Raw genomic sequence first — 144,179 nt, 5'->3', positions numbered from 1 at the left:
TCCCCACCTTTTCTCCATAATGGAAGGAAGTGTGCTCCTGGCTTACTCTGTGGCCACTCTGAAGTCATGGCAACACTGAACTGAGAAGTAGGCCAAGCCTCAGGCAAGGCCAAGTGATAATATAAATGGACACAGCAGATTAGAAATATGGACAGCACATAATAAAATGAGATTTATCTTGGGAGAAAAATGCAAACCAGTTTATCTAAGTAGAACTGGTTCAATACATATTCAACCTGGAAGGGAAGAAGTATTTATCTGAGGGAGACAGAGATAAAGAATGGGAAGAGGAAAGGAAACTGGCAGAAACACGGCCAGAGTGTTCCTGTTCTACACAGCATGGCCCCAGAAAAAGGAGACAACTCCTCATGAGATGCCCACTGATAAATATCTCCTCATCCTATGGACTGCTGATTTTTGCTTCATTTAGAGTTTGCAGCTCTGATAGAGGCCAGTGGTCAATTGGTTGATGTAACAGTGCACCAAAAATATTTTTGTCAGTTGCATTAGTCATTATTTTGGCAGTTTTAATAACCAAATTAGAACAATCACAGACAGTCTGAACCACGGGGCATTGCACCCTCATGACAGGCACGAACACCACATCCACTACCAAGGGAGGTCTCAGTCACACTGCGGAGACACAGCCTTGGGCTCCAAAGCTATTGCCAAAAAACATAGGCCAGCCCAGAGCTGGTGCTGGGTGCTGGGTGCTGAGGGATCAGTGCTGGGGCTGCATCTCTAAACTAAATGCCGCCGGAGCCTGCCTTTCCTCTCCTGTGGGTCAGGTCACCTCAGAAGGCTTGGTGTCTGTAGATAAGAGCAATGGACTCCTCTTAATTAAGAACTAAGGCTTTAGTGTGAAGCTGATCAATAAAGACACAATCCTACTTGAAATCCCTCCCCATCTTAATTGGCTTAAAACTAACATCAATGGAGAAAATAAAGAGAGTCACAGTATAATCAGCCCAGGGGATGAGGCCGTGAGGACCAGGAAAGCAGTGGATCCAACAGAGGCTGTGATTCCTTTACCACCTTCCTCCCAGGATGTGGAGCCCCAGGTCAGGAAGATCATCAAGCCAGGAGGGACCCACGTAAGCAGAAGGGAGACTTCCTGCTTCTGGACAGTGACAGAAAAAGTCCTCAAGAACTGGATTTACCCCGAAAGCAGATCATTGTTTTCTCAGTTCTCCTTTCAAGCCATCTCATGGAGCTGTCCCCAGTTCTTCAGCACCACTGATTGTCCCTTAGTTCAAATCCCCTCTATACAGGCCTCCAAACTAATCTCCCTGCCTCTCCTCCTTGAAGTCGTCCACCCTTCAACACCTCCCCCAACTTTGCTTGTCCTTTGAAGAATGAAATGTGTGTAGCCCAAGTGATCTACCTAAAGCATAAATTTGGTTATGTAAGCCCCTCTGCCCCCAATTTAAAAACACCCAGCTCATTTATTCAGCAAAACTTTAGTGTGCACAGATGGGTCCCAGACAACATGCTAGGCACTGAGAATATGATGACGGAAAAAATGAAACCAAAGAAATCCCATCCTCATGAAGCTTAGAATCTAGTGGGGAAAAAAAGACACCCAAACAATTACACAAGAAGTTGTGATTAAGAAGAGGGGGCTGTGAGACTCTCTATCAGGGGCTCAAGGTAGCCTGGGAGGCCAGGAGAAGAACTTCCTGAAGCAGCAACATGTGAGCAGAGATCTGACAGATGAGTAGGAATTATCTAGGCCAGTGCTTTTGGTAACCTATGAGTGGGCTAAGGAAATTAATAAGTGTGTCACCACCACCGTGTTTTGAAATGAAATAACAGACTGAACTACAGGATAGTAGAAGAGAAAAGAACAGGAAAAAATAGAATGGAAAACAAACAGATCAGAATGTATTGCAGGTAACAAAGGTTATTATTATTTCATGAAATATTTGCAGTGGGTTGAATATAAAATGTATTTCTCACTGTGGGCTGTGAACTAGACAGTGGGGGATGTAAGGGGGGTGGAAGCACAGCCCAAAAAGGGAACAGCCTCTGCAAAGGCTCAGTGGTGAGAGAAAATATGGGGTGTTTAGCCTCATTTTCAAGCTGGGAAAGAACCCACTCATCATTCAGCTAAGGTTTTTTAGTTCTCTTCCAAAGCAGCACACAAGATGGGAGTCACAAGGAAGAGCCAGGTGAGGTTCCTTGTCTTAGGAGTTTGCATGCCACCAGGAAAAACAGACTGGTATGTAAATAAATATCAGACTAAATTTGAAAAAAAAAAAAACCTGCATGAATAAATGAAACATAACAATAAGAGTGACTTCTATCTAGGAGAGCTCTGAGAGCTCTGTGGATGAGGGGACTTTTTCTCCAGGCCTGGAAGGACAGGTAGGAATTCAATAAGTGAAAACGTTCAGGGAGTTGGGGACACAGAGGTGCAAACATTCCAGGATGAGGAATAGTAGTAATAAAGGTATGAACAAGTAGAGGGCATGTCTGGGGAATGGTGCATTGGGCCAGAGCAATGGGTCTGGGAATGGAGCGAGAGAGTCATGGAAAGAAAGACATGAGATGGAGGCTAGATTGTGCAGGGCTTTGCTAACCTGGTTAAAGAATGTGTACTTTGCTTTGCAGGCAAAAAAGAACCAATGATAGTTTCTGGTCAGGGGAGTAACCTACTCGTTGCTGTGTATTAGCAAGATTCCTCTGGCAGCATTGTGCAATAGAACACGTTAGTGGAAGCGGCAGTGGGAAGGACAATCAGGAGGAAGTTGCACATCCCTGAGTTACATTGACTAGAACCTCAACCAGGGCTGGGGCAGTAGGGATGCAAGGGGACGAGTGAATGGGTAGGCACATTAGCCCAGTGTGGGCTGGGAAGGACCAGAGTGGATCAGTATCTCTCTCAGCCTCCAACTGTGACAACCCAGACAAGTCCGCCTGCCTTCTCTCCGTTTGTTATTCCCTCTGTGAGTTGGGGAATATAACTTTGGCCTCTGATACAATCTGATACAAGCAGAGCTGGGGAAAACAAAATGCATTCAACCACATAAACAGGAGTAAAGGTGCCCTGAATCTACAACAATCTTAGCCCCAAAGAAACCCAATTGCTTTAGAGTAATAGGATTAATGGGTGGTATTTTTGGTTCCTTACAACCTTCTAATTGTTGAGCTACCTCAATTTCCTTTTTAAGAAAACTTTTTCTTTTTGAGAGTGAAAACTAAAAGACCTGAGGGTCGTCATAGAATAAAATGAACATCAAAGCAGAAATATTTAATTAAGCATCTCATCAACACACCTTCAAAATCATAGGCTCTGTCCCCAGGTGGGACCACACATCAATAATGAGAATTGTCATAATCTTCTGATTTCCTTTATTTCCATGCACCCTAAATTCTTGATCCACTAAAATCAATGAGATCGCAATCTCTGTCAGGTAAACAGAGATCTTGTTCACCGGATGCATTCTTATCACCTGGCAGAAGCAGACACTCATCACTGGATGAACAAATGAATGACAGGGTGTCCCCCACTGAGTGAGTGCATTCTCCTACCAGGGAGATATCACAGAACTACTGCTGTCTAACAGCATCAAAGGAAATGTCCAATGGACCCAAGCATACTTCTTCTAGGAGGAAAAATGTATTTTTTAAAATGTGTGTGTATATATATATTTTTAAGTATATATTTTTTAAAATTCTGAATTTTATTCCTTGCAGACTGACTTCTTTCTGCCTCATTCTAATTTTTCTTAAGGATCTGTAGAAAAATGACATGCTGAGGCAGAAAGATGTTCAGCATCCGCATCATCATTTGGGTCAGGACTCTGGGTTATAAGTTGTACAAATCTATGCAAACTGGGTCACATAATGGAAAAGCACAGGTCCAGGCTTGTCCTCAGGCAAGACTGAATCCACATATTCAAACAATGCCAGCAGGAGTTCTCTCTCCATCTCTGGGCTCTCCTTTCCTCTGTGTTGGCTCCATTCTTGACTGAAATCTTTTTTTGTAGGTGGCAAAGAGACCGGAAACTCTAGGCCTGAAAAGTCTTACCAATCTGAAAATTCAAGAGTGGGGGTTGGGTATAGCTCAGTGGTAGAGCACATGCTTGGCATGCATGAAGTCCTGGGTTCAATCCCCAGTACCTTCACTTAAAATAATAAATAAATAAAAATTCAAGAGGGAAAAGAGAGCTGTCCTTTCCCAATAGTTCCTGCTAAAGAAAGTCCCAGGGTTGCCTCTCATTGGCCCAGCTTGGGTCACATGCCCATCCCTGAACCCATCACTGGGATTCTAATTGTCTAAGGTCAGCCTCGGAGCAAGGGAAATGAGATCAGCTCTACTTGTACCACAGAGAATATAAGCAGAGAAGGAGTGGGAGGCCAGGCCAGGTTCCCAAAAGAAAATCAGGTGCTATTAAAAAGGGTAAACGGATGCTGGGAAGATTAGACTGGCAGATGTCATCATCGCCATCTGTCTAGAAGAAGGTTGAGTAGGGACATTGGATGAGCTGTCAGAAAGAAAGTGATTGAGCCTTTCGCCACTACTGATGCTACGCATGGGCTTAATGGTAACAGATGAGATCCAGCGCCAGTGAGCAGCTGCAGAAAAGGAGCCAGCAGCGTTGAGAGTGGAAGCCAAGCAGCAATCCATCTTACAGCCTAAGAGCTCCCCCAAGTCTGTTTTACTACATGAAATGCCCAGACTGACTCAGGCACTTCTCAAGTTGCAAAACTTGCTCTCCGTGCTCAGCAGATATATTTGAAACTATTTTATGACCAACAGTTAAACAGGAGGAAATTAAGGGAGAAAAATCAAGGATACAGCTTCCTGTATAAAACTCAGCCATACAATTAACAGAGTCCACTTTAATCACACGTCAGTTAGGCCTCGGTGGTTTGATAGTTACTCATTGGCAGAAATCAACCAATCCTGATAGGCAAAGAGAGTTGATGCCAATTCAACTGAAAGGCCCTAAACATAGGGCCCCTATCATTAATTAATCAAGTAATCACTCTATTTGTGGTACCTAGTAATTAGATTTTTTAGTGTTTCTCCCTCTTTAGCTCCAGCTCTTTATCGCACCAACATTCCTTTATCCAGACGTTCCAGTGGAAGATGAGCTGTGTCTTTAATAACAATAAAAATGCTTATATTTGTAGATCACTCTGTACTTAATAAAACGGCTCACTAGAGTCTTCCAGCAGCCTTTGCAGATAAGCAGGACAAATATTATTATTCTCCCAAGTAACTGCCGGAGTGTCTGGCTAGGGCGCAGACTTGAAAAATACCAACAGAACCCGATTCTCTTGCAGGCGGAGTAAAGCATCTCCTTGTTCTCTCGGTGGGGCTTTAGGAGGCTTAGTTCTAGGGTAAAGCACAGAACAGAATCACCCTTAGTACCCAGGCTACAAATTAGCCCTACAAACTGCACGGGCATTAAATTTACCTCGGCTTAAATGGTACAATAATTCTATAGAGAGAGAAGAGAAGCAATCAGGTAGAAAACATGAATAGAGACATTTCACAAGATAATAAAAAAAAAAGTACCTTAATGATCCTCCCACCTGTGGTTAAGAATTCTTCATATCCTCCTTGAAGTGCATTATCCCATTAGTCCTCAGTTTCTGTTGACCAAAAGGACTAGTATCCATGTGACTTTGAGAAATCTTACAAGAAAGAAGAGTAAGGTCCTACATTGCTGAGGCCTCTCACATCTTTCAAGTGAATCTCAGGGCTGATAATACAGTAAATGTATTCAGGAAGTGGTTCTTTGTTTTAATTTAAAAAAAAATTAGCTCCCCAAATCAATGTTGGTTAGCTTCTTGCGTGACTCTGAGACCCATTCTTGGAACTACTATCCCTAAAAATGATAACGATAAAAAGGCAGCTGAATTCACTCTGTAAATCATTCATGTGTCCATTCATTCAGTCTACAGGCTTTCAAGGACACGAGGACAAGTTCTACAGTGGTACAGAAGATGTAAAGATGAAAAGTTACAGTCCCTGAACTCAGTGGCTAGACATCAAGCCAACCATTACAGCAGCAACAGTAGCAACAAATAATACCAAATGTTTCTGAGCATTTACCATAGTCAGGCACTGTGCCAAGTGCCTTCCTTGTATTATTTCTTTTAATCTTTCTCACAGTCACTGAGGGGGATATAATTATTAATGCCATTTTACAGATGAGTAACTGAGGCTCCAAGTGGTTAAGTGGCTTATCCAAGCTCCCATGGCCAGTCAGAGGTGGAGCTGAGGACTGAGCTCTGGCAGTCTGACCCCACAACACTTACTCTTAGCTCTGTAACTAGTCACAGCATGGATAAAGTTTATTCGTAGCACAAGGAAATAAGCAGTAATATATCCATGAAGAAGTTAGGATGGTGTCACAGGAAAGAGAGAATATGAGCTGAGACTTAATGGATTTGTAGCATTTTTCCAGGCTGAATAGCTTGCAAAGAGTATTTCAAGCAGAAGGAACAGCACGGCCCAAGCACAAAGGCAGAAAAAGAAACCTGGTACATTTTGTGATGTACAACTGGATTTGAGTGGCTTGGGCATTGAGCGAAGGTTGTGGAGGGCTGGGAGGCAAGGCCAGTGAGGAAGGCAGGATCTGAATACCATGTCTTAATTACATAAGGTATCTATGTAATTGCCTTCATTTATTAGACAAATCTGTCTTGCAATTTTGTCTGGCAATTCATAGCTCTCACTCCCTGATTAACATCAGAGTGAACTTGATCTTAGTTTGCCGAGGTCTAGTCTGCTTGGTGAACAGACTAATTTTACTGCTACTGTTTAATGTCAAAGGTCTCTTCACATAAAGACTTTAATATCATATTTGTTTTGGTCTTGCTTTCAATCCTAAGGGAGATTTTTAATTACAAATTATCTATGGAATCTACCCTAATCAGTTCAGAGTCACAAAGTTGAATTCATCAAGTTGTATCCTTACTCCACACAATCACAAATGTATATACATATAATTGATTTTAAAAGAGTAGAAGAAAATAAGCCAATATTTTGAGTTGCCTCTAAATACTGGAAATTTTTCTCTTGTTTCTAAATTTCCCATAATGAGTATGTATCACTTTTAGGAGTACAGAAAGAAATTTTTCTAAAGTGAAGACTGGATATTTTAAACATCACTGTTCAAAAGTCAAATTTTCCCAAAGGACTAATAATGAAAACAATACTCTTCTTCACTCTCACCCTCACGCTTATACTCAACTAAAGTCAACCCACTAAGTTTAACTTGTTTATTCTGTAGTTACATAGAAATACCATAGTTCATCTCTGGTTCTACAGTATACAGGAGTTTATGAACTATGTCTGAATTTGTCCATTTTAGACATTCAACTTGCTGCTACAAGATTTAGCTCACTTATATCACGTCCCACCTGTCTTGCCCAACTTCCCAATATAATTATAACACATACTTAATTTCTCTATTTGGTTACCTTTAAAATTTTAGGTAATAAACATACACCATTATTTCTTATTCCACCAAATATAGTTTGTCTCTTAGCAGCCCCGTGGGCACAATGAGAACGTGGGTGCTCCTAGCCTTGTCTTTAGCTCTGTTATCTCCTTCTTTGGCATTCCAGCCTTAGAGCATTCCAGGTGATAACATTTTCATTTGGTTCTGTAATTATAATTAAATCTTCCATGCTTTCTCTATCAGTTCATTTTAAAATCTGAAAACTAATAACAGCATTTACTTTATTGTAACTGTGAGAGCATACGCTTGGAGGAGTCAAGTGGTATTCTATAAGTATAATTTCTTTCTTACACATGTTTTTGTTTCTTTTGATTCTAACACTACTTTTAAACTTTCCATTACATCAGGTATTCTACAAAGTCTCCTTTTTTTCCCCAGGAGACCTCCCTCTGTCCTCCTGCTTCAACCTGGGTTGTGTGTTCTGCAGGTGCAATGGACGGTGTGGGTGATTCCCCAGATCCATTCCATCCCAGACCTAAATACTGAGAAGCGACTCACATTCTCTGTGAGGATGTTCCCAGACACCTCCTCTAAAATTCCATCACCCTACAGCACTTCCTACCCCCTCCTCTGCTTTATTTATCACACTAGCACACATCATCTTACAGCATAGCTGCTCAGCATCTCTTTACCTGGAGGTAAGCTCCAAGAGGTCTGGCAGTTTTATCTGTTATTTTCTGCTTTATCCCCAGTGCTGAAAACAGTGTCTGGCACACAGTAGGCACTGAATGAAAGAGTCAAAACAACTCCACTTCCTTTGCTAGAGACTATGCCAGAGGTGGGCATCCCCAATAGACCAGTTTGAGCCAAGGAGATGTGAGGAGATACTTAATGGGAAAGAAAAGCCAGTCTTTCTCCTGCTGGATATGAACACTGACGCAATTGCTCAGTTTGCTTTCTGGCAGCCAGGGGTGACCAGGAGGAAAAGCAGCTTTAGGAAGAAGCTAATACCAGGAATGACAAGGTAAAAAGATGGTAAAAGCCTGGATCTTTGTTGATCTTTGAACAACTAAATCAATCTGGGAGACCTCCCTGTCGTGTTTTTGTTAAAGCTAATTTGAGCTGGATTTTCTATTATTTGCAGTCAAAGAATCTCACCAGTTACCCTAGTTCTGCTGAATACCTGCCAACTTAGGAACTCTCTTCACTGCCTTTCTGAACCTGAGTCACACTTTCATGTACTCCATGTCTTCCTCTTCGGTTTACTTACTGGTTTTATTGGGACACATACTCAATAACTTTCTGAGAAGTCACTTTTCTTCCAAGCCCTTGAATGTCTTAAAATATTTTTCTTTCTCTTTTATGCTTCATTGATGAGTTGGGTAAGCATGGGATTTGAGGTTGAAAATCTTAATATCTCTGAATTTTGGAAATATTGCTCAAGTTGCCTTTTACCATCCACTGCTGTTGATGGGACATTTGGGTGATCTGGCTTTATTTTGGGAAATGAAATTGCCACACATAGCAAGTAAAAATATAGTATCTCTGACTTAAATTTGCATTTCAGATAAACAAGGAAGTTTTGGGAACATACTTATTCTAAAAATTATTTATTGTTTAGTTGAACTTCAAATTTAATTAAATATCCTGTATTTTATATGTTAACCCTATTGGAACACTTTGAGGATATTCTTTTTATCCTTATTGTTCTGAAATTTCACAGTATTTCTAGTTGTGAATCTTTTTAAGAAATTTATTGTATGAGCCTTAATTGAGCCCCAAGAAAGAAGGCTACGGTTTTTATTGACATGTTTAAATGATGAGTCACCATTGCTTCCCACGCCCTGGCCCTCTGTCAGCTTGGGTTTGAGGAACTAGAGCAAGGGGGAAAAAATGTAAAAAGTTTCATCAATCTTAGAGTTTGAAAACCTTTAGAGAGAGTAATTATCAGAGCAAAGGCACAGGATGGCTATATTCTACTTCCCATAGGGCCTGATTGTCTAGTCGAATTATCTGGTTTCAAATCTTGCCACCCAGCTGGCATTTCGTACAAAGTTATCAGTGAACAGTCTTAGAAAAGGACCAAGAGTTCAAGCTGAAGAGCCTTCCTTTATAAGACTGAATATTCTGGACACATCCCAAATTTACCATGTAACTGCTCCTCTGTGAGCATAGCGTAGAGATACACTGTCTTCAGAGGAGATGATTTGCTTATGAGATACATGCTTCCTGTGGCTGTATCTGAGTGAACTAGTCAGAAAGTAAGTGAAGAGGCAGAGAGATAAGAAGTAATCACTTCGGAAAGTAGCGGTAAAATCAGGTAAGTTAAAAACAGGTCAAAGAAATTAGGAGAACTGAAGGGTTGAGAGAAGAGATTTTTTTAAAATGAGTCAGTGAACTGGACACAACCTTAGAAATTATCTAGGCCAGCCCCTCCTTTTACTAGTGACAATATCCAGGCTCAGAGGGTGGAAGAGACTTGCCCAAAGTCACGGAACCAGACTACACCAGTTCCCCTGATTCCCAGCCCAGTGTTTACTCCACTCCATTGCTGCTATGGTTTGGGACCTATTGCACAACAGCCCTATTTAATCATCTTGACAGCCTCTGAGAACGATAGTTTCTCTGCAATGTTCTGACTCAGCTCAAGGTAGCAGCTTCACCAAATGCCCCATTAAAATGCAGCCAACTCCAGGATGAGGTTGCAAGGGGGCTTGGAAAAGGTTCCTCTGATCAAAAATATTGCTGCACCCACTTTCCAATGTGCCTGAAATTAAACCTTGAAAATGTGTGTTGTAATTTAAAGGACTACCTTTATTTAACATTTTGCCTGGGTCTTTGTAGATGCTCCTTAACAAAGAAGGTCTTAATGGTATGGGATACAGGACAAATAGGTTGTGATTGGACCGAAGCAGGATGACTAGACAATGGTCTGAAATGTATGAGGACCCATCAGGTACAAATAGCAGCAGGTGCCTGCTTTGCCATCATCACTTCACATCAGAACAAAGCAACAGATTGCTCTGTGCTCTGATCATTTTCCTGTCATCAGATAACGCTTTTCGGTGTCTGGTGTCACAGTAAGATATTTGAGTAGAACTTGTTTCCTTGATTACTTGAATAATTCACATTTTGTATCTGAATATGGGATGTTTCCAGCAGAACAAACTTCCTTTAAATGGCAAGTTTGATTTCAGCATCGAGACTTGGTACGCCTGGACTCAAACTTTAAAATATATTTCCCACACATGAAGGTCATTTGCCTTCTTTTCACGGCCAAAAGTTAAGGAAGGTGAAGATTGAAAGATAGCCATTGGTTTTTGTTAATAAAAAGGTCTTTTAACCAGAGCAGGTGTAATAGAGTGCAAGAGGCCAAGGATAGATTGCCATGCTTTGTTAAGAAGCGAATGCAGGTGAAAAGGTGAGGAAAATTAATGTAGACAACATTTTAAGAAGCTTGACTATGACCAAAAAGAAAAAATCTTTTATTGCAATGTTTGGTTGAGTATTGATTGGTTGGTTGGTTTTAAAGGTGGGGGACACGAGGATTTCCATTACCTTGGGGGGATGAGTCATGTCCCCAGCTTCTCCATCTGCACATTGCAAAAATGCTAATACCACTGTAAACAAAGAGTCTGTCCAAGGTCGTCCAGCTAGTTAACCAAAGCATTAGAATTAAAATCCGGGTCCTCCAGCAGCTTGTTGTCTTGGGCACATGAGGTCTCTCCATTTTACAATTATCTCTGGTTTTCTGTAGATCCCAGGAAGATCCAGGTAGTCATTTGAAAAGAGCTGCACGGTTCTCTTAGACACAACAGGGATATAGACAAAGAAATTGAGGCTCAAAGAGATTAAGTAACTTGCCAAGATCACACCAGCAAAAACCAAATCAAAGGACTGGTGTCCTTAACAACGAGATTATTCTTTCTTTCACAGGAATGCAGAGTAACACTGATTTAACACCACAAATTAGTAATATTCTTAAATGTCACAACTCATTTTCTCTAGGCACAGTCATATTTTTGTCCTATTTTATCTCATTTTACCTTCAGGTCAATACTGTGAGATAACTAAGGCAGAGAACACCACCTCTATTTGAGAATGAGGACATTGAAGCACGTTCTCTCTCCCTCTCTCTGTCTCTCTCTCTCTCTCTCTCTCACACACACACACACATACGCACACACACAAATCCCATTAGGAAGGAAAACAACAAAGCCTGGGTAGCTCAGTGGCCAAATTTGCTGCAGAGCTTCCAGAACCCTTAAGGGAGGAGATTCAGCCCTCTGCTGCTTTTAGCCAGCAGCACCTGGTGTTCAGGGTAAAGAAAATAACCCTATTCCATCAAAATGCCAGGACATAGGCCCTGAAGCTGCTTTATCAGAGGGCCAGGTGAGAGGATGCATAAGGAATAATCAAGGAAACTATTTTCCAAGTGGAACAAACTCTTAAAATAATAACTGTAGCAGGTCTTGACCCCTACTAGACTTCCTTCCTCTTCCAAGTGACCTACAATGAGTCTTCTGGCAGCACAGGGCTCTGTGGTGAGATGGTAGTTTGCACTCTAAGAGTAAAAGAGTAAACACAAGTTGGTCCCCCATGCTCTTGATACACAAACCATCTTAAAAGACAGTATCCATCCGTTATAAAAAGGAATCACTAATTTGAAGAAGAATGGTCAGCCCAGGTATGATTTGTTGATAATTTAGGGGCAGGGGCTATGTCTCATTCATCTTTGCATTCCCAGCACCCAGCATAATGTCTGGCACAGAGTCGGTGCCAATAAATCTTGTGTAATGATTAGTGAACCTTAGCCAGGATATACCGTTGGCCATGTCTGTCACTATGTTCCAATTCTTGAAAGCCAATGATCATGTTTATGATTGTGTTTATAAAATCTCCTTAGTTGAACAGAGGGAACATTGAAATGACATCAAACAGCTCTAGCCTGAATTTTCCAGGGAATTGGCTCAACTTTTAACTTACACGACTTGTAGCATTCTGATTTAATAGAAGGAATTTCATTATTAGGGGTAAGTGTCTAGATCAACTTGTAAAATTATTTTATCTGAATTTAGAGGAATAATGGCATTCAATAGTATTATAGAACTATATTCCCATTGTAACTGTATTTACTTGGCAACGTTTAATTTGAAGTTCCAATCTAAGATGACAGAAAGAGACCTTCTCTGGCTGGAGTCCCACCTTCAGGTTTGGGGATTTCTTCTTAACTCCATTTCTACTCTGCCTTACCTTCCATTACCTGTATCCACCTACCCACCCAAACAAAACCTGCTTCTCCTCTTGTTTTCTGAATCTCAGTGAATGGCATTACCCTCTACCCATTGATTCAAGTCTGACACTTTGGGATCATCCTCCCTCACTCTCATAACACACATGCACATCCACACACCTATGTCTAATAGGCTATCAGGTACCAATGATTCTACTTCAGCCATTGCTTTAGTTCAGGACATATCTTTCCAGACTATGCAAATTTTTCTGGTTTCTAGAGTGGCAAGTCTTCTTGCCATTTCCATGCATATAAAAGTTACCTGAATTCAGAAGTTAGCAAGTGTGGGACAAAGTTGAGGTCACAGGTGAAACTCTAGAAGTGGATAAGCTCTCCAAAAAAGGGCACAATCATTCTTCAGGACCTTGGAGAGAACCAGCAAAGGACGCCAATATGTAGAACTAGGTAAGTTCTTTCAACATTAGGATGGTAAACAATGCAAATGCTGGAAAGAAGTCAGGCTAAACATTGCAGCCACAGGCTGTCTTTCTGATCCTTGGACACTTCAAGTCCGTTCCTGTGACTGGAATTTGCACCAGATGTTTCCCTTGACTGCAACCCTCTGCCTCCGTATCTTTGCATTGCTTTCAGATTTTCACCATTCAGGTCTCAACACAAGTGACTCTGCAGTAAAAGCTGTCCTCAGTCACTCTTATCCCATTTTACTTTCTTCATAACAATCATAACTATTTGAAACTATGTTATTTATTCATACATTTACATGACTGTTGTCTCCCTGGCCTTCATAGAGGTAAGCTGCATGGGAGAATAGACAGACCATGTCTATGTGATTAACTGCCATATCTTTAGTGTTTAAAGCATATCTGACACCTAGAAGGCACTCTATAAATATTTGACAAGTGAGCAAATGAAATAAGACAAGCAATGAGAGCAGGCAATTAGATTTGAAGTTTGGGAGACTAGTGAGGACCTTAAACTGAACAGTTGGTGCTAATACCAGGTACTTATTATTGGCTTTGGAGAAATAGGATTCAAGATGTTGTATAGATTTGTGTTAGTGTGGCCCATGTAGGATAAGGTGTCTAACACGCTCATTGGGTGGCATGCCAAAAGTACAATTTAATTAATAGAATAATTAATATATTTTGAACTAATAAAGGCAAGATAGTCCCTTACTTGGGTCTCTGTAAAAGTGATGACTATTTCCCCATTCATTTCTTCTAGAAAGGGATTCTGATTTTTTCAATGACATTAAATGGAAACTGACCAGGAAAATCATTGGGTGGGTTGTTTGACCACTCCAGGAGTCAGTGAATAAGAACTACTGCCCCTGAGCCCTCACTTCCAGAATTCTTAGGAAATGAGAGAGTCCTGTGGCTGGGAGGCTTGGATCTTGCTATTTGTCTCTGCCAATGGAGAAGGCACACACCTGGGTGCTGAAGCAAACTATATGCCCAAGATTTGAACATGGTAAACATATTTCATTTGGCCAACACAGAGGTTTAAATGTTTTTAATTAATCAGCAACATTTTAAAAATCAGGAGATTTCATATACAATAAAGATTTCCAACCTCTCTTTAAAATACAGACATTCTAGAAATATTGGCCCTTGAATTCCCACATGACAAAAATCACCTGACATGGAGTCAGCAGCTGCTCCCTTTAAATGGGAATTTTTGTCTCAGTGCTGCCACTGCCCCCAGCACTCTGCTGGTGTCACACCAAACCTGCTTCACGTATTTACCTTAACTGCACGACCCTGGAAGGCATTTGAGTTTGAGGTCCCCCACTATGATATTTAAGGATCAGATGGTTCTAAGAACTGGGGACATGGCAATAATTAAGAAGATAAACTATCTATAATAAGGAATCACAGTGTCCATTTTCCAAAAAAAAAAAAAAAGCAATAAACCTGAGACACATTGCTGTGGGTGTGAAATTTGTACGTATCATAAAGACATTTATGAGGACATTGACACTATTTCACACAGTGTCCCCTTAAAGGAGGATCGAAGGAACTTGTGTGTATGTGTGTGTGCATACACATGCATACAGACACGGGCATAGTAGATACTCAATAAATGTTTATTAAATAAATTAGTGAGAGGCTCAAGAGCATTCATCAAAATCTTAAACAATAAAAAATAATACGAATTTCTTCTGTACCCCTTACAGCTTCTGAAGTCACTGAACTCACGTCTCTTCTTTTCTCTTATTTTCCCCCAGTTTTAGCCCAAGACTGAAAATCAAGATATAATTAAAACCCATTAATTAACTGTACGTAAAACTGATTAATCAAGCATCAGTTAGTCTGTCTGCGTTAGTTTGATGTGGTCTGATAGTGCGTTCGTTACTTTAGTGAAGCCAGGACTTCTTGGTTTAGGTTTTGGCCCCGGCTCTGCCACTCACTGGCTATGGTTCTTTGAACAAGTCACTGGCCCTGGCCAAAGTTCGATCATCCATAAAATTATATGAGCTCCAGGCTTCTCTCTGCTTTATGGTCTCTATTTCTGTGAAAAATAAACACACGAGAAGTAAGAGCTGGAAACTCGGAGCCAGCAGAGTCTAGCAAGGAAAGACCAACAAGAGATATTGTTCCCCAATAATTAAGGTAAGGAAGTCTCCAGATGCCTGGGAAGCAATCCATGGAGGGGCAAGTGTGGGACATGAACTTGTTAGCAGAATGTTGAGTAAAACTCTGGAAGGAAAAGAAAGTAATGGAGAGGGAGTCCAATTGGAGACAGAGAATTCTAAAGAAGAAATGGAAAAAGTGCTGCTAATTAGGTCATTTAGAAACTGAATGTAATTCTTGCTGAAGCAATAAGAAAACAGCCAGGCGAGACATGATCGTAACAAGAATATATGCTAATAGACAAAAACAGGATCCCCTGAGTGACCTGGGACAATAAGCCCCATGCAAGCTAACAGACGTCAGGTGGAAAACAGCATCTGAATTTCAACGTAGATTTTTTAAACATACAGAGGAAGTATGTAGTAAGTGCTCAGAAAATATCTGTTGAATTAAATTCTATTATTAAAAGCTCTGGAGTGGTTCACTATTTAAAAACGTTAACACGAAAAAAATTTAAAATGTGAAAAATCTCAGAGTGATTATTCCTTTTTACAAAAGGATTCCCTGTAGGTATATGCTAAACAGGAATCTTTCACTTTTAAAACAAAAATTAAAATAATTCCATTTACAAAAATTTTTCATTAACAAACATATAAATGAGGTCGAGTTCAGAATCAATGCTTTATTTAGTTTTGCACCCACTTCACCTAACACACTATCAGCCACAGATGGATAGTTAAATAACTTTCAGTGAAGGCATACTGTGCTTTGGTTATCTGCTGTCCTATAACAAATCATCCCAATTAAATGACTTAAAGTGACAATGACTTTATTTTTCACAGTTCCAAACGTTGACTAGGCTCAGTGGGAAGTTCTTCTGGTGGTTTCACTTGGGTCCCCTGGTGCACTTGCAATCAGATGGCAGCTTGGCATGGGTTTATCTAGAGGCTCAACTGGGATGCTGGGATGACGTGAGCTCTCTCCCTCTCTGTACGGTCTCAAAAGTCTCTCCCTCTCTATGTAGACTCTATGTGTGGTCTTTGCAGCAGGGCAGCCAGACTTCTTACACATTAGTGGCTCAGAGGCCCCCAAATTACAAAATCAGAAACTGCTAGGGCTTCTTATGACTTTGGCTCAGAGCTGGCACAGTTTCCCTTCTGCCATTGCCCATTGGTTAAAGCAGGTCACGGCCAGCCCAGATTCAATGAATGAGAGAACTACAGAAGGACATGAACAGGAGGTATGGTTCACTGTGCATTTTTTGTAGACTAGCCACCACAGTTTGCCCTCACTTTGGGCCCCTGCCTTCCAAAGAGGTAGGAAACAGGCTTAGAGTTATGCAGCTACAAACATGGGCCGTTCTTGTGACAAAAGAAGAAAGCATGACTCAGAGCCAGAGCCCAGAGGATGAAACCAAGAGCCGAGGAGAACCATTCCTAAAAAGCTAAACTGTGCCTTAATCAAGGAATATCCTTTGCTTCGAGTCAGAGAAATTGGGCTGTGTGCCACACTGGATTTCAGAATTGCTATAAATCAGCTTCTGCTCATGTCTCCCTATTTCACTTTTTTGAACAGGGGAGTCCATTGATGTTTTTTGTTTCTTTCACTATCATATGTTTGAGGGGTGGGGTGGAGAAGATAGATAACTTGTTCTTCTTCACTAGTTCCTGCACCCAAGAAGGTGCATATAAGTGGCTTCCCTCAAAGAGTCCCATACACACCAGTACCTGACTTAGTGGACAATATCCTGGACATTAAACTGATGCCATATTGAGATGATATTTGCAGGAGTGAGTGTATTTTTCTTTTTTTTTAATTGAACTATAGTTGATTTATGACATTGTGTTAGTTTCAGGTGTACAGCACAGTGACTCAGTTACACACATATATATACTATTTTTTAGATTCTTTTCCATTATAGGTCATTATAATATATTGAATATAGTTCTCGGTGCTATATAGTAAATCCTTGTTGTATACCTATTTTATATATTGTGGTATATATCTGTTAATCCCACACTCCTAATTTATTACTTTCCCCCACCTTTTCCACTTTGGTAACCATAAGTTTGTTTTCTACATCTGTGAGTCTTTTGCTATTTTGTAAATAAGTTCATTTGTATCATTTTTCTTAGATTCCACATATAAGTGATACCATATAATATCTGTCTTTCTCTGTCTGACTTACTTCACCTAGTATGATAATCTCTAGGCCCATCCATGTTGCTGCAAATGGAAATATTTCATTCTTTTTTATGGCTGAGTAGTATTCCATTATACCACATCTTCTTTATTCATTCATCTGTTTATGGACATTTAGGTTACTTTCATGTCTTGGCTATTGTAAACAGTGTTGCTATGAACATTGAGGTGCAAGTATCTTTTCAAATTAAAGCTTTTGTCTTTTCCAGATATATGCCCAGGAGTAGGATTGCTGGATCATATGGTAAGTCTATTTTTAGTTTTTTAAGGAACTTCCATACTGTTTTCCATAGTGGCTGCACCAAATTACATTCCTACCAACAGTGTAGGAGAGTTCCCTTTTCTCCACACCACCTCCACCATTTATTATTTATAGACTTTTTGATGATGTCCATTCTGAGCGTTGTGAGGTGATACCTCACTATAGTTTTGATTTGTATTTCTCTAATAATTAGAGATGTTGAGCATCTTTTCCTGTGCCTACTGACCATCTGTATGTCTTCTTTGGAGATAGGCTTTCTGCCCATTTTACAGCTGGGTTGTTTGTTTTCTTGTTATTGAGTTGTATGCGCTGTTTGTATATTTTGGAAATTAAGCCCTTGTCAGTTGCATCATTTGCAAATATTTTCTCCCGGTCCATAGATTGTATTATGACCACATTTGAGTGGTGTTTGAATGGCTGGATATGAAAATCTAGAGCCAAAGTTCAGTCTGTAGTATTTTTCTATAGCAGCCCAAGCTGACTAAGACATTTATCCTTTAAGTAGATGCTATATTCTACATGGAAGTGAACTTGGTGAATGCCCAATGAGCTCATAATGGTTTTGAACAGTTCAAGCTCCCTTTGGGAGCAGCTTGTGTCTCCAGCACCTGTGGTACTAGATATTCTTGCAGTTAAGCTGTAAAGTAGAAATAAACGACACTTGTGAAGATGGTGAGGCAGAACTTGGGTTACTTCAGCTCTGTCATCTTATGTGACCACTTGTAGTTTTTGTGTTTAAATGTTTAAAACAGTGAAACAGAGTGACTAGAATGAACATTTGAAATATGCTCAAGTGAGTCTGAAATCCGAATGCGTCTCTAATGTACTCTTAAAACCAAAGTGTGCCATGGGGCCCTTGTGTGTTAGTGGCCAATTCTAGCTACATAATATCATTAATGCTCAACAGTAATGCAGTAATTGTTTAGCTCTTAGATAACAATTTTTCTTTTAGGAAGGAGTATTTTGTTTATTATTTGCTCACATAAGGCAATAAATAGAAACAAACCAACTTTCAGTTAGTTTTATAATTTAAAGGAATTTCTCTGCAGAAAATGCGCCTATTCATTACCTACACCCAGGGGTAGACCATTCCCACTGCACCGCTCTTGGTGTGCCAGAGGGGGCCTGATTCTGAAAAACAACAGCATAGTGATGTGGCACTAAACAACCTTAGTTCCCAGTGTGAATGGCCACAGACTAGAATGAAAAGACACAGACTGGAGTGAGGCTACTTCTGCATAGATTGCACAACCCACACGGGACTATTTGGCTAACAGAGAAGTCAAAGAACTTCCCCAGTTACCTAGTTAATGAATTGCTGCATGGGAGAGACTTCCACATCTCACCAATATCTGTCTTCTCTATTTCCTAGACACACTGCTGGATCATGTTCCCAGTCCCCCAGCATCTAGGTAGGATCATGTGACTAGTTCTAGCCAATAGAATGAGGAGGCAAGTGATTTATGGCATTTCCAGCCCTGGCCCTTAAAACAGGTCTCACCAGATTCTCCATGTTCTTTCTCTTTCCTTGTCTCTTGCTGGATGCAGAGGATCCAGTAGAGGACTCAGAAGACACACTAGATGGAAGGATCCTGGGTCCCCGTTTCTCTACATAGATACATGAATGTGATCAAGCACAAACTAGCCAGCTGGAGGACCAGATACCATGTAGAGCAGACACAAGCCAGTCCCCAGCCAGCTATGCAGATTATCCCAGATGTATGGGACACTAAGTATATAAATATATAGATGGGTTGTGACATGGGAGAGAAATACACCTTTATGTTGTGAAGCCACTGAGATTTTGATGTTATTACAGCTGTTACTACACAGTGACACAGTGCCATGATTTGAATCAAGGTCAGTTTGACTCCAAACTCTGTGTTCTCAAAGTGCACAAAGCACGACTGGTAATAGATCCCACCTCCTAGCCCAGATCACCCAAATTACACCTGGCTAGGTGAAAAACTGTCCCTAAAATCCCAACATATGTGATCTCATCAGTAGTACTGACTCTAGAAGAACCCTTAGGAAAATATCTGTGTCAGTTAACTTTTGCTATATAACAAAACACTTTAAAACCAACTGGCTTACAACAACAACAAAACATAAGAGAAAAACATTGTTTTAGCTCAGTTTTGAGAGTCTGAAGTTTGGGCCTCCTGCAGCTAAGTAGTTCTTCCAGCCTGGAGCCAGACTCCGCTCATATCAGCTAGGCACTCATACATCTGTGATCAGCTGTGGAGTTGGCTGGCAGCTGGCTGGTCTATGATGGCTCAGCTGGGATAGCTCATCTCTGCTCCATGTGGTATCTCTTCCTTCAGGAGGCTACCTTGAACTTCATCATTTGGTGGCAGCAGCAGATGTTGCAAGAGCAGCAAGAGGACCAGCCCCAATGTATAAGCTCCCTTTGGTTAAATCAAGACACACAACTATGCCAGAAGTCAGTGTCAGAGGGCATTATCAAATGCCTGGATACCAGAGGTGGGAACAAATTCGGTCATTACTACAATCAATTTACCCCAATACCCAAGGATCACTATGGGGAGACCAGATCACAAAACAGGTGTGTACCAGACTTTAAAGTTCCCCAAATTATTTTGTCCAGCCTCTGACCTCCAAACTTCCAGCAATCCAATGATAAGACAACCCATGGGACAATAGCATCGGTCAGCTTTTTTTGAAGTTTATTGGAAACCACGCTTGGGAGGAAATGACCGATTTCATCGTTCCTGTGGCTGGTTTGGCAGAACCCTCGAGGCAGAAAGCCTTCTCCATCTGACAGAAGGATGGCTCCGCTGGGTGTGAGAAATTTTCTTCCTGCAAGAAGTGAGTCATGATAAGAATAGAGTGCCAGACCTCCTTCGTACTCCTCAGTGTGGCAAGGAGAAGGTGACCAAATCCCTGGAGAGTACAATCCTATTCCTAGGAGGGAAGGCATAAAAGGCTGTCCGGAAGAAGGAAACTGCTGTTGGAGCTGCCGCCCAGTCTCCTCTCTCCTAAACTTCCCCTTCTGCCTTGATTTCTACGTTCGTGATCTCTTGGTGTTCCCAGTCCCCCAGCATCTAGGTAGGATCATGTGACTAGTTCTAGCCAATAGAATGAGGAGGCAAGTGGATTGGTGTTGTTTCTATAAAAATGCCTTTCACTTGGCAACATCTTAGCCAAAAAAAAAGCGAAATATCTACCAAGAAAAAATACAACGTGTCTGTCATTTCAGTAACTTAAGGCCAGGGCAATAAGAGTTGTTATGGATTGAACTGTGTTCCCTCAAAATTCATATGTTCCAAGTTCTAACCCCTAGTATCTCAGAATGTGACCTCATTTGGAAATAGGGTCATGGCAGATGTAATTAGTTAAGACGTGGTCATATGGACATGTATACAGAGAAAACACAGTATGATGATAAGGACAGAGATGGAGGTGATGCAGCAGAAGCCAAGGAACACCAAAGATGCCAGCAAACTACCAGAAGCTGGGAGAGAGGCATGGAACAGCCTTCGGAAGGAAAGAACCCCACCAACACCTTGATCGTGGACTTCTAACCTCCATAACTATGAGACAATAAGTTTCTGTTGTTTAAGCCACTCAGTGTGTGGTGCTTAGTTATGGTAGCCTTACCAAAGTAATACATGAGTGAACAACCACTCAGGTCATGGGCTATTTCAAACTCATTTTCTTTTTTAATCCTTTTCCCAAGACTGCTGGCCCCAGTTCTAGGTGAGAACACTGAGGCTGAACCAGCATAGCCAAAAGTCAGACTCAAACCCAGGTATCCTGACCCTGTCTATGTGTTTTCCTTCATACACTGTTGCTGTGTAAGGGTTGCTGACAAAGGCTGAAGGCAAGGCAAAGGTTGGAGGAGCAGTTCTGAAGGTAGCTGCCCTCCTGTTGTGCAATAGATTGGTTACTGAAAGAATTAATTCTTAATTGATTCCTCATAAACTCAATGATATTTTAAGTGCCCCCTAGCAGTTTCCTAATTTAAAGGAACCCTGTGGGAGACCCTCATGTATAGCACAGAATCTCTTTGGATTCTGAATGATCACCCACTTCCCTCTAAATTCATTTGCTTTGCAACTGTGATTTGCTTTCGTATGAGAGATTTTCGTGGAAGCAGGCCTGCCTTCAATTCTGTCCCTCTGCCTTGGCTGGCAGGGGCTCAGTAAACGCTAGCTGCTCCCATTGTGGTTAATGATGGCAATGAAGGACGCCCACCAGCAGCACTGCCTTTTAAATACACGTGGTGTCTGAAATGATTTCCTCCCATTTCAAGCCACTTTGAGCATTCTCAACTTAAAATCATTGGTTGGGTAGAAAAAGGGCAAAACATCATTTTGTCAAATGCCAACAGTTAGCTATTAATTACTCCCTAACTATTAGTGAGCTTTGAGTTAATTACTATTCCAACTACCTAGGTGTTTGTAAATTAGCAGGTGCTTCATTTTCTTTTCTGGGTCTGCCTTTAGCTGCCTGTGCAGGAAGATTCCCCTTGGGGGATGCATATGGTTCATTGGAGAGGGGACAGCTGTAGCCAGAGTGCCTAGAATGTTACTACTTTAATAACAGCCTCTATTTAGCAATGCAGGTTGCCAATGTTTTAGACTAGTTTCAAGATTCGTTCCTGCAATTGCTTTTATTATTAATTAATTGGCTAATTTCATAAGCACCATCTGAGTATCTACTAAGTACCAGGCCCTGTCCATGACCCTGAAGATGCAGAGATGAAGAGGACTCTGCCCCTACTCTTCGCCTCCTCACCGTCTAGTCGGAAGATGCACGTAGGAGTCAATAAACACAATAATGTGATAAGTGCTATATTAGAAGGATGGAAAAAGCCTGGGAGCACAGGAAAAATAAGTGCTACACTTTGATGGAAATGGCAGAAACCATTTCTCAGAGTTGGTGGCATTCTCACTAAATCCTGAAGAATGCGTAGGAGTATGCCAAATGCATAATGTGACAAAGGACATTTCAAGAAAAGAGATCAGTGCACATTGAGATGCAGCTAGGAGAACCTGGTGCTTGGAGACTGGTGGGTGGCTAGACACGGGAGGTGATGAGGGCACGGCAGGAAGTGAATTTAACATGGTTTTCTTGAGGAAGATCACAAGGGAGCTTGGACATTAGTCCACAAGAAGGGAGCCTCTGAAGGGTTTTATCTCGGAAGAATTAAATTTGGTGGCTTGGAAGATGGCCTGAAATGTGAAGAAGCTGGAGATGGGGAGCTGAACTGGGAGACAAATAAAATAGTTGAAGGTCTAAGCTAATAAAGGAGCAGTGGAGATGGAGAGATGGGTGATAATTTAAGCAATAATAACAGGGTCAAATTCCGAAAGTTTGTCACTTGGAGGTGAGAGAGAGGAAGAGTATGGGATGACTGCCCATCTTAGGCTTGTGCATCCGGTGTGCTAACCAAAAATGGGGGGTGCAAGCAGAAGAGTATTTAGAGTGCAAAAATTGCAAGGATGTTTTCAGAAATGAGAAGTGTGCTCACTCCTTCAAGGGTAGTTTGGGACCCACTCGCTCATTCTGATCCAGCAGCTCTTGGGAAGCTGTACCTTGAGTCACAAAACAGACAAACGAGTTCTCTTCGAGTTTACATAAACAGGAAGCGCTGGCCTTTACCAAATAGCAATGGAGAGTTTTTTTCAGTCAGGTTCTCAGATACACATAACAGTGAGGTGGGAAGCCCCATAAAAAGAACGGCAGGACCCCTAAGCAGGGCCACTGCTCTCTTGCCAGCACCATCCGGTTCCCTGGCCCAGAGGCTCTATCTCACTTTTTGCCTCTGAAACAGCTTACTTACACCTAAAATTCTATTGGTTCCCTGAGCTCACTTCTGATTGGTTATTTCCCTCACTCCTGATTGGTCCATTTCTACAAAGCTTGTTCCTAATTGGTAAACTTTTATTATACCTCATTTGCATATGATGTTGCAAAGTGTAAACTGGCAGCCCAAAAGCCCGTGTAAACCTACAGACAGGTCCAAAACTTGGAGTGTTAACTCTTCTTGGCCAGCTGGTGTAACAAACCTGAGTTCTCCAACTGTCTGAGTGCTGCTTGGTCTCTTACCCGGGTCAAGGTTGCTGTCACAACTGAGCTGTAACACTGAGCTGTAACACATTTTTCCACAATAACAGAACCCCCTCCAACCACTTTAAGTAGAAAGTTAATGTATTAAATGATACTGGGTAGCTCAGAAAATCTCCAGGAGGGCGAGAAAGCCAACCTTGGAGGTAATGTGACCAGAGACAATATTTGGACCACACTGTGGATGGCTCCTGAGCAGACCCCACTGAGGGGTGGGACACTACACACAGTTCACACCCCTGACCTTGGGCCCTGGAAGCCTAAAACTCAGCCTCTGCTGGTCCCAATAGCCAAGTCCCCATAGTCTTCCTCATCAGAAAATGAGTTACAGCCCCTGCCTCCTCTAATCTTTTTTAATCAGAAGTTCCCAACAGCATATCTGATTGCTAAAACTTGGATCTGTGAATATACATACCCCAGCTGCAGGAAAGGCTGGGAAAGTTAGTTCCCGGCTTTCCCTCAGGGGAGGGGAGACTTGTAATGTGGAAAATTCCCCAAACATAAGAAGGCTTTCAGAATATGTGATTAGAAAACAGACCAACATTATCTTCAGATGGCTACTATTTAAGGAAGAAGCTAAAATTAAGGGTTCTCTTCCTCCTGGCTTTTGTGAATCACTGCTTTTGTAGCTATTACAACTTTTTGCTTTGTACTATAGTTCTGTGCCCCAGACTGGAAAACTCCCTATGTCATTTTCAGTTTCGTGTGCCACACACTCAGGAAGAGCTCAATAAATGCATCCATCTCCAAGCCCATGACGACTATAAAACTCTCTCTGCTGCTTCATTCAGTGAGCATTTCCTGTGTGACTACTGTGTATCCTGACCTATATTAGGCATTACAGCTGATTCAGCAGACATATGCATACAGCCTACAGTCACAGGGTCTTCTAAGCAAAGTGTACTGAGATGGTGCCTGGCATTTATCATCCCTACGATAATCTATCATCATTATAGGAGCCATCACAATTTTCCTTGAGGAAGAGGCTTTCATGATCATTCAAGGAGGCGAGAGCTTCCCTTGACAGGACCACCAGGCTGCACCTCCTCAGTATTGGCTTCCAAAGACTCTGCCTCAATTAAAAGAAACCAGAAGGGAAGTGATACTGAGTCCCAAGAAGATATAAGGAAAAGATCGTCTAGGCCATTTAGCCAGACTCTTTAAAAGAGCCAGACTCATTGGCCTGCGAGAATGGCTTCACCTACAGATAACTCTATTCCCATCTGTCTGCTTCCAGAGGGCAGTCATCAGGGATGCCCAACCATCCAGGCCACCAGTTTCCCCTGCAGCACAGGGAGCTGCCCAACTCTTATTCCTTATCCCCAGGAGACCTGTTCCACCCAAGAGACCCGAGTTACTCTAAGAAATGAAGGTCATTCATTATAACTCTGCTGCTACAGAGTTAATCTTGATCCCAGTGAGTGGAAGTGAGACACTGGGAAGATGGCTTCACTTCTCAGTCCTGAGTTTCAGGGTTGAGTTGTTAGGAGGCCCTGTGAGGCTCAGGCCTGTTTCTTTGGAAACACAGGCAGAAATAGTCTTCAAGGAAGCCAGGAAAATCCACTGTGACCAGGGACCCAGGTCCAACCCTGCCTGATGACTTCATCAACTTCCAGCAGGTTGTGGCAAGTGGGTTTCCTAGAACCAAGGGTAAAACCAATGCCCAGCACCCAGTGATGATGAGGGCTTCTGTGTCCTGCTCTAGTAGAGCTTTCGGGAGGGTCTAGTGTGAATTTCTGACCTGAGGCAGGGTGGAACTGATTATACAGATTTTAGTTTTGCTCCCTACCATACTCTTGGTTTCCATGCTCTAGATTTTCATGATGATGGCATTATTCTTTTGGATCTAAATCTTCTTAAAAAGTCAAATCTTTAAGCAATCTCATCTTAAGCTATTTTATGTCTATTTCTACTTCCAACCAACATGGAGTAAAAATGACTAAAGTTACCCTCCCTCCTTAAACAACTAAAAAAACAAAGTACATGGAGTAACAGGCTTTAGACGCTGGAAAACAGGCAATAAAAGACAGTCCCCTGAGAGAGAAGAAACGAAGAAGGGGAGCCTTATGGTTGTCCCAGGTGGATACCTGGAAAGAGTTTCCTGGACAAAGAACAGAGAGAGGAGTCTTAGGCAAATGGGTCTCCCTGAGTTGAGGAGATAGAGTTGGGAGTTTGGGAAGCCCAAGGCAGCTAGAGTTCACAGAGCAAAGCATCAGGAAAGACAAACGCACACAGAGAGCACTCTAGATCTCTGCAGAGGGTTTCCCTTGATTCTTTGGCTCCATACCGATTAGTATTTATGCACGAGGAAACTTGCAGAAGTAGGAGAAAGACACATTAGAAAAGAGCAGAAGAAACGACTTCCAAAGCTCATGCAGGGCTGGGAATACTTTGTGTTCCCCCAAATTACAGTAGCGAAACCTATAACATATCGGGGTATCAGGGAGAAGTATGCAAAAGAATATTGTCAAATTATCTCAACCTAAAAGATTGCTTTATTCCACTTAACAAAATTTAAAAGCAAGCCTCAAAAGGATCAAACTGCTTGATCCTTGACTACATCCTGAACAAAGCACAGAAGCATTTAAAGAAGTACAAAAAAGTTCAGCACCCAAAAGCATAAAATGTAAAATGCTTAGCATCCAGAGGTAAATTATCAGCCATACAAACAAACACGAAAATATTATCCATGTGGATAAAAATCAGTAGAACCAATCAATAGAAACAGACCCAGAAATTATCCAGATGAAAGAATTATTAAAGAAAGACATTAAAACAACTATTACATTCCACAGAAAGATAGTGGAAATCATGATCATGATAAGGAGAGACAAGAAAGGTATTTTTTAAAGATCCAAAGTTAATTTTTATAAATGAAAAAAAATCTAAGATGAAAAAATACAATCATAATAAGTGTAGGTTAGATGCTGTAGAAGAAGAGTTTAATCAATAGAAATAGGAGTAACCATAGAAACATTCAAAATGAAATACAGGGAGAGAATGTTTTTAAAAATAAACAACATATAAATGAGCTGTAGAAGAACTTCAAGTAGTCCCACGTATGTGTAATTGGTGGCCATAAATGAGGGAAAAAGGAATATGCAGGAAAAATTATTTGAAGAAATAATGAAGATTTTTTTCCCCCAAATTTGTTGAAAACTATAGATACAGACCCAAGAATTTCAAAAGAAATATTACAAAACGCCTACCAACACATCATAATCAGATTGCTTAAAACCCATGATAAAGCAAAAATCTTAAAAACAGTGAGATTAAAAAAAAAAAAAGATACATCACATGTAGAGGAACAAAGGTAAGAATGACAGGAGATCTCACTTGGGGAATAATGTAAGTCAGAAGAAAATGGAGCAACATCTTTAAAATGCTGAAAGAAAAAGCCATCAATCTAGAACTCCCTAAGTATTTATACATTAAATGACACACATATAAATAAACCATGGGTCAAAGAAGAAATCACAAGGGACAATATAAATTATTTTGAACTGAAATAAGATGAAAACCCAACGTGTCAAGTTTATAAAATGCAATGAACACAATGCTCGAGAGAAATTTATAGCATTAAACACCCACTGGAAAATAAGAAAGGTCTCAAATCAGTAACCTAAGATGCAACCTTAAGAAACTAGAAAAAAAGTAAATTAAATCTAGTGTGAAAAGAAGAAAGCTAATAATGATAGTCTATATCAGTAAAATAAAAAAGAGAGTAGCAATAGAGAAAATCAGTGAAAACAAAGCTTGTTCTTTGAGAAAGAATATCAGTAAAATTTATAAACTTCTACACAGATTGATCATGAACAAAAGAGGAAAGAAGACACAAATAGCAAATATCAGAATGAGAGAGTGTGTATCACAACAGATCCTACAGAGTTAAAAGGATAACAAAGGAATATTATGAGCAACTTTATGCCAACAAATTTAGCAACTGATATGAAATTATACAAATTTCCTTTAAAAGCCATAATCTACCAAAGCCCTCTCAAAAAAGAAATAGATAGCTTGAATAGTCTTAAATCTGTTAAAGAAGTTGCTTTTGTAACTAAAAATCTCCCTATGAGGAAAACTCCAGGCCCAGATGACTTCATTGGCAAATTCTACCAAACATTTAAGGGAGAACAAATACCAATTCTACACAAACTCTTCTTTAAAAATTGAAGAAAAGTAGGAAAAATATGAATGTGTTTGTTACCTCCCATGGCAAAGGGAACGTTGTAGTTGTGATTAAGGATCTTAAGATGGAGAGGTGACCCTTCATTATACTGGTGGGCCCAATGTAGTCACCAGAGTCCCTGTAAGTGAAATCAGAGGCAGGAGAGTTAGAATGAGAGAGAGATTAGAAGATACGACACTTCTGGCTTTGAAGATGGAAGAAGGGGCTGTGAGCCAAGGAATGCAGGCAGCATCCAGGAGCCAGAAAAGGCAAGAAAATGGATTCTCCCCTAGAGCCTCCAGAAGGAACTCAGTCCTGCCAACACCTTGATTTTTAGTCCAGTAAGATTCACTTTGAATTTTCACCTCCAGAACTGTATGATAATAAATTTGTATTGTCTTAAGCCACTAAATCTGTTTTAATTTGTTCAGCAGCAATAGAAAATGAACACTACAAAGAGGGAACACATCCAACTTATTCTATGAAGCCTGCATTATCTGGATACCAAAACCAGACAATGACATTACAACTAAGAAAACCACAAAATATAAACACTAAATAATACCCAATTTTAGCAAACCCAAGCTAACAACATATAAAGAAGATAATTCATCATGATCAAATGGGGTTTAACCCAAGAAAGCTATTATGATTTAACACTCTATTGCTTTTCCAACCTGTTCCAAATTCCTTTAATAGACCTGGCCCCCAGCAGCCCATCCTATTTTGTTTTCCATCTTTCCCTATTCCACCCCTAACTCAGGATTTATCTGAGCATCAGACTTCTTTCTGTTTCCTAAATATATAAAGTAACTCCATATGGTCATGCCTTTGCTCAAGCTATCCCCCTGCAAACACTGCCCTCACTTGTCCTCTCAATGGGGAACCCTTATTCCTCCTTCACATGCTAGAACAGATACCTTCTTGTGTTCTAAGAAAGCTTCCCCTTCTGCCTCAGGCTCCTCCTCCTCATCTCTCCTCTCTCTCCCACAGAATGCTATTAAGACTTCTATCATAGGACTTCTTCTATTATAATTACTATGTTCTTCCTAGACTGTGGGTTCCATCTGGACAAGAATGGTGTCCAATTCATCTTTGGATGGATCCTCAGTGGCTAGCTAGTACAGTGCCTGGCATGTGGGAGACCCTTCATACAGCATTGATCCTTAAACACCTTAGTAGAGAATAGTTGACAATTGAGATACAGTCTAGTGTTCTAGGGGACAGAGAGAACTAATCCAAAAGGAAGAAAGGATCCTTAGAGGGGTTTGGAAGTGTTCCAAAACACGTCATCTTCTCCACTCGAAATTACATCATCTGACTTACATGTGTTCAGAGCCCCACCATGTCAAAGTATTTACATGTATAATATTCTATTTGAGGGCAATGAGGAAGATTTGATTAATCCTATTTTTCCAGTGAAAAAGCTGAAGCTCAGGAAGGATAAATTATTCACCTAAGATTATGGTATGAGCTACTGGAAAAACATAAGATGTACTCCCGTTCTGGCTGACAGTTCCCTACTCTGCTCCTTTGAGCATATGCCACCATTGTCCACCCCTGCCTGAAGGAAGTAAAATTATCAGAGTCTTTGAGCTATTCCGAGATGCCTGCCCTCTGGATGACTTCTACCACAGGTAAAGAAATGCTGAAAGTCTCCCAGCCCTGTAGCATGCCCCTCTGCTCTCTAGACATTTTAGGCATTGATTTCACCTCCAACAAAACACTCAGTTTCCTTTGCTTCTGTTCCCGAAACACTATTAAAAACGGAAAGAGAATGTTTGAGTTGAAATTTAATAGGTACATCTAGACAAGCCAAATAGCCCAGTGAGCCTTCCCCGTTTTACATCTTAGAAGTCATCTGTTCTCCCAGACACAGCCTGCCAGCTCCATGATGATGGTGTCCTCCACCTTGGGAGCACTGGGGGTCACTGCCCCAGTCTGACATGTCTGGAGTGACCCCTTTATTTTTGTCTGACATAGATCGTATCACACTAATGTTCCCAGTCTGTATTTTTGAGTTTTGTCATTTCTGTTTATATATCTTCTGCTTTACACATTCTGCTCGATTGTCTCCACATCCCCCTGAAACGGGTATAGAAGGTGAAATCTCTTTGGCTTTTGCCTCTGTTCCTTACCTTGAGAGTTTCCTTTAGATTGCCTCTTTTTAGGCCCCATTACTCTCTGTCATCTGGAAAAGGAGCTGAATTCCCGCCCACTGATCATTCATTTTTTTCCCCATTTGTTTAATGTCATATTTTAATTTCTTCCTCTTTTAGGAAGAAATTGCTCTTCATACCTTTGCCACATTTCTCAGCTTTGCATTTGCTCTAGTTATTACCACAGACAGCAGGCTTAGAAAGACACCATCCCTGCGGAGTGGCCTCTGGTCTCTGACAATCAAGAAGAACAAACAATAACCTTTGTGTAACGCCTTCCAGCATGAAAATTAAGTCATAAAGTCTAAGCACACAAGCAGAGAGGGCGTTAAGCCCCCCTACAACAGTAATAGTGAGAATAGTACCTCACAAAGTGATCAACATTCACATACCTGCACTAGCCAACTGATGGCCCTCCTCAGCCCTTAACAACCACGTAAGGTAAACAGGGCAGGGCCGTTTCCAGCAGTAATAAAAAGGATTACTTATTCCAATGGTATGTGCTCGCAAAGATTTCTGCCCCTGTGTTTTGTTTGCTTTTGCCATTTTGCACGTGACCTGGTACACTCAGGTCTTCCTTCTCCTTGAGAAAGCAGCATTGGATTGGCTCAAATGCTTGCCTATGCCCTCAGAAAAGTCATTCACTTTTCCAAGGTTTCTGTCAATTCCAGGAGGTGTACATCTTCATAGCCTCCTCTGACTCTGACTTCATGTCACTTTCCAGCTCTGGTCTCATTCTAACTTACATGGTTATTTGCCTTTTAACACCCAGACATAGAACTCAGTCCTATTCTTTATTTTATACACAAACACAATGTCTTTGTAAATAAGGAAAACTATATTAAAGGTTTGGGGACAAAGAGGAATGGGTTTTTTACATGCAAAAATAGCACAAATCTTCTAAAACTGGACATTAGATCTCCTTCCACTAATGTGTAGGTCTCCCTACCTATTTGGGTGGGCCACCCGCTCTCTCCTCCTTCCATCTTCCCTTTGCACCACTCTCTTCCCATCAGCCAAATTTGTATTTATTTCTATGGGAGAACCAACTAACATTTTTTTACTAGGTCTCAAGTTCCTGTTGTCAAAGTCTCATCTTTTGCCCCAAGCAGTATAATAACGTGTTTCCCAAAACAAAACCAGGAGGAAATCTGGAGATAGCCATGAAGATCATCTTTTTGAATTACAGGTACAAACAAGGAAACTGAGGCTCAAAGGTTTTATGTGACTGCCTGAGACTAGCAAGATGATACCACTTTCAATCCTCTGTCAACAAAGAGACACAAAGCCTGAGACATTCCAGTAAATCTCCCAGTGCCAGGCTGTGGGCGTATTTTAAGATACAATCAATTGTGCTTCAAACATTTTGGGGAAAGGCATGGCCTTCTCCACCCAGCTCTGTGGGGTGTTTGTGAAATGGAATTGTGATGTGTGACCTGCTTGATACTTGCCTCATGTTGGTATAGGATTGTGGGTGTTGTCTCCGATTGCCTCAGGAAGTGTAAACACTAATGCTATTTTGTTTCCACTGTGTGCCATACTTACTGAGCAATACAGATAAAATTAGTTTCTGTTCCAGTAAACACAGTACCCAATTTAGAGAGGCTCTCTGTTTTTCTTTCTCCCTTTTGCATTGTTTTCTTCCTTCATTGCTCTTTCCCTTTATTATAATGTGATTTGGTCTTGCTTTCCATTCATCAATCAATAGTTTCCAGCGGTAATAAAAAATACTTACTCCAAATGGTAAATGCTCACCAAGAGTTTTACCCTCGTGTTGTATTTATTTAGCCTGGACTGAGGCCCAGGTTGAATTTTCTGAGTAAACACAGCATGCATTAGAGCTCCCTTATGCAATCAGTCCCTGGGGATACACATACCAGCTTCTCACCATCTCCTGTTGTATTTCAGACACGTGTCCTCAACGTAGTCTGGATGGTGGGGCAGTCCAGGAGGGTTGCGACCTGACACTAAGGTGGAGATCCCAAAGCAGGTGCTGAGAGAAATGTGTCTAGTCCCACAGGGACAGCACAGTGTCAGGAAGGCCTGGCCTCAACACCAGAGTCCCTAATGGATCGAGAGATGTGTCCAGCAGAGGGGCAAAGTGGGGCAGATCCAGGAGCAGCGAGAAGGCAGGCAGCAGGAGGGAAGTCTGTGAGCAAGGATCAGGGTTCGACCACCAGGGTGGAGTTCAGGGACATCCTTCCCACCCAGGGGGCAAGGGAGTGTCCAGGGTGAAATAGGACAACACCTCCAGGAGGACAGGGATACTGGGCAAGTTACCAAGATGAAGCCCCCACTTCATTCAACAAATATTTCGTAAACAACCACTTTCAAGGCTGGGGAAACAGCAATGACAAAATTAAACCATAGTTCCTACCCTCATGGCGCTTATACTCTAACGAGGAGAGCAGATCATGATTAAATAATCACAGGCATGATGAATTCCTTGTATGATAAGTGCTGTGAGGATAGGGTACAGGCGGCTTTATGGGTGCACAACGGTGAGCCCTCACTGGGTCTAGAAGTTCAAAAGCACTGCTGAGGAACTGGCATTTAGGTTGAGCCCTGAAAGGAGTTGGCTTCGAGAAAGACATCTGTCAGAGTAAAAAGACCTCAAAGAAGAGGGACATTGCAGGTGCTGAGCAGTCTTGCATTCAGTAAATATTTATTAAGACCCACAGTATTCTGGGTACTGTGCTGAGCATCTGAGATACAACAGTGAACAAAAAGGCAAAGACTTCTACCCTCATGGAGCTTACATGTTGGCGGGATGTGAAAGTGAAAAACGCAAGGGGTGAAAACTGGGCAACGTGAGTCCCCTCCAAGTGGCTAAATGTGAGTGCGAGAGCTAGGAGAGGAGGCTGCAGGGCAGGAGGGGCCAGGTTGTCATGTCTTTTTCCTTACCTGGGGGAGCATGAGCTCACAGGGAGCCCAGTCTCCTGGATTCTGTAAAGGCAAAGGCAGCATCTTACTCATCTTTATAAGTCCAGCACCTAATACAATGCCTGACAGACAGCAGCTGCTCAGCACATGAACGAATGAATGAATGAATGAATGGTTTTAGACCGGCCACTGAACAGTGAGAAGTGTGTTTGAGAAAGAATCCTCAGAGTAACGCAGAAGACAGGATTGAGACGAGACCAGTGAGAAGCAAGTGCAATTGTCTAGATCCGTCGTTATACAGGTTTGCCTGTTAGTTTAGGGATTATGTAGATCAGCACCACAGCACTGATAGGGGAATTAATAAAACACACATAAAAGTTGGAATTTTATTATTTTCTTCCTCTGCTCCGGTGGAGATTGCTCTGGAGGCCAGCGCTCCGGATCATGAGCCCTGAATGGCAGTAGAGGCAAAGGAGATGGAGAGGGGTGTGCTGGAGGATAGTGGGGGCTCTGACTCCCCCACAGCACAAGAGCTGGACAGTAGCCAGCCCTGATGAGAAGGAGTGCACGTGGATAGACCACGGCACTGAACTGCTGCTCCAGCATCGAGCGGCACAGACCTAATCTAAACTCTGCTATCTGACCCACGTGGAGGAACCACAGTCGAACACACCTCATCCAAGATTAGTTGGGGTTTGGCAGGACAACCCAACAAGGGTGAGGTGAGAAGGGAGAAGAAGGAAAGGTGTCTAGAAGAAATGCAGTTTTGAGGCCAAAGCAAATCCAGAGAAGGCAATTGCCCTCTGCTGAGAGTGTTTACCAACCTGGGTCTACCTGTGAGTGGAAATCCCACCTGGGGCCTCAAGCCGTGCCACCGTTTACAGTTTATCCCCTCCCGTCATGAAATCAAAACAGAAAACAGAGGCACAGTAGCCAGAATGCCCATCCACCCTGAGATTCATCCACTCTGGAAAGTCCTAAAGGCAGAAATGGTGTTTCCTCCATCTGCCCGAGACTCACACTGCCCATCACCCACCCTGGTGATGGTGCTCAGTATCATTTATTGAGCACCCACCATATGCCAGGCATTGACCCAGAGAATTTACATTTAGTTAACACTCACAGCAGCGCTGTGAAGGAGACATGGTTCTCATGCTGCAGACAAGGAAAATGAGGGTTAGGGACATTGGCATTGTACTGATGAGACTTGTCAAAACTGAGATTAGAACCCACATATGTCTGATTTCCAACTCTGTACTCGCCTCTGTCTCATGTAGACACAGGGAGCCATGGGCTCTGATCCCAGCCTCCCTTTTTGACCTCACCAGTCCCCATGCCTACCCTCCCTGGTGCTGTGCTCAGCCACACTAAATTTCCTGCTGCTCGCTCTCCATCATGCTTCTCAACTTGAATGCCAATGCTGCCAGTCCACAGGCCGCATTTTGAATAACAAGGACCTGGAAGCCACTCCTGATGCAGAATCTCATTTCTGCCCCCTCTCAGACCTACTGAATCAGAATCTTTAACAAGATTCCCAGGGGATTAATATGCGCATTATAATCTGAAAAGCACTGGTCTCAACCTGAAATACTTTCACCTTTATCCACACCAGACCACACTTTACTCAACATTATTTGAGCATTTACTACATGCCAGGACACTGAGGACACAAAGGCAAATTAAATATAAGGCACAAACTCAAGATGAGGATGATAATATGTTCATCAGAAAGACATGTAAGTAAACAATATTTTTAAAAGTGTGAGTGCTACGAACAAAGCAAGAACAGGATGCAGTATCTTACATGCTTCACTGTCTCTAAGCACCATCATGATACCAGATACCAAGAAAAGGCTCCGTGATGTTTCTGGAAGACAGGAAAAGAGGGATGGTAAGAGATAGAAAGGGGAGGAAGGAGAAATGAAAGAAAGAAGGAGTTGCACTAAAGTGTAATTTCTAAAATGATAACTCAAACAAGATACACCCACCAGCGACTTCCCTACAGTGTATCTTCACTTGGATGCTCAGATTTCCTGGAACCAAGATCACTGTAGCCCCCAACCCATCAAACTCTTCTTTTCCCATGTGACTCTTCACTTGGACAATAATGTTATCATTTGTTAAGCAATTAGCCTAGGAATCTGGATTTATCCTTGACTCTTCCTTCTCCTTTGATCTTTCTATAAAGCTGTTAAAAAGTTCTGCTACTCTATTCATTCATGTACTAATAACTCAGTGACCACTGTATATTCTGAGCAGGAGTTCAGGGGTTGAAAAGATCATTTCTAGCTGAAGTGCTCGCAGAAGTTCTTGTGAGTGTCAAGGGGTCGTGATGTGTGGTCAGACAGAGATCTGAATCTTGGCCCAACCACTTGCTAGTTGTGACTTTGGGGCAGTCCCCTAGTCTCTTTGCACCGCCATCGGTAAAAGAGGATAACGATGTTACCTCACAGATTTAGGCAGGAGTCAATGCGACAAATATCACTGCTATTATTAATCACTGTCATGGAGCAGGATAGGATATGAACATGCAAGTCTAAACAAAGACAGAGAAGAAGAAAGGAGGGCTGCTGAGGCAATGGTGAGTCACCTGCTTGGTACGTTGGAAGTAGAAGGAAAAGAAGGCTTGAAAAGCCACTAGGTGTTCCATCCCGGAGCACTTTAACACCAAGTCAAGAGACATGCAGTAAATTTGATAGTAACGAAAAACACTAAAAGTTTCTACAATAGGGGGAATCATGATTAAAATCTGCTCTGCCTTAAGAGGGAGGAGAGCGGCAAAAGTGGAGAGAGAAGGACCTTCAGCTGGAAATGGGGTGGTCAGGAGGAGACACTGGCTTGCAGGAAGAGAGGTGTCAACTCACTGAGATGGAGAAGCTGGCGGTATGTCCACATGGAAGCATCTAGTAGACAGATGGAGGCGCTGGCCTTGAGTTCAGGAAATGTTTACGCTGGAGGGACAAACTTGGAAGTCATCGTGGAAAATAACAGTGAAAACCAACAGCATGGGTAAATACTCCGAGGGAGTTCAGGCAGGGGAAGAAGGACCCTTAGGAAATACTACCCAGGGGGGAGGGGAAGAGCAAAAAGGAGTCAGAAGCCAAGAGGAGAACTGGGATTTGCAGAATCATGGAATTAAAAGAAGAGCATCAAGCCCTGCAGAGAAGGATCGAGAGAAGGACTCTGTGGCAGAGACAGGCATGAGTCACCTTCAACAGGATAGCTCACAAACTAGGGTAGCCTCTGCAGTCTGATGTAACAGGAGGCCGGTCAGAAAAGCTTGATAAATATTGGCGACTTGAAGCAGCTGCCACGTCTTGGGCTGAGCGCATTCAGCCAAGCAGCCTGAGTCCATTGCCAGGGTCCTCTTCATGTAAAGCTTCTCAGCCTAGCTTGGAAGTGAAATTGGTCACCCTGACTTGAAGAGGTGATAGGAGGAGTTCACCCCCCTCCAAAAAAAATAGCTTTTTTCTTTTTTAAAATTTTATTTATTTATTATTGTATTATTTAATTATTTGGGGGAGGAAGGTAATTAAGTTTATTTATTTTTAAAGGAGGTACTGGGGGTTGAACCTAGGACCTCATGCATGCTAAGGATGCACTCCACCACCTGAGCTCCCCCCTGTTCTCTTGGACCTTGAGGATTCATTTAACTTCTCGCCTGTCTTCAGACCATCTAAGTGAGAAAGAAATTCTCTCCATTTTAAGCAGCTCCAGAGGTAATTCCTCCACAACTTTTGGTAGCCTGTTCTACAGTTTCTGAAAATCTTTGCCAAGGTCAACTAGAAAATAGGCCTTTGTGACCCAGAGTTTCCAACAAGCTCACTTGACAAATTGAGTAATGAGTCAACTGATAGGAAAAAATAAAGTCAGAGCTCGCCCTGCTTCTGGAAAGACGGAGTGGAGCGTGGGGTCATCGGAGGCTGAGGGAGTGGATTGTAAAGTGGGTTCAGAGGCCAGCGTCCTGGAGAGTGCGGTCCTGGGCTCTAACTCGGGGAACTGAGGGGCTCTGTCATGCACAAGAACATCAGAAGCTTGAAGAACAAAGGAGTAGTTGTGCTGTGCCGAGAATAAACTTGAATGAAGTTATTCACAAGGAATGATTGTCACCGAGGGCTTGTCACTGAAGTTTTTCCATTTCTTGGTGCCTAGGACTGATAACCCTTGAGATGGTGTATAGTTCTCAAAGATAAAGGGCATTGCTTTTACATCAAGGACGGACACTGAGGGGAAAGACAGTGGAAGGACGAAGAGGTACGATGCAGAAAGAAGTAGGATAAAATTATATGTTGGTCATAGGTAAGGAGACAGTGCTCACAGTTAAGCTATGGAGTTGAGTTATAGGAAACAAAAAATAAATTTAGTCCTTTAAACATTTATGGAGCAGGTGCCAGGCACTAGGCTGGGCAACAGGGCATGATGACACATCTCCTTGAGGGGTGTACGGTATTGAGGGAGACAAGTGTGAGCCAACAACTGTGAAACAGCCAGAAAGGTGCTAACAGAGGCAGGTACGTGATGCTAAGAGAGGCAGGGGAGACTTCCTATGCCAAGAGAGAAAGAGACACTTAGAGCTGCACAGATACATTATTGTACTCTGAGAACTTTCCATTTGAGCTACTTGCAGTGGCCCACTGGCATTTGCAGGTAGAATACTCATGGATGAAAACTGTCTCCATTGAGTGATCTGAAACCTCCCTGTCGTGAGGTAATTTGCTGAGACGCAAGTGTGAATGGTCAGCTAGGAGGCCAGAGTGTACCTGTCAGCCACTTACTAGTGAGTGGACCACACCTAACACCTGGCATTTGTGTCCCAGCACAGCTTAGCCTTTCTCTTCTCATTGACATCTATATAGTGATTCTCACACTGTGATTAACTCTTTTTCTTTGCAGAGTCAGAGAAATATGGAGTTTATAAGGTACAGATGTAATGAAGTAAAGAGTTTATTTTAATGGCAAAATTTATTTAAGTAGCTTTAGAAATTACCTTGGTCCCATGTTTATAGAACCATTAAGAGTTGGGGAAAAAATCCCTTACATTTTTCAGTTACACTTTACTGCTCTTTATAGTGGAAATTATATGTCATGGTGACATTCATGATTCTGGAGACTCATGAAGGTCAGAGATGAACCCTTTGAGAATGTCAAGGGTCCAAGTCTGTGAATAATGAGTTATATTTTATTGGCACTCCACTGGATATAACGTGGTCTCACTTTAAGTTTGAAAAATAAGATATATTCTCTTTTGTATGATTTTCCCCATAATTTAGCCTACTATTTGCCCTTCCTTGTTTATGAAGGCTTAGCATGTATTACCAGGAAATAAAGGATGAAATTTATCCACAAAATTGCAGCCCAGCAAGGAACTCAAATCAACAAAGATTACTAAATTCCTCCAATTGAATGCTTTTTTCTTGGTCTATTTCCTGGAACCTAAAATCTGCTGAAACTCAAATTCTGGCCCCTTCCCCAAAATATACTCCAAGTACCTCAAACTTAACATGACAACACACATCCTCAATCTGCTTCTGCTTCTGTCTCCTTGTTTTGGCTAGTAGGATCACATGTATTTAACTGCTGAAGCTGGAAAACTCAGAGTTGGCTAGACTCTTCCCCAACATCTAATCAGTTACCAAGTAAATCAATTTACATCCTGAATGACTCTCAAATGCAGTCAGGCCTCTCCAGTCCCATGGCACTGCCCTAGCTCAGGGCCAAATCATCTGTCATCACAATGTCCTGACACAGTGCCTCTAACCTATCCTTCCTCCATCCTCCAAATTGATAGAGAGTAATTTTTCTCAAAATTCAAATCTTGCATTCATTAGTTTCCACTGAAGATCAAAACATGGTCCCATCAATAACTGGTTCCTGGCCAGTGATACTGATGTTCATGGTCTACACAGAACATTTTGAGAGTTGCACTGACTGTGAGCTTTTTATCTCCCTAAACATGCTGTGTTCTTTCATACCTCTATGCATTTTGCATTTGCCCAGCTCTCATCCTACACCACCCTTTCACTCTTCTCTATCAGATCTTCCGGATCCAACTCAAATGCCACTACTTCAAGAGAGCCTCGTGTAAATCTCTCATGGTCCTGAATATACACTATGACAGTTTACAGCAACAACCTGTTAACAAGATTATCTTCTCCAGTGATCCAGGAGCTCTTGTCTTTGAATCCCAGTACTTAGCACAATGCTTGGCTTCTGCCAGGCAGTCAGTGTTTGCTGAGTGAAACGACCAGTGATTGAGATTTGGGGCTATGTGGTAAAGTGAGAGAAGCATGTTAGCAAAGGGCAAAAACTGCTTTTTTGTTGTTGTTCTTAACTCTAAAGTGAATTGAGGTGCCAGGAAAGTTAAAATAACTTTATGAAGAGTGCTTTTAGATCTCAACTGACTTTTAAATTACTCATCACATCTGTCCTAGCTAAAGACTAACTCTAGCCAGCCTCCTGGGCAGCCTGTTAGTCAGAATGTTTCACACTTAAACACCTGATCCAGCAAATGCTCGACGATCATGGAAGAAATACTTAAAGAGAAAATATTGGCTTTGGAAATATACATGTAAAAAAAAATGTCCAGTAAGCGCATTTGCTATTTTTTTTTCTGCTTGGCATATGAGACCACAATATCAGACACAGGGCATTATAATGTACACAGCGTCCAGGATCTGCGGTGGCAGTTTCCACAGGACAGTAACATTCACTCATTCATTCATTCACAGACGACTGTTGTGCAGCTACTACGTGCCAGTCCTCAGGCAGTGCTCTGGAGAAGCAAAGAAACGAATAGGTCCCTGAGATTCCGGGCTTTCTGTAGGATAGATGGATTACTACAAATGGGTATCCTGGACTTGTATCATTAAGCAGTTACGATTTAAATCCAGCCTGGTTCCCAAAATGTTGTCAAGTTCCCCCCCCCCCCCCCACTTAGCAGGTTACAGGTTACCTTGGGTAACCTCAAGAAGGCTGCTAAGTATTCTAAACCAGCTAGACAGTCGTGCAAGGCACAACCTGTCTCGGGATGTAGCTACGCTAAAAATGCGGTGTTTAGGGTAAATCCACTACTGCTCTAATTCCCCAGTGTGTAGGGGTTTGTTGAAAGAGTGTTTTTTAAGAAGGAAAAGATTTGGATGAAGGCAGGAGATGAGTAAAAGCTGAGCTCGTGCTTCAATCGAAACTCTCGGCGTTTTGGTAATGGTGTTAGGGCACGGAAGGATCCTCGGGTACCCTCCCAACCAACAGCGGTTGAAGAAAAGCTTCCAGACCAAACCCAGCCAAGGAAAGACGTAAATCCACTGCGTTTAGCACCGAACTGGAGCCCAGACTTCAGCCTTCTTCAAGGTAAAATACTGGGGGAGCTCAAGCCGAACTCTAACGTAACAAAACTACATTATAAATAACGGGCTGCTCCCCTAACCCTTAGGCTGCCCCGAACATTCACTCGCAGGTTCCCACCCAGCCTCTGGACAGCGCCACGCCCTTCCCCGCCCCACCACGCAACCCAGGCCGGGTCCCCACAGCCCCCACGCCCACCGCCGGGGCGCCACCCACCGCACCCCGCCCCGCCCCGGGCCCCACGTGTCGGGCCCCACCCCGGCGCTGGCGGCCCTTTAAACACCCCCCCTTACACAGTGCCCCCCCCACCCGGACGGCAGCCGAAGAGGGACAAAACTCATGGCGTACAGCCAGTTTCCTCCGCGGATCTCGTCCCCGGCGGCCCAGCCCATGGGACCGTCCACCCTGGGCCACAGTCCCCTGGCGCCCCCCAGCCCCTCGCGGCCGGACAGAGGATTGTCGGCGCTGCCCAGCTGCTGGGCGGGGCCGGCGGGAGTGCGAGTCTCCGCTGCTGCTGCCGCCGCCGCCACCGCCGCCGCCGCTGCCTCCGCCTGCCGTTCGGGCCGCCCGCTCGCCCGCCGCTGGGTGCGCTGCACGCGGGGGGCAGCCGCGGTGCAGAGGTTCATGCAGCGGCGGCGGCGACGGCGGCGGCGGCGGCGGCTGCTGCTGCTGCTGCAGCCGCGGAGGCAGACAGACCGGGCGCTGCCGCCGCCGCCGCCCTCCCCCGGCTCCATGCCGCCGCCGCTACCGCCTCCTCCTCTCCGGCGAGGGGCGGGGGGCTCCGGCCCGGGGTGGGCACCACTCCTCGCAGCACAGCTCCCCTCCCTGCCCTCCGCGCGGGCCCTGGAGCCGGCGGGGGCGCCCGCCGCCTCTTAGGAGCGCACGCTCCGCGCGCCCTGCCGGAGAGAGGGGGCGGGCGTGGGCGGGGGCAGGCGGGCGTCGGGGCAGCCGGGACCCCGCACGGCTGCGAGAGGTGGGGGCTGCCTCGGAGGATGCCCGGCGGCGGCTCCCCGCTCCTAGGCGCGGGCTGAGCTGGACCCGGAGCGGGCGGCGCGTCGCCATGCCGGTGTGACGGGCGCCCCCGGCTGCCCCACGCCGCGCCGCGCCGGCGCCGGGCGGCAGGATGGGCTGTATCCAAAGCATTACCTGCAAGGCGCGGATCCGGCGCGAGAACATCGTGGTGTACGATGTGTGCGCCACCATCGACCAGTGCCCCACGCGCATCGAGGAGACCTCACCCATCGTCCTGCGCTACAAGACCCCCTACTTCAAAGCTTCGGCCCGTGTGGTCATGCCCCCCATCCCCCGCCACGAGACCTGGGTGGTGGGCTGGATCCAGGCGTGCAACCAGATGGAGTTCTTCAACACCTACAGCGACCTGGGCATGTAAGCGACCGACCGCGCGGAGCCGGAACGGGGTCCCTGGCCCTCGTCTCTTCTCACCCCGACCCTCCTCTCCAGCTCCTTCTTAATGCCCCATCCTCTTTCGAAACCTTCCTCCCGCCTCCTCTCCCACCTCCCTCCTCCCTACGCTTTTGTTTCAGTGACAGGGCGGGTGTGTGTAGGGAGGCTCCTCGCGAAGGCATTTTCTCGTGGTTTGCCTCTGACTTCCCGTGAACGCGAGAACGGTACCGGGCGGGAAGAACCCGATAAGGAGAGTCCGAGAGACGGAGGTGAGGGTGGCTGGCGAGTGCCCTGGGAGTTTCGGGGACGCCGCCTGTGCTTTGTGGGGCTTCCCAGGAAGAGTTTGGGGAGACCTGTAGAAAGGAGTGGAGTGGAGTGGAGTGCCGGGGGCGCATGGGCTGTGCCGCGCGTCCTTTGGAGAAACCCGAGCGGGCTTGGAGGAGAAGGTCCCGGGCGTCCGAGCTGGACTTGGTGGTTCTGCTCTTTTCCCCTCGACTGTTGAGTTCCAGCCCTTGACCCCCGGGCCGGGAAGCCTGGAGGCGTTTGTATCCGGAACCGCAAATCCGGCAGAGCCGCCTCTCTGGCTCGGCGCCCTCTGGATGAGTTCTGGGGTGGAGGGAGCGGGAAGGCACCGGTCGCGTCCCGGCTAAGCAGGGCTGATGGCCTTGTGCGAGCAGCCTCTGGCTGGCGCGCTGCGATGTGTTTCTTTTGCTCAAGGAAAAGTGTGGGTCTCTTGTCGGTCCAGGGTCTTTACTTATTCCAAAACTTCACTAATTGCGGCGCTGGAAGGGATTCCCCAGCGCCCACCGCCGAATCCTGCCGGCGAGCTGGGAGCTCTCCAACTTCTTTCAGCAGCGCCGCTCCGTGCGCGCCGGGCTCGGCGGCTGCGCTGGAGACATGGGATCGCAGCGACTCCTCGCCGCCAGGGGCCGACAGCCTGCCCAGCAACCGCAGGCTGCTGACAGTCGCATCCAAGACTTTTTATTTACTAAATTTTCATAACTTCCTGCCAGCCTCCTTTCCGAAGTGGACTCTGAGCAGTTAACAACAATGGCTAAAAAGGTTTGGGGCATGTATTGCTACCTGCTGTTACAATGTAGGTCTAGAGCACCCTAATTAGCTCACAGCCTATAGGGAAACCCTTTTCTGGAAAGTCGGCCTCATTGCATTAATTAATGTACAACTCTAGAGTTCCCAAGGTTCATCCATTGAATACGGGTATAGGGTGGGGGAGTTTCCATTTTAAAAGGTCAAACTATCTTTTTAACAGCAGTCTGCAGGCTTTTCACTGCACTCTGAGAGCATCTAAGTTAACACTAGTCAGAGGTGCTAAAAGGAATTTTGACAGGTCGCTTTTTTCCCCCCACTCCCACCCCCACCCCCACCCCCACCCCGCAGAGTTGGAACTTTTCTTTTTAAGCATAAAAGATCAATGCTGGAGAAAGCGCCTCCCTGGAGAAGATGTGTGACAGACCAGTTTCCTCTGTGCTTCTGCACAGAGAGTGCACTTGTCTTTCTGGAAGGCAGCTGGATGTGAGAAATGGGGGACATATTATTTGGGGGTGAATCATGCCATTTAAACACAGACACACCCTCAAAAGAATGATTATATATCTGAATACGTGTCTCTTAAAGATTTTTTTTTAAAGAAACCTATTTTCAGTCAAGTCAGAGAAAGCCCTAGACAGAGCAAGGGTGCCCTCCCCTTTGTCCTCCTGGCCTGGCCCTAATGGCAGTGTGCAACTTTGCTGGGGGGCAGTAATTGCAGCCTGGAGCTCCTCTGGAGGAGGCTGGGAGGGACTGAGCTGAAAACAGCCTCGCTTTGCCCAAGACTGCCCAGCCAGGACTCTCTGTTGCCTCACATCTCCTGTAAACTAGTAATTCAAAAGCAAATAAATCTTCCATTCCATAAAAGAAAATATATCCTACCTCAGGAGACGCTGAGGAGAGGTATACACAGACATGGTAGTTGAACTTCCTGGACTCTGTGAGAGGATGTGTCAGCATGGGAACCAGCTTTCGTGGGCATGGGTCAGTGCCCACCCTGAGGGATGCGTGCTCCCTGGCCCTTCCTTGCTGAATTCTTGCCTTTGAGATTTGGAAACAAAGGTTTGCCTTTAAACTGCCACTTGCAGTATTTTGAGATTCTTGGTTTTCGTGTTGATACTGGGGAGCAAAAATAGTCCCCAAGAATCCATAAAGCATATTGTTATAGATCTATGTCCAGAGTCTACCTGTCTCTTCATGGCTGCAATGATTGCTATGTGTTTAAGGCCACTTTGGCGCCCAGAGTTGATTGAACCAAGTTCCACAAAACGTTTCTGCCCTGAAAACTTTGCCAATGTAAACTTTTTAATGGAAACTCATATTGCATGAAAGTCACAGCAGTCTATTAGTTATTATGTCCACTTTAGCCAGTACCTTGAGTGGAAAAAACACTGCAGGCTGAATTTTCACCCCGGTGCAGTGCTCTTGTTACATGAAGCATGATATAATGAGAGGGTGGAGGTTAGAAAGCTGCCTTTTCAACATTTAAGAGAGACTGTGCCAGAGGAAATACGCGACGTAAAATAGCAAGGAATCTCTATCTATAGGTTTAAAAGAAAACATGAGCTTTTGTGGTTTCAGTTCTCAACATTTCTGAGAAAGAGTAGGCTTCTAAAGGAGCGTATGAAATAGTTGATGATCAGGACAGCCAGAGCTTAATTTGAACTTGAACTCACATGACTTGGAACTTGCTCCAGTGATTCTATAGGAAGCAGGCTCTGATTGCTTGTGGTAACATTTCTTTCTCATTTGGCCCTGGTGAACCCTGCTCATGCAGTCCCTCTCAGACTGCTGCAAGGCTTCATCCTTCAGGGAGGATGGAGTATTTTCTCAATCAACCCATCAATAAACAAATATTTATCAAGTGCCTCCAATATAACCAGCAGCAGCAAAGAAAACAGGAATAAGCATGCAACTTCACTTCTTTTCAATATAAGAGGTAGGGGCACGTGCAGAAAAAGCCAGTGCTCCCAAGCAATGCAGCAGTGCCAGAGAGAGAGGGGCAGGGGCCCAAGTAAGGTTTTCTAGATGTGTAAGGACTCAAGCTGGATGCGAGGGACGGATGAGATTCAGCCAGGCAAGGAAGTGGGGCTAGCGCTAGAGGGGAAAAGCAGCAAATGTATGGAAGTGGGAAAATATAAGATGTTTTAAGGGGGCATCTGTAGGTGGTAGAACGTTTAAGGAGAACAGTGGGAGATGAGGTCTGAAAGGGTCTGTTGGGGAAAGCCTAGGACAATATGATCTGGAAAAGAGAAGGCTAAGGTGGGGTTTTTGTAACCAGACATTTTAAGGAGGCTCTGCATACCTTCTCCATACCTCTTGGGCATACAGGAACTTTGCAGTAGAGGCATAAGACCCTTATGATGGAACAGTCTTGAATGCTAGAGTCCAGTACCCAAGATTTCCTGAGTGAGGTTGGAACAAAGAACGGGGTTCATGTGCCAAGGTCAAAGGTGAAACTGAGGTCAAGGGGGAGATCCAGCAATGGCTAAAGGCCCTTCCCACTCCCTTTGAACCTAGTGTGTTGTCTCCCAGAGCTGTCAGGGGACTCTCTGATCAGCTCAGGGTTGATGGTCTAGAATTTGGAAATCCTAGGCTTGGATGAAATCTGAGGAGATCAGAGCTCACACCTCTCCTTCAGGAGACAGCTCCTGACTGTCTCTACTCCTCCTTCAGAGCCAATGTTGTTCAGGATTGGACTATACCCTCCCACCTCTGTTGTCTGTTCGGTTCAATCCAAGCTGGTTTCTGTCCATTCCATACTTCTTCTTGCTCCATTCATCTGTGGTTTCCATGTTGCCAGATCCAACAGCTACTTTTGAGACACACTCACCTTTTCAGCAGTATGCCACATAGTTGACAAGCTTCCTGGGTTTTGAATCACTTCCATCCTTTAGCCTTCATGCTATTTTCCTGGCTGTTTCTATATCTGATTTCAAAATACGGTTCATCGAGACATTTCTCATTCTATACTGGCTGGATGGTAGTTTCCTCCATCCCAATGGCAGCAGCTGGTCTCTGTGATATGGAGTCACCTGCAGTATCGGTGTGTGTGTTTTCGCATGGTTTCCACTTGCTGTCTTGAAAGATATCTTGAGCTTGATGTATCCAAACCTGAACTCTTGATCTCTGCTATTGCTCCCACCCAAAAGCTGCCCCTCCGCCATCTTCCCCATCTCAGTAAATAAAATACCTCCACTTCCTGGGTTGCGTCAGCTGAAAATCTTCATGTCACTCTAGATACTTCCCCACACATCCAGTTCACCATCAAACCCTCCTGATCCCGTGTCCCAGATAGCCCTAATCCAGCCACTGCTTTCTGCGTCCACCCCTTCCATCTTAGCACATGCCACTATCAACTGTCACTTGCTCCAGAAGAGGATTTCTCCCCAAACTTGCCGCCTCCATTCTTCACCTCCCTCCAGTCTGTCCCCCATACGACAGCCAGAGTGACATGTTAACAGCATAAACGCTGCTGTTTTCCTGTTTAATTAAACCCTTTAATGACTTTCCATTGCATTGAGGTAAAATTTGAAAAATCTCTTCCCAATCTTTGAATTTGTGTTCTTCAGCCTGGTCAGCCTTTTTCCATTTCTTCAAAGGAACCAGCTTCACCACAATTCAGAACTTCTCCACAGGCTGCTCTCTGTCTGAAACGCTCTTCTTGCCCATGCTTTTCTAGCAAATTCTTACTCCTCATTCATGTCTCAACTGTTACCTCCTCAGAGAGGCAGCTCTGAGTTCACAGTTTAAATTAGGGCTCTCCTGTTCCCTTGAATAACACACTATTCTTGTACTTGTTACTATTAGTAAGCATATAATTGTATGTTTATTTAACATCCCCTCATCTACTAGCCTATAAGCTCCATGAAAGCAGATAATGTATCCATTTTACTCTCTGTGAACAGTGCTTGGCCCATAGCAGATGTTCAATAAACATTGTATAAAAATAAAGGAGCCATTTTTCTGTTCTCATAATCTGTGGCCTTTTCAACAAATTACGTTTCCCTTCAAAATAAGCTTTTCAGATTAAACCTAGGGCTGACCCCACAAAGGTCTAGAACTCTATAGGCATGCCAGCGGTCACTCAGCACATAAGCAGTTAAACTCCGCTGTGCTTTGCTGTCATTTTGTTCTGCATTGTCCCACCAAGTCCGCTGCTCCTCAGTCCAGGACTCATGTCCATCACTTCTGTCTCCCTGCAGTGTTCTGTGCACTGGGAGTGGGGTTCAGCAAACAGTGAAGCCTCGCTCTCAGGCCACCTGCTACAAAGTGGCATTCAGTGTCTGCCCAAAGAGACAGGACATAGAAACCTTGTCATAGCACATTTCCACCTGCATCCTTAACCCGTGGCCTGAACCCCAGGACTTCTGGAGGTGGAGGCCCGAGCCACTGCTTAAATACTTTGCCCAACAGGTCATTGCCCCCAGAACAAACATGACTTGTTCACGGCTGTGTATGCAGCATGGCTTTGAGCATGGCCCTCACTGGTCATTGAGATGCCTCCTTCTGGCATCTTGCTCTTGAGGGCCAGCTTGGCTCATCTGTCCAGGGAGCCTGATGAATCTCTAGGTTCACTGTGCCACCAGGTCCAATGCCTCTTAACACAGGGCTCACGCCTGTCACTTCCTCTGCCTCCCAGTGGAGACTTGCGTCAACACCCATCCCCCATTCCCATTATACCCCCAGTAAGGGGCCTCACGATCTGGAAGTAGCAAGAGCTGGCCCTCACCAGAAACGATGGGGAGCACCCCCCGCTCCAGTCTCCAGAGCGTCAGATGGGAAAGCGGGATCCACTTCCCTTATTAAAGTCCTGAGTGCCCTTGAAGGGGAGGCAGCCTAACCCTTTGCCTCTAATCTTCTCCATCTCGGCAAAAGAGGAGCAGCAGAGGATTAGCTGGTCTTAATCAGGAAGCATTAAGCTCACTGGAGATAAAGCACAACTCTGGAGTTGGAGAGGGTAGGAGGAAACAAATGATTCAGAAAAGAGAAGGGGAGAAGTACATGGGAGGGAAAAACAAGATGCGGCTCGTAGAGCCTGGGATGCTAAAATACGGCTTCACAGTATGGAGAAAGCAGGGACACATGAGCTGGGAGGTGTTGCACTACAGGATGTCGGCGACCTTCCACAGGGCAGCGGAGGCACATGTTTGGGAGGCCAGGTTAAAGAAGGCTGGCAGTTGAGTAAGGAAATGCAGAATCTGGTGTGGGATGCAAGATCCCAAACGCCCCCTTTCCCCCTTTCCCTGTTATGCCTGATAACCTATGGCTGAGTGGATGTCAGGGGGAGGTGGGGACAGCGACTTGCCTGAGACCGTGCATCTAGTAAGTGGCTGAGCTGAATCTTTGTGAGACGGTGGGGCCAAGAGGGCAAGGGACTGGGTCCATCCATCGCTTAGAAGCTCATTCCCTGGGAGCAGGGGGGTGCCTCCTCAGTTCTTAGGGACCTCCCTGCCCCAAGCTGGCCAGTCTGCACTGTGGGTTTTAGCCCCGTGCCACCCCCTCCAGGATCTTCCCTACGGGCCATATGTCAGCCCAGAAGGGCAGCCCCAGGCCCCAGCAGACCATCACCTAGACCACTCAGTTCTGGACTTGTGAGTCTGTTCATCCCTCAAACTCTCCAGACAACTGCTGTTTGGACAGATGATTAGGAGAAAGATGACCCCCTTCCGGTGGTGGGCTGGACTCCTGGCTCTACCATCAGACATATTGCTGGCTCCCAGGAATTCTTGTACTATTGGTCCTTTTTCCAAGGCCCCCCCAGGCCACTGTGTTAGCTGTGTGGACCCTGCTCCCTCGGTGGCCCTGATACAAGCCAGTTGGAACTGTTCACTGTACAAGTTGAAGAAATGGCTGCTGGCTCCCCAGCACAGGGAATCGAGTCAGAAGACCTGGGTTCCATTCCCAGCTTTGTGACCTTTGGCAGACTCCTTAATAATCCAGTGTCTAATTTGCATGCATGTAAATAGACAACAGAAAGATCTGTCTTGTCTCCTTGACTGGGGGTCAGAAGTCAAGTGAGATGGAAGCTGTGAAAGGGCTCTCCAAATGGTAGCACACTGTGCACGTGTTTTTTTTATTATTTTAGAGTGTGGCTGTTGTTATTACTAGAGAGTGACTCTGGATCAACCTCAAGGGACAGGGAGCGGTGGCCCCGCGGCTTCCCCAGGCAGAGAGAAGCATTCACATTCCGGAGAGGGGTCCCTTACTCATCAGTCGCCGCTCCCACACAGGCCCACTCAGGGCCAGGGGAGAGGAGAGTCTCGCTTTGTACACCCGGAACCACGGCTGTTTTCCATTCATGCTCAGAGGAAGGTGGTAGCTTCTACCCCTTGTCCTACCCAGAAGTCGCCCTCCAAGCTGTAACTCTGGGCAGCATCCAAGACCTGGGCCACTCCCAGTCCTTGGGCGCAGTGCCTGCAACTCAGCCCTGTCCTGGTGAGGACTGCTCGCCCCGCCCCCTGGCCCTCCTGTCAGTATCAGGCCCAGATGAAGAGCCAAGGACTCGGGGCTGGGGCGACACTGGAGCACGTAAGCCACGCTGTCCATGCTCAGGAAGGTCTGACTTTCCAGCCTGGGTGGATGATGAGACCCACACCTGAAATAGTCTGTGCGTGAAATTATTTTTAATATAGTCTTTCCGATGTGTTTTTGATACGTTTTAGCATATATATTTCACAATTTTGGCTCTTCATAAGAGAACCTCATATAGTTCACCCCCAAATAATTATGAAACCTATTTAAGGCAACCATTTTTCCCACTTTAGATAAGCAAGTTGATTAGGTAAATAATGTGCTTGGGGTCACCCTGGCAGGCACTGGTGGAATCAGGGCTCCCTACTCCTGCCCTGGTGCCTTCCTGTGCCAAGTGCATGGTCAGCCAACCCAGGACAGGAGGTGGGGGTGAGAGAGGCCATCCTCAGAGCCGTGTACACTGAGCACCTCGGGGTCTCTCGGCACATGGGCATCACTTACAGCCTCTGAAGATGAGCGGGTAGATAGGGACATCTAAGTGTGTTCAACACAAGCAAAGAGAAGTGTGCAGGCTGTCAGATTAAGACAAAATAAGCAGGGCCGCGTGCCACCTGCTGGCACCTCTCTGGGTTACCGTGACAGGCCTGTCTCGGAAAGCCTCTGGCTGGCCCCCTCTTGGGACCTGACCTTTTCAGGCTGGCATGTGGTCTGCGTCAGGCTGGGGTGCTCAGAGGCTGTCAAAGTTCTGGCTAATGGGAAGCAATAAATCAGCATCCTCAGTCAGCAAGCTCTGCAGCATCCTGAGGGGGCAGGCAGGCCAAGGAGGTCAGGGCTGGTGGGCATGAGTGGTGACAGGGACAGCCTTTGGCAAGACTAGGAACCTCCAGAAACAGACAAATGAGATGTTGCTTTGCCCTCAACTTGGGGAGGGAACAGATCAGGAGCCATATATGTTGGGATAGGGGTGCAGAGAGTATTGAGGATTCCGACAAGCCCAGTCTTTTTTTTTTTTTTTTTAAATAGAGGTACTAGGGATTGAACCCAGGACCTTGTGCACACTAAGCATGTGCTCTACCACTGAGCTATACCCTACCCCCCAAGACAAGCCTGCTATGAGAGAACAGGATGTAGCCAGCTCATTCTTCCTCCTCCCAGGCACCACCAGCAGAGCTCACTTCAAGAACAGATTTTAAGTGACTGAAATATTTGAGACTCTGTTTCAAACTTCCATAAACAACCTTCACCTTGTTTTTTAGGAAGGATAAAAGATTTGTGCCCCCAAAAACTAAACTCAAACTCCTGCATTTGGAGCCAGGGAGCTTGTGTTTTGCTGGGGTCCGTGTGCACTTTAAGGAGTGGGCAGTTTTGCTCATTGCCTGTCTCCCCATGAACCCATAAGCAACTTGCTCAACTTAACCACGACCACCATTTGTTGAAATGCTTTGTTATGCACTGTCTGTGAGACAGGTGCCATGCTTTCCTCATATTAAAGATGATGAAATCAAGGCCCAGAGAGGTTAGGTAACTTGCCCAGCATTACGCAGCTCATAAGTGACAGAGCCAGGATCAGAAACCAGAGTTCCGGTGACTCCTTGCAATGTTACACTGCTGCATTAAGGCCAAATGATTGCATGACAGAGTCAGTGAATGAATAAATGGGCCAGTAGGGAGCACTCCGGATTTTGCCTGAGTGCTTGATTTTGTCCTTGCTGAGGAGACCTTGGAAACAAAGGGTTTAAATCACATTGGAAATAGCCAGCCTCCTTGCCTCCCAGGTGGTCTGCTCAGCTGGTCAGCACATGATGTTAATGAGATCGGGGTCTTGGGGTCAGACCCAGGGGACCATCCCAGCACCCAGGTCAGGGCTCTTTACCCTCCCAGCTACCAGTATAGCAGAGTCCAGATGACAGAGCAGAGAAACAGCCAGAAAAAAGCAAGTAGTGGGTCCACAGAGTCATCCTTGACTTGGGCATGTTAGGGCCACGTGGGAAGTCATCTAGCCTAGCCGCTCACTTTACAGATGGGGACACTGAAGCCCAGAGAGGCAGTGACACTAATGAGTGCTGGAACCAGGACTCAGATCCAGATTACATGGCCTGTGTTCTTCATCACCAGGCCACGCCAGAGCCTGAGGGGGACCAGGAGGCTCACTCCATGGGTCAAGGCTGGGGACACCCCTAGTCTGTAAAGCAGTAATCAAGGGTCACCACCTCCTATCTTCCCACCACACCCCCACCCTCCACCCTGCTTACTGAGGAGCCAAGTCTGTGGGCAGAGATAGCTACCTGCTTAAGAGAGGAAGCAGCACAGGGTACAGGAAGAAGCAGGCTGTCCACAGCACAGAGAGGAACTCAAATGGGCCCTGGGGATATCTACATGGTTGCCAGGAGCAGAGAGACCGGCCTATTCCCAGAGTCCATAGACAGTGATTAGCAAGCCAGAAAGGAAAGGGGCTCCCCAGAGACGCCCATCACAGATGGCAGGAAATGGGAGGGCTTGACGGCCCCAGGAGGGGGGATGTATGGAGAAATTGGAAATTGAGACTCAGCCTGGGTGCCCACAACCCAGAAACCCCTTCCTCCACCCCTTAACATCCTCCCAACCCCCAGCCCAGGTGCTGAGACCATCCCCGGGCCCCGGGCCCCTGGCCCCCTGCCCACAAACAGGCAGGGTAGCTCCATGGCCCCTGGCAGCTCCAGAAGAAATGAGATCCAAGTGGTGTCAGAGATGACAGATTGTGAGGGGGCCAGGGCCCTCCCCTGACAGCAGGGCTCAGCTGGGCGGCCCCTGTGGAGCAGAGCAGATGGGAGAGTCTGAGAGGGAGATCCTAGCAGCCTGGAGACTCTGTTTCTGTTGTGGCTTTTAGTTGGGTTTTCTCCATTTGTTTTCCTTTTATTTTCCGGAAACTCGATACATTTTAGCATAGGGGTGGGAGCCGGTGCTGTGCCTGTTTACTCTGAAGGCGGTGGGGGTGGGGAGGAGCAGGTCAGGGCTACCACACAATTTGCTTTGCCCTCATTGGGGTCTGAGGTGTGGGTTAGAGGAAGGACTGAAGAGGGGGCTGAGCTTGTGCCTCTCAGCAGACTGTCACCTCTCCCTGGCTGGCTGAATCCATAGTCTTTGCACCACTCCAGACTGCCTCTCATAAGGAAGACTCTGGAACTCTAGGGCAATGCCAGGGGATCTCCTTTCCCCATACGCAGTCCTGATCCAACCTTGGCCATCCCTCTCAAAACTTGCACCAAGGACCTACCTGCGGCCCTCCCTGGAGGAGGAGGCACCTTAAGGTTTCCTGGTCTCATTGGGCCTCTCCCCATTCTCCCACTGACCTGGCGTCGCCTCTTGCAAGTCCTGTACCTCTCAGGGCTCCCTGTACCTGTCTGATCAGCCTGGCTGCCTGATTCTTTAGTATTTGGGAAGACTCTGCCCACTGCTTGTGCCATCTCTGTGTGCATCTCGGGGTCTCCCTGCTTGCCCTCTGACCTTCTGCTTTCCTCAGTCAGGCCAGGTACTCTTTCAAGCTGCTGGGCCTCAGCCGGATACCTGCTCCCAGGCCCCCTGTCCCCCTGGGTCCTCCATATCAGGCTCACCCTCTCCTTTTGAGGTGGGAGACACAGATGCCAAGGGAGCTGCAGCGGGCGGGGGGGGGGGGGGAGGGGGCGGCCACGAGCCACTCTGTCCTCCTCAAACCCTCTGAGCCCACCCTGGGCTTCCACTTTCATCTCATGATTGTGCTTTCAAAAGCCAGGGATCATCTATAAAGAAAACTACTTGTAATTTAAAGGGACAACTCAACTAGAGTTCTGGTGAGGAAGCTGAACCACAGCTAGGACTGGAGCATCGGGGACGTCCCCAGAGTGGGTGGGGGCAGAGAGGAGGGGATCAACTGGACAAGTATTCAGGGCTGGTCAGCGCACAGTCTGGAGCAGAAAAAGGGGCCTTGAAAGAAGGTTAAAAGCGTGCTTTACTGCCCTGTCTTCTTAGCAGCCCTGGATGTCAGAGCAGACCTAAGATACAGGAAAGAGGATGACTGATGGGGAATGGACAGGACCCAGGGCTGCCACCGTAGCCTAATTCCTGTCTGACAAGCCAGGGCAAACTCTTGACCTTTTGTCCTGCTGGGTGTCCTGGGGGGTCCAAGCAAAGGTGACAGCTGCCCTCACCCCACCCTCAATGCCAGAGAACAGCCACCTTCCAGTGTCTTCTCTGTGGAAAAGCCCGCTAAGATAAGGTGGCCCCCTAGTCAGGTGGCCAAGCGGCATGGCCCAAGCTGAGAGGCTTCTGAGATGGAAGGGTAGGCAGGAGCCGGGAACGCTGAAGTGGGCCCTCTGCGGCCGAGCAGGCATCCTCCCGCCCTGGCCAGTGCCAGGGCTTCTCTCAGATGTCTCCGGGAGAGGTGGTCTTTGCAGAACCCAAATCGCACAGGGAATCAAGACCGTCTGGATACCTGTGGGGTTGCTTAATCACCGTTGAAAAGGCTTTCAGAGATGGACCTGCGGCATAATTAGACAGTTGAGCCCGGAGGAAGGCTGATAGAAAGGGGTCTCGGTGCAGATATAGTGCTCAGGGCACCTTTCTCCCGCAGAAACTACCAGACCGCAGTGCTGAATGGAAGCGGGGAATGTGTCCGCATGAGAAAGCAGCATTTGTCTACATGAGAAAGTTTTCACGGAAACCCTGTCTGTCAACCTTAGGGTCTGTGCATGTTGCAGAAAAGCGTGTGACAGCTCAGTTCTATAGCTCAGTGGTACAGCTCAGTTGTGACAGCAACCTGGATCCGGGCGAGAGACCAAGCAGCACTTGGAGAATTGGAGAACTCAGGTTTATTAAGCCAGTGGTCCCAGAGGGGTTAACAGTCCAAGCTCTGGACCCCGTCTGTGGGTTTACACAGGCTTTTATAGGCTGCCAGTTTACATTTTGCAACATTGTATGCAAATAAGGTATAACAAAAGTTGACTAATTAGGAACAAGCTTTGTAGAAATGGACCAATCAGGAGGGAGAGAAATAACCAATCAGGAGTGAGGGAAATGGACCAATCAGGAGTGAGCTCCACTTTCCTAGAAGTTAGCCGTTTCAGAGGCAAAAAGTGAGATAGAGCCTCTGGGCCAGGGAACCAGATGGTGCTGGCAGGAGAGTAGTGGCCCCGCCTAGGGGTCCTGCTGGTCTTTTTTATGGGGCTTCCCACCTCACGCACAGTTACTTTTTCGTGAAGCAGCCGGTTCTCTTCAGCCAAATGGTCAAACGGGGGCTTGGATCCAGCGTAAAAGTGGAGACACTCGGGCTCAGCTCCTCCTGGGGACTGTTTGTGACCACATGGGGTTTAAGATGGTTTCCTCTCCACTCACGTGGGGCCACAGTTTCTGCGGTTTGTATCAATGTCTTCAAAGTCAAGACTGAGGAGTCAGGCCAGGGGCCCCCACAGTTGGGCAAACTACCACCAGTGAGCCAAAAAGAGTAGGGGTGCTTCCAGATCAGAACACGGGTGTGTTTGGGTGGTTATTCTGAAAAAGAAATCCCTACTTAGATGAGAAGAGCTTTTTTTTTTTTTTTCTTCAAGATTTACCTTCAACATCTGGTACTTCCTGAAATGCCTGGACCTCAGAACTGGGATCTAGAATTACACTGTAGTGTTTATGACTTCCCATGAAAAAGAAAAGCATCTTGGAATGTTGACATGCCATCTTGAAAGAGCAAAAACATTGAAAAAGTATTTTCTTGGAAATATCCCTGGTTAAACGGAAGCAGAGTAGCCAGAGAGAAAGAAGTGGGTGGGATGGTCAGACTGTCTTCATTAGGACAGGTCAAGGGCTAAGTATAAATCCACAGTTCAAGAGCACAGGCCAATTTACAAGGTAGCAGTGAACTCCAGAGCTGTTACAACCCCACGTGCAATCATTTCCAGTCTCAGATGTTCATTTTCTTTGGATGTCATCTCTATTTGTCAGCATTGTGGTATCTGCATGACCCAGGACAGAACTGAGATGGTTCTCCCTGGCAGAAATCACCTTGCATACAAGCTCAGAAATCCTTGTTCTGAGTTGCTCCATCCAACTTCTGAACATCCGATTGGCTTTTATGTATATTTTAAGCGAATGTGTTTTCACTATTTCTTATGTCCATAAGAGCAAGCTTGTTAGCTGTGTTATGCAAATGTTCTATACTCTTGCCAAGTTTCATCTGCTCGAGCTATCAATTATTGAGGAAATCTGTTGAAATTTACCTCTCTACTGGTGTGTTCATGACCCTTCCTGCAGAGTTCGCTCGCCCCTGTTACTTTATACGTTTTGAGGCTGAGCTTGTTTGTCTCTTTGGTTTTCAGTCTCCTCTTCATTGCTGACCTCTGGGGATTTATTTTGCCAGCTCAACCGTGGATTCTGTAAGAAATTTATAATGAAGGATTTTTCAAAATACTTAATCTACCACGTTATGATTTGCTTATCAGAGTCTTCTGTTCCTCAGCTGAAGACAGAGCTTTTAGTGGCTGCGTTTTCAGGTTTGAATGAATATCTTGCAAAAGCAAGCAGCCTGGCTAGGCAAGGCCCTTTGATAAAAAGAGCTGAGGGGTCGTAGCACTCTGACATTGGGAGTGAAGAGGAGAGCCAAGGCGCTGTGAGGAGCTTGGGTCTACACCAAGGACGAGAGTCTGGCAAGAGCGCCACTGTGCATGGGGCACAGCTGATAGGTGCAGACTGCTGCATCAGTGGACCCAGTTTCTCTGAGGTGTTGTAAGCGACTCTTTTGTGTGACTACAACATTAGCCACCCATCTATACACACCAGGGCCCTGAGTCTGTTTTGACAAACCAGAATGTTCTGCTGGAGAAGCTCCTTTCCTAAGAAGCTTCAGGGCCCTGCTTGAGCACAGCCATCCTTGGTGTCTCTCTGTAGCATCAGAGACTCGAGTTGGCTCCAGGTTTACCCATCTTCCTCCCTGGGCCCTACCCCTCAGGCTTATTTGCAGTGGCATTTGGCGTCTGGCAGGTGGTGAACTTGTTTTGCCTCCATCTCTTCCAGATGGCTCTGAGAAGGACCCACGGGAAGAGGGAGGGTGGCGGGGAGGCAAAGCTGTCTGCTGTTTGGAAGGCATGACCAGGGACCCCCAAGAAGGCGTGCATGCCTGGCATCACCAGGCACTCAACAGGCTGACTCTCTCTGGGGGTGGGGTTGGTGGTGGGGGTTCCTGACTTGAGCTATTCAGGAATGTGGTGATCTCAAGGTGGTGGGGGCCCCATAAAGCTGGACTTTTATGACAAAAAGCTAGGCTGGCACTTCAGCGTTTACAAAAATGCTTTCATGTACATTACTTCTGTTGAACTTCACGCTCACACTTGGAGATGATATTGTTGTTGTCTATGCAACGGGGAAACTGAGGCTCAGTACACTTAAGCGATTTGGTAGGCTTACTTGGTGAGGAAGCGGTCACACTTGCCCTCTGATTGCCCACTGATTGCTTCCTTTAGATAGCTAATACTGGAAAAAGAGAAGGTGATAGACCTTTAGAAACTGAAAAGGTGTTCAAATTCCCCAGTCTGACCCCTTTATTTTTTTATAGGTTTAAAAAACAAAATACAAAACCAAAACTAAAAAGAGGTAAAAGGAATTGTCCAAAAAGCTAAGTGGCAGACCAGCTGAGATCCTTGAAGGATTGCGTTGATTTTAAAACCTGTCTGTGTCTTTTATAACAATTCAATTCAGTGAATTTAATTGTTTACGAAAGCTTATCAGTTCTCTGAGACACACACTGCATAGAGGAATGGCTGTCTACGGGAATGTCCTAGCCCAGTAGACGGTTCTATTGGGCAGAAAGGGTTTGAACCATGACTGTCAGCTGGGCCTCCTGACTCCAAGTGGTAGAATTGTCCCCTCCCTCGTGTCCATCTAGTGCCCATCAGAAATCTGAGCTGTGTCTCATCCACTTGACTGTTAGGGTAGGTCCTTTCCTAACCCAGATATCCATCACTGATTCATCAACTAACAGGCCCAAGATGAACATGAGGTGTTTTACACATACTATATCTCATTTAAAGTTCATTTAAATTTATACTATCTCAATTTCACACATAAAGAGACTGTGGCTTTTGAAAGATCACTGCCCAGACTCCCAGTGCTAGAACCAGAAATTAACACGAGGTTCAGAGGACTCCAGATCTGTGCTTCTGACCACCATTATTAGTACATCATTATTAGTACCTTGTTGCTTCACCTAAAAGAGAAAAGTTAACCTCAAGGTTCCAAGCAGGGCTTGAGGATGCTGGGAACACCAAATAATTTCATCCTCTCATAACAAAACGATTGCAAACATTTTTACCAAACTGCAAGTATATGAAAGGTATTTCAAGATTTATCTGTAAGCCAAAAAAGCAAAAACAAAAACGAAAGAACAAGCAAACAAACAAAAAGGGTTTTTGTTTTTTTTTTAAAGAACAGTACTGAAGATTTTAAAAGAACAGTGCTGAAGATTTGACTCATGTTACCAATTCTCTAGACCCTTCCCATCTTACCTTGCATTCATCTGGAGTTTCTACATGGGTGGACCACAAAACTGGAGACTCATTGTTGTATTTGTTATTAAAGATGAAGCCTTAGATTAGCAGGAAGAGTGTGCCACAGTGGAGAAGGGCATGGGGTTCAGAGCCGCTGGTCACTGAAAACTCATTGCCCGTAACTCCTCTTTGACTGGAGGCAACGTAATATTAAAAACTGTGATTATAAGGGAAAGAATATATATAAATAACTGAATCACTGTGCTCTACACCAGAAGCTAACACAACATTATAAATCAACAATATACTTCGGTAAAAATTTAGAAATTAAAAAAAAATGATTCATAAAAACCACGGACCTTGCAGCTGCTGGACATAGGTTCAAATCCTGCCTCCACCACTTACTAGCTGGGTGACTTCAGGCAGCTTAACTAACCTCTCTGGACCTCTGCTTCCCCATCTATGAAAGGGGGCAAGAATAGTTCCTGTATCATAAAGCTGTTAGGAAGATTAAATACATTCACGTTTACCAAGTGCTTAGAATAGTGCCTGATGCATTACAGGCACTGTATGTTTTTGTTACCTTTTTTTTAAAATGGGTGAACGAATTGCTAAGTGGACAGACATTTGCTGAATACCTAGTATGTGCCAGGAACCACGCTGGGGAATTTTTCATACTCTGAAGAAAAGCTTGCCGTGGTTGTGTAGAAGCCCCTTATCCAGCTGGATACCCGCCAGCTGGTGCTCTTGAGCACCTACGTGCTGGCATGGCGCTGGGTCCACGGTAAGCTTTGTGGTCAGGGAGCCCACCCAGAGCAGTGGAAACCCCGTAGACTCATAAAGATCAATAGGACCCCTATTGATAACCACCGTAAGTTGCCATTTCATCCAGCCTTCTCCAGGAAGAATTGTGTCCTGTTCCCTAAAGCATCCTCATGGGTTCTAACTTGCTCATCCCTGGACTCTGTTCTCAGAGAAGGTCTGGCCTGACTGGGCAGCAGCCTCGAGTAGACCTCCCCGTGCCTCCGGCTCACTGATGGCCACCTGGGCATTATTTCCCCACGTTGTATCTGCTCCTTATCTCTGAAACCACAGTGTTGCAGTGAGAGACGCCAGCTGGTACCTTCAACGTCCCCAGGGACTTTGCTGGCTGTCCTCACCGCACACACAGCCAGCCTTTCCCATCCTGGGTGTGAGCAGATTTCCCTTCCCCGTGTCCGCTGGTGGCTCGCAGAACTGCACTTGTTCTTTCCCAAACCACCTCTCCCAGGATGAGGTTCTCTCTGCTCCTCTCCTGCTACGTGTGATCTCACCTGAACCCCAGGCAGGTGAGACCAAGACCCAGAACTCAAAGTCCTGGAATTAGGTTCTGAGCTCAGAATATCCAGGAACCCTGATGGCTGTGTGTGTGCTTGGTGGTCAGAGATGAGACCCGCAAAGAGGAGCTGTAGGTTGTTACCACAAAGTCGTGAACTGAACCTGAGCACTGAATACGGGGGAAGGCTAAGGAGTAACGTTTCCAAAAAAGGGAAGCGCAGGATGATTCCAGCCCCCGTGAGCCAAAGTGAAACGAACGCCAGTGCTCAGGAGGCTCTTTGCCTCCTTGAGAGATTGACGGAGATGCCCCCCGAGACTCGTTCCCCTCTGTTTGTCCACTTAGCCATCCTGTTGGCCTGATGGCTTCTGAATTTGAGTTCCAGCTTAATGTGCCATCCCTGACCCGATAATCAATAAGGTTAATTCAGAGGTAGAAACAGTGACTCCGACAGGATCCTAAATAAACCCAGTGCTTTGCAGTCCCAGGTGCCATAAAACCCTGAATGGAGAAGGTAGAAACTGGCCCTTGAGGTCAAAAGCCGTTTCAACAAGACGGCGATGGCAGTAACTCTGAGACATTAGTCCTCTAAACTGATGGCCTAGAGCACTCCCCTGAATTGTCCTCGGGGAAGATCTGGCCCTTCCAGGTCATGTTAATAATAACCATCCTTCATCTTGGTAATAAAAGCTTACAAAGTGCTTTTGCTCGTAACGTTTCTTTTGGGCCTCACAGTAGCTACGGGAGTAAAGGCAGAGGAAGTAACGTTTCTCTTGCAAATGAAGAAACAAAGACTCAGAGGTTGGGTGACTTGTCCAAGGCCAGAAGGCACAGACATAGACTCACAAGGTGTCTTCTGGCTCATTATGCACTGTTTGTCCACTTGACCATCCTACTGGCCTTCCGGGTTCTGAATTTGAGCAGCCGCTTAATGTGCAACCAACCGAGCAAGAGAGTCAGTCCCCTCTCACTGGGAAGACTTGCACAGATGGGCCCCACTGGGTGCCGCGAATGTGTCTGACTTGAGCTAGTCTTTGATCATGTACAGACCGAAGCCTGGACATTCTGCCGACTTTTGCTAAGATAGTGCTCTGTGGCCTCTCTCAAAGTCATAAAGCAGCTAGAAGGGAATTGGGGAAGACACCTGACTCTTCCCTCCCCCTCCTCCACACAGTCCAGAACAGGTGAGCGTCCTGTTCCTTGAGGCCTTTCCACACCCTCCTTTGCCCATGGAGAAGCCTGCTTTTCCTTTGAGAGCACAGGCAAAGTGCTGGTGCCATGATGGCATCTGGTACCAACCTGCAGGATGCTCTGGAAGGCCGGTTGCCAGATGCACTCTGGAATGATTTTTTTTTTTTTTTTTTTTTTTTTTTTTGCCATTCATACAGGTTGGGTAGGGGAGTTAGGCAGGTGGAAAATCATCCAACATGTATAATCTTGCCTTGGTTCCATGTCTAGGAAGCACCTCTGACTGGGAAAGATGAACGTGATAGAAACGACCTCGATGGAAGAGATGAGATTCTGAGGCAGGGATGGCGATGTCTGTGGTCCTTCACCTCCTGAGGCTGTGGATGTCAGACAGAGGTTCAGCATTTTTTTTTTTTTTCCCAAGCCATTTAGGTGGCTCATCCTTCACTTTGACTAGAATGGACTCAACCCAACCTGAGGGCATCCTGCCACCTGTCTTCTTAGGCAGAGTTGACATCCAGGGAACTAGGGGCTGATGTGTGCCTTTATAATGAGAGTAAAGTCTAACAGGTGATGAGTTTCCCCCAGCACCCTCCCCATCTTCTCTGGCTATTTCAAACAAAGCCCAGATTCTTTGCTTTCATAGGCAGGGAGTTGGAAGAAAAAGTTGCTCTTTTTTTAATATATATATAGAAAGATGAATGAATTCCCGGAGGAGCCTCTGGGTGAGGTACCATAGTGGAGAACAGAAAGGGGGCTTTACTGGCAGGTGTCTCCTTCCCCTGGGGGCGCTATACCTTTGACGCGCTTTTTCCCCTTTGCAGCTGAAGATTTTGCCCTGAGCAAAGTTAGTTTACACCTTGTTACTGAAGAAAATAGCTGAAGTTTGAGAGATAAACAGCCACCCACTCCCTGTCTGTCAAGAGTCAGCACAGCTTAAGATGAATGGGAGATCTCTGTCTGCTTCCGTCTCCGCCTGCCCCATTACACTCTGATTTTTCCTGCTCCATCATGAGGACAGCCAGCCTCCTCCTCCCTGTCCCTGCCTCCCACCTTTCAGAATTGAGCTAATCCTTCAGGAAATATTTAATGTTCATATGCCTCCCTTGCACAGAAGCAGTTTAAGGGTTCCTGTGATCCTAGATTTAAATGCCTTTTTCATTTCCTACAAATTTATTGCCATCTGTTGATTTCATTCCGGCAACACCCACACCAAGATCATTCATAAGGAGGATGAGACCCATTTCTAGACCCCTCCCTTACTCACAGCTCTTTCCTCCCATCCAAATGCCTCAGCATGCATGCATCTGTGAAAACATATCCTTTTTCCAGCTCTCTTTCCCTCTCTCTCTCTCACACACACATACACACACACGCACACGCACACATGCGCACACATTTGACAGACTGGCAGGCAATTTTACGTTTTGGTATTTATTTCCTGAATAATTAGCAGTCGAGACCCACCAATCCCTTTATCCCTTGGGAACCCTGGTTTCTAGACCCACTAATTGGAGTTGAGGATTTCTTTGGTGCCTTCTGTCAACTGTTTTGGCTGCCTTATCATTCCTTACTCCTTGATATAATCTCTTTTATTTTCATCAAAGGTAAGTTAGTAGGTTGTGTCTTAACTGTCCTCTAGTCCCCAAGGGCATCTCTTCCCTCCACGTTCTGCCCACTGCACCCCTGTGAGGTTCGTAGGGTGCAGGTAAGGACTAAATGAAATGGTCTATGCCGGCTGTTTAGCACAGGGCCTGACACATGGTTAAGGGCTCAATACGTATTATTATTGTTGGTGATTTAGTATCTGCCAGTCTTGTTATGTAACAGGATTCATTTAACTCCTCTTTCTCAGCTCTGTCTGCCCTCTTCAGTCCATCCCCAGTCCTGTAGTGCAAGCCTCAGCTTCTCACCTGCCTCACTGCCATGGCCTCCTAACTGGCCTCCCTGCCTCCCATCTCCACACTCTTCCCCTCTCCCACCCATCCTCTGCGTCGCGGTCAGAGTGAGCATCTCAGAGTATAACTCTGATCAGGTCGTCCCCTCCTACTTAAAAGCCTCATAAGGTTCCCCTCCTAAGCCCTTCAAGATAAAATCCAAACTCCTTAGCAAGTAAACTCAAGCCTTCCCCCTTAGGGACCCAGAGGTGTCTCACCATCTCATCTGCCAGTCTCTCCGTGGTACCTCAGCCAGAGCCACACCAAATTACATCCAGTTCTCAGCCGTGATGTGTCATCTCCCTGGAGGTCCTTCCCTGGCATCCTCCCCTAGTCTGGGTTAGCCGTCCCTCCCTTCCACCGTCCCAGCCTCTACCATGTGTTAATAGTTAGCACTTACTCGTTCCTAGATATTTCATTTGTCTTAACACATTTAATCCTCACAACAAGCCTATGAACTAGGCACTGTTATTACGGCCACTTACAGATGAGGAAATTGAGACATAGAGAAATTAAGTAATTTGTCCAGAATCTCATAGCTCTTTAGAGCTGGGATGTGAACCCAAATGATCTTGGCTCCAGAGTCTACACTCGAAACCAGGGCTCTGTGACCTCTTGCACTGTTGGCCAAACCGTGGTCCTCTCTGGACTGAGCTCCTTGACCTGAGAAGCCCTGTGCTATGCATGTCCCACTGCCTCTCTCAGGATATGAGCAAAATTCCTTTTCAGTTAACCCTTCAGTTAGTCCATCGTTCTAAGCCTGTGGGACTCAGTAGATTTAAGATTAACCAATTTTATGCAACCAGTTGCCATTCCATAGGAAAAGACCTAGAATGCCTTCATGTGTTAGAAGTCAGGGGTCAGAGACTTAGAAGACAAGGCTGCACCCTTGGGGAACTTACGATTCAGTTGAGATAAACAACACTATACACAAACCCAAAGTATTGATAATGATTCCTGAAATCACAAACAAAACCAGTTTCTTTGTTTTACGGTCAGCCCTTGTATAAAAATAGTCTTCCTCTTGTCCTTGGCTAGACCCCCGAGCCCCCTGGAGAGAGGGCCAGTGTCCTGTATCTCAGTGCCCAGCATTAGCCGAGAGCCTCTCCGTGGACTTACGGCTTCTGCTGCCGCCCCACGTCCTTCCTCAGTTACACAGTCTTCCCAGTCCTGGGTGCTAGAGGTCAACTCAAAAGACTCGGACACCTGGGAGATTCCAGGTTGGAAGTGAATTTCGGGGGATAGAGTCCCAAGCTGCAATAGCCCCAAGTTGTTCGGGACACTAGAACCTCGTTTAAGTGCAGCCTGACCCCTCCACTCGCGAACAATTATTTTCCATTGCACAATGTCCCCTAGTGACTTACCTAGGTATGGACCTCTACAAGGCAGCTGTCCTCTTCCATGCAGACATGCCCCAGGTCAAAGCAGGGCTGGCTGCCACTGTGCCCATCACCCTGGTAACCAGTCTGATCACAGAGGAACTGTGCTTAGAGCAGGGAAACCCAGGACCTCTCAGAGTTGGCTTGTCTTGCCAGGAGTGCAGAGAGCAGCATGTTTTTGCGGGACCAGTCCAGCACCTGTCAGCCTGCCCCCGCCCCTTCTCCACACCATCCAGCCCAGAGCAGTCGCCCTCCTCCAGAGTTGGGGGCACTTGCAATCTGTCCCTGGGCTTGTACAGTCTGTCCCTGGCTTGTACAGCTTTGATTACATCAGTGTGGTTGCAAAAGACAATGCGTGCTGTCATGGACTGCCTCTAGAAGCAGCTAGGACAACCAGCAGTGGCTGCCATTTATCTGAAGGTCGCCTTTACCAGACCCCACATGGATATATATTTCCCATCATGTCCTAGTAGGAACACACTTTCCTCCTCTGTAAAATGGGGATAAACATGCCTCCATTGCAGAGTTTTTGTGAAGATCCTACATCTATTTGTTTAACAAATATTTAGGTACCTAATAGAGGCCCAGCTGCAGTAGCTTTAAGATACTCTGTCTTAAACAAAGTGTTTCAAAACTACATGGAGTGTTGTGTCAGCTTCTGGTGTACATCATAATGTTTCAGTCATACATGTACATACCTATGTTCCTTTTCATATTCTGAAACTGATACATTGTAAACTGACTATACTTCAATAAATTTTTTTGAAACTACATGGAAAATGCACAGTTTTTAGTATTCCACTCACTTTCTTCAGTTGTTTAATGTCTTCAGATGTTCAGGCAAAGGGGGATCTTGTTCAATAACTGGAGTAAAACCCACAGAGACTTCCAGGTCCCCAAACCTGGTTTGCTCGCGATGGGGCACTTGCCCCATCAAGCATTTGTCTCACTGTGACATAATTGCACGTTGGATTATCTGTCCCACTGAGGGTAGAGACCATCTCTGTGCACCTGACACGTTGTTGCCCCGTGGGTCATGTACCTCTGTTGGACCACAGCGGGCGAGCCCTTTGTGAACATTCTACTTGCTCACTGCCCCAGCCTTCGATGTCAGGGGAGCATCACAGACTGAACGAAGGTGTCCCCTTTGTAGACACTTAACGCCTCTTTAATTTAGCTGTTTCGCTTACAGAGGCAGCCTGGGCTTTGGTGTCCAAAGGCCAGATTGCAGTCACAGCTCTGCCGTTGGTTGGCCGTGAATTCTGAGGAAGCTGCCTAGTGTCTCTAAGCCATCATCTCTTCATCTGGAAAATGGAGGCATTAATAATAAGATACCTGCCTCACAGGACTGTGTTGAGAGTAAAGAGGATGGTGTTCAGAACTGATAAAAACCATGCCCCCGCCCCCAAAAAGTCTCTTGGTTGTGTTTTATCATTAAGCGTTTTCTTAGAAACCTTAGCAAACCGTTTCCTGATAATCAGCAACTTCACCCACTGTTTGCAATAAGGGAAACTGAGGCACACCTTATGACTTATGACAGAAGGATCAGCAGTTTCCTCATCCCTCCCTGGAGCAGAGACGATGGTGCCTCTCCCCTTCCTCTGGCTCAGATAAGTCAAGCTTTAGATTCATTAGTCGCCAAGGTTATCCTTTCCTGAAGACCCAAAGCTCTGTAACGCTGCCTGGCTTCCCAGATGTGTAATCACAGTTTCTAGCCCCCAGTAATGTCTGGAGCCTAATTTGCATATCCACTTTCACCGTCCAATCCGAATCCTCCCAGGCGGCAGCTCCACTGGGGTGGGTCTGCTCATCTGGTTGTGGCCTCTGCTCTTTCCTGCTTTCTCCCAGCTAGTCAGCCTTCTCTCCCCATGACACGGGCATCTCTTAGGAGTCACGTGTTGGTGGTGGATTGTGCTGTGGATGAAAGAATGAATGTGGGATCTGCACATTTGAAGGCTAGAGGAGGGTTGTGGGCGGCAGGTGCGATAGGTGGGTGGCATTTCTGCTTCTGGAATATCCTAGTCACCATGAGAAAGGTTATCTATCTTCTAGCTAGGAAGAGTCTGGCCCTGCTGTAGGGTGTCAGAAACATATGTGCTCTACAATTCTCTTTCCGGCTCATTAAAAGTAGCCCTCCAAAAAGGTGTGGAGAAACCTGTCTCCACCCTGCCCTACATCCTGCATGACCTACATCACACCCTGCCTTCCAGGGGCCTCTGGCAGTGGTGGTAGGGAGGTTCCTGCCCTGGCTCTGCATTCTGGAAGAATCTAGCCTCTTACTTTCACACTCAAAGTGGGGCAGCCCAACTTGGACTTTAATGAGACAGCAACAGTGACGGGGTTGTTCAGCTCTCTAGTTGAAAGAACATACTGTGATATTTCTGGGACAACACGGGCTTGGCTGATGGTGTCCACACGGAGAGTAACCCATGCCATTTGCTAGCCTGCTTAAGACCAGCCCTGCAGCCCCCTCTGCCAGCTGCATATTGTATGTGTATCAGGGTTTAGTCTGAAACCAGTGGCGATCCCAGACCTGGCACATCTTGGTGGTTCTTGGTGGTGCTTGTTGGTGCTGCAATGCTACCTCCTCCTCCAGGAAGCCTTCCCCACCTCCCCGAGACTGACTTAGGGACTCCTTCTCTGTTCCCTGTCAGCTTTCCCCTATATCACTGTGGCCATCTTGTTTGTCTGCTTGTGTTTCTCCTCTAGACTGTAAATGTCAAGTGTATAGAGACTTTTCCCCCAACTTTGTAGCCCTGAAGCCCAGCACGGTTCATAGGACACACTGACCTCTCAGTAATGCTTGCTGAATGAATGTAGAGTCTGATTGCATAGAAAACAATAGTGCCTGGTTTCATTTTGGAGATACCTGTGTATGCTACTCACAGGACAGCATGAAAAAGATGGGAAATACATTGGTCTGGGATTTGCTTTACCTGCAGAGTTCCTGCATCATAGAGCTTATCTCAGATGTTGGCATCTCTGCTACTAAATAAAACCCTGAGTCCAAGTCTCTCCTCCTGACGGAGCTGCTGTACCTTATGGGCCCCATATTCTTGTCTGTAAATTGAGAGCATGGGCTAGTTAAGAAAATTTTCAAGTGTCCCCCTTGCTGCTTTGTGACTCTGGAGCACGTTCAGAGAACGCCTCCAAGATGGCAAACGGTCTGGATATTCTTTATGTAATGTTCAAGGGACTGTTAGTGCTTAAGGTGGGAGGACAAAGTCTCGGGGACATGCCAACTGTCTTGAAGCATTTGAGAAACTGTCATACAGAAGATGAAAAGGATTAGACTCTTTCAGAAGGCCCCAATGGCTAAAAACAAGGCCAATTATTAATTTGTTCAACAACTATTTGCTGAGCACCTGCCATATGCCAGGCACTATTCTAGGCAATAGGGATACAGTAATGAATGAAACAGACAAAAATCCTCACCCTCATGGAATTTACTTTCTAGTGAGGAGAGACAATCCAAAAACAAAATAGATGTACTGGGTAGGAGCTTCTTGGATCCCCAAAGTGGGCTGCCTGGGAGCTGTTCAGTTCACCATGTTCAGGGGTACTTTTAATACTTAGAATCTGTTTCCAGTGGCTGGTTAGACTAGACCTTGTTAGTTCCTTTTAGCGCTGCAATCTTGTGGGTGTAATGCTAGTGAAAATGAGTGATCTCTCTGTATTCTAACATTTCTAGGCCAAATCATGACCTCTACCCTGTGGCACCTCTCCCTCTAAGACAGACAAGGTAGATGCAGTGGCTGTTTTTATGATAGGCTCCAAAACCCAGTACTTCGCAAATGTGCTTGGTGGGGGTGGGGGCTGGTGGCCTTTTCTTAAGATCTCTGTGATATTGAGGCTGAAGAAAGAGGAGCACAGGGGATAGGCAAGTTGGCAGAAGAACCAATGAGAGTGAGTCAGGAGGAAGGGGAGAAGGAGAGAGCAAGTAGGAGAGGTGGAGATGGAGCCATCAATGAGGAGAGTGAGGAGGGAGCAGAAGTAGAGACAAAGAGGAAACCCTTCAGTGCAAAACCCAGGAAACCCAGCCTCACTCCTCCGTAAGCCCTGCTACCACTATCCTCTTCTGAGGAGGTAGGAGTCTACCTTCAGTGTCCCGGGTTCCAAATCACACAGCTCACGTTCATTGACTAGGTCTGGGATGTCTACTCCGGAGAGCAGGATGGAGGGGATGGGACGGATATAAGAGGATGGACGTCTGCCTCCAGCCCCATGCTTTCCTCTGCAACGTTATCTGGGACTAACCACCTCCCAGGGAGTGGATCTGCTTCTGCTGTTAGCCTTGATTCTCTCCCAGCCTGATACTTCCTGAGCTCCTGCACATGGGGCTGTAGAGAGAAAGCCTGCAGGTGTGGAGCAGATGCAGCTGAAGCAGAATCTAGGGCTCCAGACTCCTCACTTCCCATAATACTACTCTGCATTTTTAGGGCTGCTTATGCCTTTCAGTGTTTTCGTATCTATTGATAGCATCACGGTGCAGTAGCAAGAACATGGGCCTGGGAGCTTAAAGTTCTGGGATTCTGGCACTTCATTTGGTTTTCAGTAATTCTGTGAGATAGATAAAACAGGAATTATCTCCTCTAATCTGCAAGTGAGGAAATGCATCACAGGGGACTCATCTATCCATATTTATGGAGCTAAAACTAAGTATTGGGACCAGGATAGTATGATGTAGTGAAAAATTACTGGACTTGTAGTCAAGACTCTTGGCTTTAAATTTCACCTCTACTACTGTCCAGCTGTGTGACTTTGAATACATTAACTTTCTGATAAACTTTATTTTATTATCTATAAAATAAATAGGTAGACTAGAAAAAGGAAATAAGGCAAATAGCTAACATTTTTTGGTCCTATTAGTCCTTTCTGTTCCTGTGGCAGACATGTCTAATCGATCACAGCTTACTGCCTGCCCTGAGCAGCCCCAGGTACTTGTGACAGCCATGGCTAATCGATCACAGCACACTACCCACCCTGAACAGCCCCAGAGTCCTCAGTACCACGCTCCCAGGTGGCCAGCAGCCACTGCTGAAAATCAGAGTTAGCACATAAAATGAAACTGTTGTCATCCACCACTCAGAACTCCAAGTTCTTTTCTAGGCTAACATTCTGGGCATAGAAACCTGATCTCCTTCCTTCCAGCCCATGCTATTTCCACCAGGTCAGCCTGGAACATTCTTTTTCTACAGATTGTTAGAAAAAAATAACAATGAGACAATTTGGGTTCAGGCACTTTCTCTCTCCCTTACAAGCCTGGTGTCCTCGTGTTTACCTAGGGTGAAATAGCACCTACCTCGCATGGTAGTTATGAGAAGTGAAGGGGATAAGGTGAGCAAGCACTTGGCTAAACTGTAGAGTGTGGCACATGTACATTCACTCAGCAGACACTCAGTGAGCACCTGCTGTGTGCCAGGCGCTGTACCAGCATGTGGGGTAGAGGCTTACTCATACTGGGTCAGGCTAGGAACTTGAGCCCCCCACCAGGCATCTAGATCCTCTTCCTGCTCAAGGACAGAGAGCCTGTCTGGAGCAGACACACCCCCAACTGTGGGCAAGGCAGCCCGGGGCCATGGACGGAAGGTGATTTGTCCATCACATAGCGCTACTTTCCATAAGCTCATTGCTTTTTTTCTTTTGGCAAATCTTCCTGCTACCCTTTAGCTCACTTATCTGCTCTTTGGCTCTTATATTTTTGGTTGTTACTTATCAATAAAATTCCGTTGCTATAAAGAGAGAGTGACAAGTAAGGGGTCACAGTTTGCAGTAACACTGGCAGTAGGAATTGGCTGCACCAGCAGCAGCCGTCAGGGCAGAAAGATGAGGCGTCTGGATACAGCTGTCCTATTACCCACGTCACTGAGCCGCTCTCGGGGGCCAGCACACAGCTAGAAGTCAGCTTCCCCAGCCCCACACCCTGTCCCTGCAGGCTCAGGCTTTCCATTACCCAGGCTCTGGGAAGATTAACGTGTCATCTTTAAAGCACTTGGTACTTCTTGGAAAAAGCCATGCTGTGAATTCAGACTTTGGTATAAGATTGAACTCTTATTAAATCTCTGACACCCTCCATGCATTAGAATTCTTAGAGCCTTGTTCTTTTCATCCTCTGTGTCCTTTGCTCGTTCCCAGCTGGTTTCATAGACAAGCAAATTACTGGCAGCTTTTGTTAAGACACTGTACTTAGCCAGCCCACCTTAAAATACTGGTGAGTGGCAAGTCCCCCTTAAAGGGACTGTTTGAAAAGATTCAGTGTTGAGTCTTGCCACATTTGTACATTCCTTCTGCTCCATCTTGCAAAGGCAGGAACCCCTGGGGATTTCCTGGGGTTTGGGAGACTAGATCTCTTCTTAATACATCAGAAACCAACTTTGAGAAAACGGGTTTGGTCTGTACTGATTCTAAAATACCTCAGATTGTTAACCTTTGCACTATCTCTGTGGAACGCACACAGATTGTAAATCTATCTAGAGGCAAGAGAAACACATTTGGACACCAAAATCCCCTCCCCACCAATCAGACACCATGGTGTGGAGTGAGAAGCACTCTGTGCCTGTGTTGGTTGGGGCTGGTAACCCAGAACCCTGACACCACGATGGAAAAATGTTCCATTTGGAATTCTCTCTGGCTTGTCTCTCCATCCCTTTCCAACCCTGGGCGCAAAAGGAGACTCAAGAGAGTGCCACCTATCTGCCCTTTCTTTGAATCTTCAAGGAGAATGTCTTCACCCAACATGTCTCTTGCTTTTGGACTGAACAGAGGAGCAAAAGAAGCTTATTTGTTACTGTTAGTGAAACAGACCAGGGGCAATGCATGCTTTTGTTATAAATAGTGATCTAGGAGGATTCTGGTAATGTAACCTGAATCTTCATCAAGATGGTGTTTCCTGCTGTCCCACCTCCCAGCTTTTAGATATTGGAGTCCGCTAACCATTCCCAACATACTTTTGTTCAGAAAGAAATTGTCTTCAGAGTTTTGAACTTGCAAAACCAAAGAATGCACTTTTAAGAGGTCATTACTATAATACCCTGGTTATAGATTATTTACTCCTGCCCTCAGACTTACTGTTTTCATTTTCCTTCTGGGGCAGACATAAACCGTGTCCACGCAGGTGCCGTAAGAAGATTCCTGTTATACTAGGTTCTACCTGGAAGTCATCTGGAGAAAGTAGGGCTCTGCAGGTGGACTGAACTCTTTCAGGAAACTTGTAGGGACCTCAAAATTGGCCTAATTAATGTTTTTGCATAATAAATATTCCTGTTTTCATTGTAGACTTAATTAGTGTCTCTTAAAATAATTCTTCAGGTGAAAGATGTTAGTGGCTTCTCATCCCGGCCTGCTGAGCACAGCCAGGGAGCTTGATAGTTTTAGGCCAAATAAAAGGAAGTCGTATTTTACGCCGTAGGTAGAGAATGTGTGAAAATCGTTACTCCTAGAAACAGTATGGGCTGAAATTATAAATAGCTTCCAGGAATGAACTTCTAGAGAGTCGTGGATGACAGATATAAATTGGGTTATTAAAGGGAAGTTAGGGAACATTTTCTAAATATGTAAAGTTAACATTATAGACGAGTCTCCTGTGTGTTCCCATGACCCTCTCTGACACCACCGTCAGGGGCTCTGGCTGAGGTGGGGTGAATGCTGATCTGACCCACTGAGGTGTTTTAAATACTTACGCTCCATTCTTTTAAGCCAGTTTAACTTCTATTCTTTCTTTCTTTTCTTTCTTTCTTTTTTTTTTTTTTTTTTTTTGTTGTTGTTTCTGATGATGTTCTGATCTCTTTCAATCAGCCACTTCTTCAGAACTCTCTGAAATGATTTGGAAAACCTAGAGCCCAACTAGAGCCCAGCCGCAAGACAGGACCCCTGAGCCCCAGCCCTGCCTCTGCCACCAACTAGTTGCTTGACCCTGGGGTGTCATTGCAGCTCTCCTGCCTCGCTTTTCACATCTCAAGGAAAAGGACTCCAATTAAATCCCCTCCGAGGCTCCTTGGGTGGTAAAATGCTCTGAATCTATAAATACATATGATAAGCACACTCATCCAGGGAGTGCCTAGAAGAAGAGTGGGGTGGTGTTGTGTCTTATGTTTCAAAAAGGATGAAGTAGAGAATTTCCCCCTTCTGATGGGAAAAGAACATTGAAGGGACAGTGCAAGGAAACCCACGTCAGCATCAGGAAACTCCCCGTAACTTCCTTTTCTTTGAACCTGGTTCAGGAAGTGAGAGAGAGAGAGCGGGGCGCTCACAATGTGTGTGAGAGTCAGGCAAAATCTGAGCTCAGATGTGACTCAGTCACCAGCAGAGCCCAGGCTTCCGGTGGTAAAAATGGAAATAGTAAAATGGAACTTGTAGGGTTGTAGTGAGGCTGAATTGAGACGAATGGCATAAAGTTTTGTTCAGTTCCTGGCATAGAATAAGGGCCAAGTAAATCATAGTGTTTAGAGAAAGGAGATGGGAGTTCCAGAACAGGATGATGATAATGGCAAGCTCCTTTTGAGTAGCCGTCAGGAAAGGAGAAGCAGCTGAAGGAAGCAGCCTGGGAAAGGGTGCAGCCTGCAGCCCACAGCCGTGCAAAGACTGCTCTGATTAAATAGGCATGAGATTAGCGGCACAAAACATTCCTAACCAGTAAAACTCAGATTCAGCGTTCCATGTTATATCTATGTTTTTTTTTTAATTTAAGGTCGCTCAACTTTGCTGATTAATATTGTGTAAAAGTTGCATGTATTTTAATATTTGAGTGGAAGTAACAGTTACACACTTGGGAGTTTGGGGAAAGAGCCTCACGTGAAGCAGACATCTTGGAGTTTGGGTCACATCACCGTCACCTGCTGGTAGACTATGCAAATTACAGGTTCTTTTGTTTAAGACATTGTACCTTTAGCGTACATCTTTGGGAAAGATAACTGTAAACCTAAAGTTACACAAGAACAACCAGTGTCCTCTCCTGAAAGATCGTATAACGTGCTCCTGAGAAAGACCAAGGCCTTATTAGGAGTTTCAGGCATTATATGCAGCTACTGGATCAGGACACTCTGCTCTGCAAAGCTCAGCCCTTGTTCACCACACACAAAGCCAAGAGAAGAACGCTGGGGTCCAGACCGTAGCAGAAATCCTGTTCTCAGAGAGAAGGAGAGTGCTTATCACTTTGACATTCCCAGAGTCAGCAATGCCCCTTTCCTGCCAGGATCCTGCCAATTTAATAAACAACCCATACCTTCCCTCATCGTTGGAAGTACAGTTGCCCAGCAGATCCCCAGCACTTCTGATGACCTTAGACTGGCCCCAGAGATTGTTCCTGTACCCTTGAAGGCATCAGTGGGACAGTGGACACCCCTACAAACTGCCCTTACCACTTTTATCATGATTCATCTTGGAGAGCCAGCAGATATTGAAGCATTGTTTCATCACACCAATGCGCCGGCATTATAATTCAAGTCACTGTTTATGTAATAGTCCTTTGGGGCCATTAGCAACAAAACTGACCCTACTGGTTCACCTAATTGATGAATACGCTACACTTCATAGTGGTTCCTTCACAGAGGACACCTGGGAGCAAGTGGCTTCTGAACTTGGTGCCTTCATCCTCACGTGAGAATCTTTGTCTAACTAGGTAGACCCATTTGGCAAAAGGGAACAACTGTTGGGTGGGGAGTCAAGCACTGGAGGGACGGGAAGCAATCTCCCTTGGCTGCACCTTATGGTGGTATAAGGGGAAGGGAGATGACAGATGGGAAGGCCCTCTGTAATGACGGCTGGCAGCACCAGCCACGTTCTGTGCCCACACTTACTGTGCCCTTTACAAACATCTCATTTAAGCCTCAACAGTTACCCTCTGCAGGTGAGCAGTTGTATCATCCCCATTTGACAGACGAGGGAACTGCAGCAGGGAAATTCAGTGACTTGCCTGAGGACACGCTGTTAAATTGCAGTGCCAGGTTTTGAACTCAGGCAGTTGTCAGTCAACTTCAGTGTGTCATTTTCTTCACCCCGTGAGTGTTGGGGGAGAGGAGAGTTGGAACCACCCCCCTAAATAACGGAGAGAGAACAGAAAAATCAAACACCCTTCGGTTGTTTATGAGAACTGCCTAATCCCCATGTTACATAATAGTAATGATATCATTGAACATACCATATTCACTTTATTACAGTAATTCACATTATCACAATAATAATGGCAGCTAATACATGCCCAATCTTCATAGCTTATTACACAGATATTAAAACTTAGGAAAACTGTCCTTACGTGAGATTTTATGGCCTTCCTGTCTTTCAGCCTCAGGTTGAGGCAGAAGTCTTACTCAACAGAAGTCAACAGCTTTGATCAGAGCGAAAGCGATGCGTATACGTCACTGTGACTGCAGAATTTAAGACGTAGGTCTTCTGCGTTCAGCTGAACATCTCCTGCTACGTGGGGGCAGGGCTTTTTCAAGTCACATCTCCTATCCTGGGCAGCTAAGGTTAGGCCCTACAGTGAGCACATTGCCACATAACCTTGCTTTTTCTTTCAAAAGCATACAGGATTTTGGAGGTATCCAGTTGGGAACTTATTCAACATCCCTTAGAGGTCACCCAGCTTACCCTGAATCCCAATGACATGGAACCTCCTGCAGTTTTGTACAGTTGTCTCTCTCCTTCCTCGTGGTAATCCCAAATCTGTCTAACATTATGCTGTCCCTGAATCCCAGTTCTGCCCACAAGAGCCCCCAAGATAAGTCTTCTCGCAGATCCACGTGGCTGCCCTGCAGATACTCGAGGAAGCGCTCTTGCCCCCAAGTCTCCTGCTCTCCCCAGCGGTCTTCCTCAGCCCTTTTCCATCCCACTGCTCTTCTGCAGATGCGGGGTTTCAAGATGTGGGCCCAAGTGCTCAGAAACAGTGGCGTCTGTGTCTGTCAACCCCTCCGTGCCAGCGTGCTGCCCCTCTGCTCTTGAGTCAAGGAATTCAGGCTACTTGAGTCAAGTAGCAAGCCTTGAGGCAGGATTTCCCAGCATTGGCTATCGACGCTCCTTGGGCCGCTTCCCAGGCTTCATACAGCGCTTTGAGTGAGGAAAACTGGCTCTGATGCTCTTTGGCCTCAGCAAAACCATGTCTGCTGGAGGGTTCAGTTATCCACTGATAGGAGAGAGGTGTTTTCCCCTCCCTGATGCCCTTCCCAGCATGGTCCCGTGGAGCTTAAACCCTAGAGCAGTCTGGCCCTGCCTGCTGGGATGGGGGTTTGCTGCACTCTGGGTTGCTGGCATTGCCTCCCACTGCCTTGTTTAATTTGGAGGAGCTATAGAAAGGCATCCTGGAGCAGGGGAGGGGGTGGCCCACACCCTTGTAGTTACTTTGACAACTACCTGGCTTCATAATAGCATCTCAATCCGGTCTGGTGCTTTTGAGTTTCTGCCGTGGTGTCTGGCTATGCTGACTGACACATAGTCTAGGAGAAAGAACACAGGGCTGGGCATCAGGAAACCTAGAGTTCAGGCCTATTTCTGCCATGTAAAGAGCTGTGTTTTCCTGGGGAGGTGTCTGTGCCTCAGTTTCTTCATCTGAATTATGGGGTTAGTAATGCCTGTTTCACATTAACTCAGGGACTCTGAGCAGTAGCCCTGTTGACATTTTGGCCCAAGTGATTCTTTGGCGGGGGTGGGGAGGTGCTGCCCTGTGGATTGTAGCATGTTCAGCACCATGACAGGCCTCTATCCTCCAGATGCCAGTAGCATTTCCCTCTTATGACAACCAGAAGCATCTCCATACATTGCCAACGGTCCCCTGGTGGGCAGAATTGCCCCCAGTTGAGAACCACTGCATTAACTCATAGGATTATCCAGGTACATTAAATAGCAGTGTGTGCAAGAACAGGACATTATAGTTGCCATCGTCATGTTTTAGCCTTTTGATCTGCTGTGATTTGACAATAATTCTGTAGAAGCAGGAAGTAACAGCATATTCTCTGCCAGACCCCTAGATGATCCAGCAAGTAACTTGATAAGTGCAGGTTTTACTTCGTGCAATTCAACTAAGTTTCCTTGTGTTTAATGTTGACTGTGTGTGAAGTTAAGACCCAGAAAGGTGAGCAGCCACGCCTGTTTTCGTGGATGATAAATTCTAGTGGGAGGAGTATTTAAGCACAGAAATTAACTGGAATGCACAGGGTACAAACAGAGAGGAAATGGGTGGCAGAGAGGAAATGCTTCCTGGAGGACGTGATGTTTGGGGTGGACCCTGGGGGTGGAATGGGATTTCAGTACAGAGCAGTGCGATCAAGAGAAGAGAAGCACGGAGGATTAGAGGAAAGGTAGCAGGAGATGAGGCCTTGTGGCCAGTTTATGAGGACCCTGGATGCCAGGTTTGCAAGTTGTCCTTAACTTGGCTGGACGGCAGTGGGAAGCCGTGGAAGGTCGCGGAGCAGTGGGATGGCATGGTCAGAGCTGCGTTTGAGGGGCCTGGCGGTAATGTCTTGGGGGTAGGCTGAAGTGAGGAGAGACCAAGTGCAAGATGACTAAGGGGACCAGTTGGAGTGACTGGTTGGAGTGGGGACGAGGAAATGGAGGAGAAAGTACAATGAGGAACAACAGGACTTGTAGGGGGTGAAGGAGGAAGGGTAGGCGGTGGAGGGGACTATGATTTTTTGAATCAGGATCCCTGAGAAAGAGGTTTCCATTAATAGACCAGGAGGAGACGGCGGAAGAACCAGGAATTGAGAACTTTGGGCACTGGAGAGGGGCCAGGAAAAAGCATTAAATGTGTGGGTTTCCCGAATCCTTCCACATCCATGCCTGACACAGTCTCACACACTTCCTGTGGGAAAAAGCACACAATTGTTTGCTCAAAGCTCTGGTTTGTTTTTTTTTTTTTCAGTTGAGACGGGCTTCTCAAATCCATGTATCATTTTTGGGGGGACTATTTATGTGGCCCTCAAAAAATAGCATTCAGTGAAAATAAGAAAAGATGCTCAAACTGGGACCTGAGTCCCTGTGCAAAGCACCTTTTATAAGCAGAAAGAATCAGAGTTTGGAATTAACTAAGTCAACAGCAGGAGCAGAATTGCATGCAGAGCCTATGCCATATGCTGTTTTTCCCTAATATTCTAACAATACACCAGGACACTCTAAATCTATATACCCAGGAGTGTGCCCACAGCAGGGACCCTGAGCCTGAATTGGTACAGCTGGGCTTCCTGCCACTGCTCACTCACCCGGGGGGAAACAGAGCCTGGACCCTTGAGTGTGTGAGCAGGTATCCCCATGTTTACGTTTCCACAGAAAGCTTTGACCTTTCCCAGGGACACCTCTGTCACATTCGCATCTTGTCCCCTCTGCAGGTGACCCAGCTTTTGGGTTGTTTTTCCACTCATGAGACTTCCTTTACCTCCCCCGCACCCGTCGCCCTTTTTATTATTTTATTCCAGCACACTCTGCAATTATGATGTTGAGTTCCTAAAATGCATCTAAGATGGGACAATCAAAGGGATGGCTCCCAGGACACCTATTTATCGTCCACCCTGCATACATATTCGTCATTAATACTTACCTGCTAACCCGCTAAAGGGATGCTCCGTGCATCTGTGGGGCTGCCCTAGGGAAGAAGGCGATCTTGCTGACAGCCCCATGCCAGGTTTGCTCCCGGTGGGAAGAGTGGGAGAAGAGGCCTGAGGACCAGGTTCCCTGGCTCTGGTTTGTGGATGTTGGCAGTGGGAGCCAGCAGTGAATGCTTCTCCCCTCTACTTTCCAGCTAGTGATCAAAGAACCGTGCCTTACATGTGGATAGCTTTTCACAATTGATCAAGCATTTTCATCCACATTAGCCCTGTTAGCTGTCATGAATGGAAACTAGCCCAAGTATTAAGACACTGGTTTGGGGAGGGGATGGGTATAGCTCAGTGGTAGAGCACATGCTTAGCAGGCACCGGGTGCTGGGTTCAATCCCCAGTACCGCCATTGAAAAAAAAAAGATCCTGCTTTGTAGGGGACCGAGGTGCAGAGAGGTGCATGACTTGTCCAGGGCCACACAGCTCCTGTGTGCCAGTGCAAGGACCAGAACCCAGTCCCTGACCGCCAGCCCAGGCTCCTGCCACCTGGTGACTTCTGTGATTTTCCTGGCCGCCTCCCTCACTTCCAACACATTTCTGCTCCAATGTCACCTTCTCAATGAGACCTCCCTGGACCACCCCCAGCACTCCTGGTCCCTCTTACCTGCTCTCCTATTTTATCCACAGTATTTCCCCCTAACCTACTACATGGTTTGCCTTGTCACCTTTGCTTTCTTTCCTCCCGCTGCAGGGTTCCTCTGGTCCATTTCACTGTTAGTTAAGGCTGTCATCGGGTAAGGAACAAATAAAGGAAGAATAAAATAAATGCATGAAGTAAGTGACTGAGGAATGAATAAAATAATGAGTAAATAAATGAATGAGGAATGAATGGATGAGTGGATGAACTGGAGAAATAAAGGGATAAAAGGAGATGAGAAGCAAAGAAAAAAGTTTAGCTCCTGATAAGAAGTCTAATGAGGGTGTCAAAACAACGTTTGTTGGCTGAGCTCTCCTTTTCTCGGATTACACTTTTCCTTTGACTCCTGTGTCCTAGGCTTTTACTTTATACAAGCTTTCTGATAGTCCCAGAGTAAAGCTTATACCGGGAAGACCAACTTGCCAGGTTGTTTTTATCTAATAGCAGAGTGCCCTGCCCAGTATGAAGGCTCTGCGTTTTATGCTGCTTAATTTCGAAGATAATCACAGGTGCGTCCTCGGGAATTCCCTGCAGGTCCTTTTGCCCCCTGAGCGACCAGGGCGGTCGCAGGTGAGGTGTGGTCTCCGTCTGGTCCTCAGCCCGCGGCTTTACCCCAGCAGACGGTCTGTGTGTCTCGGATCTTGGTGCAGCTGTTTCGCGGACTTCCCCACGTGTGCAAATAGCTGTTCCGACAGATCTGTGGACTAAATTTATCTTCCTCTTTCCATCATCCAGTTTTCCTTTGCCAGTGTCTGTTCAAACTGGCAAGAGATTTTTGGTGGTAGGAAGTGCCATTTCTACTACTGATAACAATAACAACCGTTTATCAAGCCCCTACTATGTGTCTCACCGTGTAAACAGAGCTGGGAGCACACACAGTAGGGCCCCAGCTGTTGGGAGAGGGGCTGCGGAGATTCAAGGTTGGGGACCCCAGGAGCCCCAGACCGAGGTAGGAGGAAAGTGGACTAGCCATGTGTGCGAACCGATAAGGGGGGCCCAGGGAAACTTCGGGGCGATCAATACATGCCCTGTCTCTGTCTGAGGTAGGGTTGAACTCGGAGACAGATTGCCACTGACTGCAGCTCCAAGAAGCTGGGGAAGGAGATAGGGAGGGGGAAAAAAAGAGGAACTGTCAGCACTTTTCAGAGCGCTGGTACATACATCATTTCATTTAATCCACACAGCCCTATGAGGCAGGGGTGATTGTTTCCATTTTATAGGTAAGGGTACCTGTCATGTGTTGTATGTCCTGTCACCCCAGCAAGCAACAGCATGCAGGCTTCAGCCTTCAAATCTCCTGTTCCTTCCACAACGCCAGAATTGGAAAGAACATCTCTAGGATTCCTTCCACGTTCAGAAACTTCTGAGTCTCGTGTCCTGCCCAGACTCACCTGGTTGACGTGAGAGGATACCACGAAACTTCGTGGTTTGCCATGTGTGGAGAGGGGCACGTGGTATTGGGATGTGCACGTGGGCTGCGGATGTGGTGAGGGCGGGGCAATTCCCAGCTCTAGTGCTTGCAGGTCACGTCGCCTTGGGCATAACCTTTCCCTGCCTCACTCTCCTCACCTGTAAGGTGGAGCTGATAATGGTACTCGTCTGATGGCCTGCAAGGCCCTGCCTCAGATGGCCCCTCGTTGCCTCTCATCCTCATCCTTCTCGCCCTCACACCTTTCCAGCCTGACTGACCTCCTCACACTCCCACCGTCAGGCCTTCACCCTGGCTGTTCTCTTTGCCCAGAATGATTTTCCTGGCCGCCTCCCTCACTTCCAACACATTTCTGCTCCAATGTCACCTTCTCAATGAGACCTCCCTGGACCACCCCCAGCACTCCTGGTCCCTCTTACCTGCTCTCCTATTTTATCCACAGTATTTCCCCCTAACCTACTACATGGTTTGCCTTGTCTTTTTCATGTGTTTATTACGTTTCTTGCTTGCTGTCTCTATACAAGTCAAAGCTTTTCGTTCTGTCACTGCTGTCCTGGGTGCCCAGTACAGAGCCTGTTTACGGGGGCTCAGTCATACTGTTGAAAGGATTAATGCAGATTTGTGAGGATTAAATTCGATCATATTTGTTAATGGCTTAGCTCAAAGCCTGACCCATAACAAGGACTCACTAAAAGCCTGCTCCTGTTGTATCTGACTTTCATATTGATTAGTTTGCTGTTGGGTTGTAGTTGGGTTCAGGTCCCACTGGACGAAAACCCACACCATGTTCCATGACCCGTCCATTATGGGTGCAGTCCCCCTTGCCACCCACCTTCCCAGTGGAAACAAATAGGCTGTTTTATGAAGCTCCATGACCCTGTGGGGCAGGTTATCAGTCAGCTTTGTTACACAAGTGGAGAAACCAAGTTAGGGAGCGTTTGATAGCTTATTTAAGGATAGGCGGTGAGTCTGAGACCTACCTGCCTGTGGGTCCGGCAGCTGTAGGAAAGTGCAGCTGAACTGAGGAAAGCCACAGCTCTGGGGAGGAATCACCCCAGCACAGCACAACCCAGTGCTGGCCTTTCAGGTATGTACGGAAAAGAACTGAGATCACGAGAGCTCAGTGCAGAAGCCCCTTTTTTGGTGCCCCTAGACAAGTCTCAGCAAACCATAGAAGCCAAATTTGCTTCAAGAATATGGAGACCAGGTGGAGAAAAAGAAAGTGTGGCTGAGTCAGCCAGAGACATCCTACAGAAATGGCCTGGTGGACAGCAGTGCTCTGGCCAGCGTGTCTGGTGTCTGTGCTCCCCCTACCGCCCCCACCCAATATCATGTCTCCAGGTGATGTAGGGCCAGACCCCCTCAGACCCCATCCTTTCCAGAGCCCTGCAAAATTCAGCTCCCAGGGGCCCAAGTAGCCTTTTCTCCTTCCTCCTCCCACCTCCTGTCACCCAACAGGGAAAGTTCTGTTGAGTTCTGTCAGACAGTATTTCATGAGTGCCAGCTCAGCCAGCACTGCAAGTAGAAGGATGTCACCGTCCCTGCCCCTGGAGGGCTCCCAGCCCAGCAAGGCCAACTGAGGCTCTTCACGCCATTTCTAGAGGCAGTGGTTAGGAGCACAGACTCAGAATTACGGGTTCTGGCTTTGAACTTGGTTCTGCTACTTGTTAGCTCTGTGATCTTGGGGAAGTTACATAAACTATCTATATCTTGGTTTCTTTGCTTCATAAAATGGGGACTAATTATAGTGCCGACTTCATTGGGTTACTGTAAGAAGCAAAAGAATTAAGGTATGTCAAGTGCCTAGAACAGTGCCTGGCATGTCATTAATAGTATATGTTTGTTTTTATCATCCTTATTATTGTTTAGTGTTACTCTGTAATAAGTGCTATCAAGACACACAGGTGTGCTAGGAGCCCCCAGAGAGCCTTTAATCTGGGAGGGCTTCCTGGAAGAGGCGACAGTGAACTGATTCTGGAACGATGAGTAGGCATTACCCAAGCAAAGAAGGAGAAAGATGTTGCAGGAAAGGGCTGTTGGAAACCATAAGCATGCCGTAGTGGAGTGTGCTAGGAACTGCAGAGAAGCTAGTGCTGCTACTGTGCAAAGTTCCCGGTGGGACATGGAGGGATGAGGCTGAAGCAGGGTCCGAACATGGGGCATTTTATCAGTCAGCACCCTTCTCCTAACTCCTTATAGCCCAGATCCCACTCTTCCTACTTCATCTAGGCCCAAGTACCATCACCTTCCCCGTTCCACTGGCCACAAGCACTATGAAGGGACATCAACATTGCCCTGAGCTAGCCAATCATAATGGTCCCCTGGGATTTCTACTGGGCCAGAAGGGAAGAGTCCACTGCCCCTCATGGCTTGTTGCTGGCAGCGTGTGTCTGGGCGACTGAAGGCATCTTCCCCACCCATGGTGTGGACCCCAGGCCCAGCCCCTCAGACCCAGGATCTGCCCAGGTTCCTGCAGTTTTTCCTTCTATACTGTGAACTTTCACACTATCCCGCCAGCAAACCTTTTTTTTAAAATCTAGGCTTCATCAAGTTGGTTTCTGACATTTGCAAATGAAAAAGGCCTGACTAACAGACCACACCAAGGAGCTGGGGTTTCATCCTCCGAGCAGTGAGGAGCTATTGAAGGGTGTTAAACTGGGGTCAACTGGGCCTTTCTGAAACATCCCCCTGACAGCACTGTGGAGGATGGATTAGAGAGAAAGTCTGGAGATGGGACCTCAGTTAACGGGCAATGGTCATCATCTAGGAGAAGAGTGGCGAAGGTCTGACCTGAGGTAATGGAAGTAGGAATGGAGCCAACAAGCCCACCTGAGAAAACTGAGGCAGTTTCGTGAGCTGGCCAAGAGCAGTGGGGCCAGACGCCAACTGTCAGCCGCATCTCCGCCCCTGAGGCCCTGGACCAGCTGCAAACCGTGCGGTGTGTGGGAGGCCTGGCCGGGCTTTGAAAGTCAAGGCCTGGATGTGGCAGGCAGCAGAGGCAGCGAGAAACTCTGTTCTTCCCTTGCAGCAAACCCTGTCTGCTCAACACACTCCCCTTGCTGTATGGAGTCTGGTCCCCAGAGCTCTGCTGTCTGTCACTGCCCAGGGATTTCTTTTAAATGTGTTGGTCTGTTTGCCCACATTCCTTAGAGCAGTTCTTTAGCAAAAGCAGGCTCTGCCCTCTGCTGCTTTTGTACCCTCCTCCCAGGACTCCCAGCCTGGCCACGTTTCTCCCACGTAGCAGAGGGCCTCCCATAGCTGTGCACGGCCCACTCCACCAAAAAAGAAGGGAAAAAAGTACATTCTGTGTACCGGAGGTTTTACAGACATCATTTCATTTCATTCTCACAATGTTCCTGGTAGATACTGTCTATGCCATTTTACAGGTGAGAAAGTCAAGGTTCAGGAAGGTCAAATGATGGACCAATACCACCCAGCTGCTAAGGGAGGAAATGATGATTTGAGCCCAGCTCCCTGGTGATTCTCACCTTTAGACAGATTTTTTTTAAACATCTGAGAGTGGGTTGCTGTTCTCTCTATTCCGACGTCTATTATTATCTAAGCTGCGAGCTGGCTGATGTAGCGTTGGATAATGTACTTTACAGGCATATGTAAATATCAAGCTGATGCTGTTTTCCTTCACATTTAGCATCACATTAAGTAGAGGTGGACTGCACTGTTAAGAGAACCAAGGTGAGGTACAGAAGTTTTGTTTTCTTTGGTTTGTGCTCTCCCCTAGCTCAACAACAGCTAGATCACTGGCTGCGAGGAACCATGCTCATCTGGGCGTTTTCCACCTCGCACACTTCAGGCAGATCTGTGTCCTGTGGAGAACAGCCGCCTTCTGGGAATCAGCTATGACACCAAACCACAAATGCCCTCAGACCATGCTTATCCCCTTCCTTAGGGAAGAGTCTATTCCTTATCTTGGCTGAGACCAAGAAAAAAAAATCCATCTTCTAAGTCAGTTCCAGCTCTTCAAAACGATGCTTCAGCAAGTCCACCGAACAGATCTGGAAATTAATCTATGATTCAGCAAAGCAGTCAGAGTTGCAGGGATGTGACAGAGAGGTGTTCCAAACATTCAGGAATATAGGCCACAAATATACTGTAGGCACTCCATAGTGCCTGACTGGGAGTTGTCTTAAGGGCTGTGCATCTCCCTGGGGAGCTGCTGTGTCAGCCTTATGGGCCCCAAAGGTGGGCCCAGCCATGTGAGGAGGAGCATGGGGTGGTGGATAGGAGTGAGGACTTGCAGCCAGAAAGTCTGCTCCATCACTTGTAACCTTGGGCAAGTTGCTTACCTGCTCTGTGTCTCATGTTCCTCATCTGTGAAATGGCAATAATAATGGCACCTGCCTCACAGAGTTGTAAGAATTAACTAACCCACGTACAATGCTTAGGACAACTGATAGTACCTGATGCTCAGTGAGTATCAGTGAAGGTCCTTACCACTCTTAGACCTTTGTCCCGGGCCCCATGCTTTAGAGGGCCCTGTACCCCATAGGGTACGGAGTTCTGAAGGGCCAAAAAGACATGTCCAGACTCCTCCTTCTAGACCAAATTTCAGGTACCAGGACTCCAGAAATCCCTGTTGAAACAGCCGCACACCTGCTTCCAGAACTCTTGTGGACCTTTTCCCCAGGTCTGCCTCCTGAGGGTGGATTCCACTGCCTTGTGAACCCCCAGAGGCCCCCGGTGACTGAAAGTGATGGTCTGGATGGAACCTGGACCTGTGGACTTCAGCGTCCATGCCCAGGTGTGATCAGCCCCCTGTGGACCACGGTGTCTGCACCTGTGTGTTTGTGCCTCCCCGTGGCCCTTGATGATGTGGGTGTGGTTCCTCGTGGGCCATGCTGCCCACATCCGTGTGAGTGCCATCCCTGGCCACCGTGGTCCAGCAGAACTCTGTGGAGTCTGAGAATTCTAAATTCAGATCTGGTCTTCCAGACGTGAGGCTATAAAGTTCTCAAGGTAGGAGAAGAACACATAGTTTATTGAGCAATTTGTAGGCTCGATTTATAACTTTTAAATATTTATTCATATGGTATATGGGCTTTTTAAATTCTTGCCCCAGACCCTGAAAATTTTAGCGGGGTTGGGGGTGGTGATAACAGTGGTGGTGAAGAGGGAGATGGAGAGCGGCTGCTCTGAGCTGAAGCTGTGGGCAGCAGCACCTGGAAGGGATGTGGGACCGTATCACTTCCTCCCGCTGCTGACCATAGCCAGACAGATGGAAGGCAGAGGTGTTGGAAACTGAGGTGTAAACAACAAAACAAATGGTATCTGCAGATTCGGCCAGGGGTATGGAATTAAGCTGACCCCTCCTGCCTCGAGCATTCGTCCACATGCATCCATTCACCCTGGTTAACTGCGAGTTCTCAGTGGAGGTCCCCTCCTCCCCACCTCACTTCTCTTGGAAATAGCTCTTAGCTTCTCCTGTTGTCTCTGCCCACCTCACTCCAGATTCAGCTGGAATCCTGTGTTTTTGCTACCTTCGGCATCCTGGCAATGGCCCTTGGGGACCCCTCTTCAGGAGCCCCTGGGGTCTGACTGAGCACAGTTGTCTGAACATCTGGCACTCTCATGAGCCAAGATCAATTCACATCATTCACACCAACATAAACAATTGTATTTCCACACCAGTCAGGTTGGTCTCCCCACATCTCCCTCCTCTGCCGCCCCTCTCCAGATGACCTTCAGTGTTTCCACTGGCTGTGCTTCCAACATGATGTGCAGTAAATCCAATGCATCTGTTCCTCGAGCCATGTTCCTGCAGCTGCTGGGCACCTACTAAGTGGGTGAGGCACAGTCATCCAGCAACTGCGGTGAAAGAAAGTCCCCAGGTTTTGGAGGCGGCACCGAATGATGGAAAACGTGCAGACACAAAGGAGTTCAAAGCCCAGCTCCACCACATGGTTCCTGTGCATCTTTGGACCAGTTACTTAACTTGTCTGAGCTGTGGGTACTGCGCGTGTAAAATGAGGATAATAATGCTGACCTTATGGCTGTGCAAGGATTTAAAGAGACGGCACATGGAGGGTTGGGAATAGCTCAGCGGTAGAGCACATGCTTAGCATGCATGAGGTTCTGGGTTCAATCCCCAGTACCTCCATAAATAAATAAATAAATAAATCGATCAATCTATCAGTCGATTGATCGATAATAGATACCTCACATTTAAAGAGAGAGAGAGAGAGAGATGGCACATGTAAAACCCCAGCACAGGACCCAGCACAGATAGATTCTCAATCAACATGAGAACAAGGACCTTATTTATCTTTGATTCCCAGCACTCCACCCAGTACCTGGCACAATACATGTTGTTCTCCTCTTTAAGTTGTGAAGAGCTGACTCCACTGAGAGGGGCAGGGTTCAAAGGTACAAGTAACAGTAGATCTACTGGCTTAGCCGCAAAGCAGAGCTGCCTCTGTTGTGGCATCTTCTGTCTCATCCTTAGCTTTCCTTCCGTGGCTGGGAGATGTCACCCTGGAAATTCATCTGGTGTCGGAGCTGGCAGGAGCTCTGTGGGCCCAAGGAACCACAAGCATGTCAAATGTATCTCTTTGGCAAGGCTTGGGGAGTCTCATGTGGCCACTTACAACCCTTGTCCTTTATTCTCTTGACCACTTATGTTAGGACTGCTGATGTGCGTTAATCTCTTGCATGAATATTCATTCTTGTCTGTCCAAGAGAGATGTGTCATAGAAGTGGAAATGCAGAACATTTAAAGGCTTACAATGGCCAGGAGGAGGGAAACAGCCCTCGTAGGGAGGCAGCTGGGAGGAGGGTGGAAGTGGGGATTGGCTTTCGATTCATACTCTCCTAGACAAATGTAGATCATTCTAATGGTCTGATTGATTCTCACTGCTCTGGGAGATCTCCACGTGGAAAGTGGAGGCCCATCCTGCCGTCCTGGGCCTCCGATCGGCTCTTTGTTCCTTTAAATATGATTGTGGGTAGATAAGACTTTTTTTCCCCCCTTTGCATTGTCTCCTTTGGAATTTCTTATTTCAAAAGAAGGTAAATATCAGGTACTCATATGTTTTGCTGTTTGTAATAGAGGCACCAAAGGAATTGAAGGCAACTGGGTGTGTTAAAATCATTTGAACCCATCAGGGCTGCTTGGAGTAATTTCCCTGGAAACCTGTGAAAAGGGTTTTCAAGTTGAACTTGAGACAGTTGTAAACGCGTCCTTTGGTTGGATCACAGAAGGTGAATGCTAATGCTGAGAGGGGCTTGGGGAAGCCAGATGAGTGCTTGTCTTACAAGCTCTGACTGCCTCCCAAGGCCTCAGCCTTCTTGGAGCAGCAGTTTGGAGCCAGCTCTGTAGGGTCATCACATGGCTGGCAGGTGGGTGGAGTGACCATGGGCCGGTCAGCCCACCTCTGCCCCTTGGGCCCTGGGTCTGTGAAATAAGAATGTGGAGGGATGTGAAGAGATGCTCATGCACAGAGCAGTCAGGGTTGGGACACTACGAGCCGAGGCAGAGAAACGCAGGCCTGAGTGTCAGGTGTCAGGGTTCTAGTCCCACCTCGGTCACCAACTAGCTCAGCCTAAAGGGAGGCACTTACCTCTGTCAGCCTCTGTTTGCACCTGTAAAATGGGGGATTGGGTTAGACTGAAGGCTGGCAAACTTCTTCTCTAAAGGGCCAGATAATAAACATTTTAGGTTTTATGGGCCATACGATCACTACTCATCTCTTACAACTACTCAGCCCTGCCTTGTAGCACGAAAAGAGCCAGACAGTATGTACACGAATGGGCATGGCATTGTTCCAATAAAACTTTATTTGTAAAAACAGGCAGCAGGCTGTAGCCAACCGTGGATTAGATGGCCATATTTTTTTTAATTCACAATTTTTTTAATTAACAGCTTTATTGGGGTATAATCGATATACAAAAAAAAACTGTACATAGTTAATATTTAATTTGATAAGTTTGGACCTGTGCACATACCCATGAAACCATCAAGGTAATAAACATATCCAGGAAGGCTCTTTCTAACAATAAAGTGACACGTTTTACCTTGTGAAGGCACAGACCCATAAGAACGTGAAATTGTTGGCCCTTTCATTTGCTATGTGATTCACTGAAATTGCACATTAGATGGCTATCTTGCTCTGTACTTTTTAAAAATCACATAGGATGCCAGACTGTTAGAGCTTAAAGGGCCTTAGGGATCATGGAATGTCACCACCTGCTCCTCCCTGGAAGCCGCTCTACCGAGCTCCTGAGCCCTGACTCCCCATCATCTGCACAGAAGTCCTCACCTCAGGAGACAGCCCACTCCATCCAGGCCCCTCCTGCTGTCGGCAAGTTCTCAGTGAAGGCAGAGTCTGCTTCCTTGTGACTCGACCATTGATCCCACAGGTGCGTGCTCCCCACTCCTACCTTCTCTTCCACCCTCACCCCCACGGAGGAGCTGCATGTCCCCTGTCAAGTCCAGGAGGTTTGCCTCAAAGGACCACTTCAGTACTGCCTCCTTCCCTCTAATCAAAACCTGGCCTGCTGTCCCTGGGTCCCCATCGCCCTCCCCAGCTGCCTCGTGTCAGGCTGGCCCACCCTAGCCCAGACGTCTGGAGTGGGCACTCCTGCCCTCATAGGACCGCCTGCTTAGCTTTCCATCCCAGCTGCGCTCCCCGCTCTGCCTCTCCAACCCCACTGAGCTCAACCCCTGTGCCCTTCCCAGATGTCCAGAAACTCTTCCTGTGTCCAGCCCCTGGGCCCCGGTTCATCCAGAAACATTTAGAATCCATGATGACTCCTTAGGTACTTAAAGCCCACTCTTGTCCAGCCCAGTCAGACCCCCAGTGCCGTCAGCATACCTGTATACTCACAGTTCAGCCATTCCCGCCATGGATAAAACAGCCAACTGCCTTCTCAACAGAAATCTATGCTAGTGAAAGCATATATCCATAGAAAAATCAGTGCTGTTAAGACTGGAATAAACTATGCTTCCTGGCTGGGAATAAATGGATACTTACTTTATTGGCCTATCAGAGAGGCAGCAGCTGGTGCTGATGAGGAAACACGGTATCGCGAGTGCCAATGTGGTGATGGCTGATCATCTAAAGGAACAAAGAAAAACGTGGTATTTGGGGGTCTGTTACTCCGCTGTAGTGTGTACTGAGCCCCAGTAGCAAACTTCATGTTCCACAAAGTGCAAAATTAGGCAGGAATCCCCCCCCCCAAAGGCTTGTGTCTTTCCCCACACTGGGAAGAGAAGCAGAGAGAGACCATGGAGAGAGGTCGAGATAAAAGTCAAGGGACATGGCGACCCCTCAGCCAGGACAAGACGGCGGGTTGGTGCCGTTAGAAATGAAGGGTCCTGAGAACTTGGGATTATCTGTTCTCATCCTCCATTTTACAGATAGTCATCGAGGCCCAAGGGGTGCTCAGGGTCGCAGAACCAGTACTTGAACCCAACCAGTGTGCCCCCATGAATCAAGAATGGGCATTTCAATGGGGAGGGTATGGCTCAAGTGGTAGAGCGCATGCTTAGTATGCACAAGGTCCTGGGTTCAATCCCCAGGACCTCTAAAATCCTCTAAAATCCTCTAAAAATAAATACATGAATAAACTTAAAAAAAAAAGAAAAAAAAACAATAAAAATTAACAAACATGTATAACATTGAAAATAAAATGTAAAAGAATTTTTAAAAAAAAGTGGGCATTTCAGCTAAGGAGGGTGCGTTTTCCACAGGACAAGTCTGGTTGAAGAAAATTCATTGGAAGATGAAATACATAAAGTCTGGGGTTATTGACAGGAGACTTCTTCCTGAAGAGACCTAGGGAAAAAGAGCTACTTAACTGTGGGATAAGATTTGTGGATTACCCTTTATTCTAAGATTCATTGGGGGTTGTTTGGTATTAAACTGTGACCTTGCCAGTCCACAGATGGAAATTTACTCCCTGGATGTACCTTCTTGATAGAGAGAGCAGGTTCTTCTCTTTCCCTGGCTGGGTGCCTTTTGCTCCAGAAAAATGCATCTCTGGACAGAGCCAAGCCTGGCGTGTGTGGCGGCAACATCTCCCTCCCAGATACAGAAAAATGGTAGTGCAGGGCGGCCATCTCTCATCTGGGGCCTGGGGAGCAGGATCAGGGTCCCATCTTTGGTTCTGGTTGGAGAAGACAAAGAGCCTAGAAGCAAACAGAGGTTTGTACACGCGTGTAAGTAATTCCAGTTACCACTGGAGCAGATGCCACAAGGGTGGTGGCTCCGGTAGCCCCGCCGATGGCCACAGTACAGATGCATCCACAGGATGCAACCAGACCCCTGGCTGGGAAGCCTGGCTTAGATCTTCCCAGAGTGAGCTACCAGCTCTGGTTGGGCTCCAAGAGGAGGGGGAGAGGCTAGGAGCCTGTGGGCTCACACATACAGTCACAGAATGTTTAGGAAGAGAGGATAGTGCACGGAGGTAATATTCGTGTTTTGCATCTGTCTAGGGCTTTGCAGTTTTCAAAGCATTTTCACACCCATGACCTTGTTTTCTCTTTAGAGATCGGGTATTATTATTCCATTTTATGCACAAGGAAGAAGAGGCTCAGAGAGACCAAGGGACTTGACCGAGATAACACATGGGCAAAACTGGGTGCAGAGCACAGCTGACTTCCGGCTTATTTCACAACTCTTCCTGCCACCTTTGGTGTCATCTTCTCTGGAAATCCTTTCCTGAGCCCTCAGCCCCTCCAAGTGCCCTCTCAGTACTGACCATGGGTCCTGGACTCACCTCTCTCTGTCTGTCACCTCTCTCTCAACCGTAAGCTGTGTGAAAGGGAAGTGAGAGCCATGGCCATTCATCATTGTATCCCCGGGTCCTGGGACAGGCCTGGCACATAAAAGATGCACAACAGATACCCAGAGTCTATTCAACATGGCTTCCAGAGCCCAAGGGATCTGCATCACTCTGGGTCCACAACTTCCGTGACCTCACCTCTCTGCACCTTCCCCAAGATGTTCTCAAATACACAAAGGGTTTCCCCGCCCCAGGGCCTCTGCCCTTCTGGCCCCTCTGCCTGGAACCCTCTGCCTTCACATATCCAAGCAGCTCGCTCCCTCAATTCATTCTGGAGTTTGCTTAAAATGTCAGTGGGACCACATGCCCAGAGAGGTCTTCCCTGCACTGCTGTCTTAAAACGCAGCCCCATCCCTCATTACCTTCATCCTGTTTGTTTGTTTTTATTGTCTGTTTTCCCCACCATGTAAGCTCCCCAAGGTCAGGAACTTTGTTTTGTTCTGCTCTGACCTCAGAGCTCAGAAATCTCTGGCACTCAGGAAACGTCTGTTGAGTGAATGAACAAACCGCGCGATTTCATGTTAAGTTACCAAAAGCTGCTTTCTTGTTAAATCTTGAGAGCACGGTGGTACCACATGCCCCTCCTAACCTCTCATTCCTTATTCTACCCTCACCCTGCAAACATTTGAGAATCTCCATCTCTATGCTAAACAATTAGGGAAGGCTGAGGGGAATTTGTACCAGACCAGACTATCTCCCTGGGAGTCGAGCCCTTGAGATTGACGTGGTCAGGCAGCCTAACTCTGCTAAGATATTGGCTGGCACAGCCATGGTTTCTGAGTTTTAGGGGGAGAAAAATACAAAGAAGCCAAGCTACACTCTTGTCTCTTTTAAAATAAAGAATCCACACTGTGATGCTCTCCTGGGCAGGCCCCATGTCCCCCTCTGTGTCCTCCAAGATGACTTGCACAGGACTGAGGGGAGAGGAGTAAAGGGCACCGCTCCACCCTGACTCTGTTACAATGCAGGATGGACTACAGTTTTTTTCAAGTCCTGCTGGAAATCTCCTGGCTGGAAACCTTCCCAGACACCCAATTTTCTTGCTTGATGTGCATTTCTTCTTTTCTCCTTGAAAATTAGTGCAGGAGAATTTGTCTCTATTATAAACCCCATCCTGGTGTGAAGTGTAGGCTGTTTGATGTTCACACAGAACTTTCTAAATGCTTGGTGTGTGCAGAGCCCTGTGCCGGGGGCCAGGCTCCTAAGGATGGAATGCAGAGGGCTAGGGGAAGGGACCAGTCACACAAAGGAGTTTCCATGGATTCTGGCTCAGGGAACGTGTCAACTGATCCAGGGTCAAGACTTGGGAAGAACTCTCCATGGGGCTGGGATCAGGAAATAGGGATGTGAAGCTACATCCCAGAGGAGTCACATGTCCCATTCCTTATTAAACTTCTCTCCTCCCCACAATGACCAAAACTGCAGGGAGCGTGGACCATTCTACCAGGAGATCCAAGGGAAAGCAGAGTTGACCTCCCCTTTGGGGACAGTCACTCAGACCTTAGGAATATATTCATTCTGTTAATAAATTGATCTCATACCTAAATATATAGTAGCCCTGTTCTGGGCTCTGAGCACAGAGAACCAATGGGACATATTCCCTGTCTTCAAGATGCTTCCATTCTGGAGAAGACAGACATGTAGATACATCGAGACCTAGTGGGAGATGAGGTCAGAACATGGAGAACTTTGGGAATCTCACTAAGGAGCCTGTCCTTCATTCGGTGGGTGATAGGGAGCCACGGAAGGGTTTTGTGAAGAGAACTGGCTTGTTTGGGTTTTCATTTTCAAAAGGACCCTCAAAGGGGGTTGTTAGGAAGATGGTTGACTGGGGCTCATCACAGAGGTCCCCAGCCTCCCTTGCCCCGTGAGCACCGCCTCCCCCCGCTGGACCGGGTCCATCTGCCACACGCTTACCCCGCACCTGGACGTGTCCCTGCTATAGCGCCCGTCCTCGCGTCCGGGTTGCCTGTTCTCCTGCCGCAGAGTGGCAGGCACTGATTCATGCTCTTTGTTCTCTCCCCAGTGTCCAGCACAGAGCCTGGGACACTGCTAGTGCTTGCTACATATGTACATATTTTTAAACAAATGTCAAATGGAATTATGGCAGTAGCCCCAGAGAGAAAAAAATCAGAGTCTGGGTGAACTAGAGCCCGGATGGAAGGGAAAGAAATGCAAGGTGGTGGGCAGACCCATAACAGGTGAGGGCTCCGGGTGACCTGCAGGGCAGTGGGAGGATGGGGCTGCCCTCTGCTTCCACTTCCTGCTTTTCTCGTTTGTAAAGTAGGATTTTAACACCTCCTCATGGAGATACTGTGGAGCTGAAACGAGAGTGCTAAGTGGCTGCTCACTGCCGGTGTGATTGGTGAACACTGGGCTGCCTTGGTCTCCCCAGTGTAATCGGTCTCCGGACCAGTAGGAGATGAGCAGAAGGGAGGGCACAGTTAGAAGAGGGTAAAAGTTCACTTTTTTACCTTCTGTGTCCAGGAGAACAGCTACCTTTGCCGGAAGAGCACATCAACCAAGCAGACCTCCCTCCCGCTCACAGGACGCTGGATCCTCTGGCCTCAACAGCCAGTCTTTTCTAAAAGATGACAGACGTACACAGAAATCAGTTATGAAAAATCCCAGCCACTCTGTGACTGAATGAATGAATGAACGAACAAATGGCTTTTAGCCTGAGCTTTGCCATTTACTGTGACCCAGGGCACCCTTCCTGAGCCTCAGTTTTCCAACCTCAAAATGGACATTATCCTATGCTCTGCAGAGTTTGTCTCAAGAATTCAGTTAGATAATGCATGTGTGAACACCTCAAAAATTCTAATGTGCAATAGAAATGACTTTTCATCATCATACAGCATGTCTCCCAAAGGTGCCCAACATAAGAGAGTGGACAGAGGAGACCTTTCGCTGAATATTAAGGGGATAAACGGTGTCTATCTGATTTACTTACTGTCCTGTATCTTGTTATACAAGGAATTTGCAGGCCAACAGGTACCCGCGGGGTGGTGGATCCCAGCACGGTAGGAGGTGTTACTCGTTCAGATGGGCTGCCTCCTTTAGGCCTGTGTTTGACCTTCTTTGGTTTACACGTTTGGATCCTGATGGCTGCTTCTGCCAGAGGTGGCATCTTCCCCCAGCTTCCCCATCCCATCTCAGCTGTGAGAGCTGAGATCTCACAGCTGCTCCCATCGGAATGCAGGTCCCATCTCCTTACCCCTCCCCGCCCCCACCATTCAGCAACTCCTCTGTACCAGGAAACACCAACTCGTTTCTGTGCAGGGCTGTTCAAGGAAATCCACTCGAGTGAGAGTGAGCGGAAGGCCAGCTAGAATGGCACATCTGAATCGGGGATGAGGGACTCCAGTCCTCCAGGTCTGACAGAGAAAGTCAGTGGGAATCCTGAATTTCTGATGCCACATTAGCAACCCACTCATGTTGAGCATGATTTGTTTTATCAAATTCCCCTTTTAAAATGCAAGCATTCTTTAAGCTGCAAGAACCCTAATGGTTATTCACACCCTGGTGAAAATAAATTTAGTTATACACTTAATTGCTAATGTTTAAAAGGCTTTCCTTGTGTTCACTCATCGCACAGTTAATTTAATCTTCGTAACTGTGATGGAGCGATTAGCTCTGCTTCCCAGACAAGGAAACCGGAGCTGGCTCAGTGAAGTCATCTGAACATCCAGCAACAAATGAGAGAGATGGGGTTTCAGATCCAGTTTTCTCCCCCTGCAAAGCGTCTCTTTTCCCTAAACCACATTGTCTCCCAGGAAGCCTGTAGGGGGCAGGACCCTGGTAGGAGAGGGCTGTGAATCCAGGGCCCTCAGACCAGGAGTCCTGGCTGAGGACAGCAAACCAGTCCAGGGGGCTGTCATGAGCACCAGCTTGCTTATATGCTGCCCACCCACCCACACCCACCTCCCCACCTGGGCCAGGATGGGACATGCAGGGTCTGGGGGCCATTGACCATCTTCAGGCTGAATGATCATCAGATGGGACACAGCCCAGCCTGATTCGCTAGAGTATGTTTCTATCATTTTATTTTTTATTTAGAAACCAGATTGGCTTTTAATTTCTCATCTCTAACAATACACATGAAGTGGATTTCCCAAGAATACAGACTTTAGAGTCTCATGGGTTCATGTCCCATCATGGCATCTATTAGCGATACGACTTTGGCTGAATTACATAACCTCTCTGGGCCTCAGTTTCCACATCTGTAAAGTGGGGGTAACCTAGTATGTACTTCATAAGATTGTTGCAAAGATGAAATGAGGTGACTGTACAGAGCACTTAGCGGGGGTCTGGCTGTAGGAAGTACTCATGGAATCACAGGTGGTCCAGGGCCTTGTAGCATCCCCAGCCTTCTTGGTTTGGGGGCAGGAGCTCAGACAACACCTGCCTCTTGGAATGACAGAGCCCCCAGTGTATTCTAGCCACTCCTTGAATAGTGAGGCATCTGCAGAAAGGAGTGGCCGATGTGGGACGTTAGTGTGTACTCTGCTCTTTGTCACTGAAATCCATGAATTAACGTCTCCCTCCAGGCCTTTCCTCAGATATCTTATCTGAGGCAGTGCCATGAGGGCTGAGGGCCTGGGGCTTGGTCTGACAGCATTTGGAGGAGGATTCTAAGGGAAAGTACCCTTTCAGGCTCCAGAGATTTCTAAGATAATTCAGACTGTTGACCTGAGAAACCTGATTAGTGCTTTTTTATAAGTTGGGTGAAGTGAGGTGAAGATCAGAAGAGAAGACATAGAACCCTGCTTTGGGCCTGGCTTTATATTTTCCCTCGACCTTTCTGTCTGTTTTATGTCTATCCAGGGACTGGGGTTGTGAGGATGGTTATAATAGAAATGTGATAAATGAATAAGAAAGCTAATCCCTAGTAAATCCCTTCTGAAGATGGGCATGACTAAGCTGGAGGAGAACTGCAGACAGAGCCAGTGGAGAGATAACCCCCACGAATTTGGGCAGAAGCAGCAATGCCAGGGAGGCCTGGCTGCTTCTGGAGATGAGATTGCAGAATTATAGCCAGGGAAGGCCATGGCACTGGCGCTGAGTAATGTCTCCTGATGTTAATCAAGTCTTTGAGAACCTGGATCATGCAACTTACTGAACTCAATTTATATTCTCTTAGGCAAAATCACTATGACCTGGATGGAAAGTTAGCCAGAGAGCAATAAAGAATGGAAAGCCATAGGTAATGAACTAGCCTCTGGGAAGCCCGCAGGCCTACTCTCTGGCTGGTTATATTTTAAATATTACAAGAAATTAGATCATATTGAACATTTACCAAGTACTTACTGTGTATTAGGAACTGTGCTTCGAACTTTCCTAATGGCCCACGCTCACTGGATCCCCACAAAAGCCCTGAGCAGAAGACGTCCTAGTCTAGTAACCACCTGACAGTTTTTTGTTATCAAGACGTATTCTTGGACCTTGTAGGCTGGACATTTCTCCCACTTCCGGTGGCCAAAAAGAAGTGACAATTCCCAGTTACTTGTAACTAGAGCAAGAAACTGGCTACATTTCCAGAACAGACTGTAGGTACAGCAGGGACACCATACATGCACCAGTCAGCATGCCCTTGCTGGGTGACAGCTGTTCCAGCCTCTGTTTTGAGTAGCCCTGGACTTGTCTGAGATGTCTAGCTTTCTCTCTCTCTACATTGGTGAGATTATTCATGTCAAGTGTCTTGACTTGACAACCAAGCTTTAAAAGCAGAGGCCCATTTATTGGGTTGCCGAGAAAAAACGTGAAACCCAGTATAACCCTATCCTTCTGATTCCTGCCCATGAGTCCTGGAGAAAGTACCTATTTTTAACTAACTCCATACATTTGGGATCTCCTGGATGCAGAAAAGAGCAGATGCATTAAAAAGTGCATTCCTTAGACAGATCTTAGCTACCTGAATCCCATAGTTGCTTGATCCAAGGGACTAACGAAAGATGAGTCTGGTCCAGGCCAGCACTGGTGGGATAGTCAGAAGACCCCTACCTGCAATGACCCCATCTGTTGTCTTCACACAGAGGCTCAACGCTTTCTACCCTCCAAGTCTGGTCGTCAGAGTCAGCAGACAGTTCATCCTGGTCACTTGGTTTCTCATAACTGTGGTGTGCTTCTTCATGTGTGCTCAGCAGGGACCTTTCAGGTTTCTCGGTCATTCCTGATGACATTTATAGGACACAGGACCTCCCAAAGCCTGATCGTATAGTGCTAGCCCATGCTCATGCTCGTAACGTCTTAATTCTCAGTATTACATGCAGAGAAGGTGAGGCTCCGAACTTGTGCTTGTCCTAGGTCACCCATCTCATCATACCATCTGTCTCGCTCCTCACGGGTACAGATGTGCTCAGCTTCCCAGCACTCTGCCCGATGACATAGCAGAAGCTGTGTCTCTCATAGTTGGGGACCCCAAGCTCTACCCTCCCAAACTGAGGACTCCTTAGCTTTCTCTGTGTGGCCCATCTTCAAGCTTTCTGGCATCTGAAGTGCCCGATGCTCACGTCGCCACCAGCTAGCGTGCACATGACATGTGCTCAGTGGCGTCCGTGACTGGCAAGCAAGAAAAGAGCAGAGAAGTTAACTGTTAGCTGGGCTTTGGGCAGCAGTTCATGGGAGGAAAAGCCAGCGACTGCTCACCACCTGCCTTGGCCTCAGCCCCAGGAAGAAAAGATAATGAGTAATGTCCCAAACAGCAGAAGTAAAAGAGCAGTTACAGTCTCTTACTGCCTGACTCTTCAAAGATGCCCAGCTGTGCAGAGGGAGGATGTGAAGTCAGGATTTCATGATACCCATGGTCAGGGCCAGTGATCAATCCTGGCTCTTTTCCTTTAGAAGACAGCTCTTCATCATCTCTTGATCCTAGGACTTCAGCCTGGTTTCCCTGGCGACTAGGCTGACTTCCCGAGGCAAAGGTCAGTGCGCGGTGAGGTGCAGGCAGACCTGCCGCCATGGGTGTTCGGGGCAGGGAGGCCAGCTGAGTGAGAATATGAGAGCACTGAAGCAGGCCTCTCCGATGACTTCAGGACAGTCGGAGACATTCTCCTGAGTCCTCATCTTGGATGAGGAAACTGAGGCATAAAGTGGCTAAGTAACCTGCCTTAGGTCGCATGGCTGGTACACTGTAGAACCGGGAATTAGATCCATCGTGGAGAGAGTTTTCCTTCCTTCCAAAGAAAATTCAACCACTGATCAGCCATCAGGAAGTTGTGCACTTGACGTTGTTTCTCTTGGGGGAGAGATGGGGTGTGGGGGTCTGTGTGTGTGGCTGTTGGGGCCGGCCAGCAGGATGAGCCTCCAGCCCGCATATGAGTGCAGACCCAGCTCACGCCCCCAGCAGAGCTGCCCCCCCACCCCACGTGCTGACTGGCGACCGCCCCTCCCAGCAGTGGCTCCTGGGTAGCGAGAGGAACTCAAAAGACCCAGAGAGAGGCTGGAGGTCCAAACATGCCTTCTTCCCACCAGTAAGAACAGGTCAGGATGAAAACTTGCTGAGAACAGCAAAGAGGCTCCCGGGACGACCGGCAATTTGAGTTTCTCAGAGACAGACAATATGTTGGTACCAGATGTCATTTTAAGCGAAAAACCTATGGTTATGTTGCTTTGATGATCTTCTTTATTTACTCTAACCCATAATCCAGAAGCCATTCTAGATTGAATGTGGGCCGTTAAGCATTCCTGCAAGAACCGCAGCTCAGTATTTTTAGGTGTTACCGTTGCCAGCGGGGGAATTACGTTTCTGTCTGCAGCTTGCTGCGTTTAGGATCTGATTATCTCTGTGTTGGTTCTAACCGCCACTGGTCCTCAGGAGTCAGCACCTCACTTCTCTCTGCTGGTGGAGTGGCTCCCCCAACCGCAGTTTCTGGTTCTTTAGCCTGCACGAGGCCCGAAGACCCTCTCCAGGGAGGGGCTGTGCCTTACTTACTGCATCTGTCACTTGGGCAGTTTCCTGCCCGTTTCCCCTGGCCCCCTTCTTGGAAGGGGTGAAGAGAGGGATGACTGAGGAAGCCTGGGCACCCCTGGGAGCTCGGGAGGCCTAGGGCAGAGGCAGGGAGTGAGCACTCTCTGCCAGGACAGCGCCTGATGGTCTGCGTCTGGTGGTGCCGGCTGTACTCTGCTTATTGAAAACAGTGGTGTAGCCCCTAACCTCCCCGCCGCTGGTGGCTTCTGACAGCTCATGCCATGGAACTGGGAAGGTGTGGGGTGAATCCATGCCCCGAGATGTACTTGAACCTCAGGCCAATACCAGGCCTGCCTCCACGTGTGTTCTGCCCTCTCCATCTCCATGAGCTCTCCTGCCTGCCTGCCCTGGTTCCCGCCCACTGGCCACCTCGACCGCTGTCTCTACTTGTGCCTCCCGCTTCTTTTTCCCTGTCCAGATTCCTCCCCAGCCTCCTGGTCTTACCTGTGATCCTTGTGTACTCCTTCCTCGCCCAAGTCCTCCTGGACCCGGCCTGCCACCAGAGGGGACTCAGGCAGCAGGAGGGGCCCGGGAGTTGAGTTTCCCACGGTCAAAGGGGAGGAAGGGAAGGGAAAGGCAGCCACCTGCGTACTGGCCCCCTGAGCCCCCAGGCGTGCCAGCTTGCTCCCCTGGGGCCCTGAGGGCTCCCCCTGCCTGATGAGGCGGGGCGTCTTGAGTGTCCGAGCAGCCTGCCAGCTTTGCCCCCTCTGACTCGTCACCTTAGACACGTTGCTTCAGCTCCCTGAACTTGTGCATATATATTAAATGGGTCTAATCATATCCACTGTGCAGAGGGGTGATTTTGAGGATTAAAGGAAGAAACGTATCACCCTCTGGCATGCCAAAGGGTGTGTAAACCACAGTAACTGGTACTGCTGGGGCACTGCTGCCACTGCAACAGAAGCCCTGTCTTGTCCCTCCCCTGCACCCTTCAGCCTTAGTTGGCTCCATCCATCCTCTGCTCCTCCCAGGGCTCCTTCCAGAATATGTGACCATTTCAATTCACGGCAGCATCCGTACAGAGCCAGAGCGCTCACTGCAGAACGATGAAGGCACATTCTGTCCCCGCATATACAGGACACTCCTGCACCGTCAGCCTTCTAAGTACAGACTGTTTGAAGCGGAGGGAAATCTGCCCTGACAGAACATGACAGCAGGAATCCACAGACTTATTGCAGCCTCAGTGCAGCATGGCCAAGGGCAGCCCTGGGTCCACCTTGATGGGAAAAATGCCTGCTGCAGTGTTCTGACAGACAGCAGATGTCAGCGTGGCATGCACACTGCCGAGGTGGGGGGGGGGGGTCCCCGGCAAGGGCGTGGAGACTGACTCCCACGGGGAGCACAGGACTCTCCCTCCCTCCACAGCAGGTCAGTGGTGGCCTTCCCCTTCCGTCCCCTACTCCCAGCTGCAGCCTCCCACTCCATCAGGACCAACTCGGCTTTCATTCCCACCAGTCCTGTTTGCTCTTCGTTTGCCAGCATTTTCCTCTTGGCTGTGGGCGTGAGCATCTCCGTAGACATAGTCCCCCTCAGATGGCTTCTGCTCTGAGGCTGAATTCAGTGCCCCCTGCTCGAGAGCAGCCCTGCATCACAGCTTCCTGCTTACCCTCTCTCTGCTGGACCTCTGGCTCTATAAAGCGTGAGCTCCAGACCACACACACACACACACACACACACACACACACACACACACACACACACACAATTCACACTCCCTGTGTGTCCCCCTTCCCTGTTCGCCAGGGAACTGTGCACCTCTCCCCTGTGCACAGTCATCGCTCCCAAGATATGCATTTTCCCTTCCCAGCAGCCCTGTCCTTAAAGCATCCCAGCCAATCAGGATGCATCAGATTTTTCCTGAAAATCAATGCCTGCCTCACCTCCGCGCCTAATCTACACCTGCTCATTTTTGCGCTTCCTTTAAATAAAATAATAAAGAGCCCTTTCCCTGTGACCCGCTTGTCTGCCGTTGCCGGGCCCTTGAGAAGTCTCTGCTGGTGAGGATTCTTTTATTCTGCCAGGAATTGCTCTGACACACTTTTCTCTCATGCGTTTGTCCTCTGTTCACGTGGCACAAGTTCAGTCTCTTACAGTCTTTACATGTGGGAAGGGCCAGAAAGCTATTTGATGGAAAGCAGGGCAAGCCCTTGACTTCAGAGGGAGTCTGTGAGCTCTGGGTCCCTTCGGGCCTCGCCCAGTAGGGAGGGACATTTCCATCTCTTTCCTTCTACTTTTGGCCCAGGGGAAAGGAAATAAAAGGTAACGATATCCCCATGAGGTCCCCCTTTTTCTTGGTAAGAGGAGTGGAAAGGGCGGGAACTTAGGGTAGCTGCTTGAAAATTAATGTTTTTCCTGCTGTTCACGACCACTGTTCACTACTGGACCTGAGACATGACTTGGACGTGTCTTCTCACCACCCCTTTCTGCTCAATACCTTTTCTGGGTCATTTCTCACAAACAGACGTGCCCCACTTTAAGGAACTGGGTATATATTTTTAAAAAAAAAAAAACTGCTTTGTATGCAAAATTCACTTTGGGGAACCCATGGCCCAGGGTCCCAAGAATCAGGGCCGGAGTTCTGGGTGGGCAAGGATGGCTTGCAGCTGAGGAGCGTGGAGTGAAGGAGAAGCAAGGTCTGCATCCTGGTGACAAGAACAGAACGCTTGAAGCGTGAAGACCCATGAGCAGAGACTAGGCAGAGAACCGGAAGTGAGCCTTGCAGAAGAGAAGAGGCCAAGCAGGACTAACTGGGGCAGGAGGAGGAGGGGAGATGGAGCCACTGACCACCTGGAGGGGCCCCTTTAACCAGACCCCTGAGAGGGGGGGATTAGGGCCACCATGCAGACTTGGAGTGCAGACTGCATGGAGGGCAGGCCAGCCTGGGACCCCTGCTGGAAAGCAGGGCCATGGCCCCACCATCCAAGGGACACTTCCCCCCAGCGTTTTAATCCCCCTCATCAGTGCTCGCCTCCTTTGGCGCAGATAATTAGCATCGATGGTAGCTCATTAGCTAATTATTGCTGGTTCGTGTTTACCGAGTATGTTACAGACAGTTTGGACAGATCTTCTCCCTGAGAGCCAAGTTCTGGAAAATTCTTCAGAAAAATAGGCTCTTAATAAATCAGGCTCCCCTCCTTTCTGTCTTTCGGAAAAATGGTAGCTCAACTGGGTCAACCACAGAGTTTCTGGGTTCTCCAGCCAGCTTGCCTCGAGACGGCAGCAGGGAGTGTGGCAGAAAACACACAGACTGTGGATGTAGGCTCAAGACCTATCTCCATTGCTTCCTGACTGTTGGACTTTGAGAAGAATCAGTTAGCCCTCTGAGCTTTGGTTTCCCTGTTGCACCGTGGAGGGCACTTGTCTCCTTCAGGGGATTATCGTGAGGATTAAATGAGCTCATTTATAAGAGGAGTGTTTTGTGAAAAGGAAAATGCTGAGGCGACATTTGGCTGTGATTACTTTCCCATTCATTCAGGCACCAAACATTGTGGAGCATCTCCATGGCAGGAGGAGGGGACATGACCCTCGAATCATGCTTCAGACCTCACCTACCTGCACCGCCCTGACTAGACAGCCCCGGGGGACAGTTGTCAAGGCCACCACCTCCCCTTCAGCCTCGTCCTCCCTCACTCTCAGCCCCGTCCTCCCTCACTCTCAGCCCATTATGTTCACGTAATACAAAAATGATTTCTTCTATCCTCTCTGTCCATGCGACGCCTTAAGCCCATCGTCCACACTGCCTCCTCTGTTGCTATCCACTCCTTATCCAGATTCCACTCAGGAGCCAGCTGGCCTGCATTCAAATCCTGCATTACCCTAATCTAGTTTCCTCGCCTCCCCAGACCTCAGTTCCTCCCACTTAAAATGGGGACAAGGCTAGTTCCAACCTCACTGGATGGCTGTGAGGATTAATCAGCTCGTGCATGTGAAGGGCCGTGAGCGATACCCGCACAGGGGAGGCCCTCCCTCAGCCATGGCTGTTGTTATCACCACCACCATCCTCTCCCAAGCCAAACCGCTGCTGCCCCCTGATGTCCCCAAATGTCTCTGTCCCCAAATATCCCACATTGTATTGAAGTGATCTGCTTCTGAGTCTGTCCTCCCCAAATACTGTCGACACTCCCTGAGGGCAGGGACCCTGTCTTATGAGTCCTGACGTCCTCTGATGTCCCAGGACAGAGCCAGGCACATGATAAGGGTTCAAGAAATCATGGAACTGATGTGAAATGAGCCAGATCTCTAGGGTGGTTTTTCTTCATTATTGATTTTGATGATTGATCCCCTTCAGTGAGGCTAGTTGTAGCCAGAGAAGGATGGACTTAACCTGTGAACGTGGACGGCTCTTACCCTGCTGTCATCATCACAGTGGCCACCTCCTTTGCTCACGGCACCTGCTTCCTGATGACTTTTGCCTTTACAGCCCAGTCTTCCTGCTGCCTGAGGGTCAGTTTCAGAGGCTGGGGTGTTGGTCTACCCGGCCCCTGGGGCAGAATGGGCTGTGATGGTTATGATGGTCCTGGCTTGGAAAATGGAGAGTTACCCCCATGGTTCTGTGCTCAGGAGCCCCAGAGAGAGATGCAGGCAGGACAGGGCTTCCTGTTTCCCAGTTTTCAGGTTGCCATCTTTCAACCTATGTGAGAGTCAAAAAGTGGACACTGGGAAGAAGAATTGTAGGCCTTGGAGGGGACACTAGGAGCCTTGTGTAACTGACCTTGGACACCTGGAGGGCGGGGCTGCCCCTTGCGACAGGGTCGTGGGCATCGTGGGCCCCTCCACGGAGCCCTCCCTCTCCCATTTCCCGGTCTGTTTCCCAGCTCCTGGGGCTCTCTGGATGCCCCAACTGCACAAGACCACATCACGAGGCAGCATGTACCCATTCTGGGAGCCGCAAAACAGACCATCCTTCAAAGCTGCTCCTCTGACATCTTAAATTCAAACAGTCCCTCTCAAGCACTCCACCAGACTCATTCTTCCATCTCCAGAGCCCACTCTTTCCTCCCTGCCTCCTTACTTCTCAGGCACATCTCATCATCACTCTCTTTCCAGTATCCTCCATCCTCTTGCTTCTTCTGCAGATGTTCACTCCTTCCAGGTGTTTATAAAATGCCACCGTGTGCCAGACAGGCAGGTACTGGCTCTATAAAAGTAATCAGAGCCGACATGTTCCAGTCCACATGAAGAGACAGATATTAAATCATAAATGCACTCACAGATATGTAATTGCAAACAGCAGTATGGTCTATGAATCACGAAAAGAACAGAATTCTATAAGAGAGACCTAGATGAGTTCAGCATTGGGGAAGGGAGGATGTGTGCTGATTAGGGAAGCTCCCAGAGGAAGTAATACTTGTACTTAGAGCTAAGGTTTGTTCTGCTATCCGTGTAAACAGTGGGGAAAAGTGCTTTCCCAACAGCATATGCCAAGGCCCTGAGGCAGGGATGGAGAGCTGAGAGCATGGGGAGTGTACTGTGGGATGATGCTGGAGAGAGAGTCAGAGACCAGATTAGGCCAGGCTGTGTGGAGCAAGTGAGGGGGTCTGGGTTTTATCCTACTTGTGATGGGAAGCCTTTGAAGAGTCGTAAACTGGGAAGGCCACCTACCTAGCCAAGCCAAACCCTAGATTAATCCAGCATCTTCTTTCTCTGCCCCTGAACCTGGGGAGAAGTCACACCACCCTCCAGAAGTCAGGTGGGCTAGACTGGCCAAGAAACCCTTCACAGAGGCTCACAGTGTGGAAATTTCTTGGCTGTAGCTGGAAGTTAATTGACAAAGCCTGGGAGTTGTAATGGGCATAAAACCTAACGTTCCACCTGCTTCTCATGCAGACCACATGGTGGCTCCACCAGGGGTGTTATGATGTCCATTTTACATCTCAGGCAACTGAGGCCTGGGAGAGTCACAGGGTAACTCATGAGAGTCAAGCAGCTGGGTGACAGCCAGGAATGTGGACCTGGATCTTCTGACTCGCAGTGCTTTTTCTGCCCCACCCAGCAGGGTCTGCACAAGAGAGAAAACTTCCTTGGGAAGAGAGTGAGGACAGAGTGGAACAGGGGGAGCTAAAGGGCCAGGCAGGTTTGTGATGCTGGTGTTCCTTCTGGATCCACAGCAGCTCCCACACGGGTTTGATGGGCTCCCGGATAAAGGAGGAGTCGTAAAGCTCCTGATTTCGACTGAACATCTAAAGAGTGTGAGGTTCCAGAGGCGTGTGTTGCAAGCCAGCTCCCCTGCTGGCTCTCAGGCTGACGCCAGAATCATCGGAGCAGAGATGATACATCTCAGGGCAAAAGCCAATCCCCTGGGTGTTTGATGGAGGTGACCAACAGCCTGAGCACAAGTGGCTTGAAGCATCCAAGCCAGGCCAGCTCCTGAGCCGTCTTCCCCAGGGTGCGGAAGGAAACAGCAGCAGACATCAGCGCTCCCTGAATCTGTTGCATTTTAATACACTGATAAGTGAACTATGTGAAAAGGAAATTGGTAAAACAACCGCATTTACAATAGCATCAAGAAGAATAAAATATTAAGAACAAGGGCCCTCCACCATCCCCAGCACCCCCAGAAGGTTCTCAGGCCTGAGCAGGACTCCTCACCTTCCTCATGCATCAAGGTTATCACACCCACCAGGAGCAAGGTCACCGTGGGCATTATGTCCCCTCCCCCATGTTGCCTTGGACACAGAAGGACTTCAAAAATTACGTGTTAAAGGAATTAATCAAACAATCGACAGACAAAGCAGATGGAGGCAGGAGGCATCGATACAGTTGTCCCTCAGTATCCACAGGGAATTGGTTCCAGGGCCCCCAGAGGATGCCAAAATCCAGGGATGCCCACGTCCATTATATAAAATACATGCATATAACCCACACACATCCTCCCATATACTTTAAATCATCTCTAGGTTACTTATAATAACCAATGTAATATAAATGCTATGTATATAGTTGTAAATACTACGTAAATAGTTGCCAGGGCACATGGCAAATTCAAGTTTTGCTTTTTTGGAATTTTCTGTAGTTTTTTCCCCAATATTTTCAATCTGCAGTTGGTGGAATCTGCAGATACAGAACCCTTGAATACCGAGGGCCAGCTGTATCATAATTTCTTAAAGTTGAAAACACAACACAGTTATATGGGAGGCAGCGAGTTTAGAGGAAAGAGTGCAGGATCTTTCTTGGGCTAAATCCTAGCTCCGGCACCTCGGAGCTGGGAGGATATAGGCAGGTTACCTAACGTCTCTCCATCTAAGCTGCTGCATTTCTAAGTCCTTCATAAAGACAGTTATGAAGACCAAACAAGCTGACAAAGGATCTAGCATGGTGACTGAAGCATAGTAGGAGGTCAAGAAATGATACTGTCGTTCTGTCCCTGGAGAGCAGGGACCCTATTTAAGAGTCCTTAAATAGGGGCCGTGGAAGCGACTGCTCCAGTGCGAATCCTGGCTCCATGGCTTCCCTGCCACGTGATCCCAGGCGTCACTTGATCTCTCTGTGTCTCAGTTTCCCCCTTTGCAGAATGGGGTGGTAATAGTAGAATACACTTGGTACTGTTGTTACAGATTCAAGGAGAGCAAGTGTGTGATGCACTTACTTCGACCTTAGCCCAAGGAGGACACCCCTCCTGGATGTGCCTGTGGTGGGGGAGAGCGCTTGGACATGCCTAGATGCTGTGGGATCTCTCTCCCTCTAGTGGGAGAGAGTGTGGAAATACCCATGTGAAGTCCTCTGCGCTCACATCTGTGTGCACCTCCACTCCCTGCACACAGGCGCCCCTTCTGTGTGCCAAGCAGGGACCTATCTAATAAACCATTTTCATCACCCTGCTGCCTGGACGCACACTGAGCTGCCACCGGCATCCGCACATTGTCTCCCCCCTGCTTCGCTGCTGCTGGTAACTCCCCGCATCTGCTGCCCTGCTCAGCATGCAGTGAAACGTGGCGTGTGAAGAACACGCAGTGGAAAGTTAATGAAAACGATAAACTCTGATTTTAAAAGTCTGTGAGGCTAGATGACTCCACCTCCATCCTCAGCCTGGTCCCTTCTGCGACCTTGTGTCTGCCTCCCTCCTCGGCTTAGCCTAATGAAGCTGACCCTTCCCCACGCCTCCCCTCTCCCTCCTTGGCCATTATCTGGTGGGAACTGGGAGCTCCCCGAAGAAGCAGCAGAAGTACTTGGCAGCTGGGAGAAGGGGAACGGGCATTCCCACGTTCTCCTGATGCTGTTTCAGTCTTCCCCCAACACCCCGCCCTGTGCCCGTGAGAGAGGGCCGCTCCCAGCAGCCAGAGCCCGGCAGAGCCCCGTCCTCCTGCCTCTTCTGGGAACTCCTCTCAGCTGTAGTGTCACCTATACAGAGAACCAGCTTTTTGGGGACGGTGGGGAAATCAGGTTAGGGGACCCAAGTCAGCCTTTGGTTCTGAGCAACAGGTGGGTCCAGGTGCCAGAGAGTCAGGTTCCTACCAGCTCGGGGCCGCCTACTTGCTTTGTGACTTTGCCGAGTGATTTAACCTGAGCCTCAGTTCCCTTATGCAAAAAAAAAAAAAAAAAAAATGTGGAGAGAGTAATAGTGTGTCCTTTGAAGTTCCTGTGTCAAGCCTTTAGTAGAATGCTTGGCACATGGTAAGCCCCCAATAAATATCTGTGGCTCTTATTGCAGCAGGATTAATAATACCCGACTTTGGAGAGTCTGTCCTCTGTCTGCCTGGATCTTCTCAACCTCGTCACCACAGCTCTTTTGCTCAGTCTGATTCCCCTGCTCTTGTTGCTTCAGTAAATAGATCTTTGACTTTGACTTTATCTCTTGGTTTCCAGACTTTAGGCCCCTCTAGGCTGCTGAGGCCAAAGAACCCCCACCCCAGACCTGCACTGACCACACTCCCGGTACCCAGACCCTTGGGTGACTCCTGAGCCCCAACCTTGGCTCAGTGGCCTAGATCAGGGTCTATCAGCCTTTCCGCTGGTCTGTCTACCTCTCTGTCTGCCACCCTGATTCTAGTCCTTCGAAGCAGTCACAGACCTGTGGGCCCTTCCACGTGGCTAGCTGATGGGTGGGCGGGAGTGGAAGAGGGCCATCTTCTCTCTTCCCCAGGTTGGGATCGATGAGCCTCAGGCAGCTCTGATCAGAGGAGCTAGGTTTAAACAAGATGACATCAGACATGTCCAGGTCATGGTCACTTCTCACTGGGTTGCTGAGACCTTTGTAACCAGAGGCAGGAAAGGGTAAGAATGCTCTCTGATACCAGTAAGTGGCTGCTTGAACACTTGTCCCCAAGGAGTCCTGCTCTGGTTCATTCATTCATTTATTTATCCAGCTGGTAAATATCTAGTGACTTCCTGTTCATCTTGGGGAGGATTTGGTAATCATGTCCTTACCAAAATCTCCTTGACCTTGAAGAATCTTTATCCTTAATGGTTCCCAAATCAGATGAGAAGAAATCACAAATGCTGTCCAGGCCCACCAATAAGAAGACTTCTGAGTTCTGGCCCCGGCCTCCATCCATGCCAGGTCCAGATGGCAGAGTGCTGTCCCCTCCCTGAGCCTGCCCAGGGCCCTTGGCCAACCTTCCTCACATTGTCTTCATCAGACACACTTACTGCCATTAGATTTAGCCCACAGAAAACTAGCTTGTCTCAATGAACAACAGTTAAAGCTGCAGATGTTCTGTGCTAAAAGAGTCAATGAGACTGCCGAGCGTGCAGTGCGAGACTGGCTCTCAGAGACACGGTAAATGGGAGGACCTCAAGATGTTCTCCTCCAGGGATCCGCCAGAAGATCCCATACTAGGAATCCCACTAGAATAATACAGAAAGAAATAAGGGAACCATGCCTCCTCCCAGTCAAGGACAAGGAACAAGAGGAAAAAATATAAAGAAAGAGAGTGGGTGTTCACAGCATCAGAGAGCTTCCATTGTCGCAGGAGCTCCCAGATTCTAGGCTCCAGTAGGAGCTCTAGGGAATTTCTCTCCTGAAACCAGAATGTCTACCTTTGTGGCTCTGAAAATCCCATCAGCACAAGGACAGAGGTCTTTGGTCAAACAATATAGGAGCTAGACATAGCCTTATTCATGAGGTTCTTCATTCCACACTCTCAGTTTTATAGATGAGAAAATAGAGGGTGAAAGGGCCCAAGCTGAAGAAGGTAGCCGCAAAGTCATCCCAGAAGAGCATTAGAGAGTGGTCTCTGGCCAGGCTAGTCGCTTCCAGAGCAGGTGTTTTTAGACGCGAAGCCCTTCTCCCATGGAATCATATGCAAAACTTGAGGGTCAGAGGGTGTGATGTCTTATGTCCTCTGTGTTATCCACAAAGTCTAACTCAGTGTTGGGAAGAAAGTAGGTGCTCAAAAACCCTTGTGAAATGAATATGTGGTGTGCATCTTTCTTGGTGAGTGTCATGAATGGAGCATCTCTCTCTCTCCTTCAGTGTCCCCATCTTGTAATGAAGTGTGGCCATCTGCCTTCCTGTTACTTGGTCAGGATGGAAGAGAGATACTCAGGTGCCCACGACACCTGCGTAAAAGGAGGAAGTGGCTCTTATCCTTTGAAAATGCTTGGGTTCCAGCCAGTCGACATTCTCCCCAAAATGAGCAATCTCCGTAATGATAGTTCCCATTGGTAAAGCACCTACTATGTGCCAGGCACTGTCGGGGTTGCTTTGCATAGACTTTCTCATTTGTTTCAAAAAACAACCTTTGAGGTAGGTTTTATTATCATTCTCATTATTGCTGGAAACTAAAGCCCCAGGAGGCCCATTTGCCCAAAGCCGTGTGGCCAGCAGGTGGTACTGTCCAGAGCTGCACCCAGGCCGGTGTAAGCTCCTTCCACTGCCTCCAGCCACCCCTTGGCCTGCCCACTTGGCTAAACCTACATTATGCTGCCACTTCTTCCTTCCCCCAAAATGCTTTCTGCTCATGATATGCAATCCTGTAAAGCAACTCATCACTTTGTATTGCAAAATAAATACAAATTATCTTTCTAAATGAGAATATGTACAAGATAAAAATAGAAGGAAAATAGCCGTAATCTTAAATTCCTAGATAACCACCGAACATTTTGGTGTCTCCATCCAATGATGTGTTTTCTCAATGTTAACTAAGATTCTACCTGTAGTAGCAGAATTCCAAAATAAGAAGATAAAAACACATGTCCACTTTCCCTCTTCTCTTGTCCATCTGTCTGCTTCTAGGCATGGAAGTTGAGGATGCAGTTTTCTGCCACAGTGGGATTGTGCACCCTCACCACCTGGCCCTTATGGCCTCTCCCAGCAACTGGGGGGCTGGACTCACAGGCAGTGCCCACTACTAGAAGGAGGACACTCAGCTGCAAGCCAGGAGCCCCCAGGACACTGGTCCCAATGTGTCTGCATCCCGTCCCTTCACATACCTTTGGCAGTCACATCAGGCCTCTCCCCTGGACTCTAGACCTGCCTTTCCTGTCTCATTTCCCTTGTTACCCTCTGGAACTAACCTCCCTAGTCAGCCCTTCTTGCTCTGCCAGAAACACTTGCCGTACTCATTGCAGCAGCTTGAGCCTCGAGATGCCCACAGTCTGGTCGGGAGACGGGTGGAAACAGACAAACGCAACACACTGAAATTTGCACACAGTCAGGTGGCCCCTCTCCGGAGGTGACTTTGGGCTGCAAATTGAGGATGAAATGGAGCCAAGCATTGAAAGAGCTGGGGGAAGAGGGTTCTGGGCAAAGGGAACAGCAAGTCCAAAGCCAGAGGTGGGAAAGAGCTTTGCTTGTTCCAGAATGAAAAAGGTCGATGTTGCTGGAGTATAAGGGGCCAGGGGAAGTGGTGGAGATGAGACCAGAGAACCGGCAGGGACCTGATAAGGCAGCGTGCGTGTTGTCAAGTACAGAAGTCTTCACAGGCATTTTCAGAGGTAGAGCATGATCTGACTACAGTTCTTAAAAACCACATTTGTGGCTTATGGCTGGGCAGGGCAAGCTTGGACATGGGGGCCAAGCCAGGGGATCACTGCAGTGTCCTGGAGAGAGGAGAAATGGCGAGGAGCAGGGTGGTGGCCACACAGATAGAAAAAACAGATTCTGGTTTCCTACCCATCAGGAGGTCTGGCCTGTCACCTCAGAAAGGCTATGAGCTCCTTGAGGTTGGGCACAGACCCCCACATGCCTAGCACAGGGCCCGTGCCTGGCCAGCTCTGTAAGGGACACAGCCTGGGCCCGCATTCCTGCCCCGGAGGCGTGCATGACGATGCTCTGTGGGTAAGGCTGCCCCAGCCCACGACTCTCTGTGTGGGGAGAGACACTTTACTCTAGGAAGCTCAGAATTGGAGTCGGAGGCCAGCCATTCTCAGACATGACCCAGAAAACTGGCCGCCGACCCAAGACCTCAGGGCTGTCAAATAGGAAAAGCCAGCAGAGGCTTATGAGAACCCAGCCAGGACAGGGGGTTCTAAGAGTGAACTGACCTCTAAGTGGTGAAGGGTAAATACATACTGAGAAGCTGTCTCCAGTGCTGGAGAAACCCAGTCTAAACAGAACATGACGGTGGTTGACAAGAGAAGCCTTTCACTTAAACATGGAGCCTCGCCCAATACTGATGACTCTAAAAACGCTGGAAATTGTCTTTTCTGCTGTGGGGGAAAAAATGCCTCCCTGTGTGCCAGAAAGAAAAGGATGTGGTCAGGAAGGAAGGGGGTGGAGGGAGAGGTGGGAGGGTGGTATTTACAGGCTTCTCAGAGTCTGACATAAACAGTGCAGAATGAGGAAAAACCTAATTTTAAAACTTACTCTGTAATCATGGTGCAGGCCATCTGAGAATTGGGATGAGAGCCAGCCCTGGGGCTGGGATTGGTGCCTGAGTAGGCTGGGAAGCTGCCCAGGGCGGCAGGCTTTGTGACGCCCCGGGTGACACAGGGCATGGGCTTTGCACCCCTTCTTGCTTCCCCCCACCCACCTCCCACCTCAGCCCTGAGCCCTGTCCTTCCTGCTCCTTCCAAAGGGACTTTTCGCCATCCACTCCCTCTCAACCTCTCTGGCTGCCATGGACTGCTGTTTCCAGCGCCTCTTGTGGTTTGGTTGGAGGGGAGGAAAGATGCTGGGCACTGCTGAGCGAGAGGCTTCCTGGGACGTGGGCACATCGCTCTTCTCAGTGCTAGAAGAAGAAAAGCCTGAATTCTCAGAAAGCGTGGTGTTCTCCTTCACTAAACTTTCCACCTTCCTGACTCTGCAAGTTTGAGCCATGACATAAAGAGAGAAGGTAGGGGCCTCTTTTTCTACCATCCAGGTGCAGCGAAGTTCACATGGTGGTCAGTGTTCCTTTAAGAGTTGGCTCACTGAGGCCCCAGACTCTCAGAACAGGGCCTGTGATGTGCCCAGGACTGAACCAGCTGCAGAACTGAGGCAGGGTCTCCAAGGTCCTCTGCTGTGCTGGCACTCACCCTTTAGTTGTTGGATTTTGGAAGGAACCAGGGCCCAAGGAGGAACCTGGGTAGCCAGGGAGGATGGTCTTGGTGGTGGGGGCGGGGGGCAGTGTCTGTTTAACAATTGTACCCAAAATGTTTTAGCATTTTAAGAACAGGTACGGTGATAGCAGTGTGTGCCAGCTAATACCATCCAAGACTGTTACTGTTATTTTTCAGAGCCCTTGAAACACTAACTTAGTACCAGGGAGTCTCTGTAGGGGACATGCGTGATTTAGAATCAGGTCTTGGGTTCACAACTTAATTCTGCCCAGCACTAGCTGTGTGACCTTGAGCAAGTTCCTTACTGTGTATCGGAAAGTAGAATGAGATCCACCTCATGCTGTGGATGTAAGAAGTGGGTGCAGCACTGTTTCTGAAAGCATTTAGCATGCAAAGACTAAATGGATGTGAGTGAAAACACAGATACCCAAAGAAACGTCAGGACTGGAGCTGTCCATGGTCCCAGAGCTGTGGATGCACACCTCCCACCTCTACCCATCCCTAACATTTGTTAGGGTCCAGGGGAAGAATGAAGGCCCACATACCATATTTTTAAATATTAACTTTACTTTTAAGTCAAACAAACAGAATCTGAGTGTAAAAGTCAGACTCACGGAATGCTAAGTTCTATCCTCCGACCTTGACAGAAATATCTTCATAACAACCTGGAAAGCTGGGTTCACATTTAGAATTCTTGGGCTCCTCCAAGTTCTGTGCCAGATGTAGCAGCACAGGATCTTCAGCCCCTGGTTCCATTTCTCTTCCTTCCCCTTGCTCTGTAGCATTTTGAGAAACAGACTATCATGCATATGCATGTGGACACCTAACAGATGTATGTCCAAACTCCATGCATAACCCCAACAAACAGCCTTGGACCCAAGGGCAGACACACAGTGTGCTGGGAAGTGGACTTCCCTTAGGAAGATGAACTGGGGAAAAGGGCTGTGTAGGACCTGGAGGCAAGTTTGGGGCCATTTGAGCTGGATCCCAGATACTAGGAGGGTGGTCTAGAAGGGGAGGCACAGGTTCTAGATGGGCACTTCCTCTTGGTGCCACAAACTCCCTGCCCAATGTTTAGGGCCAGGCAGGGCTCCTCGTATCTAGGCCTAGGGGCAGCACCATCCTAGATCTCAAAGCATCCCCTGGGAGCTCTACAGGCTTGAAACCATCAGCCCCTCCATCTGTGGTTCCCCCGACTCCCACCCCACACTCCATCAGCTGTGCCCTGAACACTTGCCCAACTCCCTGCCTTCAGGAATGCTGCTGCTGGCACCCCCATCTCCTTGACAACCACGAGGCTTCAGTGGAAGCAAAGTGAAGCTCCTTCAGAGAGGTTGCTCTGACCCTGGGAGAACTGGCCGGGTTTGGGTAGAGGCCTGGACCTCAACTGAGGGACCCCTTATTTGAATAAAATGATTGACATGAGCTTGTTTGATTGAGATTTGCCCTTTCTTCTAAAAGTGTGATGCAGAAAGCATGAAGGTTGCAATAATCGATGTTTTCATTATTAGCTGCTTTGGCGAGTCCATTAGCTGTGAGCTTTGGGTCAATGGCTGATTGTCTAAAATGAAAATGCTGTGTTTATCACAGTGAGGAGAACGGTTGTTGGAGAAGGAGGGGAATGAGATGATAAGAACTAATATTGACCTAGTGTGTTATAGTTTACAAAGCACTTGTTCACAGATCGTCACTTCATTTGCTCCTTGTAATGGCTCTGAGATTAAGCCGCAGGGGTTATTTTTCTCCCCATTTTACACATAAGCAGCCTGAGGCTGACAGGAGTGACTTGCCTGAGGTCAGCCAGCTGTTACCTTGGGACTGACATCCAAACCTCCTGAGGCAGTCTCAGTGCTTCCTCCATTTGCCACACCAAAGACTTCAAGGGAGGAGGGTTGAGATTTAGATCTCAAAGGAGCCCTTCGCATAAGTGTGGTGCAGTAGAAAAGTCAGGGCTTGGGGGTCAGGGAAATTTGGCTTTAAATCCTGGCACCACCCCTTCCCATCTATATGACTTTGCATCGTTCACTTTTCCCCGTGTAGGAACAGTGTCCAAGAATCCCTGACTCACATGATTACTCTTGTCAGGTGCTTGCACGCGGAAGGGTTCGTTGACTGTTCACCTCCTTTCTCTCTAATCCTGCCCCATCTCTGTTCCTTATTGGTACCTAAACTTCAGTGTCTCTTACTTTGTGTCACACGCTGTCCTAAATACTTCCCTTCATCGTCTTACTTAATTCTCACACCAAGTACATCAAGCCCTGTCATTATGCCTGTTTGACAGTTGGGGAAACTAGTATAGAAAGGGCGAGTCAGTGGTAGCACCAGGTTTACAAGCCTCGGCAGTCTGGCTCCAGAAATCCTGCCTTCGGCCACTTGGCCTGATCGGCTCCCTACTTCATCTCTCTTCTCCCCTTCATTGCCCAGCTTCTTGAAGGAACGACCTGAATTCTCCACGTTTTCTTGTGTTTGTTCATTCTTTCCGTCACTCGTTAGCCAATGGCCTCCACCAGCATATCTTTACTGCTCTCTTGATAGTTAGTAAATCCAATGGCTTTTTCTTAACCCCACTCTCTTCCATTTACGTAACTTTTGACACTGATGACTCCCTGAACTTCTCTTGGGTTTGGAAACAAGTTCTCCCCCTTCGCACTGGCTATTCTGCTTTTCAGACTCCCCCTTGTCTCCTGGTCATCTAGACAAACCCCCTAAAATCTCTTTCATCCCCAGAGACCTCATTCGTCACCATTACCTTGACTAATCCTCTCCATGCAGAGAGTTGCCAAATTTAAATCTCTAGCCGTGACTTTCTCCTAAGCTGTAAACCAAACTTTGCAACTTCACAGAAGCAGCAGCATCCCACCTGAAATTCATAGTCTCCTCCCACTTCAGATCAGTTCACTTCAGATCAGTTCAATGCTTATTCAGTCAACAAATAATTTTGAATTCCTTCTGTGTGCCAGGCACTGTTCTAGGTACTGGAGGGATGGCAGTGAATAAAACATAGGAAGTCCCTGCCTTCTTTTGGGTTACATTTAGGGAGTGGGATGAGGAGAGATAGACCATTAGCAAAGTAAATAAGTTACGTAGTATATTAGACAGTACTACAGAGATAAGTAAAGCAGAGATGGGGAATGGGGAAGGCTGGGTCGGAAAGTTGCAATTTTAAATGTGGCTGTCAGGAAAGATTGCACTGAGAACGTAATATTTGAGCAGGGAATGACAAAGGCAAGGAAGCAAGCTTTTTGGGTCCTGAGGGAAGAATATTTCAGATGAAACGAACAGTAAGTGAAAAGGCCCTGAGGTGGGGGTTTGCCTAACATGCTCAGTGAACAGCACAGAAGCCAGAATGAGCAAGAAGGAGAGGGAAGCAGATGAGGTCAGAAAGGAAATGGAGAGACAGGTTCTGTAAGGCCATTTAGGTCTTTTTAAGGACTTGGGCTTTTTCTGAGTAGTTTAGGAGCTGTGGAAACATGTTGAGCAGAGGAGTGACAATTGCACATATGTCTAACAAGATCACTGTGGCTGCCATGCTGAAAATAGACTGGGGCAGCAGAGTGGAGGTGTTAGCAAGGAGACCAGTTAGGAGGCTATTGCGTTAATCCAGGACAGACAACTCTAGCTTGGTCTAGGGTAGTGGTGATAGAGGTGATGAGAAGGAGTTGAATTCTAGATATATCTTGGTGGCATCAACAATATTTGCTGATAGCAAGTACATGGAATGCAAGAGAGTGTGCAAGAGTAACTCTAATAAAGTTGTTAGCAAGTGGGCAGTTGGGTATATGGATCTGGAGCTCAGGACTGGAAGTAGGAATTTGGAAGTCATCAGAACATAGATGGTACTCACAGCCATGAAATCAGATTCCCCATCCAGGGGATCCCTCCGTGTTCATGCTTGATGTCACATGTTTGCCTGTGACAGAACCTCCCACCTAGGAGTGCCTCCCTTTAATCCCAACACTCCACACCTCATTTCCTCCACAAAGCTTTCCCACTAACATGGCCTTACATGAATGTCTGTCTCTGGCTTCCTGTATCACTTGTAGTGTGTCACTCGTTTTTATATGTGGGTATATGATAGCATGAATAGTCACTAAATACATGTATTTTCACCAATTCCTTCATTTTTATTTATATGTGAATTGTCCACTTCTCCCTCAAGAATAAATAATGTAACTTTCAGTGTTAATAATAATGCTAATCTAATAATAGATCCTAAATGAATAGTTGATGTTAGGTTTTTTATTTTAAGTGAGTGAGTATATTAAGTGTAAAACTGTGACAAAGCGCTCTGTTGTATGCAAGCCCTACCAAGCTCCAGGTATATAGGAATGAAAACAATTCAAATAAACATTTATTTTATTCCTTCAACAAAGATTCATTGAGGTCTACTATGTGCCAATAATGTGCTAGACACTAAGGATTAAAATAAGAACTCACAAGGGGGAAGGGATAGCTCAAGTGGTAGAGTGCATGCTTAGCATACGCAAGGTCCTGGGTTCAATCCCCAGTACCTCCTCCAAAAATAAATAAATAAATAAATAAACCTAATTACCACACACCCCCCAAAAAAACCTCAAAACCCCAAGCCTGAAGGAAATTATAATCTAGTGGGGAAGACAGACACATAAACAGATAGTTATAATCTGGAACATGTAAAGATTTGGATATATGCGTGGGAGCACAGAAGAGAAGGTTTTCTGAAGGAGGTGTTGCATGCAATGATGCTCAAAGGTTGAGTAGTTAGAGTGAGACAGTAGGAGAAGAAAGAGCAGTGCAGGCAGAGGGCACAGTATGAGCAAAGGGGCAGATGTGAGAAACAGCATGGTGTTTGCAGACAGGATGGCCAGATCACAGAGGCCCACATATGTCCTATTAAGATCTTGAATTTTATCCTGTAGGTGATACCAGAGATGTCCATGTAAAGTAGCCTTTGTAAGGTTTTAGGTATAGAAAGGACATAATCATATTTGAACACCAGTGCAGCCTAAAAGATGAATTTGAGAGGGAACAGGGTTGGATGCCAAGAGACTAGTTATGGACCATTATAGTTGACCAGGTAGGAAATACTAAGGGCTTGGATTAAACGAGGGCAGTGAGAATTGGATGGAGAAATGGAAGTAAATTCAAGCATCACTTAGGGGGTAAAATTCACAGAATGCAGTAACAGAATAGCTGTTGCAGTCTAGGAGAGGGCAGAGGAAGAGCTGAAGATGACCCTCACTTCTGGCCTGTCAGACTGGGTGAGCAGTGGGCCAACACCTGCAACAGAGACGGGGAAAGGGCCAAGTTTATGGCAGAGATGGTGAGTTTGGTTTGGGCTATGTGGAATTTGAAGTGCCTCCAGTATCCCATTCAAAGTAGTCCTCTTAAATGGTCATAGAGTGATTCCAATGGTGCTATCATATCATGGGATTTCTTTGAAAACTACTATCAAAGCTGATAAATCAGCCACATAAACCAGTCATTCAGTTTATAAGCATAACTCTTTTTGCAAAAATAAAAACTAAAAGAGCCACCACCTTGAAATGCACATTGATACTCCTTTTACATAGAAGAAATAAAAATAAGCAAATTTTCAAAAAAAAAAAACCTACTCCCTATTCACTATGCTTAATTCATAATGAATTTTGGCTGCTTCCAAAATCAAACCCTCCCTTAATGATACAGACCTGGGGTGTCTGTGGCTGTGGAAGAAAACGTGCCTCAGACTTGAGGGATTTCCAGTAGAGCAGTGGCATAAATCAAAGCAATGGATGAAACCAGGGTTCTCCTGGTGAACATTCCAGCTCCATCTCTTAACAATCTGTAGAACCCTCAGTGTATAAAGCCTCCATACTCTCTTGTGTAAATGGAAATAAAAATTTGTTTATTTTGTGGGATATTTTGAGCATTAACTGAGATAACATAATTAAAGTACTCAACACAGTGGTTGGAACAGACCAATAAGCGTCACCTATAAGAATGATGAGGAGGATCAGTGGTCCATGGCAATGGGGGAAAGACATGAGCTAAGATTAGGGCACGTGGAGTAGGAGTAACAGAGTGCCCAGAATGGCAAGTTTGCTACACTAAGCAATTAGACTTCCAGGCAGGACTCAAATATGGGAGAACAGCATGTTAGAGACTATGTATGGCAGCCTATGGCACAATTTGCACATTGAGGTGGCTTCCCAGTGGTGATCATTATCTTCCTGTTTTATCAGTTTCTATGCCTATGTTATCTAAGTGCTGAATTGGTCAATGACTGGAATACAAACAAACCTCTTGTTGAGTAGAAATTCTACTACTGGGATTTCCTAGGAAATCGGTATAACCTTTAACTTTACCTCCTTTTGCCCTCCTTTCCAACTGATGCTTCCTTCCAAATACATCAAATTTTAACCACTGCCTTTTCTTAACAAACCTTATGCACATTCATACTTCCTGAGAAAGTGGTTCTTGTAAATGAATGCCTCTAAACAGTTCATTTCAGTTGCACCATTCCAACTAGTTGGTGCCTCTTTGTGGGTCTCACAAATGTCTCTTTGAGCTTTTTGCTTCCAGTTGGACCAGCTATGGTTTAATTTAACTTGTTTTGGTTAATTTAATTTAATTTAACTTTAATTGGTTTTTTGTTGTTGTTGTTTTGGTTTGGTTTGTTCTCATTTAATCCTGAAACAGCTCAGTGTATACCTTTTGACCTGAATTCCCCTCTGAACTTCCTATTTTGCCCAAATTGACCGTGTTAGTAAATGGTGGGCACCCCTCCAGCTTTTGAAAAATTCATTCAGCCTCTTCTTTTCTTGTGCATCTCTTCTGCTTTGCCAGGTCAAGCTGGGAACTGCCTGACTTGAGGGAAGGGAGAGTAAAAGCCATCAGTGACTCAGATGGGGTGAGCTACCCTTGGTACGGGAACACCACAGAAACTGTGACCCTGGTTGGCCCCACCAACAAGATCTCCAGGTTCTCCGTCAGCATGAATGACAATTTCTACCCCAGTGTGACGTGGGCAGTGCCAGTAAGTGACAGCAATGTGCCGCTGCTCACAAGGATCAAGAGGGACCAAAGTTTCACTACCTGGCTGGTGGCCATGAACACCTCCACGAAAGAGAAGATCATTCTGCAGACCATCAAGTGGAGGATGAGGGTGGACATTGAGGTGGACCCCCTTCAGCTCTTGGGGCAACGGGCCCGGCTGGTGGGCAGGACTCAGCAGGAGCAGCCCCGAATCCTGAGCCGGATGGAACCCATCCCCCCAAATGCACTAGTGAAACCCAATGCCAACGATGCCCAGGTCCTCATGTGGAGGCCCAAGCGGGGGCCACCTCTGGTTGTGATCCCTCCTAAGTAGAAACAGACTGGCCTGACTGTGTGTGGAGCACATGCCACTGAGACACGCAGTGAGGTTGCCAGGGGGTGGCAGGAGCCAAACTGAGTTTCTGAGCCAAAGCAGACCTCGCGGTTTGCCAGCCTTTGCAGCCGCTTGTGAAGAGTAGGGCTGCTCCTTGGGTGGTAGAACCATTATCCTTAGGAAAAGTCCCTCCCTTTTAGGAATAAAGAAATCACTGATTTGACAGACTTGCTGTGATTACCATGCAAGTAGCCATATTTTGGAGCTGACCAGGATGATTCTTTTATCTGAACTATTGACCATTTCTTTCCTGTGAGATGCAGGGGATGGAAACGAAATTAAACAGTGCCTGTGGGAAACGCTGCTTCCGAACCAATTAGAAGCAGGAGCGAAAACATCTGCAGCAGGTGTTTGTAAGACAGACGGTCCCACTGTCCGACTGGAGGGTGCCGGGGAACGGGGTGGAATGAAAGACAGGTGGTGAAGAGAATGGGCAATGGAAAGAGGAAGGAATAATTTGTTACTGCAAAATATACCTGTTCATGTATTAGTTAGTCATCAGATCGTCAGCACACTCACTGGAATGAAAGAAACACTTAGAAAACTGGAGACAGAAATATGGGCTCCATTCTGAGGGAGAGCCTCCTAGGAACTGTCCAAGGTGCTGACGGTGGTTCTAACCGATGGTGACTCTCAATGGTTCCATCTACCCACCTCTTTCAAACTGATTGTTCAAAATATCCTCAATCACAGTATTTGGATAGATAGTTTCTGTATTCTGCAGTAGCTGTCATATTTGGGGCTTTCACTGTGTTTTTAGTGAAGCCTGAATTGTGTTTTTGTTTACAGCTGCCTGTTCTGTTTCCAAAAACCAGCCCTAAATTTACAAAAAGATAATTGTTTATAAGCCATGAACCCATGTTGAGTTTCAAGGATATTTCAACAAGTAAGAATAGTATTTTTATTCTTTGGGGATTTTTAGTTTCTGAATTATTTGAACACACAGAATGCACACATGTGTGCAATTATGCACACACACATTCACACATGCAAGCACACAGGCCAGGATGTATGTAGCATAATTACTAGCAGATTTGCCAGCAATATCTGCATGTGTGCTTATAACCTTTATGTATACACAGTACCCACACTGTGTATATGTATATATATGTTTACTTTAGCTCAGTTTCACAGAAGTTCAACTTTAACTGCTTAAGAATTTGTGAGAAAGTGCTTCATAAAGCTTAACTTCAGAGCACTTAATGAAATTCTGAGCTACTCACATTAAGCAAAACTGTATTGCTGAGATCCAATCAATAAAGATGAGAGACCATATTTCCTTTAGTCAGGCCAGTATAAAACTTTTAAAGTTTCCAGTCTTTACAATAAGGATTTTTCCAGCTCTTCTGGGTTAAATCACCACAGAGCTTTTTATTTTATTCTTGATAGAGCTAATTTAGATAGATAGCTATGTAGATAGATAGATAGATACATACATACATACATACATACATACCTCCTTGTTCAAAACCCCCCATGCAAAATAATTATAAATTCTCACAATACCATTGTGGATTTTATGGGCCAGCCTACTTTCAGAGGTGAGAGAGTTGAGGTTCAGTATAATTACTAAAATCCCATGGTTGGCTCCAATGATCTGTCTTTTATCAGAGTTTGAAGATGGAGAAGGAAGAGCAGGAGGACTTGCTTACTACTTTTATTAAAAATTCAATTTAGTTTAATATATTTCAGGTTCTAGTCCCAGGGGATGGTGCTTATTTACATGAGAGGGTTAACACATCCACTCTAAATTATGGAGTGTTAACCTCACACCCCAGCCACCAGCTACTCTCTTATAGATTAGTTATTGATGGCAAGCTGAGCTATTTATAACAGCACATTAATGACACATCGGTGTTCCATTTAGAAATAATTCAGCTGTTACATTTGAATTCCTCTGTCTTTTCCCATGCTTCCTTGTTTTTTATGGGAGAGGTAGCCCCAAAGAGCTCCCCAGTTTAAATAGAAAACTGCTTATTTTCCATGCTGACGTAGGAAACAGCAGTCTCTCTCTGTGATTGAATTAAATGTCACCCTTATGGAGTTCTGGAGTGTGGATACTGATCTTGGACTCTAATCCATGTGGCCCTACTTTAAGACAACATGATATTTAAAAATCTAAAATAGTAACAAACAAAAGACTAAAGAAAAATGATTTTTTATATTACAAAATCCTACACAAAATTTCTGCCCATTAAAATAAGATATGACTTACACAATTATATTTACATATAGCATAACTTTTTCGAGGACATACCTGTGTTTATAAAGCAAGGTGCTACATACTTAGCTAGATTTGTTCCCATTGAAAACTCACACTTTTCAGAGTTTTAAGAGAAATGACCCCAGGCCAGTTTTCTGGAAAATCATGTAATAATGACAAAAAGGAGAAAAATAGATGGGAAAGTGCTCATAAAAGCTAAAAGCACTGTGCAAATATATGTTATGATTATTGTCAGTGATACTGTTGAGAACTCTATAGTTGGGTCTCTCAGTTCTGGAATCAGTCTGGCAGAATGCTCTATTGCCCTCCAGCCTATCATTTTAAAGTTATAGTTGCTTTACAAGGAAAAGATCCCTTTTCTTTCTGTCACCCTTAGATCATCACCTTTCAGCTTAGTCAGAATATTGCCAAATGAAAGACTCTCGAACAAGAGAGGATTTACCTTGAAATTTCTGTTGGGGTCAGCTCCTTCCTCCCATCAGGCCTTTCTTCCCCTGACAGCCCCTGGGTCTGCCCGCCAGATGCCATCAGTTTAAAGGGGCTCGTGTGGTGCCTTGATTAGGTTTTAGCTGGGTGGCCTTCAGACTATGTTTAGATTCTAAACACACATGCACACAGCCGTTTCTTGGTTGCACAAGAGTTTTTAATTCCTGTGTGGAAAAGAGCATTTCATCAGGTCGTAGATTCTTTAGTCACCTTTGAGATTTTCTATTCCGTGATCTCAAGGAAATTGAGGTTTATTAGCTCATCTATTCAGGGTCACATAATTAGTAGGATCACAATTAGCAGCAGAGCCAAGAGAAGACCTTCGGTCTCCCATATCTCACCTCACGGCATGGTCACACTTACCTGAGACCCAGAGTTCTCCCCTTGTCTCTAGCCAAAACACTGTCACCAGTCCTTGAGCCATTCACCCTCTTAGCAGTAGAGACAATTGAATCCATTATTTAAATTATAGGGGGAAATCCTTCTTATGGTTATGTCCAAAAAAAAAAAGACTGTTCCTGATTCCCTTTTATCTGTGTCAGCTGTTTTGAGATAAAACTCGTAATCTGGGCCCTGTGCAGCATTCTACACCCCCAGGTCATTGCTTTGGCCCACAGCACCTGGAGGTTGGAGGCTAGCTCCTCCTCTGCCTCCCATTCCATGGGTCTTCTTGCAACTCGCCCTTCCCTGGTGCTAGGAATGGCTCACAGGTCAAAACGTGTTCTCAGCAGCGATTCTGAGCAGTAAAATAAAAGAACTATGATTTATGGGGTATTTTACAAAAGGCTTCTGCATGCATTTTCTCATCCCCAGACAGTCTTATGAGTGTAATTACTGTTGATACTACTATTATTATCCCCAGTTTTTACGGACAATAAATTGAGATCCTAAGGGGTTAAGTGACTTACCCTTAGGCACACAAATAGAAAATGTCAGGAGTTAGCATTCAAACTGAGCTGCTTGGCCCCGAATCCTGTGTTAATACACTATACTGTGGTGCCTCCCCAGTTGTCCCCTGCACAAAAGAGAAGGAGGAAAGCATGTAACTTTCACCTACACAGTCATGTAGTCCTTACCAATCTACTAAGTAGGCATATTAAAAACAAGAGAACGAACACCATTTTTTTATGCAGAAAACCATGTAATCCCCAGGGAGATTTGCCCAGAAAAAAAAAAAAAAAAAAGCCTGTCAGGGGCTGCAGTGTGGGTGAGCTGTCTGTCACTCGGCAGCTCTCAGCACAGTACTGGTAATTAGTGGAGTGGGAAATCTGCTCTCCTGGTCTCAGACTCCCTGAAACACCATAAGCACAAAAGGAGGAGGAAAGCATGCATGCACCCCGCAGCTAAGGTCCCAGCTGAGCGAGGCCCCACCACCCGCTGTCCTTCAGTGCGGCAGGAGCAGCCCGTGGGGCGGAAGCACTGGAAACAATGGCTTTCCAAGCTCCATTTGGCACGTTGGACGTTCTTGTTAAAACTGAGGGCACAATTAAACATTGCCAGAGCCAACTCCCAATGGAACTGCAAAGAAAGATGTAAACACACACACTCACAGACCCACTACACTCACACACGCTTCAAGCTGAAAAGAAAATTAATCAAAAACCCAATGAATGCCTGAACTCTATAATTAAGCCTAAATGATCCTTAGATAGAAAGGGAGCAGAGTGAGCAAGCTCAGTGCACATAGATATTTTTACCCCAGAGTCTTATTGCCATTAATTTCTTTTGAGATCTTGAGTACATCTGGTTCCAGTTTCCCTGGTAGGACATCTGCCTATGGAAGGCCTTCAGTAGAGTTGCCAGCTCAGTGGCCAGAGGACAGCCGAGGTTATTTGGCCATCCTTAAACTCTTTTACAGAAATGCATCTGGGGAGATGGAGTGCCGCTGCTCACCGTGGGCAGCCACGCTTCCCCCACTAACTAACCCATCACTAACTAACCTCAGTCCCCCTAACAATTCTTTTGAGATGTACAGTGCTTCACAGTTTGCAGAGGTTTTTATTTTCCTTTTCATAGAGTAGAAAACACCTCTATTCAAGACAGAAAATCTTAGTATCAGTCCAATCTTTCTGTTCTTACTGTTATTAATAATAACTCCCATTTGATTAGTATGTTGTGGTTTGCATAGCACAGACATAAATATTTGGTCATTTCATTCTCAGCAATCCTGTAAGACCTGCTTTATATCGCCATTTTATAGATGAGGGATTTTGAAGGTCAAGTGATCTGTCCAAGGACACGCTAATATCAGGGGTGCTCTGAGGACTTGAGTTTCAGTCTCCTGGCTCCACACCTTTGCTCCATTCTCACGGAGCACTTTCTCCCGAGTGAGATAAATGCAGGCGTCCTTCTCTGCCTGTCCGGCCACTGCTGTTCTGTGGGCAGGGCTGACCGACTAGGAAAGAGACTCTTTTCTCGCCAATCTCTGGATGCACAGATGAAATTCTCCTGCAGAGTCTGGGTTCTGCCACCTCAGGCTCTGTGCCTTCAGGTGATTTCTCTTCTCTTCCACATTGGAAGGGAGGCCCATTTGCGTGCTCTGAGGTAGCAGGCCAGAGCCCAGGACCTCAGCATGACTTGGTATCTTCTAAACCCAGCTGGGGGACTAGACTTTTAGCAAATCATGTAATTCATCTTAGCCTCAGTTTCCTCCTTTGTTATCTGAGCTACTAACACAGCCAGCCAACGTCACAGTCAGGAAGGCACAGCAGGATGATGCCTGGAAACACTCCAAAATGTCTCAAGTGCCACCTGATACAAGGTATTGTCATGTCAGTAGAACCATGGGGCCCAGGGCTGGTTGCAGGTCCTCAAGCCCCATCGACTTCTCAGGGAAGCCCACTCTCCCTGCCAATGGAGAGGGTGGGGGCTTTGAGCTCCCTCTGCCCCTAGACACCCTGATGGAGAGGCCTGGGCCCTGGCAGTTAAGGAAAGAAAGGAGACCCACTGCATAGTCCTTTAGAAAGTAGCCCTGGGCAGAAGTTATAGCTGGAACTCCAAGAGGCCTTTTGGAAAGGAAAAGAGGCTGATCAGATCTGGGCCAGACTTGAAATCCCAGCACGATTTGCCCAGTTTAAGCCTGCTGTAGAAGCCAGCCGGGGACAGCTACATTTTTCCTGTCATGGGCTCAGGCCAGACAGTGGGGAAAGTAATAATGATTATGATGCATATATACACTTTTATGTGGGTCCCCACTAACCTGTCTGCCCCTACACAGTTTCTGATGCCCTGGATCTTGGCTGGGACTCCACAGTTTGTAGGAAACATTATATATTTGGTCATGTGGGTGCACATAAAAAGAGGAAATATGTCTTCCCACGCTGCCTTCCATCCCCAGGCTGTCTCAGCACACTAGAGGCGTGTTTGGCTACGGCCCCTCTCTCTGCCTGCCTCGCCTGCTGTGGCGCCATTCCGCCTGGCCCCGCCTGGACCAGCCACACAGCTTGCTTCAGGGCTACTCTCAAGGCCCCCTGCTCTCACACCCCAGTCTGTGCCTTCTTCCCAGCTGGGTCCTAGCCACAGGCTCTCTGCAGAGAGGCAATTAGGCCCAACTGGAAAGTGGTTCCCTGAAGAGAACCTGCTAGCTCTTCTCACCAAGACAAGCATGAAGCCAGGCTTCAGGGCAGCAGGCCATGTGGCCACGCAAAGGAGACTCTTTGCCTCCAGGCTCCCATTTGTCCTTGGCCAACCCAGAAAACGCGACCTGACCCTTAAAACAGCTGAATGCTGGGTGCAGTAATGCCTGAGAGAAGGGAAAAGAGGCATCTGAATTACAGCAATGAGGGGAGAGGGCCAAGACAGAGAGCAGTGGCCCCGCTGCACGCAGACTTCCCTGGGGAGCGTGAGGGGGCTCTGACAGGCACAGGAAGCGTTTGAATGGAGAGATGAGCTGAGTGTGGGGCTGGCCTCGGACTGGCTGAGACTTGGCATCACTGGGAACGGGGAGGAGTCAGAAAGGAGGATGGGATGCTTTGCCTCAGGCCAGGCCCAGAGCTAGTGTGAACCAATCAGGATGTCTGGCTGGAAACTCTAAGAAGGCACTCACTCCTGTTTGCAAACACTGCTTCTGCACCTGCTGGGCAGTGGGGGAGCCCCCTTCAGGGTCTGCCCTAGGTGCCTGCTTTGCCTCACCCCAGCCCCAGCCCTGCTTCATACCATCCTCTGTGCATCATTCTCTTCACAAGAGGGGCAGGTATGGGAGGGTATTTGTGAGACCCCTCTGGGCACTCAGTCTTTCTACAAGTATGTACAGGGGCGTCTGCTATGTTCCAGAGTCTGCATGTATGTGATGCTCACAGGAAACTCTGGGAGCCATGCGTTTTCCCCTTTGGGGTCACACATCGCCAGGAACCCCAGAACCTTGGCAAGTGCTCCCTCAGTCTGCCTGTGAGGGGACGTTGAGCTTCTGGCCCAAGGGCTCCGTGAGGTTGGCTAAGGGGACAAGGCGGCACTCTGTCAAGCTCTTTGAGCTCTTCCCAGGAAAGGCACCGGGGAAAACCTACAGCCACATCAGGACACACACAGGCTCTGATGATGAAAGAAGCAGCTGGTTATCTCCCCATCTGCTCTCATCCCGTCACCCCCACCCTTCAAACCAATTAGAATATTCCACCCAGACGTGATCCAATGAAATGTTAATTGGAAAAATAACAGGAAAGATAATACATGCACTTCAAGCTGAGAACTATTTCATTAAACTGGGCTCTGAAAGCAAGACAGCCAATTAGATTACTTCCCACTTCGCTCCCTCACGTACCAGAAACTATAGAAAGCTATTACTTCTAATTAATTAGGAAAGAAAGAAGATCTCTGCATATGCATATCAGATGAACAAGGACTGAGGCACTACCCCACGTACCGCTTCATGCACAGTGTGCATGCGTACACACACAGTCTTACACACACACACAGTCTTATGCACACACACACACACACACACACATACACACACACAGAGATCAGGGACTAAAGACTCACCCACTCTCTCACCTAAAGAATTTCGTGGATCTTCTGAAACAGCAAGAAGATACCTGCTCCTAAGAGCCACTCACAGAATCAAACAGCAAGCAATGCCTTCTTTGGGCACGTTTATCAGAAAGGAAATAGGGAATTTGTTGTGACAGAATACACAGCTCTCAACTCAGTCAGATTCCAAACTTTCTGCAGCCAGAACAATCTTGTCTTTTCCTCTTCAGTAAAGGAGACATTTCCCAAGCTTATTTCAAATGCTCAGGATGGTCTCATGAACCAGGAAATCTGAGACCCCGGAAGCCTAATTTTGAATTGACTATCATGCAGGTCCTCTTCTGCAGGTCACCTACTCTTTTCCAACTGTGAAATGGGAAAACCTGTTCTTAGAGTCACAGTCACCCCCTTAAAGTTTTTAGGCTTGTGAGAGCACATTGACAGAGGGCTCTGAACTTACCCTGCTTTGCCCTGGGGAAACTGAGAGATGGAGCTCAACCACGCAGTTAAGATATTTTCTGTACAAAAATTACGCCAACCCAAAAGCACCCTTATTGTAGAATTAATACAATGTGAATAATATGATAATGAATATAATGGTCATGTAAAGCAGTCATCATGACGATGTGACTTTTGCACACAGGCATCTCTTCAGTGTGGTCCATGAGCAGCAGACTGACTCTGTGAGTTTGTCTCAAAACCTCTGCGCACATGTGTTCACATGGTTCCCCACCCCGTCATCCATCATGTCTCACTCTGTGCCGTGCGAGACATCAAAAGGCTGGCAGAGCCTAGCACAATCAGTGCCTCTGACCAGTCGCTCGTGGCAGGAAGGAGAACTGGCATTCACTGATAATAGAGTATGACAGCTACTCCAGAGCACAGGGTGTATGGAGGGACAGTTTCTAGAATGGCTTCTAGGTTATCAGGTCCCCATTTGTATCATGGGGTTGTCTACAAACTTCAAACAACTGGAATGAGTTTATTTGACCATCTATGTAAGAATTTTGGATCGGTTTACTTTCTGAAACTGAAACTATACATACAACCTGAAAATGCAACAGTGTTCATTTGTAATTTAAAAACTCATTGTGTCATCACGGCAGTACATCCCTGTAAGCAAACCCAGTATATCAACAATCCAATGATGCAAAACATAAAGAACATGATCAGAGAAGAAAGAGGAAGATGTCCAATGCTTCCTTTGCTCCTCAATGAGTTGCTCCTGAGAGCAACTTTTTTTGTACATTCAAATATATCCTTTTTATTTTAAAAATTCAGTTCACCTACTTCTTCTTTAGGACCACAGCTCTTACATAAAGCAATATATACAAGTACCCACACCAAAAAATAGTGGAAACAATTTTTCTTTTTTAATGAGAAACTGATTGACAACTTCGAATTGAATAACATAGACTCACATTCAAGAAGTTTTAGCACAGTTGGAGTATGCGTCTTGCACAGGAATACTGGGTAAGCCACAGGGATTCTGGTTCTTGCAAATCACCTTGTGCCTTTGGATGCTGAGAAACGAGGCCATGGGGGTGGGGTGGGGCATCTGGAATTCCCACCCATTTCTGTAGATTTTTTTGTGCCTTGCTGATGAGATACATCCCTAGACAATCTAGAATCCCTTAGCGTTATTTTAGCTTTTAATCCTTTTTTAAGAAACACACAAATGCTATAGACCATCTTGATAGAGCAATGCATATGGAAATAAGCACTTACAATTTTGCATAAAATTTCAGGGTCATTGTCCCCTTGCAATCTATGTATGGAGCCCAGATTTTGAACATCTGATTTTATGGAATGACATTCTTTGGTCACTGCCTTAATGCCCGTTTTATTTACATGTCTCCATGTCCACATACAGGTCACCTAGTAGGACAAGGCACACCCAGGAGCAGAACCACATGGCAGAGACTAAAGAGGAAAAGAGCAGTGGCTGGGAACTCCAGAAGCTGAAGCCCTGGATAGCTGATTTCCCACTAACATGGGTGCCATCCTACTTGTTTCCTCGCCATCCTCCCATCCCCTCATCCCGTGACCCGTACCCCCTCCCATCCCACCGTGTGCCATGCAGCTTTCCCTGTGGGCTGGCTGGGTTGGCTGGGTGGCTCCTGGGGAGCTGTGTTGAGGTGGGAGTTGTGCCTGTTGTATCTCTTTGTGTGGAAAGAGTGGGTCCCTCCAGATCTCAAATCCACTAAGTGAAGCTAGGATGAAGAGCTGGTCAGCTTGGACTTCAGGTATCTAAAATGTTCCAGCATTGGTTCCCAAAACCTGCCTTCCTTCCCTACAGTTCCAGGTGGGAAACAAAGGGAATACACATCTCCCCTCTTTCTCCCTTCTTCATGTGGGTAGCCAATGTTAATACTCTCTCTAGATTTCTCTGATCCTTGGAAAGCCAAGGCCAAAGCTGTTCTATTTCCCCTACATGGCCAAGCTGGGTGCCTTCAGGTGACCAAGGGCAAAGGGTCAGTCACTAGAACCAATGGGGTGAGGGGAGAACCACCCTAAGAGGGCAAGAATGGTGTACATTATTTATTGCCTTGCTGATTGATTGACCGATTTATGAAGTATGTATTTATTATACAGCAGAAAATCCATTCCCATCTTTGAAGCATCCAGCCCCAGAATTTGTCTTCTTGGCCCCATAGGACACAGTGAATTATTCCTCTTTGAAGTCACAGAAAATAAGGAGGGGGGGAGGTTCTCTCCCTGTGCCCAAACACCTCCACCTCAAACAGATTTTCAACCAGAAATGAGGTTAGAAACCACCAGCTAGTGAGACTATAAAGCCACTCACATCAGCAGAGGCTTGACTGTTCAGATAGAAGCTCTAAGAATCTTCCCCATACCCTGCGACCCTCACACCAGTCCTCCCCTTCTCCTTCATGTGCATGGTGGGGCTTGGCCAGTCAGCTCCAGCCTGATCATCTGAGACCTAGACTTCTCCTTCTGTTCTGGTGCTGTCTTCTTAGCTAATGCCACATGCACATTAAAGACACCTGAGGAGCTTACAAAAAAAAACCCAAAACATTCCTGGTCCCCTCCCCAGCTCATTACAGTAGAATCTCTGGGGGTAGAGCCTGGCACTGGTGTTTTTAAAAAGTCACCCAGATGATTCTAATGGGAGACTAGGGTTGAGAAGCCCTTCTAGTGTCTTTCTTCCCTCCTTTGCCCCTCCTCACCATCCACATCCTTCATTCTTTATTTCCCAATCTTTCTTCAACACCAAGAATAGGAAAAGGCCATTGAGGAATGACAAGTCCTCTTTCCATTCCTCCAGCCCTGAACCTTCCCCATCTCTAACCCTTCCCACTGAACCTTCCCCATCAGGCCAACCAACCTGAGCAGATCCCCAGAGAGCTGGCAGGTTCTGCCAGTTGAATTCGGAGGCTGGTACCTGCACCCAGCCTGGGGGCTGCTTTTAAATGACTTCCATCTTTTCCATGAGCAGAAACCTACCCCTTTCCAGATTCTCTCTACAGCTACCCCCACTCCAAGCTCCCAAACTCCAAAGCTGGAGGCACTTACATCTCCAAATCCCAATCCAGATAGGAAGGCCCATGCTCAGTCTTCATAACCCAAGCCTTGGCCATTTCTGCAGAGTCACCTGAACTGAATGAAGGTCTACTGATAACAGAGAAAGGAGTCACGTTGCCCCAAGCCAGTCCTTTCCCCGAGATTTGGGCTGCATCCAAATCCCAGATGGCTGAGAAGAGATAGCTCACACATCATACTTACAAGATCTCTGCTTCTGAGTGTGAGTAAATGTGTGTGTGAATATGGTGTGTGTGTGTGTGTACATATGTACATGTACACACTATAAAAATCCATAGAGATCCACAGAGATGTAGCATGTTCATAAGGGGCCCAAGTGAATTCTGTGTCAGATATACACACGGAGTGTTGTAGTATCTACACACTGTTATATACCATGTGCACACACAGCCTAAGAAGCCTGTGATGTGAGAAGGGTTGTTTTTCTACCCCATCTCTCCCACTGGAGAAACTTCCTGGGGCAAGCACTATGTTGCACACACCCTCAGCTGCCCAGCCTGCCCCTCCCCCCGTTTCCCTGATCACCAAGCCTTGTTTCCCCATTAGTCACATTGTCCCCACCCTACGTCCCATTTCTCAGGGTCCTACTCTCTGATCGGTGACAGACAGATCAGTCAGTGGCTGCTAAAGAGTTGAGTGTTACCCCTCCCAGATGACATTTATGCTTTAATAGGGGCTACAGATAATGCCTTAATCCAAAGGAGTGGCTCTCATGGTGGGAATTTCAGGCACAGTAGTGGGCCAGTAAGGGAGATTATTTTTTTTTCAGAGGGGAACGTTTAAAAGCCCCCGCCCCAAATCATACCTTTTGCTAAAGTCAGACCTTCAGTGCATGAGCACAAGCAAGCACACCTAACCTATATACAATTTCCATCCTTTTGAGACACCTCCCTTATATTGGCCCTATCTTTACAAATTAAAAAAAAAGGAACCAGCTAAATTAATTTAAACCTCACTGGGAAATGTAGCCTATTTTTCACGGGCTGCCAGCCATCTAGCCCACCCCACCCTGTTCCATTTCCCTTCTGCTCCCTGTTTTTCCTGCTGCCACCACACCAGTTCATGGATGTTCTTGTCTGCCCTCCCTGTGGTCTCCTCACCCACCTACCCACATGTACGTCCTTCCTTCCCTGTCTCCTGATTGGAATTGTGCTGTTTTTCGGTGTCGTCAGGACAAAAAGCAGGTTAAAAGCATGAGCATGTGTGTATCACTTCGAAGAACGAGAAACCAGGTATTCTGCTACAGTTTGGAGGAAAAAAAAACCCAATGAAGGAAGAGACGAAAGCTGGCTCTGCAGAGTGCCTTAAAAATGACTTTCATTAGGAAATTCTGAGTCGTCAGTCTTTGGATGTTAATGTAAACTCAAACAGATGTCGCATTTCACTTCTCTGGGATTAAAAAAATGTTAAATACAGTATGTATTCAACAACAACAACGACAAAGTATCTTTTCTCTTTAAGTTGGTCCTTAAAGACACAGTGCCTGGTTTTCCAAAAAGCCCAGGGAAGGCCCCAGGAACATGCAACCCTGGGACATTCCGAGGGCAGATGCAGGAGTCCTAACCCAGCTAGGAAAACTGGCAGGCTAAGGCAGAGCGCTGAGTTAGAGTTGGTCCAGAAGACAAGTCTAAGATGAGAAAGAAGCTGAATGACACTGGGTAAGGAACAGAAAGGGGGCCTCGCCCTCCTCCCTGATGATAGGCTATCCTAGTCTGTGACTTGGTGCTGTGAAACTGGGGGAGGAGAACATTCTAGAAACACAGAGGGCACACTTTGCCCCTCCATCTCCTCCGACCACCACTCCTCCTTGGAGCCCACTTTGACCAGTTTCCACTTGGTTTTTGCTGAATGATCTTCCTTTAGCTTAACTCTTGCTACCCAGGGTCTGACTGAAACAAGATATTTAGAAAAGTCTGGGCTCCTGAAGGCAGTTAAGGCTTCTGTGATACTGCCTCGTCTCCTTCAGAGATGCAGGTTTGAATGGTCTGGCTGCAGTGAGGCAAGAGTGGGACGTGTAGTTGGGATGGAGCTCTTGACCTGTACTCGGATTCTGAAAACCTGATGGAGGTGGGAGGACCTGAGGACCCAGCATATCAGAGCCCCGCTCTGCCTCTCTCCGCCGCCTCACCCCGACCCTGCTTTTCTGCTTTGGAAGCCAGCGCCCGGCTGGTAAGTGCTTGGTGTCATCTAGGTAACAGCTGTTCCCTCTGCTGGACCTTTTGTTCAGATCTATCATGGCTGTTTTAAAGAAGAGATGTGACCATTCTGTGGGGTCAGCAGGTTTGAGAGGGCTGGGAGTCATTAGTTCATATTTTCTCTCTCTTTTTGTCTATTTCTCTCTCCCTGTCTCACGCGCGCGTGCGCACACACACACACACACACACACACACACATACACACACACACCCCACCACCACCACTACTACCACTCAGAAGAGGAAGAGGAACAAAGGAGACCCAGATACTGAAATAAAAAGTGGTAAATAACGGTTTCCACTCCTGGGGAAAAAAAATACTTCTCTATCTTACATGTCATGAGGTGAGGGGAGCACATTTTTAAACATACATATTTTCAATTTACGGCACCCTCCCCTCCACCACCATTACCACGTCTGCAGCACACGCTCAGTGCTGTGGGCAACAGCTTTGTAGACGTATTTTAGGAAAGGAATTCTAGCATCTTTTCCATTCAAAAGCATGATCTAAGGTACACTCTCTGGGAAAGGTCAATTTCCTCTCTTTTTTTCCTAGTTTGTTCAATTTAAGAAATAAACAGTGCCCTGGCAATGGCTGAACATACCAAGTATGTATGCATGTGCGAACACAGGTCTCCCCGGCTATTTGAAAGGAGGTTGTTCTGATGAAAACTTTCATTAACCAAAATGGTGTAGATCAAAGAAGCTTAGGACACATCTTGCTAACTGATGCACAAAATAAATCGAGATAAAGCGCAGATGCTCACAACCCAGAGCCACGGCGGCTTGATGCTGACATGCTGCACGTAGTTTCCAGGGAAGGAGCTTGGCGGTGCCACTGTGCCTCTGGCTCCTGCAAAGGAAACGCTGAACTTTCACTTTTCGCCTTTTAAAGCAAAAATCCTCTTCAGATTTTTTTTTCAGTTAGCAAAAACAGGTGCTAATATGGGTCTTTCACGAAAGCGAAGTATTCGTAAAATGAACTTAACAAAAAACGGGGGATACCTGTACCACTCAAACGTGTGAAGGAGGTTTGAGGAACGTAGTGACAATTGAGGCAAACTAAAAATATAAGTAGTATTTCTTTCTCACGTAAAAAGAACTATAAAGTTCTGTGTTAAACTCTGTAATGGTTTGGGAAAGGAAACAAGGATGTGTCTGATTTTTAAAAAAAAAAACACTGATACATATACACTTAAAGAAGAAATTTGGGGGAGCGAAGACAGAATATTCAAACTGAAACTATGTATTTATTGTTACCACTGTGAAAAAAGGGCACAACCTGCCAAATCAACTTGGAGCACAAATACGGCTGCATTTCTTTTATTTTTCAAATCGGTTACTTGAACTTTCTTAGGTCCTGTTAGCAGAGAGGTCAGTAGTCCCTTCTTGAGGCTCCTCAGCCCACCTGCCCCCAATTTCTCAGGAATGCTGGGCCATGAACTCATCACAGAGACAGTCAAAACCCCCAACAGAAAGAATAGAGTCACATTGACCCAGTCCTGCCTTCCCTTCCTCCTGCCTTCCCTTCCCACTACCTGAGGCCAAAGACGTCCAGGATGCTCGGGACACAAGTTGTCCCTTTGGTACAGCTTTGATTTCAGCACAAAGTAGATTATGGAAGGGCCTCCAGTCCCAGCTCTGCTGGCATCCTTTTTCTTTGAGAACAGTGACTGACTGCTTTGAGCTGAAATCACCCTCTTTGCAAATGTTTAAGCAAGTCTCTGTGTTACACACGGGTCAATGACCTGAGCCCTGCCATCCGTGAGTCAGTGATCTCACCCCTCTTCCTGTTCTGAGCCTGGGTCTGAGCCTCTTGGGGAGCCCAGTGACTGTCGCAACTTCCAGCCTAGGGAGGAGGAGCTGGCTCTCATTCCCTGTCTGACAGAAAGGCCCAGGGTCCCTTTGCAAGTTGATGTGCTTTTCCCGTGCCCCGTCCCTGGGAGCCCACGTTTGCAAGCATGCAGGAGATTTCTGGACTGACCAGCAGAGCAAAAAGATTTATTATTTCAACAAATGATTATTAAGTGATCAACGTGTGCCGGACACAATCCTAGCTGCCTGGCATTCCTCAGAGAACCAAACAGACAAAAATCCATCCCTTCTGGAACTTCCGTTCTGGTGGGAGGGAAGACAGACAACATTCACAATAAATAAGGAAACTGTATCAAGTGTGAGAAGTACTAGGGGAGGGAGATGAAAGAACAGGTAAGTGGGATCGAGAGTTCTAGAAGGTCTGCTTCCAGGTGGTTTTTCTGTCTGGGATAGATACCGAGAAGCAGCAGTCAATTGCACCTGCTAATAGCAACAACAGTAATAATTACAGCCTCTCCGGGGACCCCATTTAATCTCTGCATTAGCAGGTATTCTGTTCCACGTAAGGCTTGAGATCTACGCTTTACACATTCCAAAGTAGTCTCAGGTTTGTTGTCTCCTATCTTAAGCAACCCATGAAGACTTCATTTACTGTAGCTGAGAAAGGTTAAGTGACTTTCCCAAGGGCACATGGCTACCAAGTGTCAGAGCGAGAATTCCAATAAGGCTTTCTTGACTCCATTATATGATTTTCTCAATGCATTTGTAAAAAGTACAAGACATGCAGCCAGAAGATCCAAAATTGAGACCCAGCATTGTGTCTTACTATGTGCACAAAACCTTGAAAAATTCCCTGCAAATATAAGATAAGACGGGATTTGAAATTACATTATAAATCATAAGGCACGGTATAAATGGGATGCTTTGGGGCAAATCTGCAGGCTGCCTTAATGCTCCACTTACCTACTATCTGCGTGATTCATTAAGTAAATAAATATAATTAAAAAGTTATTTTTATAGCATGCTGCACACAACTCCCAAAGCAATTCTTACTCAAGCTGGACAAATTAAAACAGTATATGTTTTCTGTCTGTAAACTAATTATCTGATTCAAATGGAATCAAACCAACCCACTTCTAAGGTGTTCTGTAACAGCAAAATCACACTGAATGCATTGAAGAAGCACTGGTACATGGTCCTTGTTAGGAGCATCTAAGCGCTCGGTGTGGAGGAAAGGACATTTGTGTGGCAGATCCCAGGAGTACAGTTGTGGCTGGGAACAACCAGTTGGATTTATTGTCCTTTTCCAGGCCTCTGCTTCCTCTTTGTTATCTTGGTTATCTCAGCAATTGGAGAATGCCCACCAGTGAACAGAAAGTGTCACATTGTCCTGACAGGTGGCTGGTACTGAGCCCATTAGTCTAAGCTAAGAAGTAAGACTGAATTCAGCTTCTGGGAAAGCTCAGAAGATGCAGACTACAGGAGGGGAGGAGTTATGGCCTGAATGCTTGTGTCCCCTGCAAATACATATGTTGAAGCCTTAATCCCCAAAATGTTAGTATTTGGACATGGGGTCTATGGGAGGTAATTAGGTTTGGATGAGGTCATAGGGGAGGAGCCTCCAGGATGGGCCTGGTGCCCTTACAAAGGGATGAAAAGATGAAAAATCCCAGCACCCTCTCTCTCTTTTTCTCCTCCATGTGGAGAAACCAGGAAGAGGGCCCTCACTAGAACCCAGCCATCCAGCCTCTGGGGCTGTGGGAAATAAATGTTCGTAATTTACTGGACACTGAGGAAACAGGTGACCGTCACTAAACACCCCAGAAATCAGACGCCCTGCCGTCTCTTGACAACCTCAAAATGCAGCCTGACTGTGGGCATCCGCTGAGGGGCACTGCTCCTTCTGCAGGTGGCTCTCTTAAAGAGGTGGCATTTGGCAGGGTGTGTGGGGGTTGTCCTTTGAGCCATCAGCGTAATTCTTTGGAATTTGGGAAAAAGAGCCAGAGTCAACTCAGGATTGCCCGGGACAAACTCTCCAGCCTGCTGCGTTTGCTGCTGCCGTCTGGGCCCCTCTATTTGGGGTGGGAGACGGAAGTTAGAGAAGAAAAATTCTCAGCCAGATGCCATCTTTGACTCTCTCGGAATCTTAACAAGGAATCCCTCCAGCTTCAGATGGAGGCCATTTCTCTTTGTCTTTCCCCAGTGATAGGAGAATAATTGGTTCCCATCATCTTCGAGGTAGATAATCTCACTAGCGTGAACAGTTGCCACACCCCAGAGTGGGCTGCGAGGCTGAGACAAAGGCAGGTTCTAGGATTTTGCAGATAGATTCAATTTAAACTGTTTTGTGTCCCTGTCTCCTCTGCGACATGAACTTTTGGCTTGAAAGCAATGATAATCATGATGTTAGCATTTCCCACATCCTTTATATTTATTCCTGGAGTTCTTTCGCCATCTAGCTTGGTTCATGCTCTATTCTTTCCCGTGAAAATGAGACTTGCCTACTTCCATTTTGAACCTGGGCTCATCAAGGTCTCTCTGTCTTTTGGATGGTTTTATCCAGCTTTTCTCGGCATCCTGATGGTAAGGAGCTGCAGAGGCAGGGAGAGGACACTTTTTCTGCATCCTCCAAGCTGGGAGGGTGGACAAAGAGGTTATTCTCTTTCCTTGTTGCTCTAAAGTCTCCCACCCTGACCGTGGGGACAAGAGAGCAGACAATACTTGGCAGCTCAATAAAGGTGCAGCTTATTTTTAGAAAACATTTCCCCCCTGAGGGCAAGCATATTCCCTTTGTAGAAGCACAGGGCTTGGACTGTTTGATTTCAGAACCATTTCAGAAAATACACGTGCCTCTTGTCTTGGTTTGGACTGCTGTAACAAGAATCACATAAACTGATTGCTTAAATAGCATCGATTATTCTTTGAGTGAATGGCTATGAAATTCCAGGATCACAGCTTTCTTTACAGCCTAGTGCTCTGAGGGCAGTTACTGCAGCCACGTGGAGGGAGCATCTACATGGAGCAGAGCACTTCCTTTTCAGAGGGGCTTTCCTTTCCCACTGCATCTCTGGGAAGATGCATCAGGCCCCTGAAACAGTCAGTCTGTCCTGTTCCCCGTAGGCTTGAGACTTGACATCCTTGGGGGTGGGGCAGGGCCCCCCTGGAGCTGGAATCAGCTGTCTTCATGAAGACTTGGAAAGATGACGGAGGGGAGTGATGTGGCTGAGACCCTCCTTGGTGGGGATGCTGTTGAGGGATCCCCTCACTGGCACTGAGCGTCTATAGGATAAACCCAAACACGTCTCTACATCGATGCCATTTTTAGGCGCCCAGAGGGAAAGAGAATATTTTCATTGGCTTTGGTTTCTTATCTTTTGCCTAAGTGAGATTTCAGCCAAGGCATTTGCAACTTGAAAAGTCCAGGGCTCACTCTCAAATGCTCCATCACCAGCAGGAGCCAGTTACCAGCAAAGATCGCACTTTGGTGAGAAAAGGCAGGTGCAACCACAGACCCCTCAATGCCCACGGAAGCCCAGCCCCATGTGGCATTTGTCTTTCACACCTTGTACACTCACAGTTCTGCTCCTGCCTCTTAGCTGTCACGCAGATGCGCACTAGTGGCCATTCAGGGTGCCAGAGAGGCAGGTGTATTTGTCTGGGGCATTAAGGTGTGAGAAAACAAATCCTGTGTAGAACGAATGTGGAGAATGCTTATTTACTCGTTAGACATTTCAAACCATGTTTTCTGTAAAACTGGCTCCCAGGCAAGAGAAGCCACATAAAAAAAAATCTCAGGGGTTGAGATGATCAAAGCACAAGAGTGAAATAGAGGAGAGTCTGAAACAGCTCTTCCAAATGGGAGGAACCTTATTATCTCTTAGGAGAAGGGGCTTGGAAATTAAGAGTAGAGTAAGGAGACCTAATTCCTACAGAATATGCTTTTGCTGCATTTGATTTGTTGCTATGTATGTGCAATAGCTGTTCAAAAGTTTATAATTCATCATATTTAATATATATAGCTTTTTCCACATCTTACAGTGATATTCATACCATTCTTATGTATTTCCTTTTCAAGAAGCATTGGATACTACACTTACTGAGCTTATTAAGTGCCAACTGCTTAAACACCTCGTTTCACCCCAACTACATCCATGCAACGAAACGGAATGACCACTTCACAGGTTTACAGGTGAGAAAGCTGAGGCTCACCCACGCAGTCACTCACCCCAGGGCACACGGTCAGGAAGTGGCAGGATTATATTAAACTACCAGCCCTCTGTCTGCAGAGTCCCTGTCAGGCCACCTTCTGGCCTCCTGTATAAATCCTGAGCAAAGGGATCTGGATAAGCTTAGGGGAAATTTTCCAGAGAAAGGATTCTCTGTTTAATATGGACTGAGAAGCAGACGAGGACGTGGAGCCAGTCTCCTCCCTCCTCTCGCGTGGACACACTTCCTGTTTTCCCACTTGCCTTTTCTGGGATGTTGCTTCCCCTGAGCCTCAGCAATACCTAACTCTGCGTTGTCTCCCAGGCGGTGTGGACAAGACAGCAATTAGCTGTTCTCACCTCCTGTGTGCTCCTTCATGTTTTAGTATCTCTTAATCAAGCCTCCATCCACAGCTCCTCTGCCCCTACCTCTCTCTCTCTCTCTCACTCTCTCTCTCTTGCTCTCTCTCACGCACACACACACACTTCTGCATTCACCTTCAAATCTGCCAAACCAACACTCTTACACCAGAATATTGACTCTACACTGTGAGACTTAATTAATTCCAGAGACTGGAATTAACCTTTGATCCAAGTATGAATAGGAGCAGAATGCATGAACTGAATCAGCAGCACAGATCTCTATACCCAAGGCTGTACTCTTGTGCAGGGGGACATAATGACACATGCATGGTCTTCTCTTAGGAGCCTCAGGGGACCCGTCCATGCCATACACTGAATGTTTGTGTCCTCCCAAAATTCATATGTTAAAATCCAAATTCCCAATGTGATGGTAGTAAGGGGTGGGGCCCTTGGGAAGTGATTAGGTCATGAGGGTGGAGCCTCATGAATGGGATCACTGCTCTTATAAAAGAGACTCTGGAGAGCTCCTTCGTCCCTTCCACGTGAGGACGCAGCAAGAAGACGGCCATCTGTGAACCAGGAATCAGCCCTCACCAGACACTGAGTCTGCTGACACCTTGAACTTTCCAGCCTCCAGAGGTGTGAGGAATAAATCCTGTTGTTTATGACCCACCCAGTCTATGGAACTCATTATAGCAGCCCAAACGGACTAGGACACCCCCTAAAAAGTCCCTATCCCTACCCGCAGTGGGCAATGCCACGATTTCCTTTTGCAGGAGGCTTTGATGCTGTTAAAACGCACTTGGCCCCGAAGGGTAACCTGGGGTGGTGGTGAGAGAGCCCCTTCCCCACCTCCCCCTGGGCTGCCGTGTGTGGTTCTGCAGACTGTACACTCGGCAGCTTGAGAGGTGTCTTTACATCATAATCTGGGGGTTGTGTATTTTCGTGACAATTTTTTGGCAGATGGCAGTCAAAGGTCTACTACCGGTGCTGCCCAACCCCAACAGGACAGAACCCACTTTATCCAGATCGCCTTGCTGTTTTCACTCACTGGAAAGGGGTGCAGGCATCATGAACCATGTCTGCCCCAGTGTCTTCTTTCCCCCAGGGCTTGTGCTTCTCTGATGGCTTCAGTCTCCCTCCTTCTGCATCTTAAGCAGGATCAGTGTCCTACTCTACATAGAAGACCTTGCCTGGAACTCCAGCCCAGGACCTCATGGTCAGTCATAGAGTAGGGAGAAGGGGTTGGAGTGGGCAGTCAGGGTCCAAGGGTGCTCACGTGTTCTCCTTGTCAACTAGCGCTGTCTCCAGCTCTCGAGGCGCTCCCACTCCCCAACCCAAATGCCTTCAGCTGCTCTGCCACTGCCCCTACTGCTCCTAGGCTCCTCTCGTCTCCCCCAGACTCGGCGTAGTCATCTTTGGACGCACAGGGATGACTGTAGTTATCAACACGGAGGGGGCTGAGGTTCTGGAGGGCTCTGTCCCCACTGTTACAGCCCCCATTGTAGGTTCCCAAAATGTTCACTCTGCTCTCAGTTCTTACAGCTATCTTTCTCAACAAACTGGGGACGGGACCCAAGAGCAAAGCTAAAAGACATTTGTAAGGACCCCACATTCCCACCCCAAAACTATCCCAGCCTTCAACAATCCATAGGAGTCCCAGGACTTCAGCTGTCTGTTGTCCCAAAGTGAATTCCCAGCCTTCCTAGATCATCCTCTGGGAAGACGGGTCACCTCTGGGCCACAGCTCGGACATCCAGTGTCTTAGAGACTAACTCAGTATCTTTTATCATCCATGGGCTTTCTCTTTCTTATAAGATTAGTTTATTTACTTATTTGTTTATTTATTTATTGAAGTATAGTTGATTTACAGTATTGTGATAGTTTCAGGTGTACAGCAAAGTGATTCAGTTATACACACATATATAGAATACATATATATTCTTTTTCAGATTCTTTTCCATTATAGGTTATTACAAGATAATGAATCTAGAGTTCCCTGTGCTATACAGTAGGTACTTGTTTCCACTTTATATATAATAGTGTGTATCTGTTAATTCCAAACTTGTAATTTATCCCTGTCCCTGCCTTTCCCCTTTGGTAACCATAAGTTTCTTTTCTATGTCTGTGAATCTATTTATGTTGTGCAAATAAATTCATTTGCAACATTTTTTAGATTTCATATGTAAGTGATATGATATTTGTCTTTCTCTGTCCGACTTACTTCACTTTGTGTGATCATCTCTAGGTCCATTCATTTTGCAGCAAATGGAATTGTTTCATTCTTTTTAATGACTGAGTAATATTCCATTGTGTAGATATGTGTGTGTGTATACACACCCCCCACACACACACATCTCCTTTATCCATTCATTTATCAATGGACATTTAGGTGGTTTCCATGTCTTGGCTATTGTAAATAGTGCTGCTATGAACACTGGGGTGCATGTACCTTTTCGAATTTAGAGTTTTCATCCTTTCCAAATGTATGCCCAGCAGCAGGATTGCTGGGTCATATGGTAACTCTATTTTTAAATATTTTTAAAGCCTGCAGCACCTGGTATTCCCAGGGAGTCTCCCATCTAAGTACTAACCAGGCCCACCCCTGTTTAGCTTACAAGATCAGATGAGATCAGGCTAGTTTGGGGTGGTGTGGCCATAGACTATTTTTAGTTTTTTAAGGAACCACCATACCGTTTTCCATAGTGGCTGCCATCAGTTTGCATTCCCACCAACAGTATACAAGTATTTTGAATTTTAAAAGCCGTAAAGTTACCCTCCAACCTCCACCAAACTATTTCCTATGCCTTTGTAGACAGGGAAATACCCCAGGCAGCTCTGGGGGCTCCGTCTGAAAACAAGGGTCCTTGGCGGGTGCCTGGGCCTATCAACTTCCTAGGTGGACGCAAAACCAAGCCCCCCTCTACAGCTCCGTCAGGGGGGCTTCTGCCTGTGTTTCCCACACAGGGCCCCTGGGCAGGCAGAGTCTCCACTCCGATGGAGCACGGCCCCCAGAACCTTGGTCGGTGCCTGCATTGGGAGATTATTATTTACAGCCCCTTAATGTCTGCTTTCCATTCCCTGCTTCTTAGGAAGTAATAAAAAGGGAGACATACTTGCACCTGCCCTAAAGACTCACCTTGCTGCAGACAAGGGCTTCTGGTGATTTAGGTCCACCCTCTCAGTGGGGCCGTGCAGAGGTTTCCGCAGATCTATAATTACACTCCCTGTTCCACAGGGCTCTGAGGCAGCCCTTTCGGTCTGTCTAAAACAGGGCGGTGTATTTATGTGTAAGCCAGCCAGCCAGCCAGCGAGGGCAAGCCCACCAACCTGGGAGGGTCGAGGGCCTGATCCCATAAATTAATCCCGGATCCTGGCAGCGCTCAGGGCAGGCGAGCCATCAATAAAACATCAAAGGCCGGTGCCATTAGAGGAGGCAAAGCAGGATATTTTATTCATGACTGTATTTTGAAGGGGTTTGCTCATGACTCACAAATTATTCATGAGCTTCTTTCTATTTTTAAATGCAAATTACAAGGTGCTTAAAGGGGCAGAAATGCTACACACACACCCCCACCCCGGGTACCACTCTGGGCGATTTTGGGGAAAGACTGTCCCATTTCAGGTACAGAGCGTCTTTGCTTCCAGAGTTCTATCCCACAACACAGTCATCATTGTTCCCCCAAGGGCCTCACCCGGCCAATCAAAAGGCAAGCTGAGCACCTGCCTCCCGGGCCCGCCTCTCTGCCACTCATTGTACCAACAGCTCGTGGCCAATCAGAACCAGAGGCCGGCTGCTGCCACAGGGGCCTCAGCGGTCATCTCCTGCAGTGCTGATGATCTGTGATCTGGAAATGGATTCTGACTCTCCCAGGGTGCTTGTTAAAGGTGCAGATTCCTGGGCCTTTCTGACTTTCCAAATCAGTACCTGTGTGATGGGGTCCAGGAATTATCATTCTAAATAAGTTACCCCCAGTGATTCTTACACAGAGTGCAATTTAAGAAACACTGAGCTGGTCCAGAGGTTGTCCGACTTCAGCATGTATTAGAGTCACCTAGATGACTCGTTAAGACACAGATAGTTGAGTCCCAGCCCCAGAGTTTCTGATTCAGTAGGTCTAGGGTGGGGCCTGAGAATTTGAATCTCCAGCCAGTTCCCAGGTGATGCTGACTGATGCCGCTGGTCTGGGGACCACACCTGGAGAACCCCTGACCTCCTGAAGACTACTGAGGCTTGGGTTTGACAAAGGCCACACATCTGGATCAAAGAACGGTCTTACCCAGAAGGTTCCCCAGTCCCCAGGCCTATAGGCCACTATAGACCGCTGCCTCCCATCACATCCCCTAAACCTTTCGCAGTTTTGAGTGCGTTCCCAGAGCCTTCTGGCTTGCCAGAATATGGCCAGAGCAGTGACATAATTTAAATATTACGACAGCTTTAAGAAAATTTTGCCAAGTCCTTCTCTTCAATCCTGCATCCGAATTCTCCACATATACTCCCGAGGCATCTGCTTTAGGGAGTACCCTGCCTGCGTCTTGACCCAACAAACACCAATTAAGCTCTTACCATGTATGCAGTGGTGATGGGAAAATGCAGAGTTGCTGCTCTCAGAGAACACAGTACACAGTTTCAAATACAAACAGGTAATTTTAATGTGTTGCTGTTTGGGGTCACTGAGAGGGTCATATAACAGCCCAGGTTGAGGGGGAGGCAACATGAGAGCTGAGTCTGGAAGGATGTAAAGATTCAGAGGAATGAGAAGATCAGCTTAAGCAAATGAACAAGGATGAGAAATAGCATTGGCAAGTGACAGGTCCAGGAGCAAGTGAGGGGGGCTTCTGCAGGTCTTCAGTCTGTGTGACAGCATCTATGACATTTTAAAGTGATTCATCTAGTGCTTAGAGAAGACGCAGGAGGGAGTGAGAAGGTGGGAGACGCTGGGCGTGGAGAACTTTCCCAGCTTTTGTGCAATGAGCCAGAAAGGAGAAGAAAGTGGAGCCATGAGCCTGTGACACTGCATGAACGTGACCTTGACCCTCGGCCTCCGAGGGTCACTGCACGCTTTGGGAGAGAGTGAGGCCTGGGGCCAGCAAACAGGCAGTTGGCAAGGATTTTCCGAAGATACCCTGCAGCTGGCCTTGGGGAAGCCAGGATCCCGGGTGGCCCTCAGAAGGGCCCTGCAGAATCATTCATTCACTGGGCTTCTCCCACCTCCTGCTCCCTGGTGTCCAGGTTAAACTGTCTGTCAGGCCAGCTTCACCATATCCTTTTCCAAGAAGACTTCCCCACTCTCCCATTTAAAAGCAAATTTCCCCTCCTGTCAGCTGAGCTCCGGGAGCATTGGATCTGTGCCTTCCTTATAACACGTAACACTTCCTTGTGGACTTGTCATTTCCTCACTGAGACCAAGATTCTTGAGGGCAGAGGCCATATCTCATTCATTTTTGAATTAGACACATTGCTCCTGGCAGAATGTCTAGCGCATAGGAGGGTCTCAAAAGACGTTGAAGAATGCAAAAAAATAAACTGAACGAAGCCTGTTTAAAAAAAA

The 144,179-nt window shown here is 46.7% G+C and overlaps 1 protein-coding gene and 1 pseudogene across 2 annotated transcripts; one reads left to right on the top strand and one right to left on the bottom strand.

Moving 5' to 3' along the window:
• The first annotated feature begins 40,910 nt into the window (after positions 1–40,910).
• FAM78B (family with sequence similarity 78 member B) lies at positions 40,911–130,252 on the top strand. Of its 2 annotated transcripts, none has more exons than XM_010953800.3 (2): positions 40,911–41,745; positions 118,228–130,252. In XM_010953800.3, exons 1-2 carry the CDS (start codon positions 41,483–41,485, stop codon positions 118,748–118,750), a joined length of 786 nt encoding a protein of 261 aa, XP_010952102.1. In that variant the 5' UTR covers positions 40,911–41,482; the 3' UTR covers positions 118,751–130,252. The 2 variants fall into 2 exon arrangements, with proteins under 2 accessions (XP_010952102.1, XP_074205848.1); XM_074349747.1 differs by lacking the exon at positions 40,911–41,745 and adding an exon at positions 41,926–42,032.
• Positions 130,253–141,172: 10,920 nt separating this feature from the next.
• On the bottom strand, positions 141,173–141,291 carry LOC123616553 (5S ribosomal RNA; annotated as a pseudogene).
• Positions 141,292–144,179: the final 2,888 nt, after the last annotated feature.

Source organism: Camelus bactrianus, chromosome 21, assembly GCF_048773025.1.
Source record: "Camelus bactrianus isolate YW-2024 breed Bactrian camel chromosome 21, ASM4877302v1, whole genome shotgun sequence".
In the NCBI taxonomy this organism is placed as follows: Eukaryota; Metazoa; Chordata; class Mammalia; order Artiodactyla; family Camelidae; genus Camelus; species Camelus bactrianus.
Note: the sequence above shows the minus strand (reverse complement) of the source record. Positions and strands in the feature narration are given on the sequence as shown.

Bases quoted from the DNA above. Each gene is read 5' to 3' on its own strand.
- FAM78B (XM_010953800.3), top strand. From the start codon at position 41,483: ATGGGCTGTATCCAAAGCATTACCTGCAAGGCGCGGATCCGGCGCGAG. The intron at 41,746-118,227 runs GTAAGCGACCGA...CTGCTTTGCCAG, and splicing joins ACCTACAGCGACCTGGGCAT to GTCAAGCTGGGAACTGCCTG.